The sequence below is a fragment of the Gopherus flavomarginatus genome, chromosome 6 (assembly GCF_025201925.1).
Source record: "Gopherus flavomarginatus isolate rGopFla2 chromosome 6, rGopFla2.mat.asm, whole genome shotgun sequence".
Taxonomy (NCBI): Eukaryota; Metazoa; Chordata; order Testudines; family Testudinidae; genus Gopherus; species Gopherus flavomarginatus.
The window spans coordinates 63,082,142-63,225,596 of NC_066622.1; the positions used below are offsets into that span (position 1 = coordinate 63,082,142).

At 48.8% G+C, this 143,455-nt stretch overlaps 1 protein-coding gene across 5 annotated transcripts; it reads left to right on the plus strand.

The window, feature by feature from the left end:
• The first annotated feature begins 18,728 nt into the window (after positions 1 to 18,728).
• On the plus strand, positions 18,729 to 104,065 carry IP6K1 (inositol hexakisphosphate kinase 1). Of its 5 annotated transcripts, XM_050960225.1 has the most exons (8): positions 18,729 to 19,009; positions 46,012 to 46,068; positions 61,483 to 61,609; positions 88,045 to 88,388; positions 94,291 to 94,501; positions 95,187 to 95,371; positions 95,935 to 96,110; positions 97,732 to 104,065. In XM_050960225.1, exons 4-8 carry the CDS (start codon positions 88,166 to 88,168, stop codon positions 98,239 to 98,241), a joined length of 1,305 nt encoding a protein of 434 aa, XP_050816182.1. In that variant the 5' UTR covers positions 18,729 to 19,009; positions 46,012 to 46,068; positions 61,483 to 61,609; positions 88,045 to 88,165; the 3' UTR covers positions 98,242 to 104,065. The 5 variants fall into 5 exon arrangements, with proteins under 5 accessions (XP_050816182.1, XP_050816181.1, XP_050816183.1 ...); XM_050960224.1 differs by lacking the exon at positions 61,483 to 61,609; XM_050960226.1 differs by lacking the exons at positions 46,012 to 46,068; positions 61,483 to 61,609 and adding an exon at positions 80,896 to 80,975.
• Positions 104,066 to 143,455: the final 39,390 nt, after the last annotated feature.

Below are 143,455 nucleotides of genomic sequence, written 5' to 3' on the forward strand. Positions count from 1 at the left end.
TTGGTTCTCCACTTGCACCTCTCTGCCCCCTCCCCCAGAAAGGCATGAGTGGTGAATGGGGCTTCGGGGAAAGAGGCGGAGCGGGGGTAGGGCCACACCAGTGGCAGCCCCACTTACCAGGAGCTTCCAGCAATGGCACTCCAAAGGCAGTGGGCAGAGCCGTAACTAGCTATTTTTGCGCCCAAGGCAAGAATATAAAATTGCGCCCTCCCCCCTCCATTTAATTTCATAGCAGTTCTTTTGTAAAAAAAAAAAGAGAAAAATAATTAAATAACAAAAATAATAGTGATAATAGAATGTTTCTTTATTTTAATCATAAGATCCGCATACAAAATCAACTAATACATATAAGGTGTGCATCATAGTGCATCATGAACTGTCAGGGTCGGGGCTGGCAGCCCAGCACAGGGTCGGGGCTTGCAGCACGGGGTCGGGGCTTGCAGCCATGCGCAGGGGTTGGGGTCAGGGCTTACAGCCTGAGGTCAGGGCTCACAGTCACGCACTAGGGTCGAGGCTCACAGCCCAATGCAGGGGTCGGGGCTCACAGGTCAGGGTCGGGGCTCGCAGCTGCTCATCCCAGTCGGGGTTGGGGCTCATAGTCCCGCAGCTCCACACAGGGGTCGAGGTTGGGGCTCGCAGCTCACAGCCACATGCCTGGGTTGGGGCCCGTAGTTCCGCAGCTCCACACAAGGGATTGGGCTCGCAGCCATGCATTACGGTTGGGGCTCACAGCCCGGTGCAGGGGTCGGGGCTCACAACTTGCAGATGCGCGCCGGGGTTGGGGCTCACTACCTCTCACATAACCGGGTCACGACACCCCAGTTTGAGAACCAATGTTTTATAATTACTGTAGGGTGTATTCTATTTATTTTCCATTTACATTGTACATTTGTCATGATGCAATGTGCATATTATGTGATTATAATTTTTCATAAAATAATAAGAATTTAAAAACTTAATTTGTCTTTTTTTGTGCCCCTCGGCTTTGCGCGGCCGAGGCAAGTGCCTCACTTGCCCTTGTTACGGCGCTGGCAGTGGGCCAGCACACCTTCAAAGCGAGGTGCACCGCATTCAGCATTTCTTGCCCATTTGGAGAGGCTTAGCCTCCCCACGCCTCTTATATCCACTGCCTACCTTCAGGCTGTTATAGTGCCTGAAGAGTTTACACTGGATGCTCAGTTGGTGAAATCTAAGAATAGAACCCACAACCAATTTGGGGTTGGTGCCCTCAATCTTAACAGTCTGCCCTGAGGTTGGTACTCACACTCTTGAGTCACAGAGCTGACCACAACACATACATAGTTGTTATAGACTTTAAGAAGCATATGTTAGTACATGTCGAGAGAAATCCCTGACAAAATTATTAGGATGGTACAAATGTGTGTTTGCCATTCCAAAAGTAGAGTATAAGTAGGGAGTGATATCTCTGCCCCGTTTGACATCAATATTGGACTAAGCCAGGGAGATGCATTATTCTTAGTACCCTTTAATGTCGTTATGGAAAGTGGTATGATTAAGGCTGTGAGCTTGTCACCGAGGTCATGGAAGTCACAGATTCCGTGACTTCTGCAACTTCTGCAGTGGCTGGCTCTGGGGCTGCCTAAGTAGCTCAGGCAGCTTCTGGGCCAGTTGCATCAGCCGCTGCTGGGGGAAGTCTCCCCCCACCCATCAGTAGCAGCAGGAGGAGTTTGCATGTGGGAGGGGGCTCAGGGCTCGGGGTTGGGCATGGGAAGGGGTGAGGGTTCTGGGCACCACTTACCTTGGGGGGAACTCCCCGGAAGCAGCAACATGTCCTTCCCTCCCTCCCTCAGCTCCTAGCTCTGTGTGGTGCCTCCACCCACAGGCACCGCCCCTGCAGCTCCCATTGGCTGCGATTCCCAGCCAATGGGAGCTGCAGAGCTGATAGCCTGCGTCACTAAGAGCTCAGGAAGGGACATGTCACCACTTCCGAGAAGCCAGGTAGGGAACCTGCTAGCCCCATCAATCCCCACTGCCAGCACTCGTGCCACTCCCAGACTGCTCCCCCTACCTGCAGTCCCCCCCTGTGCACCCGCAGCAGCTTCAGACTGCCCCCCCCCGGCACCCACAGTGCCCCCAGCACCCATAACTTCCCCCCATCCTCCAAGCACTCCCAAGATTTAGTCAAGGGTGTAGTTCAAGTCATGGACAGGTCGTGGGCCGTGGTTTTTGGTTACTACCTGTGACCCGTCCATGACTTTTACTAAAAATACCCGTAGCTAAAACGTAGCTTTAGGTATGATCACTGCACATTTCTCAGGATGGAGTGAATTTAAATTGCCTGCAGCAAACCTTTGGATTTGCTGATGACCTGGCTATCATAGGAGAGACAGAAGATATGGGACAAAGGGTGACTGGAGGCTGGAAGTGGCAAGAAAAATAGGACTGAAGATCAGTGAGGATAAAACTAAATATATGAGTGTGAGCTGAGGAGAAGATCTTAGACATGCTTACCTAGCAATCAATTACCAAGGACATAATGCGTGCATATCATTCATAAAAATATTAGACAATTCCCTCTTCATCACAAGCTCCAGCCCCCCTCCCCCACACAACTCCACCTGTGTAGAAAAAACACTGTTCAATGGATTAGGCCAGTAGCTGAGAACCGTTCAAAAAGTCGATGCTCCAAGACTGCCTGCCATCTTGATGACTCTTAATGTTATTTCATCAGTGAGGTTCACTAAGCATCATCAGCAGGACAGCTGTTTGAATGTAGTATGATAGCTTTGTCTTTGGGACTGCTCAGCAGGACCCTGTGTCAACACAGAGCACACAATGCAGTTCATAATACCCTGCTCCTCTCAGTAACAACCACTTATTTCAGCTCTGCATCTTTGTCACCTGGAGCTTGGATCCTGCCACAAGCACTGCATGGGGTCACCCTTGCAGAACATCCAGAGTCTGCAGCAGCCCACTCTTTCCAAGGAAGCAGACTAATATACTTTGGCTCTGGAGCCTGCTGTGCCTTCCAGTTTGTACAGTGCTGATGGCATGGGGATGGGCTCGCTCATGCCAGTTCCTGTGGGTGGGTCAGAGGGAAGGTCCCTAGGGAGGGGATGATTCCTACCAGTTCCTGAGGGGTGGGTCCCTCTCTCTCTGACCCCTCCATAGAACCTGCCCTCTGACCCCCCCCCCATAGAATCTGTCCTCTGACCCCTTCCCTCTTGACTTCCCATGGGACCTGGCCTCTGACCCTACCCCATGGGACCCTCCCTCTGATCCTACCCAGCTGACTCTGCCTCTCTGCCTGACCCGGCCGCCATGCAAGCAGCCCAGGGCTCTCCATCCCCAGTCGGAGATCCAATGGCTGAACAGAGAACTGGGTTGACCTGGTGGCTGGACTCAGTGCTGCCCTCCTGTGGAAGAATTTGAGATTACCTCCAAAAAAAATAAGGATCGGGGCTGCAAGACTGGACCACGGCCGCCTGGCAAGCTGCCTTGGGTACACCATCCCCGGCCGCAGCTCCAGACTTCCTCCCGGCAGTCAGGATCGGGATCATTGAAGGTTTTTTTCAAAATTTGCCAGGAGCTTCCAGGGAGTCCTAGAAAGGTAGCCCGGGCACAGAAGCAAAAAAAAATAAAATATTTTATTTATTTATTCATTTATTTATTGAAAAAAGGATTGGGACCGCCAAGACTGGGACCCCGGTTGACAGAGAGGCAGAGTCAGCTGGGTAGGATCAGAGGCCAGGTCCCATGAGGGGTCAGAAGAAGAGGATGGGCCTGATGATGAGTCACAGGAAAGGGGTCAGAGGGAAGGGGTCAGAGTGCAGGTCTCATTGAGGGAGTCAGCGGGCAGGTCAGAGGGAGGTCAGAGGGAAGGAGTAAGAAGCCTTGTCCCATGAGGGATCAGAGGGAAGAGGCAGAGGCCATATCCCATGGGGGGGTCAGAGGGAAGGGGCAGAAGCCATATCCCATGAGGGGTCAGAAGGAAGGGGTCAGAGGCCAGGTCTCATTGGGAGGGTGTCACGGAATGTGGGGTAGTCAGGGCCCTACACCCCAGACTTCCTGAGATTCACCATGACTCTCAGCCAGTCAGTAAAATAGAAGGTTTATTAGATGACAGGAACACAGTCCAAAACAGAGCCTGTAGGTACAGAAAATAGGACACCTTAGTCAGGTCCCTCTTGAGGGGTGGAAGCCCAGACCCAGATTCTGGGCTTCCCCCATCTCCCCAGCCAGCTCCAAACTGAAATCCCTTCCTGCTGCCTCCCACAGCCACATCCCTGGCCCCATGTCCAGCCTTTGTCCAGTTTCCCAGGCTGAAGGTGTCACCTGGCCCCAACCCCCTCCTGGGCTCAGGTTATGAAGGGCAGTTGCCATCGTTTACATACTGGCCATCAAGTATCATCCCTCAGTGAACTCACACCCTTATTTCCCATCACCATCTAGTATTGGTGCAGTACCCCGGAGAAACGGAGGCACGCCTCGTGTTAGCAGAAGACAGTAAACTAGTAAAAACCCCATGAAACATTACCTGGTTAATACTCTCTAGTTCATCACACCTCTCCCCTCTTCGAGACTGAACTGAGTGGGGTCACTCTAACCAGTGACCTGGGGAAGTTCAGGCTCACCTCTCCGGGACAACACAACAGCTATCACATTGGCACTCCCCTTCACATGCACCACCTCCATATCGTAATCCTGGAGGAGTAGGCTCCACCTCAGGAGCTTGGCATTGGCTCCTTTCATCTGGTGTAGCCAGGTCTGGGGAGTACGGTCAGTGTACACAGTGAAGTATCGCCCACATAGATATGGCTGTAGTTTCTTAAAGGCCCATGCCATAGCCATACATTCCTTCTCTATGGCCACGTATTTTTGCACCTGAGATAACAACTTCTTGCTCAAGTATATGGTGGGAGGTCTCTCCCACTTTTTATCAACCTGTATTAACACTGCACCCAGACCCGGGTCTGAGGTGTCCGTGAACACCATAACGGGATTGTCAAAGTCTGGGTTTACCAGAACTAGGCCACTGACCAGTGCCTCCTTCAGCATACAGAGACCCTTCTGGCACTGTCTGGCTTTCCCTTATTGCTCAGCTCAGTTAATGGGGGAAGCTATGGAGCTAAAGTGTGGCACAAATCTTCGATAATAGCCCACCATCCCAATAAAGACCTGGACCTGCTTTTTGGTTTGGGGAGGAGGCCAATCTCTGATCGTCTCTACCTTGGCTAGTTCTGGATTTAGGTGGCTGCTCCCCACCTGGTGGCCCAGGTAAGATACTTCGGCCATCCCCACCTTGCACTTCTCAGTTTTTATGGTCAGCCCAGCCTCCAAGAATTGGTCCAGCACTTATTTAACCTGAGATAAATAGACCTCCCAGGTCTGGCTAAAGACACAGATGTCATCAAAGTATGCCACGGCAAAACACTTCATCCCACTCAGTAGCTGATCCATCAAGCACTGGAAGGTAGTAGGTGCCCCCTTGAGGCTGAAAGGCAGGGTCAGGAACACACAGAGCCCTAGAGGGGTTATAAAGGCAGATTTCAGTCTGGCATCTGCATCCAGTGGCACTTGCCCGTAGCCCTTTGCAAGATCCATAGTGGTACGTTAGTATGCTCATCCCAGCTTGTCTAGTAGCTTGTCAGGCCTGGGAATGGAATAGGCATCAGACACAGTGATGGCATTAAGCTTCCAATAATCCACACAGAACTGGATTGACCCTTCCTTTTTGGGGACCAACATCACAGGAGAGGCCCAAAGGCTGGAAGATGGCTGGATTACCCCCAAAGCCAGCATGGAACTGACCTCTCTTTCCATGTCCTGAGCAGTTTTCCCTGTGACTCGGAAGGGGGAGCATCTTATAGGAGGATGTGATCCTGTCTCCACTCGGTGGATAGTCAGATTAGTGAGTCTAGGCTGGCTGGAAAATAGCTGTCGCTGCGGTACAAATGCAGCACCCCTCTGATCGCAGCTTGGTGGGCAGGTGTTAGCTGATCAGCGAGGGGAATTGTTTCCAGGGAGGAACCAGCTTCTGTCTCAGGGAATAGATCTACTAAAGGGTCATCTCCCTGCTCCTCACAATTCCTACACATGGCCAACACCACATTCCCCTATCATAATATGGCTTCATTATATTAACATGGTACACCTGGTGGTAGTGTGCCCAGTTAGACAATTCCACCACATGGATTACCTCATTTAGTTGCTTGACAACCTTGAAAGGGTCTTTCCAGGTGGCTTGTAGTTTGTTTTGAGAACCATCACCTGGCCTGTGCCATGCGGTCATACCAGACCTTGCACTTCCTCTGGGCTTTGGCCAGATTCTCCTTGGACAAGCCAATGAGCTCAGCAAGTCTTTCTTGAAAGGTCAAGACATACTCCACCACTGATTCTCCATTGGGAGTGTCCTTCCCCTCCCATTCGTCTCTTATCACGACTAGGGGCCCCCTTATCCTTCTTTGTATAACAGTTCAAAGGGTGAAAACCCGGTAGAATCCTGGGGCTCTTCCCTGTACCTGAAGAGCAAGTGAGGTAAATAATAGTCCCAGTCCTGCGGGTGCTGGTTCATAAAGGTTTTCAGCATCATCTTTAGACTTCCATTAAACCCCTCCACCAGCCCACTGGACTGGGGATGATATGCTGAGGCCCAGATGTGCTGGACCCAACATTTCTCCCACAAGCACCGGAGCAGAGCTGACATGAAGTTGGATCCCTGGTCTGTCAGGACTTCCTTGGGGAACCCCACTCAGCTGAAAATGGTCAGCAGCTTGTCTGCCACTGTGCCTGCTTCGACAGAAGACAAGACCACTGCCTCGGGGTAACGGGTAGCAAAATCTATCACCACCAGAATGTATCACTTCCTCAACCGGGTTGTCTTGCGGCGAGGCCCCACTCTGTCCACTGTGTCCTTCTGAAAAGGCTCCTGTATGATGGGCAAAGGTCTCAAAGCCACTTTCCCCTTGTCCTGGGCCTTCCTCACCCTCTGACGGATCATAGGATCTGTAATGCTGTTGGACAGTATTGAAGACTCCAGGCCAGTAAAAGTTCTGTGGCAGCCTCTGCCTAGTATGTTGGATTCCTTGGTGTCCTGAGAGCAGGATGTCATGGGCCAGCAGGGCGGTGAGCATAGGCACCGACTTCATGGGTGCTTTGGGGCTGGAGCACCCACAGAAAAAAATTGGTGGGTGTTCAGCAATAAGTTGATTCACGGTGCAAGCACTGGGAGGGGGGAACGCGGCATGCTGGGGGAAGGAGCAGGGATTTGGGGAAGGGATCTAATAGGGGCAGAGAGGGGGCGGAGTTAAGGCGGAGACTTTGGGGATAGGGTTGAATGGGGGCAGGGCCAGGGGCGGGGAAAGGGTGGGGCCAGGGGCAGGGAAAGGAGTAGGGGGGCGAGGGCATCCACCAGTGCCAGAGAAAGTTGGTGCCTATGGAGGCCAGTTATATGGGCCCGTGGTACCCAGGTTCCAGCAATATTCAGGGCCTGGGGGATGGCTCCACCAATGTTTGAGGCCGGGTCTCTCCCCTGACCCCGCCTGCCGCCCCGGCACACCTCCCTCAAGTGTCCCCCGGCCCCCACTACAGTGAGGGGCAGCAGGAGGGAAGGAGGCTCACATGTGATGGCAGCACTCCCCCCCTCCGGGCACCTAGCCCGAGCCTCATCCCCCCACACCCTAACCTTCTGCCCCAGCCCTGGGCCCCTTCCTGCATCCCAAACCCCACATCCCCAGCCCTCACCCCTGCACCCCAACCCTCTGCCTGAGCCCCTCCCACATCCCAAACCCCTCATCATCAGCCCCAACCCAGAGCCCTCACATTTTTACATTTTAAAAAATATATATTGGGTGTTGTCATGGAGGTGATGCACTGGAACTACTCTGTATGAATCCAGCCAGGAGTCTGGGGGCCCTTCCTCTCTCTGAGCATACTGTCTCCAGGGCAAGAGGCTTACACAGCTTCGACCTTCCTGGGTCTGACCTCGGAGCATTCAGCATCCCCTTCCACATTGTGCACTTCCCACAGCGAGTTTGCCCAGGCAGGGCTCCTGGGGAAGTCAGAGGGCCCTGCACCCCAACTCCACAGTCAGATGTGACTCTCAGCCAACCAGTAAAACAGGTTTATTAGTTGACAGGAACACAGCTTAGGGCAGAGCTTGACATCACAAAAATGAGTGACTTTCAGGCAATTCCATCCTGGATGGAGCGGAGCCCAGAGCCAGGGCTCTGGTCCTCCTCCTGAGCCCCAAGCCAGCAGAGACTGAGGCCTGGTCTACACTACGCGTTTAAACCGAATTTAGAAGCATTAAATCAATTTAACCCTGCACCTGTCCACACGACGAGGCACTTTATATCGATATAAAGGGCTCTTTAAACCGATTTCTGTACTCCTCCCCGACGAGAGGAGTAGCACTGAAATCAGTATTGCCATGCTGGATTAGAGTTAGTGTGGCCACATATCAACGGTATTGGTCTCCGGGCAGTATCCCACAGTGCATCATTGTGACCGCTCTGGAAAGCAATCTGAACTCAGATGCACTGGCTAGGTAGACAGGAAAAGCCCCGAGAACTTTTGAATTTCATTTCCTGTTCGGCCAGCGTGGAGAGCTCACCAGCACAGGTGACCACGCAGAGCTCATCAGCACAGGTAACAATGCAGTCTCCTGAGAATCGAAAAAGAGCTCCAGCATGGACCGCACGGGAAGGACTGGATCTGATCGCTATATAGGGAGAGGATTCCGTTCTAACAGAACTCCATTCCAAAAGATGAAATGAAAAAACATTTGAAAAAATTTCCAAGGCCATGATGGCCACACCAGGGACTCAGTATGGTGCCGTGTGAAAGTTAAGGAGCTCAGACAAGCCTACCAGAAAACCAAAGAAGCAAACGGCAGGTCCTGGGTAGGGCCGAAAACATGCTGCTTCTACGCAGAGCTGCATGCAATTCTAGGGGAGTCCGCCACCAGTTCCCCACCCCTGTCCATGGATTCCAAGGTGGGGGTAGTAATCTCAGCCATGCCTGAGGATTCTGCCGATGGGGAAGATGAGGAGGATGAAGAGGAGAATGAGCTTGCAGAGAGCACACAGCACTCCGTTCTCCCCAACAGCCAGGAGCTTTTTCTCAGCCTGACGGAATTGCCCTCCCAGCCCTCCCAAGCCACTAGCCCAGACAACGAAGCCATGGAAGTGACCTCTGATGAGTGTACCTTTGTAAATATAAAACATGTTTTAAAAGCAAGTGTTTTTTAATGATTAATTTTCCCTGAGAACTTGGGATGCATTCGCGGCCAGTACAGCTACTGGAAAAGTCTGTTAACATGTCTGGGGATGGAGCGGAAATCCTCCAGGGACATCTCCATGAAGCTCTCCTAGAGGTACTCCAAAAGCCTTTGCAGAAGGTTTCTGGGCAGCGCAGCCTTATTCTGTCCTCCATGGTAGGACACTTGACCACGCCATGCATGTAGCAAGTAATCTGGTATCATTGCATGACAAAGCCTAGCTGCGTATGGTCCCGGTGATTGCTGGCATTCAAGTAACATCCGTTCTTTATCTCGCTGTGTTATCCTCAGGAGAGTGATACTGTTCATGGTAACCTGGTTGAAATTCAGGAATTTAATTAAGGGGACAGAGATGGCCATTCTGACTGGGCTGTTTGCCTGTTGCTTAAAAGAAATCCTTCCTTGCAGGTAGCCAAGCGGGGGGGTGGGGTGGGGGTGGGGGGAATGGCGCTGAGCTTTTTCGTCTTTGGCTAGCAGGGATCTTCCCTGCTACCAGCCACGTGGTGTAGGGGGAAGGGGGTGTTTAGCAGTGATCTTCCATGATACCAGCCACGCGGTGGGGGGAAGGGTAAAGCGATCATCCCAGAGAATAGGATGGGGGGGTGGTTTCTGCTGCTGCATGTTAACAGGAAAGAAGCAGCACTGAACGGGCTTTGCTTGGTATTTGGGAAAGGAGGGCACTGTGTATATGAAGGCTGCAGAAGCCGAAAGACAATGGCTTACCGTGGACGCATGCAAGCTGAATTCTGCTGCCCGGACCTGCATCTGTGAGATCTCTAACACTAGAGCCGCAGGCACTCAATATGCAAAATGCGACCTTGTAGTGAAATCACATGTGCTATGTAGGGTGAAATAGTGTTGTTCATGGTGAAAGAGTACAAGCATTGTTCTGTAAAATGTATCTTTTTAAATACATCTCCCTTTTTTCCCTCCCTCATGCAGCTGCAAATTTTTCAAGCCTCCCTACTCCATCCCAAAGGCTATCTCAGATAAGGCGGTGGAAAAAAAAGATGCGAGACGAAATGTTCTCAGAAATCATGGAAGTGACCCGCAATGAAAGAGCTCATCTGAATGAGTGGAAGGACGTGGTATCAAATTACAGGAAAGATGCCAGTGAACATGAGGACAGGAGGGACCAACATGAGGATAGGAGGGATGAACGTGAGGAGAGGAGAGAAGCTCGAGATGAAAGGCGGCGGCAGGAAGATCAGAGGTGTAGGCAGAAAGATCAGCGGTGGCTGGATGCAATGCTGGGGCTGCTGCATGATCAGACTGACATCCTCCGACGTCTGGTGGAGCTTCAGGAACAGCAGCAGGGTCACAGAGTGCCGCTGCAGCCCCTGTGTAACCACCCTCACACCTCATCATGTTTCATATCTTCCTCACCCAGATGTGTAAGAACGCGTGGGGGAAGGCTTCGTGCACCCGCCCACTCCACCCCCGTGGACAGCCCAACCAAAAGGCTGTCATTACTTTGAAATTTTTTTAGTGGCCTTTTCCTTCCATCCTATCCTCCTCCCAAACCGCACCCGGGATACCTTGTCAGTTCTCTCCCTCTTTTTATAATGACTTAATAAAGAATACATGATTTTTAAATGATAGTGACTTTATTTCCTTAAGCAAGCTGTAATCGAAGCGGGAGGGTGCGGGGCAGGCTTTAGGTCTATTCCACCAATTCCCCCAAATCAGGCCCGGTGCCTAAGAGGGCCTCGCGCACAGTGAGAATCTCTTCCCTGGCTAGAGGCGCCATTTTAATTTTTACTCACCCAGCAGCCCTCTGGGTCTTCGGCGGCACTTTGGTGGCGGATCCTTCGTTTTCTCTGGGTCTTTGGCAGCACTTTGGTGGCAGGTCCTTCAGTGCCGCTGAAGACCTGGGGCGAGTAAAGGATCTGCTGGCAAAGTTCCGTCAAAAACTCGGAGCACTGCCCGGTGAGTACAAGCCCCACGTGTTTTTTTACATGTTTTTTTTTAAGTCATCCCTGCCGGGGCCCCACCGAAACTGTTCGAATTGGGCCCTGCACTTCCTAAAGCCAGCCCTGGGAGGGTGGGTGGCTTACAGGGAATGAGTCAATCAAGGGGCGGGGTTCATCAAGGGTTAACAAACACAGCAGTCACACCGTACCCTGGCCCGTGATGAAACTTGTTTTCAAAGCTTCTCTGATACGCAACACTTCCTGGTGTACTCTTCTAATCACCCTGGAGTCTGGCTGCGTGTAATCAGCAGCCAGGTGATTTCCCTCAGCCTCCCACCCCACCATAAAGGTCTCCCCTTTACTCTCATAGAGATTGTGGAGCACACAGCAATCAGCAATAACAATGGGGACATTGGTTTGGCTGAGGTCTGAGAGAGTCAGTAATGTGCACCAGCACGCCTTTAAATGGCCAAATGCACATTCTACCACCATTCTGCACTTGCTCAGCCTGTAGTTGAACAGCTCCTGACTACTGTCCAGGCTGCCTGTGTATGGCTTCATGAGCCATGGCATCAAGAGGTAGGCTGAGTCCCCCAGGATAACTACAGGCATTTCAACATCCACAACTGTTATTTTCTGGTCTGGGAAGTAATTCCCTGGCTGCAGCCATTTAAACAGAGTAATGTTCCTGAAGACACGAGCATCATGAACTCTTCCTGGCCATCCCATGAGGATGTTGGTGAAACGTCCCTTGTTATCCACTAGTGCTTGCAGTACCATGGAAAAGTACCCCTTGCAGTTTATGTACTGGGTGCCCTGGTGCTCCGGTGCCAAGTTAGGGATATGGGTTCCATCTATTGCCCCACCACAGTTAGGGAATCCCATTGCAGTAAAGCCATCCACTATGACCTGCACATTTCCCAGAGTCACTACCTTTCGTAGAAGCAGCTTAATGATTGCTTTGGCTATTTGCATCACAGCAGCCCCCACAGTAGATTTGCCCACACCAAACTGATTCCTGACTGACTGGTAGCTGTCTGGCATTGCAAGCTTCCAGAGGGCTATTGCCACTTGCTTCTCAACTGTGAGGGCTGCTCTCATCTTGGTATTCTGGAGTTTCAGGGCAGAGGAAAGCAAGTCACAAAGTTCCATGAAAGTGCCCTTACCCATGCGAAAGTTTCGCAGCCACTCAGAATTGTCCCACACCTGCAAAACTATGCGGTCCCACCAGTCTGTGCTTGTTTCCCGGGGCCAAAATCGTCGTTCAATGGCTAGAACCTGCCCCATTACCAGCAGGATCTCCAAAGCGCAGGGGCCCGTGGTTTGAGAGAATTCTGTGTCCATGTCTTCATCACTCTCGTCACCGCGCTGCCGTAGCCGCCTCTTCCTCGCCTGGCTTTGCAGGTCCTGGTTCAGCATAGCCTGCACGAGAATGCGTGAGGTGTTTACAACGACCATGATTGCTGTCTTGATCTGAGCAGGGTCCATGCTTGCTGTGCTATGATGTCTGCACAGTTCACCCAGGGACAAAGGCGCGAAATGGTTGTCTGCTGATTTCACGGAGGGAGGGGTGAGGCTGTACCCAGAACCACCTGTGACAATGTTTTTTGCCCCATCAAGCACTAGGATCTCAACCCAGAATTCCAAGGGGTGGGGGAGACTGCGGGAACTATGGGATAGCTACGGGATAGCTACCCACAGTGCAACGCTCCGGAAATCGACGCTAGCCTCAGTACATGGACGCACACCGCTGAATTATTGTGCTTAGCGTGGGCGCATGCACTCAACTTTATACAATCTGTTTTACAAAACCGGTTTATGTAAAATAGGAATAATCCGGTAGTGCAGACATACCCTGACTCGCTTCCAGATGCCTGGCCCCTGCCCTGCCCGTTGCTTCTCCTCTAGCCTTTGTCTTGCTTCCCAAACCAAGGGTCACCTGGTCACATCCCCCTCCTGGCCTCAGGTTACAAAGGGGCCACCATAGCATTGGAGCAGGCAGCTGGAGCAACCCCCATAAAAGTAATACCCTTATTCCCACCATCTAGACATTGGTGCAATACACAGTGAAACTGAGGCACACACAGCCAGGGCCGGCTTTAGGCCGATTCCCCTGAATCAGACCCTGCGCTCCAGCTGGAGCCCAGCAAGCCCCGCAGCCCTGCTCCTCCCACCAGAGTACAGCAAGCCCCACGGCCCCAATATACCGACCGGAGCGTGGCAATCCCCGCGGCCCCGCTCCCCCGACCAGAGCCCAGCAACCCTGTGACCCACTTCCCCAGCAGAGTGCAGCAAGCCCTGCGGCCCCACTTCCCCTGCCGGAGCACTGGCCCAAGCACTGAAAGTCCCATGGTGCCACTCCCCCGGGCCGGAGCACCAGCCAGAGTGCGGCAAACCTGTGGCCCCACGCGCCCAGCCAGAGCACAGCAAGCCCACGGCCTTGCTCTTCAGGCTGGTGAGCCGGCTGGAGCGTGGTAAGCCCCCAGGCCAGAGAGCAGCAATCCTAAGTACCACCGAAGACTCGGAGCACCTCCCGCTGAGTACAAGCCCCACGAATCAGGCCCTACACTTGCAAAAGCCGGCCCTGCACACAGCACTCATGCATAACAGTAAGACTCACATACAACATAACAAGGGAAAATTCCCACTTCATCACAGCTTACAAGGCAGGTGTGTGTGTGAGGGGGTGGGATTTGGACCGGTTCTGGGCATCACCAAAAATGATACAAATCAGCAGTCCCTGTGGGCCAGGTACAGTAACTTATGGCGATCAGGGGTGGCTCTAGGTATTTTGCGGCCCCAAGCACGGCAGGCAGGCTGCCTTCGGTGGCTTGCCTGCGGGAGGTTCCCGGTCCCGCGGATTCGGCGGCACGCCTGTGGGAGGTCTGCCGAAGCCGCGGAACCAGCGGACCCTCTGCAGGCATGCCGCCGAAGGCAACCTGCCTGCTGCCCTCACGGCGACCGGCAGAGCACCCCCCGTGACTTGTTGCCCCAGGCACGCGCTTGGCGTGCTGGTGCCTGGAGCTGTCCCTGATGGCGATACTTCTGGGGTGTGACGATGCGGTTCAGGTGGGACCCAACTGAGAGTGCCAATTCAGGACCAATTGCTCAAACAGGGCAGTCACAGCCCAAGGCTGGGGTTTTTCCACCTCTAAGGCAAACCAAACCAGCCAGACAAAAATGACTTCGGTTTCACCCCACTGGCTAACCACAAGTCACACAAGCAATTTCCTTAGACACTCCAGTCTCCCAGTATCACCACCAGTGCCACCCATCCTGGGGATGAATGGTTATGAAAATAAAACCCTAGTAAAAGAAAAAGGTTCTCTCGATCTCAAAGGACCAAGCCCCAGACCCAGGTCAATATACACATCAGATCTTACCCACAAATCACACTGTTGCCAATCCTTTAGAATCTAAACTCTAAAGGTTTATTCATAAAGGGAAAAAGGTAGAAATGAGAGCTAGAATTGGTTAAATGGAATCAATTACATACAGTAATGGCAAAGTTCTTAGTTCAGGCTTGTAGCAGTGATGGAGTAAACTGCAGGTTCAAATCAAGTCTCTGGAGTACATCCCCCGCTGGGACGGGTCATCAGTCCCTTGTGTAGAGCTTCAGCTTGTAGTAAAGTCCCTCCAGAGGTAGTAAGCAGGATTGAAGACAAGATGGAGGTGAGGCATCAGCCTTATATAGGCACTTCCAGGTGTAAGAACACTTCTTTGTTCTTACTGTAGAAAATTACAGCAAAATGGAGTTTGGAGTCACATGGGCAAGTCCCTGCATACTTTGCTGAGTCACAAGGCGTATCTGCCTCCTCTCAATGGGTCGATTGTGTAGCTGACGGTCCTTAATGGGCCATCAAGCAGGCTAAGCAGAGCTAACACCAACTTGTCTGGGGTGTTTCCCAGAACTGCAGCACCAATTTGAAATACAGACAGTATACAGCCAATACTTATAACTCAACTACATAACGATACAGACATACAGACAGCATAATCATAACCAGTAACTCATAATATGATCTTAGACACCTTATATGACCCCTTTTACATAGGATTTGGTGCCACTACAGGACCTTGGTTGCAACCCATGTTCTATATGGTCCCAGTTTATATCAATAACGTCACATGGGGGACCACCAGCTGCCTCTGGATCCCCCCTGACTCCACTTCCCCTGGAGGAGCCCATTCTCAGTACAAGAATCCCTTCTCCCACAGGAACCTCTCCTGGCAGCCTTTCCCAATGATCTGTGCCACACTGAGGACAGCCAGGTCCTTTAGCTTCTGCAAGGAGGGATCTTTCTGCAACTCAGCCTGGAACTCAGCAGCTGGGGAAGGGATGGGGGCCTGCTCCCTCTTGCTGGCTGGATCTGAAGCTGCAGCCCCTCTGAGCCTTGTCCCTCGGCACTCCCTCCCCAACAGGGTGGGGTCCTGTACCTCTGGTGAGGTACCCTCCCCAATGTCAGGGAGTAGTGCTCCTCGCTGGCTCTTACTACGGGTCATGACTAGGGTGTTCTGGGGGTTGCTTGGCCAATCCTCTAGGTCACCCCTCATCAATACCTCAGTGGGCAAATGATGGTGCACCCCCACATCCTTGGGGCCCTCCTTGGTCCCCAATTTCAAATGTACCCTCGCCATGGGCACCTTGAATGAGGTCCTGCTCATGCACGTCAGGATCAGGTAGGTATCAGGCACCACCTGATCTGGGGCCACTACCTCAGACTGGGCCAGCGTCACTTCAGTGCCCGTGTCCCAGTGTCCATTGACCTTCTTCCCATTCACCTCCTGGGGAACAAGGCACTTGCTCTGCAGGGACAGCCCTGCACCCACCCTGTAAACTGAGAACCTTGAGTCTGGAGCATTAAGCCCCACAGAGGAGCTGGTCTGGGTAACTCCTCCCTCATGAGCAGTTGGTAAGCTGCCAGCCCCTCCTGCCTGGGAAGCCTGCCCCTCTGATGGGTCCCTACCCAATTAACCCTGTGAGGGTTCGATTTGCTCAGTCGGTCCTTGCATAGGTGCCAACTTTCTCCGGCACCAGTGGGTGCCTGTACCCCCTGCCCCTTTCCCTGCCCTAACTCCGCCCCCTCCCTGCCCCTATTGGATCCCTTCCCCAAATCCCTGCCCCAGCCCCGCCTCTTCCCTCAGCATGCCGCGTTCCCCCTCTTCCCCCTTCCTCTCTGCCCTGCAAATCAGCTGTTTCGCAGCACAAATGCTGGGGGGGAGGGGAGAGACGCAGGACACGGCGGCACGTTCATTGGGCAGGCGGAGGCGAGCTGGAGCTGGGGAGCGGGGCGGGTGCCACGGGGAGCTGCCGGTGGGTGCTGAGCACCCACCAATTTTTTTCCATGGGTGCTCCAGCCCCAGAGCATCCACGGAGTTGGTGCCTATGGGTCCTTGAACTTGGGATACTGGATCTGTATGTGGCCTCTATGCCCACAGTAATAACAATTCACATTCCATTGGTCCCCTTGAGCAGGTCAGTTGGTCCTGATGCTGGTTGTTCCCCTGTTGTTCACATTCACCCTTTAGGGTCACATACTCCTTGGGGTTAAGCATCTCCTCCACCTCCTGAAACTGCTTCTCTCTGAGCCTTCAGCATGCCTGGTTCTCATTAATCCCCTTTCGTTTGATTGCTCCCCAGTCACTTATTGCAGGAAGCGCCATCACGGGGTGCAATACATCCCAGCCCACTGTCACCAGTTGTCATGGAGTGTAGGGGAGTCAGGGCCCTGCACCCTCCACTTCCTGCAGTTCACTGTGACTTTCAGCTAGCCAGTAAAACAGAAGGTATATTAGACAACAGGAACACCGTCTAAAACAGAGCTTGTAGGTACAGAAAATAGGACCCCTCAGTCAGGTCCCTCCTCTAGGGTAGGGAGCCCAGACCCAGGTTCTGGGTTTCCCCCATCTCCCCAGCCAGCTCCAAACTGAAACCCCTCCCTGCTGCCTCCCACAGCCACTCCACCGTCCCCTCCTCCAGCCTTTGTCCAGTTCCTGGGCAGAAGGTGTCACCTGGCTCTAACCCCTTCCTGGACTCAGGTTACGAAGGGCAAGTATCATTCCTCAGTGAAGTCACACCCTTATTTCCCATCACCATCTAGTACTGGTGCAGTACCCCAGGGAAACGGAGGCACACCTCGTGTTAGCAGATGACCGTAAACCAGTAAAACTCCCATGGAACATTAACAGGTTAATACTCCCTATTCTGTGACAGAGGGTCAGAGGAAGAGGTCAGAGGGGAGGGCCCATTGGGGGCTCAGAGTGTTGGGGATGCATTTGGTATAAACCAGGTAATTTGGGAGAATGGAAGGCCATGAGAGCCGATGAAGTTCTCTTGTTCTGAGCCATAGTGCACCAGCTCCTCCATTTTGAGTTTTACTCCTCCATGTTTGACCTCAGGTTGCCCTTGTTGGGAGGAGCTACTTTTGCTCCCTCAGTTGTTGGGCAGATTTAACCTTTGGGCGGGAAACTTAACTGTTACTAGGCAGACTTGGCCTTGGGTGGGAACGGTGTGAGTGACAGATCATGTTATAATGTGTATCAGTTTTGGTTCCAGTATAAATAGTTAGGTAAGCTGTTTGTTTGGCGCGCTTGATCTGAGTCCTGTGTGGCTCCAGGCGTCTTATTTGAGCTCAAATAAAGTTTGGTTACTTCTCCACCCTGGTGTGTTTAATTGGTTGCGAAGCACACCGGGCAACGGACCCAACCGTTGCCACCCTTGGGCACTCTGTGCCGGCAACAAGAGGGCAGGTCTCATTGGGGGAATCAGAGAGCAGGTCCCATGAGGGTCAGAGGGGTGGGGGTCAGAGTCCAGGTCTCAAGCAGATCAGAGGGAAGGTGTCAGAGGCCAGGTCCAATGGGGGTCAGAGGGAAGGGTTCTGAAGGCAGAGCCCGGGGGGTTGTCGGGGGGATCAGAGGGCATGTCCCATTGAGGGAGTCAGAGGGAAGGAATCTGAGGGCAGGTGGATCTCATTCTGGGGATCAGAGGGCGGATCAAGAGGAGGTGCCATCCAGGGCTGGCGCTTCCATTTAGGCGACCTAGGCAACGGCCTAGGGTGCCAGAATTTTGGGGGGCGCCATTTTGCCAGGAGGGCGGCACGCGGGTCCAGTGGACCTACCGCAGTCATGCTGGCGGACGGTCCGCTGCTGGAAAGGCTCCGGGGAGCTGCTGCAGTCATTTCGGTGGACGGTGCGCTGGTCTAAAGGCTCTGGCAGACCTACCGCAGTCAGGCCACCGGAGCCTTTAGACCAGCGGACCGCCCGCCGGCATCACTGCCACAGCTCCACCGGAGCCTTTCCAGCAGCAGACCATCCGCCAGCATAGCTGCAGTAGGTCCACCAGGCCCGCAGGGGGGCGGTGAAATGGCCGTCCGCCTAGGCCGTGGGAAACTCTGGCGCTGCTCCTGGTACCACCCAGGCCCTCAGGGAAAGCTCTCTGTGCCAGGTCCCCATGCCGCTGCGTAATTGGACGGTTCCCGATTCTGTTGGCCAATGGGCGGTCGTGGTCCCCCAGGGTCGGGCGCGTCACGTGTGCCTAGCGTGTGTCGGGAACCCGCGGGCGGGTCAGCCAGCGGAGCGACCTTTCAAGTGTTTGAAGGACAGCTCCGTTAGCTTGTCAACGTACTGGATGCGCAATGGCGGGCGGGCTCGTGCTGTGATTGGTGCACATCTGGGGAAGTGCGGACCTGGCTGGCGCGGTTGCTATGACGGCAGGCTTCGGAGTCTCCGCCTTCCCGGGCGCCGCCATCTTGTTGTTGATTTGAACGGTCAGGAGCGGGTGAGGGGGCGCCAGGACCGAGCCGGAACCGGGGGTCCCAGCGCCGCGTCCCCCGGGCGGCAGGGAGAGCCCGTCCGGGTGAGTGAGGGCGGCCCCAGGGCGCCGGGCTCCACCCCGGGGCGCCAGGACGGGTGGGGGAGGGGCGAGCAGGCACCGGCCGGGGCTTGGGGCAGGGGAGCGAGTCCTGCTCGTGGGGGAGCGGACCTGGGCCGAGAGGCGCGGTGGGCGGCAGGGCTGGGCCCATCCTCCCCGCACCGCACTGCTGAAGCCAGGAGGGAATGGAAGTGGGGGCTTTGTTAAAGTGTTTCCCCAGACGTTGAAAGGACGGTTCCCCTCGTTGTCAGCATTGTTTGTTTATTCGGGGGGAGGTGTTACCGGTTTTATAATTCCTGCCGTGTGAATGTCAGGGACAAACCAGCGATCGTTACAACAGCGAACTTCTGTTTAACGCGACATTCTACAGGACTCTGGCCGTGAGATCTCTCCAACAGGTGTCAACTTGGAGCGAGCATCATTATAACGCTGTCCTGTCTAGTGACTTGTGAATTGAATCTCTGTTACAGACAGGGCATGTCTATCGAATGGCAATGCTAACAAAAAAGGGACAGGTGTTCTGGTTAAAGAAAGTTTTAATTCTAACAAAAGTTGCCAGGTTGACATCACTGGAGATGTAATATGCTTGTTTGCCCATGGGGCCGGGGAGTTGGACTGAGACCAACACTTGTGGACCACCAGATAGGAGTCAGCCTGGAGCATGTGACACATGGTGTACTGACTTTTGCTCAATTCTGACCTGGACTGGATTTGAACTAGTGACAGGATTTATAACCCTCAAGAGTCTTAATGCTCTAAGCCTGCTGCCCATGTTTCTCTCTGTAAATGTGCTGTGCTATATCTGTGGTACTTTCCCAATTAGCCTATGTCATGGCATATTGCCACCGTAGCTGCTCCTCTTCCATCCCAATTCACTTGGGTTTAACTCTCCTTTTTGTGGTTTCCAAAGCATCAATTTATTTGCTTATATAGCACAGTTTGCATGGATGGTATGATCTTGTGTATGTTGCCCCTTCTTCATTTAAGTTTTTGTTTTGGTTGTTTTTTTTTAGCGTGGGCAAGATAGTTTCCTGAAGTTGTCTGACAGTTTATCACAAAAACAACAAGGAGTCTTGTGGCATCTTAAAAACTAACACACTTATTAGCCCATGAAAGCTTATGCTCTATTACCCACAGACTTCTTGTTGTTTTTGCTGAAACAGACTAACATGGCTATCCCTCTGAAGTTTATCACAAGCTTGTCATAAAAACCCCATATGCCAATATGCTTAGAGCAGATTCTCTTTATGAGCTGTGCATATGCATCTGCTAAATTAATAAAGATATATATGTTCAGTAAATGGCTCTTGATTGGGGAATCTGTATTGCAGTTAATATGGCAAAGAGCTATGGCTCCGATTCCTCCTTTTAAAAAAAATCTCTCACATCTCAGTAGTGCTAAAATCAGTCTCTTTTATCCACTAGGCAGTTTCATTGTTAAGATGACTATATAGTTTGGGTTGCGATAGATGTCCTTGGAAATCTGCAGCTCTCTTCCCTGTCCTTTAGAATTCTGTAAAATATTTTTTTGAGTTGTGATAGCTCAGCTCAGAGCTAAATCTTTTGTTTTCATTTTAGAGCTTCAAGCAGTTAAAGGTGATGTGTTTTGGGAAAACTGAACATGCAAACTGTCCCTGGCGGCAACATTAGGGTGAGATTGAACTACCTAAAACTCAGGGTCTCTTTGGTTTTTCAGATATGCTAGGCACTGAATCTTTTCCCCCAGCATCTTCAGACAATGATGGTTTGTACATTCCCCATGCCCTTCAATGCAGCTGTTTACTTAGATGAGCAGCAGGCAATCTTACACTGCTTATGTTTGCTTCACTGGCTTACAGTTTCCTGTTTACATCTTCTGGCTTCACTTCCTCTTTAAAGGTGGCAGGGGTATTTAGAACAGTATGAAAACTCACCCTCTGCTGCTTCTCTGGGGTCCATCACCTTTCAGCTACTTGGGGTGGTGACCACATGAATTAAAGAGGCAACTGGGGAAACTGGTGGGGAAAGCTTAAGGCCACAAGAGCAGGGAGAGATCGGAGTTACTACTGAGGGCTTGTCTACATCAGAAAGTTGCAGCGCTGGTGAGGGAGTTACAGCGCTGCAACTTAGGAGGTGTACACATCTGCAGGGCACCACCAGCGCTGCAACTCCCTGTTTGCAGCGCTGGCTGTACTCCCGTTTTGTCTCGGGTGTAGAGGATCCAGCGCTGGTGATCCAGCGCTGGTAATCAAATATAGACACTTACCAGCGCTTTTCTTGACCTCCGTGGAATAAGCAGGTATCCCAGCATACCTGAGGAAGCCTCTGGTAATCAAGCTGGTCTCCTTCCCCGGTTTGCTCTCGCGTTCCCCGAACCCCGAGCAAGCAGGTCTCCTTCCCTGAGGTTTGCTGGGTGGTTCCGGGAACGCGAGAGCAAACCGGGAAAGGAGACCAGCTTCGCCGCGGTTTGCTCTCGCGTTCCCCGAACCCCGAGCAAGCAGGTCTCCTTCCCTGAGGTTTGCAGGGTGGTTCCGGGAACGCGAGAGCAAACCGGGAAAGGAGACCAGCTTCGCCGCGGTTTGCTCTCGCGTTTCCCGGAACCACCCTGCAAACCGCAGGGAAGGAGACCTGCTTGTTCGGGGAACGCGAGAGCAAACCGCGGCGAAGCTGGTCTCCTTTCCCGGGTTTGCTCTCGCGTTCCCCGAACCACCCAGCAAACCGCAGGGAAGGAGACCTGCTTGTTCGGGGAACGAGAGAGCAAACCGGGAAAGGAGACCAGCTTCGCCGCGGTTTGCTCTCGCGTTCCCCGAACCTCCCTTGAAGCCGCCCAACAGCGCTGCAGTGTGGCCACATCTAACACCACTTGCAGCGCTGGTTGCTGTAAGTGTGGCCACTCTGCAGCGCTGGCCCTATACAGCTGTACTAATACAGCTGTAACAACCAGCGCTGCAAAATTTTAGATGTAGACATGGCCTGAGAGTCTCTTCTGAACAGTGTGAGATATACCTTCCCCAGTGAGGCCCTTGGCTTCTGTTTGCAGCAGCTGACTCTGGTTCTTTCCCATGTGACAGCCTCTCCTGCTAATGAACAGTCTGTGGTTGAGATAACCACCTGACAGTGGGGCCAGGAGCCACTCAGGTGTTCCTCTTACTTGAAGCAGTATTCATCCACCAGCAGCAGGCATTTGTTCAAATTTTTAGGATTAGCAGTACAGTGAAATGATCTAGTGATGCATACACAAGCATCTCTTCTGTCTTCTGGTTGATTCTCAGCTTCTGGTTGTCTGTTCATGCAAGTTCTGTGTACGTATTTGTAGCTCTGATCTTCTCAGATCTGTATTGGAAGTGCTTCTGCAGCAGTCTGTTGAAGCCCAGTCTGTCAAAGTATTACCCTAAATGCAGTATTGTTTTAGTCAGACCCTCAAGCAGAAGGAATGTCTCTTGAAATCAGGCAGCGTGAGCTAATCACAAATGTGCAGATCTTTCATAGATTCTGTTGGGTGGATGGGACCTGGCTGTGCTTCTAAGGTCACCTGTATATAGTTTCTGTTTATTTACATTCACAAACACCAGAGTTGTTGACTTTGGCTCAAGTTCTGTAAGTTTTGTTTGTACACAGTATACTTAACTGGCATCTGTCCAATCATAGAATATCAGAGTTGAAAGGGACAGCAAGGGATCATCTAGTCCAGCCCCCTTGCTCAAAGCAGGACCAATCCCCGAGGTGGATTGTTTTTAAAAAATCTGATTTTAATTGAATTTTTAAATTAAGTTAAAGAACAAACCCTAAACCCATTTAAAACTAAATTTGAACTTGCTGAGCTTTAAACAATTTTAAAAAGAGGTATCAGTGAACACTTGTAAACTTTAATGATTTTAAAGCTGCCTTTTTTCTATACAGAATCAGATGGAAAACATCTTTTACTTTTGAGATCAAACTTTGTAAATAGTGCACAATATCTGATGCACTGCATTAAGCATCTAGATCATTTTCAGTCTTTATAATGGAGAGAATGTTAGTGCTTTTTCCTAAATGTCAGTACTTACAATTTCTGTTCTGCAGAAAAGCTTTTTCCTTAATTACTTTTGGTTTCAGTTTAGCAGAAATCTCTAGTTTAGTTTTTGCAGTCTGTTCATCAGTCATCTAACCTTTTTAAGATTATAGCTTCTTCTAGTATCAGAGGGGTAGCCGTGTTAGTATGGATCTGTAAAAGCAGCAAAGAATCCTGTGGCACCTTATAGACTAACAGATGTTTTGGAGCATGAGCTTTCATGGGTGAATACCCACTTCGTCAGATGCGTTCTTCTAATGTATATTTCAGCATTGGGAAAACACTTTGGCAGTTTTTTTCAATTAATTAAAAAAAGTCCTACTTGTTTTGCATTTTTTAAAGTTTTAATTCCAATTTCCAAATGTACCTTGAGTCAAATCATGAGTAAAAGATTAATTATATAGTAAACATCATGATGAATATTTTTTTTTAGCAAATCAGACTCATGGTCCCTCTAAGACCAGACAGTTTCTTCCTAAAGCCTGCAAATTAAAAGTGAGTGCATATTGTGGAGCATGAGGGTTTATATCTCTTCTGAACTACTGCTGTCTTTGTTAATCCTTTCTAATGTAACTCTGTATTTTATCTGTATAAATGCTCAGTCCTTTAGAGTCCTCTTAAGATCTTGGTCTCAATATCCTGTGGCAATGACATCTATGGGCTAATTGAGCTGTATGTGTAAAGTGTTTTGTTTTACCAGTTCTGAGTTGGCATTTAATGCTTTTCCATTTCCTTCTTCTTTTATGAGGGAGGAGGATAAGGGCCTGATGTACCTTTTCTGTACCATTTGTTATTTTATATGCTACTTTCATGGCCCTCTTATTTGTCGTCTCTAAACTAGATAACCTGTCTTTTCAGTCTCCTGTCATTCAGAAATCTTTCCAGGTCATTAATTGTCCACCTCTGAACCTCTTCTATTTCTGCTATCCTTTTTTGTGATGTGGTAAGCAGAACTGCGCACAGTATTCTAAGTGAGGGCCTTGGTATTGTGTCTCTTGCTCTTTTAGTAAAAGGACTTGGAGGAAGGTGAGACTGGGCTTAGACATTGTGCTTTTCACTTCAGGCCACTAGTTTAAATTCAACCTTAGTTGATAGTGATGGAAAATATTGGACATCTGTTCAACTTCTGTGAACTGAGGGAGCAAGTGGTTTCTGTTCAGAGGGCTATATCATAGATGGCACTAAACTCTCAGCAGAGAGGCCAATGATAGCCTTTCAAGTGTAGACAAGCCCTTAGAGAGACACGAACTCAGAAAAGTTTGTCCTTTCTTACTAGATGTTGTAATCTTCTATTTTCCATGCTGTTTAAACAGGAGGAGCATCTGTTTCCCAGCCTGAGACCTATCCGTCCTGATCAGGATCTTGGTTTATTAGAGAAATGTCTGTCACAGTCCCGGCCAACTTCCTCCTCCTGGGTCCAGCAAGGGCACCCACTCTAGGCTTCTGGCTCCTCAGCTGTCACCTCTCTTGTAGAGAGACCTGTCTCTCTCCCTCTTCTGGCTCTCCAGACTGCACAGTTCCCTGTTAGACTGCAAATTCCATATCATGTCAGACTGCCTAAGCAGGTCTGCTTTGCTTTGCTTGTCAGAGGCTCAAAACAGTATAATTACCCACAGTTAAGTTACCCCCGCTCTTTCTAAACAAGTACATTTATTCTTAAGATGAAAGCGTTAGCAAAAAACATGTTACAACAATAAACAAACCAACACACGTCAGTAATCATCCCCAAGTCTAACAAGGGCTCCGGTAAGCAAACAGTTCTTTAAACTCCAATAGAGGTTTGTCTGTGGTTACTAATCATAACAGCTGTTAGCTCAGAACAGTCACATCGATGAGTCTGAGTCCTTCCTTTTACAGTCTGTCTTTGATCTACAGAGACCTTGAATATGTAATTAGCCAGACAGCGGTTCTCTCCTCAGGCTGTAGCTTCAAAAGGTTGGGTCTGCCTTCCTCATCCCCTGGGTATTTCCTGGGAAACCCACTTAATTTTGTTTCTTTCAACTGTCATTGTTTAAGACTATTTTTTTGAAGCTCATGATGCCTTCCAGAATTTGTTTACAATGTTTCTGTGTTCCCTGTAAGCTGTGGGCTTGGGTAGCTGTGCAGGAGAGATTCAAATACTGCCCAGCTGATTAGAGAGTGTTCACAGCTGGCAGCAGCATCTGTTGAGGTGCCCCTCCCCCCACATTGATCCATCCTGCAGCTGCTCCTGGGACCCTCCTGCTGGCTGTGCAGAGGGTGGGTGGGTGGGTGGGGAGGGTGTTGATGTCAGAATATCCCCCTCCCCTTGTACCCTATCTCTGTTGGGCAGAGGGGACAGCCTGGCTCAGGAGGACTCAGCTGCTGAAGTCTGAATGGTGAGTGAGTGCCTTTCTTAATGGGCTGGTCCACACTAGGGGGGGGGAATTGATCTTAAATACGCAACTTCAGCTACGTGAATAACGTAGCTGAAGTCGAATATCTAAGATTGGATTACTCACCCATCCACACCGCGCGGGATCGATGTTCGCGGCTCTCCGTGTCGATTCCGGAACTCCGTTGGGGTTGATGGAGTTCCGGAATCGATATAAGCGCGTCTAGATTAGACGCGATATATCGATCCCCGAGCAATTGATTTTAACCCGCCAATACGGCGGGTAGTCTGGACGTGGCCAATGAGACAGTGCGCTGTTTCTGAGATTTCCCGAGCAGACAGCTCAGGCAGTCTCTCTCTCTTCCACTCCTCCTCCCCCCTAAGTACCCCATCTCCACAGAGCAGGGGAGGGGAGACAACAAGGCTCAGGACAGAGCAGAGGAGCTTTCAGTGAGTATCTTAAAGAGACAGTGCACAGCTTTCCCTAACAGCCAGCACACACATACAGTGTGTCTGTGATACACTCACCTCCCAACAGATACTAGTAGTACAACTTCTTGGTACTTCCTGCAATGCACATGTATTCTCTGTAATTTTATTCCTTCAAAGTGTGTTGTTTTAGTGTTTTGACTGGTCTGTGCATGTTGTAATTTTTATTTCTCTCTTACTCTTAAATTGAATTTGTTGGCTAGTGAGTTCTAAAATGACTAACCTGTCCTGGCTGGAGTAATTATCCCTATGATAACTTTAAAAAAAAATGTTATATCTAGGTTGGTGGTTTCTTCTGATGGTGCACAAGCACACATTACTTTGGAGCACACAACAAAATTTATTCCACACGTGGATGGAAAAAAATTAGAAGGAACATTGCTATGTTCTCCCCCCCGGCCCCAAAGCTTGTATATAACTTTGCTAACAACAATATGTGAATTTTGCATTTATAATACATTTTGTTCCCTAGCTATTTAAACTTAAATAAATAAATTCTCCCAAAGATATTGCAGGAAATAACCGTATCTGTCAATCTATATTTATCCTATGGGAATGACAGGGAGAGAAGCTACAGCCTAAATGTTCTGGGTTTCTGTTGGAGCTGAAGGAGTGCTATTTCAGAGAAGCATAGCTGTGTGGGGCCACTTAGATAGATGAATAACCACTGAATTGGAAAAAGTGCACTAGCATGGCAGGGTACATGTTGGGGCACTTGCTATCTAACCATAGTGATGCGAGGAGTGTTTGATAGAGCTCTGGCTGGAGTATTAAAAGGGCTGCTCTCTTGGGAGGGTGAATAAACAGGAGCAAGACTGTGAGATGCATGTGTAGGGGTCCCAGATGACACCAGGGCTGGAGACCTGTGTCAGTGTCACTGAGGCATTGTTCTGGAACTATTCAATACAAAGCCAATTAGGACTCTGGGGGAGCCTCCTCTCTCTGAGCATACCGTCTCCAGGGCAAGAAACTTACGCAACTTTGACCTTCCTGGGTCTGACCTCAGAGCATTCAGCATCCCTTTCCACACTGTGCGCTTCCCGCAACGAGTCTGCCCAGACAGGGCTACTGCGGAAGCCAGAGGGCCCTGCACCCCAACTCTGAAGTCAGATGTAACTCTCAGCCAGTCGGCAAAACAGAAGTTTTATTAGTCGACTGGAACACAGTGTAGAACAGAACTTGTTAGCACAGAAATCAGTGACTTTCAGCCAAGTCCATCTTGGGGAGCGGGGGAGAGGGGAGGGGAGGGGAGCCCAGGGCCAGGGCTCTGGCCCTCTCCCAGGCCAGCCGAGACTGACTTGCTCCCACCTGCCTGACCCTTGCCCTGCCTATTGCTCCTCGCCTGTCTCGCTTCCCGGGCCAAGAATCACCTGGTCGCATTCCCCCACCCCCTGGGATCTCAGGTTACAAAGGGGTGGCCATAGCATCTGTTCAGGCAGCTGGAGTAGCCTCTGGAAAAGTCATTCACCCTTATTCCCACCACCTAGACGTTGGTGTGATACACAGGGAAACTGAGGCACACACATCATTCACGGAAAACAGTAAGACTCATACAGGCTCACATACAACATAATAAGGGAAAATTCCAACTTTGTCACGCCCTGTAAACAAGGAACACTGCCCCTCACTCCCTCTCCACTGCCTTCTGTGCACATCTGTCTTTAGAGCCCAGACTGTTAACTTGGAGAACTGAAGGCAGGAGATAGGCACTAGTACTGCATTTATTTGCTGACTTGAAACTTGTATAGCTCATGGTTCAGTAAATACTGAACTTAATTGATCTTCATTATAAAACATTTTAGCATCTTGCTCAGCTTGTAAAACTTTGAAGAGTCTCCTGTCTTGTGCTTTTACTCAGGCGAAACAGCCACAAACTAAGGGTTTGTCTACACTTTTGTCGGTCAGAGTTGTGGAAAACACTTTTCCTCCCTCCCCCACAACCGACATAAGTTTCACCAACAAAAGCACCGGTGTGGACAGTGCTACTTCGTAGGGAAACACTCTCCAACAGACATAGCTACTGTCTTTCCTTGGGAGTGGTTTAATTATGCTGGCGGGAGAGCTGTCTCCCACTGGCATAGAGCAGCTTCATGGGAGACCTTATAGCAGCACAGCTGCAGTGGTAACAACTGTGCTGCCACAAGATCTTTAGTATAGACATAGGCCATGTCTACACTGTTTTTTTGCCAAAAATTTTGTCAACGATCCAAAAGAGCTGAAAGAAAATTATTGTTGCATGTTCATGCTATCTTCTTCTGTTGGCATAGCGGAGGGATCGGCAACCTTTGGCTCGAGGCCTTTCAGGGAAATCTGCTGGCAGGCTGGGACTGTTTGTTTATCTGCAGCGTCCGCAGATTCGGCCGACTGCAGCTCCCACTGGCTGCGATTTGCTGTTCCAGGCCAATGGGGGCTGCAGGAAGCAGTGACCAACACATCCCTCTGCCCTTGCCCACGGGTAACTTGAATGAGGGAGGCTTTGACAGAACACTTTGAAGGTTTGAACCAGTAATGTATGTTGCTATGCCAGGGGTCCCCAAAGTGTACTGGCCGACGGACGAGCATCCACTGGCATTTCGGCGGTGACACCTATTGACATTACCGCTTGGTGGAATTTCAGCGGATGCTCGTCCACCGCCATAGTCCTCCGTGGCTTATCCCAGACAAAAAAGGTTGGGGACCACTGTGCTATGCTCTGGATTGCAATGCTTCCTTGCAAAATTCAATTTCATTAAGCACTCAAGATTTTTGTGGCCTAGATTCAATGTAAGCAAGTGATTTAACTGCTTATGTATTTGTTGCTGCCATCTGCTATCATAATTTGCAGGAAACGAAGTTATTGTCATTCAAAACACCGCACAGGCACGCAATTGCTGGAGGAGAGAGGCAGTACCAGGGGAGGGCTGACTTTCAGAACTGTGCGTAAGTCCAGCTATCATTCAAAAAGGTGTCCAGGGGGTGGAGTGATGGGACAGGAAGAAGTCCCACACAGTGGAAAGGAATTTGTGAATGGAGTTTGGGGTGGTCATGGGAAAGAGTTCTGAATGTGCTGAAAGAGAGGGTTGGCACACATCTGCTCAGTCTGGAGTGTTAGGAGGGACAGTTTGCTTCTCCATAACTTTAATCATCCTCTCTGTTGCGGCCCTAGCGTAGGCCTCATTTTCTTGTCTGTCCTGCCTTTTCGATTTCCCTCCACTGCCTGCATTCCCTGTTTTCTGCATCTGAGCATTGCATCACACCCTGGAACATGTCTTCCTTGCTCCATCTTGTGCACTTATCCAGCAGAGATGCCCTGCTGGTGTGTAGGGAGTGCCTCTGAAGGCCACATCTGCAGAAGCACAAGGAACAATACACAGAAGCATGATTAAGTACATGCACAGCATTGAAATAGTACAGTAAAATACATCTCTGGTACCATATTAATCACTTTCTTACTGACCTGTTACAAACACACATGCTGGCGAACACCCCAAGCACGGTGAGTTTACCCTGGGGTCAGGGGCATTGTACATGAGGGGAAGAGCAATATAAAAGGGTTGTGGAGCAATCGACTAGGGACAGTATTCTAAATTTTCCCACTCTTTTCCACAGGCGGGGGTCATTGTTCTAGATATCTCACTCTCAAGAGTAAGCAGGGGAGCAAGGGTGCATCTATTGCACACTTGCAGTTTCTTCCCCAATCCCTATAGTGCTTGCCTGTATGCCTCTTTGGTCCCTGCATAAGTGATTGCAGAATGGCGCTGGAAACTTTCCTTCAGTGGGGGAAGGAACAAAGCAGCTCTGTCAAGAAACTTTCCTCAGGGAAGGTTTCTTAGAGATCTTTTTGGAGGATTCCTGTGAAATCCTGGTGTGCATCAACACTCTGTTCTGCCATACTGCTTAGCTGCATGGGGAAATGTCCAGCACACACACACGCAGCCAGTCTTGTACATTTCTGTGCCTTCAGCCCACCTCTGCACTTCACAAAGCAAAACCATTTACCCAGAGGTCTCCTCTTCTGCTTCTTGCTCGCCAGAGTGTGACTGCTGACACTGGCTAGACATCTCCAGAGTGGAGAACAGCTTCTGGCTGGACACACCACTGGGCAACATTGCTGTGGGCTCCACATTGCCATCTGCCTCCCCCCTCTTTGTCAATGACTTTGTTCTCTGGATTAGGTCCACTTTCTGCTGGCTCCAGCTCCGCCGAAGTATCCACAGGGCTCTTGGCAGTGGAGGTGGGGTTGCTGCTGAGGATAGTGTCCAACTCCTTCACCAAGCATTCTCAAAACTACAATACCTGCACGAGGAAATAAGGAAACAGATCAACAGAGCCAGACTTAGGAGGAGGCTTCTGGGTACACAAGACAAACCCAAGAAACCAACCAACAGAACTCCACTGGCCATCACATAACAGTCCCCAGCTAAAACCCCTCCAACGTATCATCAGGGATCTACAACCCATCCTGGACAATGATCCCTCACTTTCACAGGCCTTGGGTGGCAAGCCAGTTCTTGCCCACAGACAACCTGCCAACCTGAAGCATATTCTCACCAGTAACTGCACGCTGCACCATAGTAACTCTAACTCAGGAACCAATCCATGCAACAAACCTCGATGTCGATTCTGCCCACATATCTACACCAGCGACACCATCACAGGACCTAACCAGATCAGCCACACCATCACTGGTTCATTCACCTGCACGTACACCATTGTAATATACACCATCATATGCCAGCAATGCCCCTGTGCTATGTACATCGGCCAAACTGGACAGTCCCTATGTAGAAGGATAAATGGATACAAATCAGATATTAGGAATGGCAATATACAAAAACCTGTAGGAGAACACTTCAGTCTCCCTGGACACACACAACTGGCGAGATTTATTGCCAAAAGTGGCATTGCAGTGTACACCTCCACTGTTTTGTCGCCAAAAGCTGCCTTTTGTGAAAAAACTCTGCAATGTAGACAAGGCCTTAGCCTCAGATTGTCACTGGGTTCCATGGATATGGATGGGGGAGTTCACACCTCTTGGAGCTATTGTCTTAGGCCAGGGGTCGGCAGCCTTTCAGAAGTGCTATGCTGAGTCTTCATTTATTCACTCTAATTTAAGGTTTTGCGTGCTAGTAATACATTAACGTTTTTAGAAGGTCTCTTTCTAGAAGTCTATAATACAACAATAGTTTAGTTATATATGTAAAGTTAATGTTTCAAAATGTTTAAGAAGCTTAGTTTAAATTAAAATGCAGAGCCCCCCGGACCAGTGGCCAGGACCCAGGCAGTGTGGGTGCCACTGGAAATCAGCTTGCATGCTACCTTTGGCACCTGTGCCATAGGTTGCCTACCCCTGGTTTAGGCAATCAGCACTTTATCATGGTGAGTTTCAAACACTGGGAAATCATAACCCACTTCATCGGATGCATAGAATGGAACATATAGTATGGAGAGGTATATGCACATACAGAGAACATGAAAAGGTGGGAGTTGCCCTACCAATTCTAAGGGGCTAATTAATTAACATGAACAATTATCAGCAGGAGGGGCAAGAAAAACTTTTTTAGTGGTTATCAAGATGACCCATTTCTGACAGCTTGACAAGGTGTGAGGATACTTCATCATCTGGACCCATGGAAAAGAAGCCCTTGAGGAATTCCACCATGATTTCAACAATTTCCATCCCACTATCAACCTCAGCCTAGACCAATCCACACAAGCAGTCCATTTCCTGGTCACTACTGTATTAGTAAGCGATGGTCGCATAAATACCACCCTATGCTGGAAACTTAACTGACCGCTATACTCACCTACATGCCTCCAGCTTCCATCCAGGACACAACACACGATCCATTGTCTACAGCCAAGCTCTAAGATACAACCACATTTGCTCCAATCCTTCAGACAGAGACAAACACCTGCAAGATCTCTATCAAGCAGTCTTAAAACTACAGTACCACGTGCTGAAGTGAAGAAACAGATGACAGAACCAGAAGAGTACCCAGAAGTCACGTACCACAGGACAGGCCCAACAAAGAAAATGACAGAATGCCACTAGCCGTCACCTTCAGTCCCCAACTAAAACCTCTCATTATCAAAGATCTACATCCTATCCTGAAAGATGATCCCTCACTCTCTCAGATCTTGGGAGACAGACCTGTCCTCGCTTACAGACAGCCTCCCAACCTGAAGCAAATACTCACCAGCAACCACACACCACAGAACAAAAACGCTAACCGGGGAACCTATCCTTGCAACAAAGCCCAATGCCAACTCTGTCCACATATCTATTCAAGTGACATCATCATAGGGCCTAATCGCATCAGCTACACCATCAGGGGCTCGTTCACCTGCACATCTACCAATGTGATATGTGCCAGCAATGCCCATCTGCCATGTAAATTGGCCAAACTGGACAGTCTCTACACAAAAGAATAAATGGACACAAATCTGACATCAGGACTCATAACATTCAAAAACCAGTAGGAGAACACTTCACCCTCTCTGGTCACTCAGTAACAGTCTTAAAGGTAGCAATTTTGCACCAGAAAAACTTCAAAAACAGATTCCAATGAGACACTGCTGAACTTGAATTAATATGCAAAGTAGATACCATCAATTTAGGCTTGAATAGAGATTGGGAATGGCTGAACTATTACACATTTTTCAATCTATTTTCCCCATGTTAAGTATCCTCACACCTTTGTTGAACTGTCTCAAATGGGTCATCTTGATTATCACTAAAAAAAATTTTTTTCTCCTTATCTTAATTAATTAGCCCCTTAAAGTTGGTAGGGCAACTCTCACCTTTTCATGTTCTCTGTATGTGTGTGTATATATATCTCCTTACTATATGTTCCATTCTGTGCATCTGATAAAGTGGGCTGTAGCCCACAAAAGCTTATGCTCAAATAAATTTGTTAGTCTCTAAGGTGCCACAAGTACTCCTGTTCTTTTTGCAGATACAGACTAATACGGCTGTTACTCTGAAACCTGTCTTTTCCTGCAAAGGAATGAGAGCAGCATGCTAGTTACGTGTAGAGGTATGAACTGGAACATTTCGCAACATTCTCTGTAGATTAATGGGGAGAGGGTTTGGAAGTGGTGGTTCATGTCAAGGAAATTCCTACCCAGGAAGCTGCCATTAAGCTTTCAAACAGTCCTTCCTTTCCTCATGAATGTCATCACATTGCCGCCCTATGATAGTAACTGAATGAAGGGTAACACTTGCAAAGCGCTACTTCCTAACCTTTGTCAGCCAGTGCTTATCAATAGGATGTTTCATACCAGCATAGGCATCTGTGTCCAGTGGCTTTTTCTACATAGAGGAAAGGACCTCCAGTACATTCTGCCTGGCTTCATTTAGAGTCTCCTGTGTGTATGTGAACTTGAATGTCAGTCTGGCTGAGTGGCTTTCTAGGCCTTTTTGGAGATGTCACAATCATATAGGAACTCTGTAAGGTCTCAGCTAGGCAACACAATCTCCTACACAGTTCCTATGCTCAAGTTTAGCAGGAGAGGGGCTAAAGCTTACTGAGACCAGAGGCAGAACAGAGGATGGCTAGATGGAGAGTGAAGAGAGGTGGCTGTGTATCCTTAACTATCACCTTCTCCCTCACAATGAGGTCATGAATTCCATGACTTTTTCTGGGGCAGGGCTGGAGCTGCTCTCAGCCACATGGCTGCTGGAACAGTGGACCAGCTGCCAGACTTGGGCCACCAGCCACTGAAGCTACCAGCAGGGCTGGAGCAGCTGCAAGCCCCAGCAGTGCTCTGTTTGTCTCACACACCCCTGGGTGTTTTTAATAAGTCAGGAACAAGTTGCAAGTTTCCGTCAATTTTTTGTTTATTGCCTGTGACCTGTCCCTGACTTATACTAAAAAATACCTGTGACAGAATCTTCATAAGTGGTGATTTACATGCCTTCACCTCCAAAGGACTGAGCCACCCCTTCACCAACAGATTGTGGTGGGTTTGGCCACATTTAACTCCCTTGCCAATGTAAGCTAAACTGGAAGCTGTCTAATAGTCCATTTTATCTTGGGTGTTCCTAATGTGCTCATTGCTTTAGTAGGTGGGTGCTGATGGACTGTCTTGTGATATTGTATGTGCACAGGCCTGAACTAATGTAACTTCTTGTGATTCATGAAAATGTATAGCTATTGGGGTCACCCTTCATTGAGTGCACTGTAGTTTGGTTAGTAGGGATACTAGAATTGAACATGGTAGGTAGTTGTCCACACTTATAACCATGTATGCACAGTCCTGTGGTGACGGCCATGAAAACAGCAGCAGGAGCAAAATAATAAAAAAAATTAGATTTTTCATTATCTTGACTTTAAAAAAAAATCACATTATCAATTTCTCATTTAGGATATGCTTAGGGTTACATTTAGTGTATTGTGCAGCAGAATCAAGCACTGTTCCAGATCAGTTAGAAGTAATTACAGCGGCACAGGCTGTCTTGCTTAGCATAGGTATATAAATAGGTGTTTCCGTTGCTCAAGATGATGCCCCTGTTCTTTGTTTTTCTAAAGCAGTGGTTTCCAACCTTTTTACACACAAGATCACTTTTTGAATTTAAGTGCAACCCTGCCCGTTCCCTGAAACCCCACCCCACCCCACTCCATCCTCCCCTCTCTCCGTCGCTCGCTCTCCCTCACCCTCACTCGGTTTGAGAGGGGGATGTGGGCTCTGGGCTGGGGCCAAGGCGTCTGGAGTGTGGAAGGGGGATCCAGGCTGATCCTGGGGCAGGGGCTTGGGGTGAAGGAGGGGCTGAGGGTTGCAAGCTCTGGGATGGGGGAGGGATAGCTCAGTGGTTTGAACATTGGCCTGCTAAACCCAGGGTTGTGAGTTTAATCCTTGAGGGGGGCCGTTTAGGGAACTGGGGTAAAAATCTGTCTGGGGATTGGTCCTGCTTTGAGCAGGGGGTTGGACTAGATGACCTCCTGAGGTCCCTTCCAACCCTAACCTATGATTCTGTGGGGGGAAATCAGGGCTCGGTAGGGGGTATGGGGTACAGGTTCTGGGATGGGGCTCAGGGCTGAGGTGCAGGCTCCTTCTGGCCAGCAGTGACCTCGGGCAGTTCCCAGTTGATGGCGCAGCAGGGCTAAGGTAGGCTCCCTGCCTGCCCCAGCCCTGTACCGCTCCCAGAAGGAGCCAACCTGCCCCGTGGTCCCTGGGGGCGGGGTGGGTCATGGCTCTGCATGCTACTTGTCTCCACAGGCACTGACCCTGTAGCTCCCATTGGCCGCAGTTCCCCGTTCCTGAGCAATGGGAGCTGCGGGGGCACTGCTTGCAGGCAGGAGCAGCCTGCGGAGACTCCTGTCTCCCCCTGGGCTGCGCTGTCCGCTTTTGTGAGTGGCGTGGGGCCAGGGCAGACAGGGAGCCTGCCTTAGGCTGGAGAGTCTCCAGGATCAACCAGTCGATCACAATCAACCAGTTGGTAACCACTGTTCTAAAGGGACCTGTACATGCACAGGATTTCTCTTCAAAGAATAGTCTCTGCAAAACCGTTAGGGGATGTTTAGCTTCATAGTTTAAGGCCAGAAGGGATCATCAGATTATCTAGTCTGATCTCTGTCACAGGCTGTGCGTGGTGTCATGAATCATTAATCAGATGCACTTCAAGAAAAAATAGCTTTTTCCCACAGTATACTCCTTATTACTGGATTTCAATTTGCAGTTTTCAGGTGTACGCTTTGCCACGGTGGGCTGATCTATGACATTGCTGGTGTGCCAAGACATTGCATAAAGAATAAGTGAGTCTTAACCCTGGCGATATCTTGGTCAATGATGAATTCTTTGAGGAACTCCAAGAAGCAGTGGAGTTTTAAGGGAGATTGAATTGCTGGAGTCATGCTTATTCCTGAACTAATGATCATTGTTACTAAAGGCTTTTGTAGCTAAAAGCATAGGCAATATCATGATTATCACTAGTTGATGTGGACACGGTCTAGGGGAGCCAAATGTTAGGAAGGGAATAGAGAGGAGGAGATTTTTAAGGGGTGGTACAATATGTGAAAGCAAAATTGGGGACTGAAACTGCACTGCTCTGCGTCTTGCTGTTTTCTCCTCATCAGTTTTAAAAAACCTGTTAGATTGATGGACCAGTGATAAAGTCCAGTAATTTTGGAATCTGACAGGACTAGAAATCACTGCATTCCAGCTGACAAGTACATGTGATATGTAATGCATTTATTTCTAGCTCTGGGAGATTGAGATATGACTGTTCAAAATCTTTTGTGTACAGTGTTAGAACCATGTCAGTCACAGGATGTTAGAGGGACAAGGTGGGTGAGGTAATATCTTTTACTGCGCAGACTTCTGTTGGTGAGACAAGACAAGCTTTCAAGCTACACAGAGCTCTTTTTCAGGTCTGGGAATTGGGAAGCTTAGGCCTTGTCTACAGTGGCAGGTTTCTGCGCAGTAAAGCAGTTTTCTACACTGTAACTCCCGAGGTGTACACACTGCCAAGCCGCTTAGTGCGTTGAAATTGCACAGTTGTAGCGCTCAAAAACCACCCCAACGAGAGGCATACAGCTTTCTGCACCGGGAGTACAGCTCTGCGGTGGTAGTGTTGACACGGTGGCGATTACAGCACTGCGACTGGCCTCCAGGAGGTGTCCCACAATGCCTGTTCTCACCTCTCTTGTCATCGGTTTGAACTCTACTGCCCTGCCCTCAGGTGACCAACCATCATCCCCACTCTGTATGTTCCTTTGCAAATTTGAAAGTCCCCTTCCTGTTTGCTCGGTGATGCATGCAGTTGTCTTAGCGCATCTTTCCAGGCGGCCAGGCCTGCTTCACGCACCGGCATTTGGGAAGAGGAGGCTGTTCAGTCCCAGCTGCGCTCCAGCCATAGGAATTATATGGACAGATTTCATGATACGTGGTAGAAAGGGGCACGTTGCCGTGTTTGAGCTGTGGAAGACCTACCACAAGGTGCAGGAGGCAAACCGCCACTCCAGTGCTGTGCCCACGAGCTGCTGGTTCTACAAAGAGCTGCATGCGATACTCGGTGGCGACCCCACCTCCACTGTGAAGGCCCCTGTGGAATCTTTGTTGGCTCCCGTGCCAGTTGAGAGTGGACTGACCCAGGAGAAGGAAATCTTGGATGAAAAAGGGGAGGGGGACCCAGAGGCAGAGGATGACCTGGAGGTCAGAAAATCATGCAGCCAGGAGCTCTTTTCTACCCCAGAGAAGCCTAACCAGTCACAGCAGTCAGATCTTGGCGAAACACAAACAGGAGAGGAGGCCCCTTGTAAGTGGATCTGATTTGGGGAATTGCTGAAGCGAGTTGTTGGGGGCAGGAGGGTTGCAGAAAGCAGGCTTGTCTCCCATCACATGCCTAGTCTGAGCAGCGGAACAGGCTGTTGATAGACTCCCTCACTTCACGGGAATCTCTCTCAATCTCCAGGAAACTCTCATGGAGATACTGGGCAATCTGCTACCGCAGGTTCCTTGGCAGAGCTGCTTTGTTTCTTACCCCATTAATGGTACTTTTTCCGTGCCACTTTGCTATCACGGGGCAGGGGTGGGGTAGCCATTGCTTCACACAAGCGAGCTGCATAGGGGCCAGGGTGGAAGCTGCAGACTTGGAAAAGACCTTGGTTTGATTTCCTGCTCACCCTCAGCAGCGAGAGATCTTCCATAATGATCACCTCCTGTGGAAAGTGTGGGGACAGGAATGATTATCAGCTGCCGCCCCACCCCCAGTGCTGGCTCTCCCCAAGAGCCACGTGCCGAGTGTACAGTAGGCTCTGGGAAGAGTGATTTACCCTGCCCCTGCAGCTACTCATCATTTCGGGGGTCTTGTGGCTCATGTGCTTGCCTGGAGTCAGTCAGTTAGTGACAGGTGTGAGAATACTGGCTGTATTTTAAAGCACTGAATCAGTGTTGTCTGTGTTACAAATAATACGGCTTCTGTAAAATGTTGCATTTAAACTTGACACAGATGACCTTGGGAGCCTGGTCTCCCTCTTTGTTATCGGTGACTGAATGGCTGTGCAGAATTAGAAAGTGGCCAAGAAGAACTAAGGAGGACTTTCTCCATGAGGTTTTGATGCACTCTGCCGCTGAGAAACAGGAATTGAAGGAGTGGCAGGACAGCGAGAAGAACCAAAAGGAGATCGCAGCACGCCAGAAAGAAGCCACGGAGTGGCTCTTAAATGTTGTGGAGCATCAAGTGAACATGCTCCAAAGTTCTGCAGCCGCTGCTTGTTATCCCAGACATGCATCACGACGTGATCCCACCTCTCAGTGCTTATTTCCTGAGGCTGAAAGCAGCATTCCACTGATCAGCACCTCTGTGAGTGCCACAAGCAATCTCGTGCCTAGTTACTATGCGTGGAGAGATCAATGTCTCACACCTCTTGCCTTTGTAGGTTAAGGAATAACTCCACTGCCACTTGTGACATCTTGGTGAGTGAGCAGCATACTGGTCAGCAGTTTGGGATCCATTCCTGCTGCCTGAAAAAGGCAGGGCGTGCAGTACAAAAACCATTGAAAGATGGCACCAAATGTGGACGGAAGAATAGGGATTGTTGGGATGTGAAGCAGTGCATCACAGGGAATTGGGACAGGACCCAGGATGCCCTGCCACAGTCGTCTTCCCTCCCCCCACCCCCTCACACCTTCACACAAGTCTTAGTCGCAAAAGAGAAAGAGGTGCTCTGTGGGATAGCTGCCCCAGAGTGCACCGCTGAGAATACTGCTGTGAGTGCTGCAAACATGAACGCACCATTGCGCAGGCAGCTGTCAGTGTGAACACACAACAGCGGTTTCTCTTCTGCACTCTTGAGTGGCCCTGTAACTTTGCCAGTGTAGACGTGCCCTTAGAATGTCACAGCTAAATACAAGGTGAAAAGGATTGTTTAGCATAAGTGGCTAACGTATTTCAAGGGACCATTCAAGGTGAAGTGGCCCATTAACATCCCCCCCCCCCAATCCATTAAACTCTTGGGAACACTCCCACATCAGCATCAACTTCCTGGACACCACAATCAGCTTCAACAATGGAACTATACAAAAGCCTCATGGATCACCATACCTACTTTCATAGATCCAGTAACCCCCCAAACACACCAAGAAATCTGTTATCTACAGCCAGGAGTTCAGATTCTCCTCGAAGCACTATCCTAAAAGAAATCTTTCCTGAACCCTCCTTTTCTGGACTTCAAAACACACCCCCAACCTCTCTAAGCTCATCAGAAGCAAGCTCTCCATAGACCAGGATACACCAATGAATAGCGGCACTAGACCCCGCCAGAAGAACAGATGTGAAACTTGCAGACATATCTCCACTGCTACAATGATCAGCACCCTCACAAGACATCTTTCAAAATCCATGGGTCCTACACGCGCCTATCACAACATGTGATATACCTCATCCAGTGCACTAAATGTCTGGTTTCTCCCGTATAGTTGCTATTGGGGCAATCATTATGCTCTCAAATGAATTCACATAGGAAAATGATAAAAGGCAAAAACACGCTGTCACCTGTGGGGTGAACACTTAATAGGTCACATACAGAATGATCGCGTTAGAAACCTGCACAGTACTTTCAAAAGACAAGCCTGGGAGCTTAAATTCATAACTTTGCTAGACACTAAAAATCATGAACTGAATAGAGACGCTGGATTTATGACTTATTACAACAACCTGCTAACACCCTGCCTCCCCAGCGGCTTTTCTCCCTCTCCCTTCCTTTCTTCCTTGTGACTGAATGGGTGTCAACTGGCCATTTCTCCTGGAATTGTCCTTTGAAACATATTAAGTACTTACGTTAAACAATCTGTTCCACCTTGTATTTAGCTGGGACACTTAAGTGTCCCAGACCTAAAGAAGAGCTCTGTGTAGTGTGAAAGCTTGTCTCTCTCCCCCAAAGAAGTTGGTCCAATAAAATATATTCTCTGATCTACCTTTTCAGTTTAAAATCTTGTCACTCTGACTACAGTTTTAGTTCTCTCCCCAACCCCCATGGTTCAGTTATGACATAATTTGAAATTTTCTGTATCCTACTGTATTTGAAAGCAGCTTGAAAGGGTAGGTCTCAGATGGTGTGAACATTATTCTCCACCTCAGGAGATTTAAAAGTTTATTAGAAAATGTTTAAAAATAGATGGTACAGAGAGTTTGAAACGTCAGTTATTGGTCATCGGGGGTTACATACAGAGTATAGGGGGACGCTGGTGTTTTGGTATTGGACAGCACATAGCATATACAGTCTGCAGTGTCCCCAATGCACGGTGTACGGTGGGTGGGATCAAGATACAGTCAGGAAGCAGTGAGGGCACATCACTCATACAAAAAATCACAGACAGTCTTGGGTATAAGTAAGCGGGCCGGGTCATGGGGATTGGGTGACCCTCACCTGGTGGAGTTCGGTTCGGTTGGTTCAGGGCTTACAGCAATGTAAGCCTCGAGTTAGTGGGACTCGAGTCAGCTGACCTGTGTCAGGGAACCCTGCACTGCACATGCACTAGACATACTGCATTTTAACCCTAGGTTAAGGATTTTCTGACCTGTGTTCAAACCCAGTGCTCTGGCATCCACATTGCAATGCGCAGACCTGAATCAAAGTAACCCTGTCCCAGAGTGACTAGTGCCACCCCCCCCCCCAGAGTCAACATTCTAGCACAGTGGTTTTCAAACTTTTTGAGCTGAGATCCCCCATTTGAGTTAAAATTTTTGGTTGTGCTCCCCAACCCAGACAGAAAGAAGTCAGTTGGGAGCAGAAGCTCCCTCCCCAAGCTCTGGCCTTCTGAATGTTCCTCCACAGAGCGGGCCCACATTTGAAAACCTTTGTTCTAGTCCTACAAACGTTTTGCACTGTAGGAAAATTCTATTATCCACCCTGTTTCCTAACTGTAATGGTGCTACTTATAGGACTCAGGTACCCACAAGGAGGGGAGACACTGCATAATGAGCTCCTTTGGTAGCTGTCCCAGTAGAATGACTGCAGTTGGAGATGGCTTTATACTGAACTACCATCTAATCCGACAATTGTGCTAAAGTCACATTGGCATGAAAATGCCCACATGCACCTGTTTTGAGAATAATGAGGACATCAGTCTCCAGGGCTGTCAAACTATTAAAATTAAACTCTGCGGTTCTTAATTTTAAAATGGAACATTCAATGAAGGTGTTTTTGGTTGGATGTTTTTTTAGTTTTTTGTCTGTTTTGAAGTTTGACATAAAATGCAGGTTTCTGAGGAAAAGCACGCACATACACACACCAGAGCAGTGACGTGCATCCCCAGGGTGTGGTGTGCAGTGTGCCCCACCCTGGGATCCCTTCTCTCTGCCCCTGCTGCACACCAGGAGGTAGGCATAAGGGATCCCTGGGAGGCTGTGGGGAAGTTTTGGGGCTGGCTCCCACTCATTGCCGTCACAGTGCACACAGCCTGGGCACCCCTGCGCATGCAGCCCCAAAGAGGGCAGGGGGGCCCAGGAGCAAGGGCCAGAGAGCAGAGCAGGACCAAGTGGCTGCCCTGCAGGGAGGGGGAGTATCAGAGTTCCGGCTCAGTGTGGCTGGGGTGAGGGAAGGAGGACCCCCAAAATCTTGGCAGCTAGGAGCCTCCTTTTGGCTTTGTTTCCTGCTCCTGGCAAGCTCTGCTCAGCAGCAAGGAGGATTTGGAACCACTGCCGCAGGAGGCTGAGGGGAGTTATTTTTGGGACTGGCTCCTACTTGCTGCCCTGACAGTGCATACATCCCAGGGGCCCCTGCACAGGCTGCCCTGGGTGGGGGCGGAGCAGCGACCAAGTGCCTCCCCTGCAAGGAGGGAAGTGGCTGGGGTGTTGGGGATCATCCTTCCCCAGGCTGTGCTCAACTGGGAGCTCTGCTGCTCTCCCTCCCTGCAGGGCAGCTGGGTACTGGGGCACCTGAGCAGCATGCATCTGCTGTTTTGACCAGGAAGCAGCTCTCTTTGCAAAAAGCTGCTTCTGATTGGTCTCCACTGAAAACCCTGCAGGTTTTCTGATAGTGTGCAGACCAGTGTTCAGCAGACAATTGGTTACCCCGATCTGAGCTGCTGTCCTTTGCAAATGGAGGTGCTGCTTACCTTGGCAATAGAGTGAAAAAGACTGAACCACAGAGAGTCCTCTCTATGCCAACAAAGGAGGTTGCCCCAAGAAACTCTGGGATACAGCCAGAAGACTTCCAGGCCCAAGTCAAGCTAGGGCCATGTGTATCTAAGTCCCAGCTTAACACAGGCATGGATCGTCTAGTCCTATAGTGTCCTAATTGGTCTGTATGGACAACTCTAAACCATATTCGCAACTGATATGGAAGATGTGCACCTTTGCTCCATAGATGGAAAGAGGGAGAATCGTCAAACTGTGACTGTGATGTGATGCAAACTATTGGAAGAATCACAGACAGTCACATGCTCATCTTGGAGGTGTCGCAGCCGTTCATATGGCTAATCCCTCTGCTGTGTACTGGATAAAAGACCTTAAGATCCAACTGTAGTCACGGCATTGTTTTCACTGTTCCACTGTCACCATATGGAAGAAGAACAAGAATTATAAATGGAGAGTCATCATCAGACTGTTTCCAGTAAGGTCCTGCAGGGATCTGTTTGTGGCCATATGCTATTTAACATTGTTGTCAGTGACCTAGAAGAAAATATAAAATCATCACTAATAAAATTGCAGCTGATACCCAAATTGAGGGAGTGGTAAATAATGAAGAGGATAGGTCACTCATACAGAGCAGTTTGGATCACTTGGTAACAAGAGTGCAAGGAATCGGTATGCATTTTAATGTGGCTAAATGTAAATGTGTAAATCTCAGAACAAAGAACATAGGCCTTACATACAGGATGAAGGACTCTGAAAAAGATTTGGGTGTGGTGGTGGATAATCAGCTGAACATAAATTCCCAGTGTGGTGCTGTGGCCAAAAGAACTACTGCAATCCTCGAATGCATGCACAGGGGGATCTTGTATAGGAGTAGAGAGGGTATTTTGCCTCTGGATTTGGCACTGGTGTGACGCTGCTGGAATGCTGTGATCATTTCTGGTGCCCACAATTCAAGAAGTATGTTGATAAATTAGAGATGGTTCAGAGAAGAGTCAGGAGAATGATTAAAGGATTTAGAAAACATGCCTGATAGTGTAATACTCAGGGAGTTCAAAGAGAAGGTTAAAGGTTGACTTGATTGTCTATAAGTACCTACTAACAATGGGCTTTTCAGTCTAGCAGAGAGAGGTCTAAAATGATCCGATGGCTGGAATTCGGACTGGAAATAAGGCCTAAATTTTTTTACAGTAAAGGTAACTAACCATTGGAACAATTTACGAAGGATAATGGTGGATACTCCACCAGAGACAATTTTTTAATTAAAATGGGATGTTTTGGTAGAAACAATTTTGGGGAAATTCTCTGGCCTGTTATGTAGGAGGTCAGAATAGATGATCATAATGGTCTCATCTGGCCTTCGAATCTATGAAAATCTATTAATCAAACAGCTGATGTATTGTTGCTTTCTGTATAGTTTCTTTCTGCTATTTTAACCACCAAGTTCAAATTCCTAGAATTTGCAAAAACTAAAAAAGCAATGTAGAACCTCCTTGTTGTTAGTCTTTTCCATTAGAGATTTTACCGTTTTTTTTTTTTTTTTTTTTTTTTTGGCAGGATGTTGAAATAGTAACTAGATAGACAGACAGCAATTCAGCTGTTGGAAGTTTGTCTGCTGTGTGGGCAGCAGACCTGCTATTTTTTTGAAAGCCTAAATGGAACACTGGTACCTGTTGTCTGTAATCTGTTTGGGCTCTGTATACTTTCATCTCTGAAAATCAGACTGCTGATGCATGTTGGCAACTTTTGGCCTATATACATGTTTACTGTTAAAGTGCTCTGGGAGCTGTGTAGGAAAAGTGCCAAGTATGTGTAAGGATTATTGTTCTGTCTTTCAAAATCTTTACAGATTTTATAGGAACAGTTGTACTAGCAGAGTGGATTCCTTATGCTTCTAACCCCATGGTTTTATTAACCTGTCATCTTACTGTTCTGTTAAATTCAACAGGCACTGTTACATCATATCTTCCTCTCTATGTAACCTCTTCTGTTGTCGTCGTCTTACAACCAAGGTGGATAAAAGTTAACGTTTTTTATTGTTTTTTTGATAAAATGCTTTTTGAGGGGGAAAAACCTATCTAAAGATGATATTAAGATACACTATAGCTCAAAGATATCTCATCATGGAATAGGGATTATAAAGTCTAATTCTATAGTATGAGACAATATATTCATGTAATGTTTAAGAAAAGTTTTGTAAATGAGTTCCAATAGTTCATGGATAAGGGACCCAATCTTATGGGGTTTTAGGGTCTTCTGTATAGCTTATTTAGGTTAATCTTTCTATCTACCCAATGAGACTCAGTGTTCAGTCTAGAAGATACCATCAGAGATGCTTAGTTTTGCAGTTTTTAAACTGTGGATTTGTGTCTCCAGAGGTAACATGCTTGTTAACAGCAAAAATGTTTTTAGATAAATCATATAGAGGTGAGAAATATCAGACCTCAACCATATTGTCCCTCTGCAAACTTGTGTACACAGTATCAATCCCTTACCTCTCTCTAAAAGTGCAAAGTTTCAAAAAGTTCCATGTGTGATGGGTTGGGTCACAGAAACCCCCTTGGGACTGCCACCTGATGTGCTGGGAGTACCTCTGAGCTGGTTTTCCCTGCCAGCTTGGGATTCCAGTACCTTGCCTTGTTTGAGTCGGACACGCTTACCTGTTGCAAACACAGGTCCAAGTCTGAGCCACATCCCCCACAAGCTGCAGGCTTAACTGAAAACAGCTTCAGAAGTGCTCCTATCTCCAGCACTCAGATACCCAACTCCCAATAAGGTCTAAACACCAAATAAATCTGTTTTTTTTTTCTTTTTTTTTTTTTTACCCTATATAAAGCTTATGCAGGATAAACTCAAAGTGTTCGCCCTCTGTAACACTGATAGAGAGAGATGCACAGCTATTCTCCCCCCTCCCCGCCCTGGTATTAATACTTACTCTGGGTTAATAAATAAAAAGTGATTTAAGTGATTCCAAGTAATAACAGAACAAAGTGAATTACCAAGCAAAGTAAAATAAAACACGCAAGTCTAAGCCTAATATAGTAAGAAAACTGAATACAGATTAAAATCTCACCCTCAGATGTTTCAATAAGCTTCTATCACAGACGACACCTTCTTAGTCTGGGCCCAATCCTTTCTGCTGGTACAATCCTTGTTCCAGCTCAGGTGGTAACTAGGTGATTTCTCATGACTGCAGCCTCCATTTTTCTGTTCCATTCTCTTATATATTTTTTGCACAAGGCGGGACTCCTTTGTCCCTCTCTGGGTTCCCACCTCTCTTTCTAAACGGAAAAGCACCAGGTTAAAGATGGAGTCTAGTTCAGGTGACATGATCACATATCACTGTAAGACTTCATTGCCCACTTGCCAGGACACAGGTATACAGGAAGACTTGCAAGTAAATAGTCATGTGCAACCAATTGTTCTGGTTAATGGGAGCCATCAAGATTCCAAGCCACCATTAATGGCCCATACTTTGCATAACTACAATAGGAACTCAGTTATATTTCAAATTTTTAGTTTCAGATACAAGAATGATACATTTTATACAAATAGGATGACCACACTCAGTAGATTATAAGCTTTGTAATAATACCTTACAAGATACCTTTTGTGTGAAGCATATTGCAGTTACATTATATTTGCACTCATTAGATATTTTCATAAAATCATAGAGTGCAACATCACACAATGAATAGAAGATTGTTTGGAGCAGAATAGATCTGGACAAGGAAGTCGTCTGGAGATAAATATCAGAAGGGAGGGACAGGCAGTAGAAACAAAAGTGAAACTATTTGAGCAGCATATTCCAGAAGTCTTGAGGTCTTTCTGAGTGTAGCCTTCATTGGTTTGAGATCTACCATAGCATTCTCTCACTAAAAGGGAAGATATATAATGGCAGCAGGCTGTAAAAGAGACACAGTTTGGAAATATTTTAATGAAGTTCCTCTGCCTGTGGGTAAGACAGGCATGCATGCATAATGCAAACAGTGCAACAAAAATGCAAGGCCTGCTTGCCTGAATGAAACAACATTATGAGAAGTGTTCCTTCTCAGGAGGAAGCTGCATTGAAGATGGTGAAAGGAACATGTTTGAACTTTCAGGACCTTCAGGTTGGTAAACTGTTTTTTTATCTCACACTTCTTTCTTTAGGACTGCATGTTTTCCTTCTGGACTATTCTTGAATTCTCATGTTTGAGCAAAAAAACATAGTTACTCTATGGTACTATCATTTTAGATGCAGTTGTGATTAAAAAATAGCTCGAATAGGCAGATCTTCCTTTTACATTTTCACCTTGAAAGTAGTACTGAGTGTCAGGGAATGCAATGAGTAATACTAAATGAGCAGTATGGGAATAAGTTAAATAACTGCATTGACTTATTTTGTTTAGGAGACTCCATCCTCAACATACAGGATTCTGAAGACTATCCACCTTCAAGATCACCATCATTTTCTATAGTTTCAGAGTTATCTGCCAATAATAGTGTTTCAGTCACATCATGTATATCACAGAGCCACAGTATCACCTGTAGCAAAACGGAAAAAAAACTCCATCCAGAAACAACCATAGATAAGTTTATCATAAGAACCAGCAGATTACAAAAAGAGAGGTAATTGATGAAAAAAAATGCCCGGTTTGTTTATGCAACAAACTTTCCTTTCCATATGATTGAGAACCCACACTTCATTTACATGGTTCAGTCATGAAGACCAGAATACAGTTCACCCAACAAAGCAGATGTTGCAGGCATATTGCTGGATAAAATGTGTGAAAGAGAAATTGAGCAGTGTGCAAAAGGTCTAGAGGGTGAAATTGTTAACCTGAGTCTTGACGGGTGAAGCAGTGTCCACACAATGATCCTGTTGTTTGTGCTTGTGTGACAACAGAAGAAGGGAAATATCTTCCTAATCCATTTTGTTGCCCTCCGCTCGACTCTTTCCAATTTTTCCACATCCTTCTTGTAGTGTGGGGCCCAAAACTGGACACAATACCCCAGATGGGGCCTCACCAACGCCAAATAGAGGGGAATGATCACGTCCTTCGATCTTCTGAGAATGCCCCTACTTATACAGCCCAAAATGCCATTAGCCTTCTTGGCAGCAAGGGCACACTTTTTTATGGTTGCAGTGCTCATTTGATGCACCTCCTAGCGAAAGACTTCAGTGTTCCAGAAATAAAGGCTAATGTTGTTGAAATTGCAAAATATTTCCGTAACAACCATTTTGCAGCAGCTACTCTGAAAAAAGTGGGAGGAACGTAGCTAACTCTCCCACAAGATGTGCAGTGGAACTCAGTAGTAGACTGTTTTGAGCACTAGATCAAGAACTGACCTAATCTGATGACAGTTGTGAACAAATTCATGAAAAAATAGACAGCACTGTCACAGCCAAAGTTCTCAACATTGGGCTTAAGAGAAATGTTGAACAAATGCTGAGTACCCTGAAACCTATTTCTGTAGCCTTGAACAAGGATGCAGGAAAATAGCTATTTTATTGCTGACATTGTTGAAATTTTGAAGGAACTGAGAGATCTTAGAGAGAAATATGCAATGATAAAGTTAAATTACAAGCATTAAAAAAAGAATAGGATAGGCACTATGCAGCTCATTCTTTTGCAAATATTCTCAATACTCGGTACCAGGGTCAAACCTTAACTGCTGAAGAAGAGGAGTTGGCTATGACATGGACATCGAGTAATCATCCCTTCATAATGCCAACTATAATAAACTTCAGAGCCAAGGGTGAACATTCAAGAAACATGTTTGCTGATGATGTTTTAAAGAGAGTCACACCAGTGATCTGGTGGAAGTCACTTAAGCACTTGGATTCAGAGACCGTTGAAGTGATGATCTCACTTTTAACAGCAGTAGCATCTTCTGTTGGTGTAGAAGGAATATTTTCTTCCTTTTGGACTAATTCATTCCAAACTGATAAATCGTTTGGGACCTGAAAAAGCAGGAAATCTTGTTTTTCTTTTCCAGATTATAACAAACAGGAAAATGAAGGTGAAGACAACTGAGTTAGCTGCAGAAGCCAGTATGTTAAGTTTCTCCTGTTGACCTGGCTGACACAGTCGATTTTTTAAAATATTTCATTTAACTATTTAACAAAAACAAACCTGATTTTAAAAAACTTGAATGTTTAACTACGTTCAAAATTAATATACTTGTTTTGTTATGATTGTTGTTGAAGAAAAATCCAGAATACATAACGTTGTTGTTTTAGTTAAATAAAACAATTTAAATATCTGTCTGGTGATATTCTCCTAAATTCTCCAGATGTCAGTGATTAACCTGTTGAACTGGAGATAGTTCACCTCCCTCTGGTAAATGAAATAACCAAACAATCATTCATTTTCTGATACAGCTGTAAAACTAATCTGAAAAGTTTTCAAAATAAATCACTTTAAAAATGTATAGTGTAAAAATGAAACCTACATCTATCTCTGTTGTGAAAAATATGTATTAAGGTTATAACAACCAACAAGTATGCACTTTTATGTAGAAATCCATGATTAAATTGAGTCTTGCTGACTAGTGGTTTAAACAATTTGATTTAGTCAAATCCACTCTGCTTACAACACAACCAGTTAATATGTGAACGCAAAAGAAATGTCTGCGCTTTTGAAGACATAAGTGAGCAAATTCAGTTATAGTTCCCGCAGCCTCCTTGCATTCAAGTAGTTACTTGTGTGGAGTGAGTGTAGTGGTAACTTTTATGCCCCAATAAGTGCGGTATGAATTAGATGCTGTGGGATTCATAATGAAGTTTCCTGACTTTTGTACATTTTAATATATCCCTTGTATTTTGATCTTGACTTCATTAGTTTTTAAAGATTAAAAGCACATGCACATTTGCTTTTTTTATCTGCATATGCGTAGGGCTAGATAGTTCAGGTACGCATGAGCAGGTATCTGTCACTAAATGCCTACGGTAATTTAACATTGTTTTCAGTCAGTTTGATTTCTTAGCCAGCTTTTTCCAAGTTGTGCAAAGCTGGTATTCCTCACTGAGGTGTATCTACACTATCTGCCAGAATTAACCGTGTCAGAAGCCATTTTTGTTTTATCAGAAGACACTAAGTCATCTGAACAATTTTCTTAGTGGCTGACACATACCACGTTCCTCTCTTCTGAAATGGCCAAGTAATCTCTCTCTTCAGACACTGCAGTATCAAGAAGGTTGTAAAAATGATGTATATGCTCAATGTCCTTGAGTCCCGGGCTGTCTTTTTGAGCCAGGCCACTGACACCGAAAATGCAGAGTGAAGACAAGCTGGAATTCTCAGAAAAGTTTGCTGCTTGAGTTTTCTTTGAGGTGCTGCAGAGTTTTCTCACATCCCTTTGCTTTTATGACTTCTTTTAAAATAAGTATATATTAATGCTGTCAGCAGTTCTAACTTTAGCTGTGTCCTTGATCTGAATGTTTTGAAGCTAAAACCCTGTTGTTGATGATACTGGTAATGTGGAATAGATTCTCTAGCTCAGTGGTTTTCAACCTTTTTTTCATTTGTGGACCCCTAAAAAATTTCAAATGAAGCTGGGGACCCCTTTGGAAATCTGAGATATAGTCTGCAGACCTCCAGGGGTCCACAGATTGAAAACCACTGCTCTAGCCCTGCCCTGAGCATTTCTGTTGACCTTGTAGGTTGTGATCACAGTGTCAGAGTCACTGGGTCAGTGCTCTGGAACTACTCCATATGAAGCCAGTCAGGACTCTGAGGGAGCATGCTTCCACTCTCTGAGCATACTGTCTCCAGGGCAAGACGCTTACACAGCTTCAACCTTCCTGGGTCTGACCTCAGAGCTTTCAGTATCCCCTTCCACACAGTGTGCTTCCCGCAGTGAGTCCACCTGGGTGGGGCTCCTGGGGAAGCCAGGGGGCCCTGCACCCCAACTCTGCAGTCAGATATGACTCTCAAGCTGCTCGTAAAACAGAAGGTTTATTAGTCGACAGGAACACAGCATAGGACAGAACTTGTTAGCACAGAAATCAGTGACTTTCAGCCAAGTCCATCTTGGGAGTCCTGGGACAGACACCCTGGACTCTCCCTCTTCCAGTCCTCTCACACAAACTGCCAGCTTCCAGTGATCGAACCTTCGACACCCCCCTGTTGCTGCTCCTCCTTCTTTGTCTCACTTCCTGGGCAAAAGATGTCACCTGGTCGCATCCCCCTCCTGGGTCACAGGTTACATAGGTGCAAACAGCTGGGCAGCCTCACCTGCCCTGAGAGCCTCAGCAAAAATCACACACCCAGTTCTCACCACCGAAGTATTGGTGCAGTACACTGGGAAACTAAGGTACACGTAGTATTAGTATAGGACACTAAGACTCACATGCAACATAACAAGATGAATAAAACCCCACTTTGTCATACACAGTACTTCTGTTAGTTTGATCTTTGATTAAATGCCTGCTGCTCATCCTTTAAACCAATCAGAAGGGATCTGCATATGTAAATAAACTTAGACATTTAAACAAGTAGGACCAAGCTAGTTATTGTAGGTGATTGTATTAAGGTCACAAATCAGAGCTCACAGGGGGATGACCATTGCTTATGTACTTCTTGATGGTTTTCCCTGCAACTATTTGTTCCCACGGGCTCTTCCTTTCTGCATTAAAGATCAAGACTTTTTGAATGTGGACCACTATCAGTTAAAAACACTGACCTTTGAGTTCTTGAGATCACAGCAGTATCTTTGTATCAATAAGGCAGAAGAGGTAGAAGCTAATATTAGCTGGTGTAGTACACAGGGGGCAACAACTGAGCAGAGATTTCCAATAAATAGGGTGCTAATCTCCTTACTGGGGAAAAGACTCAGAGGCTTTGAGAGGTCATCTCTGTTTGCAAAGGGAGAGGTTCTCAGCAGAGTGGAAGGCAATAGATGAACCTTCAGGGGTACATCAGCCCTGGGATGAGTGAGATGCTTCCAGATAAGTGTCCTGACTCCAGCCAAGTCCCTGTATGTGTGAGACTCACTCAAGTAAGAGGCCGTGAGCCAGAAGAGAACCATTCAGAACTGATATATGTGGAACAGTCTGCTTGGCTGTCGGACCAGTGTGACACAATACATTCAGCGCAGCAGTTCTCTAAGCGCTTTCTCTTCTAGCCTGGTGCTGAGAGATGAGTAGCTCACTTTGATCAAAACAGGATCAAAGGCTCCTGCCAAGCATTAGGAAACATCAGTGCACAATATATTGTTTGTTTTGCCCAGCTTTGGTGTGCTTGTGCTCCCTGTATGTAATGTTAGCAGAGAACTGTGAGGAGTTTGGGTCTGTGACTGTGTCCCCCAGCAAGACCATACTAAATCTTAGTTGCATTGTTCTTTAATATCTGTACTTGTGAATTTATGCTTCAAGAAAAGTATTTTGTAATTTTGATACCCAATCTTTGGCAACAGGGAGTTTTTAGCGAGGTATCATCCTGGTCTCTGGCATTAATGCTGTTGTCTTCCAGTTAGAGATTTATTTATTAAGAGTATTTTTAATCAAATTGGTGGGTGATATTCCCCTCAAGTGAAGGTTGCTCCATTGAGTCTGAGATTGCATGTTACAGAGTAGATACCTAGAGCTTTTTCCTAGAGCTGCATCTGGTTCAGGGTTGCCCAGATTTTGCCCAACCATGACAGTATTGGAAACTTGCCAGGAACTTGAGCTATGTCCCAATCATCAATTGCCGAAGAGTGGCACAGAGGTAGTGTAACCCACTCCATGCACGCTCTTCTCCCTTGTGGCTGGGCCAAAAACAGAGGTTGATGAGCCTCCTAGGTCTGTCTATGCTGAACTGTAAGCCTGGGTCTGTGGGATCTGCTCTTGAGAAGCCACACTGCATTGTAACCTGGGTTTACACTTACTTGACCCAGGTCTCTCAGCTGTGCTCATGCAGCCATACTGCACTACACAGACCTCCTGTTTCACGTCTACAGCTTGAGCTGCATCCATACTGCACAATGACAGTGCTTGGATCTTAGTCTCAGAGGGACTTGGGCTTGGACCTGGGTCCTTGCTGATCTCATGCAGTTTGGGGGTGGGGGTGTCAAAGTTGAGTCTGAGCCTAGGTTGACAATGCAGTGTACAGACATCTCTACAGCTTTGGCTGGCAGATCTGGGTGTTTTATCTCAGGCAGCTGAGGCTCATGCTTTTGCATGCAGAGGCTTGATAGTAATTATGTAGTTTAAATTTTGGTAACAAGTTCAGTGCATGAGCAGGGAAAGACACTAGCTCTCCTCTCCATAGGTATGTTGTCTTTGTATGGATAATGAGGAGCACAAACTTATTTCTATCTCTAAACTAGATGGCTCTTCTCAGTCAGAGCTATTCTGTGTAATAGGCCACTTTAAAAATAGTCACTTTTTCTGAAGCTGTAAGTGCAGTTTAAGAAAACTCAACTCAAATCTGCTCACTGTTAGTTTGCTCACTATTTTTTAGAAACATTGTAAAGGCCATTCAGTCTTGGCTGATTTATGTCAGTTTGGTGCTACTCTGAAAAGTGGCTGTAAACACGACATTGAGGCAGAAGGTTTGGCCTGGAAGTTGCTACTTAGCTGTTAACTCTGTGTAAGAAGAAACAGAATCCAGATCCTCTTAATTATATTGTGTCTGCAAGGCTAACAGCAGAAAAAGCAGTAAAAATATATGTAGTCAGTGAATCTGACTCTCTAATACAACAGGCTATGTCTACACTGCAGACTTAGCCCAGGCTCTGACTCAGATTTAAGCCTAAACCACCCCCCTCCGCCACACCTTCCATCCACACGCAAATCAATGTGACTCAGGCCAGCAAGAACTAGAATCCCAGTCTTGGGACTCTATTAAGGGGCTGATTCAGAGCCTGAACCCTGCTGTGACTTGTGTCCAAGCCCAGTCATTTTGTAGTATGGACGCAGCTCAAGCCACAGACCTTAGTCAGAAGGTCTGCACAGCACAGTATGGATGCGTTTGCGTGGCTGAGATACCCATGTCCAGCAGTTGTAGACCCAGGTTTACAGTGCTGTATAGACACTCAAACATGGGTTTGGCAACGCCTAGTCCACAACTGCAGGCCCTACAGACCTGGCTTTACCACACAGTGTAGACATACTCACAGGAGCATGGTCTGTGGAGCAAGAAGATGCTGTTTTTACCTAGTCTTTTTTCTGTGTAACACCACTTTTATATTATGGGGGGAGGAAGTGTTACTGCCAAAATCAATGGTTTAAAGTTGGATTAACATTAGTTGATATAGAAATATGTAATGTAAAACCCTTGTAATTCCTGGGACTTCATAACATTGTTCCAGGAAGCATACTTGTGCAGAAGAGACCAGCCTTATGAACTGACTTCCCCTGTAGTTTGACTAAGGTAAATTAAAACGTCTGTTGTTCCTGAATCAATATTGTTTGCATGACAGTGCCCTCATTGTCTCTTGGCCTCTCTGCACGTACATGCTGCTGTTTGTCATGCCTCAGGTAACCCAGTATGGCTCTTGCAAGTCTATTTCTCACTTCTCTTTATATAAATCTAGCAGTTCTGTTGCTGCTTGGAATTGCACAGAATAAATGATGTTTGCAGTGGTGTTGTAGCTGTTTGTCTGGTCCCAGGATATCAGAGACACAAGGTGGGTGAGGTAATAGCTTTGATTAGACCAACTTCTGTTGGTGAGAGAGAGAGATGCTTACCTGGAGCTCTTCTTCAGGACCTTGAAAATCAATCTGTCTCACTTATCAGAAGTTGGTCCAAGAAAAGATATTACCTCACCCACCTTATCTCTCTCATATCCTGGGACCAGACAAACAGCTGCAACCCCACTGCATGTTTGTAAACATACAGGCAGTCATCCCAGTCCTGAAATTGCTCAGTCCCTAGAATGACTTGAGCCCTTGAAAAAAATCAACTCTTTCTCCTTAGTCTTGAGTTCTTGATAGACACTCTAAACTCGGTGATGTAGAAGATTTCTAAGAATAATCTTCTGCTTAGGTGAGCTCAAGGCTCCCACAATGCTCAAAACGTTCTTGTGTATGTGCAGGGCTAGTTTCTGTAGGGAGATGCCCTGATTTTTTCAGAGATGCCTAGTTTACACAGCTCCCAGTGAAACCAGTGGATGTAATGAGTGTTGAGCAATTCTGAAAATCAAGCTATTCACCTTTCCTGCTTATAAGGTTAACATCAAAAGTGCGATGTATCCATTCCCGGGGTCCAGTGGCAGTCCGTTCCCAAGAACCTATGCCTGTGTCTACAGCATCTGCATCACAAGGAGAGGCACATAACTGAGCCACTTGGCAGAGGGGTATATTTGCCAAACACTGGCCAGTCATGCAACGTCTGTGTCACAGTTTAGTGACCCCAGTCTCTCAGCAATAGCCTTGGCTTGACTAGGAGACCACCTTACTACATCTGTGACCAGCTCTGTTGTGGGAGGAGCTCTGCCACCCCGACCGAGAAAACAGAGGGCTGCTGCTTGCCAGGAGCTAGGATTCATGATGTGACGGAGAGACTGCCAAGACTCATCAAGCCCTCAGATCGCTACCCCTTCCTGCTTCTCCACTTGGGGACCAGTGATACTGCCAAGAATGACCTTGAGTGGATCGCTGCGACTCTGTGGCTCTGGGAAGAAGGATAAGGCATTTGAGGCACAAGTGATGGTCTCCTCCATTCTCCCCATGCAGGGAAAAGGCCTGGGTAGAGACCGTCGAATTGTAGAAGTCAATGAATGGCTGCGCAGATGGTGTCGGACAGAAGGCTTTGGATTCTTCGACCATGGGATGGTGCTCCAAGGAGGAGTGCTAGGTAGATACAGGCTCCACCTAACAAAGAGGGAAGAGCATCTTCGCAAGCTGGCTGGCTAACCTAGTGAGGAGGGCTTTAAACTAGGTTCACCGGGGGAAGGAGACCAAAGCCTTGAGGTAAGTGGGGAAATGGGATACTGGGAGGAAGCATGAGCAGGAGAGTGCAAGAGGGGAGGACTCCTGTCTCAGACTGAGAAAGCGGGACAATCAGTGAGTTATCTTAAGTGCCTGTACACAAATGCAGGACGCCTGGGAAACAAGCAGGGAGAACTGGAAGTCCTGGAACAGTCAAGGAACTGTGATGTGATTAGAATAACGGAGACTTGGTGTCAAGTATCAGAGGGGTAGCTGTAGCTGTAAGTCTGGATCTGTAAAAAGCAACAGACAGAGTCCTTTGGCACCTTATAGACTAACAGAAGTATTGGAGCATTAGCTTTTGTGGATGAATACCAACTTCGTCAGATGCATGCTCCAATACTTCTGTTAGTCTATAAGGTGCCACAGGATCCTTTGTCGCTTTTTACAGAGACTTGATGGGATAACTCTCATGACTGGAGTACTGTCATGGATGTACATAAACTGTTCAGGAAGGACAGGCACGGCAGAAAAGGTGGGGGAGTTGCATTGTATGTAAGAGAGGAGTATGACTGCTCAAAGCTCCGGTATGAAACTGCAGAAAAACCAGAGAGTCTCTGGATTAAGTTTAGAACTGTGAGCAACAAGGGTGGTGATGTGGTAGGAGTCTGCAATAGACTACCAGACTAGGGGGATGAAGTGGATGAGGCTTTCTTCCGGCAACTAGCAGAAGTTACTAGATCGCAGGCCCTGGTTCTCATGGGAGACTTTAATCACCCTGATATCTGCTGGGAGAGCAATACAGCGGTGCACAGACAATCCAGGAAGTTTTTGGGAAGTGTGGGGGACAATTTCCTGGTGCAAGTGCTGGAGGAAGCAGCTAGGTGCAGGACTTTTCTAGACCTGCTGCTCACAAACCATGAAGAATTACAGGGGAAACAAAAGTGGATGGGAACCTGGGAGACAGTGACCATGAGATGGTTGTGTTAGGGATCCTGACACAAGGAAGAAAGGAGAGCAGCAGAATATGGACCCTCGACTTCAGAAAAGCAGACTTTGACTCCCTCAGGGAACTGATGGGCAGGATCCTTCGGGAGAATAACATGAGGGGAAAGGAGTCCAGGAGAACTGGCTGTATTTTAAAGAATCCTTATTGAGGTTGCAGGAAAAAACCATCCCGATGTGTAGAAAGAACAGTAAATATGGAAGGCGACTAGCTTGGCTTGACAATGAAATCCTTGCTGATCTTGAACGCAAAAAAGAAGCTTATAAGAAGTGAGTGATTGGACAGATGACCAGGGAGGAGAATAAAAATATTGCTCAGGCATGCAGGAATGAAATCAGGAAGGCCAAATCACACTTGGAGTTGCAGCTAGCAAGAGATGTTAAGAGTAACAATAAGGGTTTCTTCAGGTATGTTAGCAACAAGGTGGTGGCCAAGGAAAGTGTGGGCCCCTTACTGAATGAGAGAGGCAACCTAGTGACAGAGGATGTGAAAAAAGCTAATATGCTCAATGCTTTTTTTGCCTCTGTCTTCACAAACAAGGTCAGCTCCCAGACTGCTGCACTGGGCAGCACAGTATGGGGAGGAGGTGACCAGCCCTCTGTGGAGAAAGAAGTGGTTCGGAACTATTTAGAAAAACTGGACGAGCACAAGTCCATGGGGTTGGATGCACTGCATCCTAGGGTGCTAAAGGAGTTGGCGGATGTGATTGCAGAGCCACTGACCATTATCTTTGAAAACTCATGGTGAACGGGAGAGGTCCTGGATGACTGGAAAAAGGCCAATATAGTTCCCATCTTTGAAAAAGGGGAGGAGGAGGATCTGGAGAACTACAGGCCAGTCAACCTCACCTCAGTCCCTGGAAAAATCATGGAGTAGGTCCTCAAGGAATCAATTTTTGAAGCACTTAGAGAAGAGGAAAGTGACCAGGAAAAGTCAGCATGGATTCACCAAGGGCAAGTCATGCCTGACTAACCTAATTGCCTTTATATGATGAGATAACTGGCTCTGTGGATGAGGAGAAAGCAGTGGATGTGTTTGTTTATTCCTTGACTTTAGCAGAGCTTTTGATATGGTCTCCCATGGTATTCTTGCCGGCAAGTTAAGGAAGTTTGGGCTGGATGAATGGACTATAAGGTGGATAGAAAGCTGGCTAGATTGTCGGGCTCAACGGGTAGTGATCAATGGCTCCATGTCTAGTTGGCCACCGGTTTCAAGCGGAGTGCCCCAAAGGTCAGTCCTGGGGCCTGTTTTGTTCAGTATCTTCAGTAATGATCTGGAGTGACTGAATGGCTAGGAAGCAGTTCTGCAGAAAAGGACCTAGGGGTTACAGTGGATGAGAAGCTGGGATATAAGTCAATGTGCCGTTGTTGCCAAGAAGGCTAACAGCATTTTGGGCTGTATAAGTAGGGGCATTGCCAGCAGATTGAAGGACGTGATCGTTCCCCTCTATTCAACATTGGTGAGGCCTCATCTGGAGTACTGGGTCCAGTTTTGGGCCGCACGCTACAAGAAGGATGTGGAAAAATTGTAAAGAGTTCAGCGGAGGGCAACAAAAATGGTTATGGGGCTGGAGCACATGACTTATGAGGAGAGGCTGAGGGAACTGAGATTGTTTAGTCTGCAGAAGAGAAGAATGAGGGGAGATTTGATAGCTGCTTTCAACTACCTAAAAGGGGGTTCCAAAGAGGCTGGATCTAGTGGTCGTACCTGATGATAGAAGACGGAGTAATGGGTCTCAAGTTGTAGTGGGGGAGGTTTAGGTTGGATATTAGGAAAATCTTTTTCACTAAGACGGTGGTGAAGCACTGGAATGGGTTACCTAGGGAGGTGGTGGAATCTCCTTCCTTAGAGCTTTTTAAGGTCAGGCTTGACAGAGCCCTGGCTGGAGTGATTTTAGTTAGGAATTGGTCCTGCTTTGACCAGGTGGTTGAACTAGATGACCTCCTGAGGTCCTGTCCAACCCTGATATTCTATGATGATTGGCTCCTCCATCTGTGTTTAATCTCCCTTGTGGAAACAGGGGCAACATTAAGCCTGTGTGGCCAATCAGGGTTAAATTTTTTTGGGGGACAGCATCAGGGGGTGTCATAACATTTTTTCCCAGATCTGGACCTTAGCGTCCAAAATATGAGTGTTAGCATGAAAACCTCCAAGCTTAGTTACCAGCTTGGACCTGGTAAAGCTGCCACCAGCCAGGAATTATACAGTGCCTAGCTCACTGTGGTCTCCCCAAAACCTTCCCTGGGGGACCCCCAGACTCAGATGCCTTGAGTCCTACAACAAAGGGAAATAACCCCCTCCCCTTGTTTCCTGGTTACTTCCTCCCAGGCTCCCCTCCCTGGACGACCCTAGGAGATTCCCTGCTTCGAGTCCTGGAAACACAAGTACCGAGAGAGCTAATCTCTCTCCCCGCCCCTCACCCAGAAGGTATGCAAAGTCAGGCTTAGTAAATCTAACACAAAGATATTTTCCCCCTGACTTCTTCCTCCCACCAATTCCCTGGTGAGCTGCAGACTCAATTCCCTGGAGTCCCCACTAAAGAAAAACTCCAACAGGTCTTAAAAAGAAAGCTTTATAAAAAGAAAGAAAAATACATTAAAAAATAGTCTCTGTATCCAGGTGACACTATACAGGGTCAATTGCTTAAAAGAAAAATGAATAAACAGCCTTATCCAAAAAGAATACAATTTAACACATTCCAGCAACTACACACATGTAAATACAAAAAAACAATATAAACTTATTGTCTTACTATCCTTGTACTTGCAACTTGGAAACAGAAGATTAGAAAGGCAGGAGATAGAAAAATCACTCTCAGAGCCGAGAGGGTCAGACCCAAGACAAAGAACAAAGAACTCACACCCCAAAACTTCCCTTCACCCAGATTTGAAAAAGTCTTGTTTCCTGATTGGTCCTCTGGTCAGGTGTTTCAGGTTACTCCTTTCCAGGTGAAAGAGACATTAACCCTTAGCTATCTGTTTATGACAGGGGGTATCTTTATTTTACCAGAGTGCTCCAAATCACAATCCTCTCTTAACCTTACAGCTGCTACAACTCCCTTATGGGCACTACATTGGGCACGCAATTTACTCATCTTTGCCTCACACTCCTGATGGTCTGCTGCTGCCTTTGCTTCCCTGTTCTCTTCTGCCAAGAAGGGAGTTGCAGCTCTTGCTTCTGCTAACAGTACTTTTGTGTGTGTTAACTCTTCCGTATACTGTTCTGCATTCCTACTTGCCGTGTCTCTCTCCTCTTGTATATCCCTAAGTACAGTCACCATTCTGAGCTTTTCTGCTATCAGGTCACACCTATCTGTCACATTTATTCAAATGCTGTTGTAACTGCTTTTTCTCAAGCTCTAGTTCCTGCCCTCTCTTTACCATTTCAACCATGTCCAGACATGCATAAAATAATGCCAATGCAGCAGCTGCATCCTTTGCTCTACCACGTGGCTTAAAGGTTGTGCAATATTGTTCAAAGCTCAGACTAGTTTCAGTCTGGGGATTCTCACCCTTAAAACACCCCCTTTCCCAAGGGCATTTCCCCTTCTTCATTACCCATCTGTCTAACCTGTTGGTTTTCTCCTGTCTCAAGTGAGCAGCAAAAAGGTCTTTTTCAGCCATTTCTACTTCCTTATTTCACTAATGATCCCCACCAAGAGCTCTTTATAAAACCTTTACTTTTTTAAGGCACTACTCTTAACTCCTTATGTCACAGTTCTACAGGTATTCTAAGCACAATTCTTAACAGAAGGTTAACGAATAGTCTGAGAAAGATCTTGCTAAAAGAGCTTGGTCTGAAAAAGGAAATGAGAGTTTACACAGGTCTGTGCCTCAGTTTCCCTACTCCACAGCAACTGCTCAACAATTAACGTGATTAGGGTCACATGCTGTCCACATATCTCCACAGATTTGACCATTACTTTGGGATATTCTCATTTATTCAGGTTACTCTTTTTGGGGGGGGGGGGGAGCGTGTCTGTAATTCTATTAATGTACTGCTTGTGTCACTTGTATTTTCATATGGAGTTCTACTTCTCCTTGCTGCAGGTCCCCTCCCAATGGAGCTATCCTGCAGGACCTAGGTTCTCTAAGGCTGGGCTCCTCCAGCCCCAGAACCGGATGAACACACCCACACATACATTAACAGAGCAAGTCTGAGCAGACCAGGTCAATCAGCACTTTAAAGCTGACCCCTTATGTGTCTCTGGACTCACTGGGCTGGATGAAGCAGCACTTTCAAGTTGCCCTCCTTATGTGCCCGTGGGCTTCATGGATTGTGTCAAGCAACACTTTCAAGCTGTCACCCTTAGGCATCCCAGATTCAGCACGTTCTGGCAGTAACCTACTTGATGAGCAAACCCCACAGTATTTTGGGCACTGCAGGGATCTTTAGCTTAGGTAAAAGAAGCATTGCTGTAGAGTAGATCTGCCAACATGAAATAGCCATACATAGATCAGTTCTCCAAGGAACAGCAGGGCTATTGTTGCTCAACAGTGAATAGAATAAGACTATATCTACACAACACAGCTTTTATCAATATGTGTGCTGCAGCCGTGCCACTAAAAATTTTGCAGTGTAGCCACTGTTTGTCGGCTCTCCTGCCGACAAAAAACTTCCACCCCCAATGAGCAACGTTTGCGTTGTCAGCAGGAGAGCGCTACACTGTTCACACTGGCGCTTGTGGGCGGAGGTTAAGACCTCTGAAAGACAAAAGTTTTGTTGTTCAATTGCCAGCGTAGACATAGCCTAAGCATGATGGAACTTCCTGTTTTCCCACTTCAATCTCTACCGTTTTAGGTAACGGGTTTTCAGCTTGCTTCGTCAGCTCCTAGAAAGCTTTTAGATGGAAACACATTCCTCTTCCATGAACACAAGCATTTCCCAGAACCAAGTTAATCATTTGTGGAACTTGGAGCTTCCTTCAGACGGTGGCATTCTTTTAATTTTCAGACTTTAGTCTATCCCTGTCAAAGACACGTGCTTGCATGTTATCCTATAGATTGTCCTCCATACCAAAAGAGCAGTTGAGGCATCCTGGTTCCTGCAGAAACTCTGTGCTTAATGAAAAGACACCAATTCTCAAACTGTTTATTTAGGATGTTTTAACAAGTTTTACAAATTCTTCTATGTAAATGTCTGAACAAGACAATCATCACTACTGTTAGTTTTCATTTAGAGATATTCTGATAGTCATCAGATCTTTGTTTTATAGGGTGTTATAGGGTGATTATGACGTGAAAGGGTTTGTCAGATGTTATGTTTTCTATGTGGTGTTAGCTTACCATTAGCCTTTCTCTCAGCTTGAACAACAGCCTAGCCAGTAAATGTGTGCTTTCTTCCCTTCCCATTGATAATATCTTGTTTAGCTTTTAAGCCCTTCAAGGCAGGGCCCCTTGACTTTGTCTGCTGAGCATCACGTATACCTCAGGTGCTCTGTGAGTACTAACCTTTTTCACTTCAGTGTCCATGGCACCCATTTTCTTACTCTGTTTCAGCTTCTGTCATCACTAGTCATGTTCTACTGTTGTACAAAAAGGGCCCTACGCAGCAGGAGAGGGTTCTGTGTTTGCGTGGCCTGATGAGGGGAAGATGCTAGCTTCCCAGTGGGGATGCTGTTCAAAGCAAGGCTGACCTGCTGTGCAGGACTGAAAGTATTGTATATGTGTGATGACACAGGTTCTGCCAACTGGAGTGAGGAGGGAGCACCACTCCTGACTTTGAGTCTTGTCTCTCCACAATTTCCATGGCCGTTCAGGAGTTGTAGGAGCTCCTGTGGGCTGAACAATCGAGGGCTGGAGGAATGGTGAGTGACTCCCTGCATGGTCTGCATTGGGGAGCTGGTGTGGTGATGGGAGACCATACATTCTGGGGCAAACGCTCTAGCATTTTAAATGCAAAATAGATATTTAGTGGGTGGCATTTATTTTGGTGGTGACTAGGGGAGAGGGATCACAGTGGGATTCCTGCTCCCTTAGGCTGGTGGTAGGAAGCTTTTGACCCACCCTGAAATGATAGCATGGGATTGCCTGCTGCACAGCCTCACTTTTTCAGGTGGAGAGAGGCATCAACACTTCTGGGCTTCTGGGTAGATGAGGGGATGTTGACTGTGTGGCCCCTTTGTTTGAAAATCAGGATGCACCACTGCCTCTACAACATCAGTCCCTGGAGCTGGGCTCTCTTGTCTGTGAGCAGAGGAGGGGAAGAGGTGGAGATATAACTGGCAGCTGCTTAAACTTCCATAGCTACTACTGCCGAAGCATCCACCTCACCCTCCTTGGCCCAGGGAAGAGTCTGTCTGCTTAACCAGGGAGGCCCACAGTTTTGTTGCAGACAGCTGTTGAGGCTTGAGCTTTAAACGTGCCTGATGGCAAAAGTCTTCTGAAGCAGAAATGACAGATTTGCATTTGGATTAAGCCCTTTAACTTGTTGGCTGGCCTTATTCCTGAGTAGAAGAAACTGAAGGACCATGAGGTTTCCTGTACACCGACCTTCATTCAGAATGACCTGTTTGGAATAGCGGACATGGGCTGCTTCCAGAAAAGGCAACATTCCTGCTCATGCATGCACATGGACTGCTTGGAGTTAGGATGCCTGCGACTGTTGCCTGCTGTAGTGTATTTGTGTATATCATATATTACAAACAATCACATCTGTAAAACATCATTGAAGCATTAAGCACAACATTGTGAGGTCTCTACAGACAGATCAGAGTAGTAGTAGGAGGAGGTGTTCCCATTTCACAGACTCTGGCTGTGACTTGTCCAAAGCCACCCAGTGAGTCAGCAGGAGGAAGGATTAGAATTTGAGAGTTCCTTGCTCCGCCCACTTCTTGCTCTTTGCTCAACTTTAACTTCATGTTTTAGAGCTCCTGGCCACGCCAGTGTCTCTCTTTAAATGTCTGAGAAGTCCTTTACAAGCAGCTCTTCTGCTTGTGCTTTCTGGTACACTGTTGTCAATGAAATACATTCCATCCATAAGCCGTTAAGATCAGGATTGAAATGGATCAACTATCAGCAGCACACTGGCATTAGAACCTTCATTAGGATATCAGTCCAGAGGTTTCTGCTTCCCATTTCTTACTTGGAACAGTTTTGAGGGCAGCCGTATGCAATTTGTACTCCCTACAAATTACAAAGGAAAGATATGCACAGCACTATTTACAATAATTAGGAAGAGGCCTTCCTCTATGGAGGCCACAATGCTGATTGGGGCTTTCAGGGCACTACGATGATACAAATGATTCATGTTGGAAGGAATAAGTAGCAGTGAGTTATGGTATGTCTACGCTATGAAATTAGTTTGATTTTATAGAAGTCAACTGCGTATGTCTACACTAGCTATCCCACAGTTCCCGCAGTCTCCACCGCCCATTGGAATTCTGGGTTAAGCTCCCAGTGCATGATGGGGCAGAAACATTGTTGCGGGTGGTTTTGGGTACATGTCATCAGTAGCCCCTCCCTCCATGAAAACAACAGCAGACAATCGTTTTGCGCCTTTTTTCCCGCAGAGACGCCATACTACAGCAAGCATGCAGCCCTCTCAGCTCGCCAACACCGCTGCTATGTCATGTCCTGGGTGCTTCCTGGGTGCTGCTGGCAGCAGACGATGCAATAGAATTGCAAACCATCATCATCGTCATACACCACTTCAGCTGCAACTCTGCTTTCCTGCTCTCCTTCAGACGCTATACCACAGCAAGCATGCAGCCCGCTCAGCTCAGTTCACCGACAGCGCTGCTGTTGTGTCCTGAGTGCTGCTGGCAGCAGACGATGCAGTAGGACTGCAAACAATCATCATCATCATACACCGCTTCTGCTGCAACTCTGCTCTGCTGATATTGCCTCAACAGCAAATTTCTCCATGTTGTCTGTCGTGGGCTCCCGGGTCCCCAGGAAATGTGCGCGGTGCTGACTGTCATCCTCCACCACTTCCACTGCAGCTCTGCTCTCCTGGTGCCATGAATTCACCTCGCAGGTCCTCTCGTCATTCGGTATAAATATCTATTCTCATGGCATCTGTTGTCAACCACAGATTCCTCTGTAACTCTGCTTTCCTGCTCTTCCTTCAGACCCCATACATGGAAGCATGGAGCCTGCTCAGCTCACCGCTGCTGTTGTGAGCATTGTAAACACCTCCCACATTATCCTGCAGAATATGCAGAACCAGAACCTGCAAAAGCAGACGAGGAGGTGACGACAGTGCGATCACAGTAGTGATGAGGACATGGACACAGACTTCTCTCAAAGCACTGGCCTTGGCAGTTTGGACATCATGATTGTAATGGAGCAGGTTCATGCCATGGAACGCCAATTTTGGTCCTGGAAACAAGCACAGACTGGTGGGACTGCATAGTGTTGCAGGTCTGGGATGATTCCCAGTGGGTGCGAAACTTTCGCCTGCACAAGGGCACTTTCATGGAACTTTGTGACTTGCTTTCCCCTGCCCTGAAGCACAAGAATACCAAGGTGAGAGCAGCCCTCACAGTTGAGAAGCAGGTGGCAATTTGGTGTGGGTAAATCTATTGTGGGGGCTGCTGTGGTCCAAGTAGCCAAAGCAATCACTGAGCTGCTGCTATCAAGGGTAGTGACTCTGAGAAATGTGCAGCTCATAGTGGATGGCTTTGCTGTAATGGAATTCCCTAACTGTGGTGGGCTGGTAGATGGAACCTATATCCCTATCTTGGGACTGGACAGCCTTGGCAGCCAGTACATTAAACCACAAGGGGTACTTTTCAATGATGCTGCAAGCACTGGTGGATCCCAAGGTACGTTTCACCAACATCAACATGAGATGGCCAGGAAGGGTACATGACATTCGCATCTTCAAGAACTCTGATCTGTTTGAACAGCTGCAGGAAGGGACTTACTTTCCAGACCAGAAAATAACTGTTGGGGACGTTGAAGTGCCTATAGTTATCTTTTGGGGACCCAGCCTACCCCTTAATACCATGGCTCGTGAAGCCATACACAGGCACCCTGGACAGTAGTAAGGAGCTGTTCAACTATAGGCTGAGCAAGTGCAGAATGTTGGTAGAACGTTGTGGAAGTAGAGAAAGAACTGACAGGGATTTGAAGGGGATTTCAATGCAAACAGTCCTCTCTGTGAGCAAGAGTCAGGCTAGCTGTAATCCTAACAACACAAGATTTGTAGAAGCGAGGATTGTGTGAGGTGAGTGGGAAAGAACTGTGTGAGAAGTTGTTGCGACCTTGTGTTAGATAAGTATGGAATGTAGATTATAGTCTAAATAGAGGTGAGAAAAATAAGATATCAGGATGACCTATGTATAAACAAAATGCAGCTGTTGCTTATTATTGTTTGTAATCAAAGGTATAAATGCTTGCTGTAATTGTTTACCTTTAGTGAGACCTGCCTAGGTGGGGGAAACCCTGTGTCCTAATGCACTCTCTCCCTCCATGCAATTGCTAGAGAATAAAGTATGATTTGCTGCACCCAACCTGAGAGCGAGAAATCAGTTTTCTCTGACAGTGTGCATTTGGACATTTAGAAGTGCACTGGTGCAGTTTCCTGACTCGGATAGACCTCACTGAAACCAATATTCCAATTCTTATTGCCGCTTGCTGTGTGCTCCACAATCTGTGTGAGAGAGGGGAACATTTATGGTGGGGTGGAAGGTTGAGGCAAATTGCCTGGCCACTGATTACACACAGCCAGATACCAGGGCGATTAGAAGAGCTAACAGGACACGCTGCGCATCGGAGAAGCTTTGAAAACCAGCTTCGTGACTGGCCAGGTTACGGTGTGAGAATTCTGGTTTTCTCCTTGATGAAACCCTTGGTGAAACTCCTTGATGAACCCTTGGTTCACTCTACTTCCCTGTAAGCCAGCTGCCTCCCCCCTTCGATCGCCTCTTGCAGAGGCAATAAAGTCATTATTGTTTCAAAATCATGCTTTCATCACGCAAATAGGGGGATAACTGCCAAAGTAGCCTGGGTGGGGTGGGGGAGGAGGGTAGGAGGGAAGGACAAGGCCACACTGCACTTCAAAACTTATTGAATGTCAGCCTTCTGCTGCTTGGGCAGTCCTCTGAGGTGAAGTGGTTGAGTGCCTGGAACTCCCCCACCCCGCATTCTTGGGCATCTGGGTGAGGAGGCTATGGAACTTGGGGAGGAGGGCAGGCAGTTACACAGGGGCTGCAGTGGAGGTCTGTGCTCCTGCTGCATTTCCTGCAGCTCCACCAGGTGCCGGAGCATATCAGTTTGATCCCCCAGTAGCCTCAGCATTGCATCCTGTCTCCTCTCATCACGCTGCCACCACCTTTCCTCTTGCTTGTCCTTCCTGTCCTTGCGTTCATTTTCTGCTTTCCTGGAATTTGACATTGTTTGCCTCCCTGCATTCTGCTGAGTTCTTTCAGTGCGGAAGGACTGCATGAGCTCAGAGAACACTTCATCACAAGTGCGTTGTTTTTTGCCGCCTTATCTGCGCTAGCCTCTGGGATGGAGATGATGGGGGGAGCGTTGAAACATTTGCAGCTGCGGGAGGGGGAAAAAAAAGGGAGAGTAGTATTTAAAAAGACATATTTTAGAGAACAATGGGTGGACTCTTTCACAGTGAACCAAACTGTTAACATTACATAGCACATATGCTTTTGGTACAAGGTCGCATTTTGCCTCTTATATTGAGGGCCTGCTGGTTTGGTGTGAGAGATCACACACAGAGGGCCGGGCAACAGAATTCGGCCTGCGGGCAGCCATGGTAAGCCGCAGTCTTTCAGCTTCTTCAAACTTTATAACGTGGGAATGGTTTCAAACAGCAGTCTTCAGAGCAAATTAATCATTAAACAAGCTTGCTTTTAAACCATGCATTATATTTACAAAGGTACACTCACCAGAGGTGCCTTCTCCGGCTTCATGGTCCCTGAGCCCGGGTTGGAAGGGTATTGGCTCCTGGGTGATAAACAGTTCCTGGTTGTCGGAGAGAATGGTTTCTCCGCTTGTGTGCTATCCCCCTCCATCTTCTCATCTTCCTCATCCCCAAAATCCTTATTCCTGTTGCGTGAGACTCCCCGCTTGCAGGTGTCCATGGACAGGGGTGGGGTAGTGGTGGAGGCCTGCCCTAGAATTGCATGCAGCTCATTGTAGAAGCGGCATGTCTAAGGCTCTGACCTGGAGCAGCCATTTGCCTCTTTGGCTTTTTGGTAGGCTTGTCTGAGCTCCTTAATTTTCATGCTGCACTGCTGCGGGTCCTTGTTGTAGCCTCTGTCCATCATGCCCTTAGCGATTTTTTTCAAATATTTTGGCATTTCGTCTTTTGGAATGGAGTTCTGTTAGCATGGATTCGTCTCCCTAAACAGCAGTCAGATCCAGTACCTCCCATTTGATCCATGCTAGAGCTCTTTTGCAGTTCTGGAACTGCATGGTCACCCATGCTGATCAGTTTGCCGTGCTGGCCAAACAGGAAATTTAAATTAAATTCCTGGAGCTTTTTCCTGTCTACTTCGCCAGTGCTTCTGAGTTGAGAGTGCTGTCCAGAGTGATCAAAATGGAGCACTCTGGGATAGCTCCTGGAGGCCAATACCGTGGAATTGCATCCACACTACCTGAGATTCAACCAGTACTGCTTTGTCACTTTATCAGCCTGCAAAAGGTGCCATGGGTGGGGACGCTACTTCCCTTTCCTGTAGCTCACAGATGTATCACACTAGTCTGCTCCCTTAAAGCTCTCTCAGCTGACCCTATATTCCTGTGCCTTTATTGACTAATGGACGTGCCATTTCCTGTGAGTGTGTGCCTTTCTTAGAGAGAGTGCACTGTTTCTGAGATTTTTCCCAGCAGCCAGCTCTCACAGTCAGTCTGTCTGTCTCTTTCTCGTGTGTGCTCGCGCACACGCGCATGCACACACACACTCTTTCAGAGTGTTATTTTAGTATTTTGACTGGTCTATGCATTTCATAATTTTTATTTCTTACACTTAAATTTAATTATTTGAGTAGTGAGTTCTAAAATGCCTAATCTGTCCTGGCTGGAGTAATTATCCCTATGGTAACTTTAAAAAAATATATATTGTATCTAGGTTTTTGTTTCTACTGGTGGTGCACATCCGCACATATTGCGGTGCATGTAACAAAATTTATGCCACACATGGATGGAAATTAGAGGGAACATTGTGCCTGGGCCGTCACTAGCCTCAGTGCGGCTCCACACCCAGCCCTGTGACAGCCCCCGGATGCTGGTTGGGGCTCTGTTCCTGGCCTGGGGCCAAGGCCGGGAATGGAACTGCACCTGGCCGCAGGCTTTGCTGTCGGCCCCTACTGCAGTCTGGCTGCAGTTCTGCCCCAGCCTCTGTCCCACTCCTGGCCTCAGACCCACCTCCAGCTGTGGCCCCAGCCTATGCCCCTCCACCCTTGTCCACCCCAGTCCCCCAGCTGTGGTCCTGCTCCTGGCCCCAGCTCCAGGATGGTCAAGGGGAGGGAGGCTGCAACCCTCAAGTTTGGGGACCACTGATCTTAATCAAATCTTCTAGAAGATAGCTCTAAGAAATTAGTCAAAGTCTGGAAAACCTGACTTATCATGAGAGTGAAGAAGGTCAAATTTCTCTTAGCCATCCAGAAGGGTTCTGTGGATTGATGAGAAGGTTGGTTATGGCCTGTGCATACCTACCTGGGGAAGAGGTTTCTGATATTGAAGGGGTCTTTAACCTATTGGACAAAGGCAGAAAGATCCAGTGGCAGGCAGTTGAAGACCAGTTGAGACTAGAAATAAGTTGCAATTTTTTAATATTGAAAGGAATCACTGCAATAACTTATCTGGGGACGTGGTAGAGTCTCCATCACTTGTAGTCTTTAAATCAAGAGTGAATGTTTACTATTAAGATACATTACAGTTCAACCAGAAGTTATGGACTTGAGGCACGCATTACTGGGTGAGGTTCTGTAGTGGTCTGGAGCTCAAAGTGATCATAACGATTGCTTCTGACCATAAAATCTGACAACCACATCCAGTTCCTCCTGAGGTGTATAACTGCAGCATGAGGGGGGCATGAATGAGGACCAGTTGTTAGGGGAGGATGCTCCCTGTACCCAGCAAGGCCTGTCCCCCCAATGGCCTTCAACACCCCTTCCAAGGGCATTGGCATTAAAAGAGATACCAAAACAACACTAATGTTCTTATAAGGAGCATGAAAGGGAACTTTAGCACCACACTTCCTTGATGTGCACTGTTGGGGATTTGGGAGCGAAGCTCCTCCATTCTGGGATGGCACGAGCACAATGAAACGCTGTTTGCAAGGTGCTTGCAACCATAACTCCACCTTTAAGGCTTTTTGCATGTCATTTAAACCTCTGAGTTCATTATTTATAGCTTTGCCAAACTTTAAATTGACATTTTTCACATTTGGTCTCTGCATCAACGTGAAGAACTTTGGAAAGTTTGAGCAAAAACAGTGCAACAGTTTCTGAGAATAGGGTGGCCAGATAGCAAGACACAGCCCTTAATATCAGTACAGCCCCAGTAAAATCAGGGCATCTGGTCAGACTATTTGTGACTAAGGTTAGGGAAAAAATGGTCATTTTCCCAACATTAAAAATTTTCTAACCATTTCTTTGAAAAATGTTTTGCAGGGTTTGAAGCTGGGAACTCAGCATTTTGCAGGGGGTTGTCCTGGGGTTAGAGATGTGCCTTTTGCTGTCCCCATGAAAATCCACATAGATTTGTCCAAAAATCCCCACTTATATATGGTTTCAGAGTAGCAGCCGTGTTAGTCTGTATCCACAAAAAGAACAGGAGTACTTGTGGCACCTTACAGACTAACAAATGTATTTGAGCATAAGCTTTCATGGGCTACAGCCCACTTTTTCGGTTGCATAGAATGGAACACACACCCACACCATGAAAAGGTGGGAGTTGGCTTTCAACTCTGAGAAGCCAATTAAGTAAGAGGAAAAACACTTTTGAAGTGATGATCAAGATAGCCCAGTACGGAGAGTTTGATAAGAAATGTGAGAATACTTACAAGGGGAGAGAGATTCAGTGTTTATAATGGCTGAGCCATTCCCAGTCCCTATTTAAGCCTAAATTGATTGTATCTAGTTTGCATATCAATTCCAGCTCAGTAGTTTCTCGTTGGAGTGTGTTTTTGAAGCTTTTCTGTTGCAAAATTGCCATCCACAGGTCTGTCATTGAATGACCAGACAGGTTAAAGTGTTCTCCTACTGGTTTTTGAGTGGCTTATTAGAGGATTGCTGGCTGTTAAAATCTCTGGATGTTCTACTTGTAATGAGCATGTTCCATCTCCACAGAATTCCAGTGTCCCAACTGTGCTGAGAATGCTCCAGCCCCACACAGTCCCCCAGTAGTAGTCACAGAGCTAAAGCTCTATACGAGAGAGAGTCTTCCACCAGCCTCTCCAACTTTGGCTAAGTAAAGAGTGTGCTGGCATGAGAGCCAGTAGGAGACCTTCCCCTGACTGGTGTTAATAAACCAGTTTACCTTTTTCTTACTTAAGCTGTGGGCTTGGCTACACTCGAAACTCCAAAGCGCTGCCACAGGAGCGCTCCTGCAGCAGCGCTTTGAAGTGCGAGTGTGGTTGCGGCACCAGCACTGGGAGAGAGCTCTCCCAGCACTGCAGGTACTCCACCTCCCCATGGGGATTAGCTTGCAGCGCTGGAAGCTGCGCTCCCAGCGCTGGGGCACTGTTTACACTGGTGCTTTGCAGCGCTGTAACTTGCTGCGGTCAGGGGTGTTTTTTTTTTTCCACACCCCTGAGCAAGAAAGTTGCAGCACTGTAAAGCGCCAGTGTAACCAAGGCCTAAGTCTACACTGCCTCTTTGACAAAAGTTTTAGCATTATTCAGGGGTGCAAAAAAACACACCTGAGCAACAAAAGTTTTAGCACTGAAAAGCGCCAGCATAGACGGTGCTTTATCACCGGGAGCCATGCCCCTGGCAATAAAGCTACCACCACTCATTTGGGGTGTTGTTTTTTATTGCTAGGAGAGCTCTCCCCCATCAATAAAGCGTGTCTACACTGCCACGTCACAGCGCTGCCACGGCCACCCTGTAACATGGCTAGTGTAGACATACGCTTAGCAAGGCCTCACACCTCAGTTTTAGGAGGCAGGCAATTATCTTATCTTATCTTGTACCAGAAATGCAAACTGGTCAAGTCCTTTTGTGTCCCCTCAAGTGTGTTTTTCACACAGAGGATAGTGTCCTTAGCTGATGTAGCAGAGATCTTTGCTGTAGGTAGGTGTGTAGGCCATGTGAGTAAAGCCTGCTGATATCTCAGGTGGGGTTAGGGTGGTTTCATATGATAGCTTTTTAAAACTGAAAAAATCCAGGAAATTACCTTTTTTTGTTTTTGTTTTTTTAAGGTAAAAACATTAAGTGCTCAGACAAGTAGTCAGAAGTTAGGAGATGCTATAATTAAGGATACTTGTGTAGACTTAATTTGGACCACTTGAATGTATACATTATGACTTGTAATAGTTTGATCACCTGCTCCTTGTTCTAAAAGATGCTGTCTTATCTGGCACACACAGGAGGCTGCAGGTGGTAAAAAAGGGAAGTATGTTCTCTTATGTTTAAAAGCATGAGGCAGGACTAGCGAGAGCTGGGACTTGTGCCTGGTTCGGCCATAGACTCCTGGGTGACACTAAGCAAAACAGTAGCAGAATGCACGTTCACAGGTGGGACGATGCTGGGTAACCTCTATCATTCTCCAGTCTGGCATTTCCAGCACTAACATTCTTTTCCCAGAACTTTTTGTACGTATCAAATCTATTGGAGGGCTTTTAACCCAGTCTGTCACTTTGGAACCCAGTTCTCGCATTGTTTAATTCCTACCTCACTTTGCACTTGTGGCTGTAGAATGTGTCAGAGTTGCTGGTAGTTATCCCCATGCCTCAAGCTTCCTCTCTGCTAGCTGGATATGCCACGGATCCCAGGCTTATTTGCTAATCACGCCTGGTGCAGCTGAGGACTTTTCACTGAACAAGACATGGTTGAGAGTGGTCTAGTGGGCTTAGACTCAGCTGGGACTTCTGGAACTGTAGTTCTGGCTCTGCCACTGACTCACTGGGTGACCTTGGATAAATCATTTAAGCCCTGTCAAGCCATTAGTAAGGTGGGGATAATATTCCACAGAGTGCTTAGGGTGGGTTAATTTTTGTAAGATGCTTCAAAGCCATAGAAATACACTGCATAGTCATAATTCGGTAGGTCTGTCCCCCTACAGGTGAGCTGTGTGAGTGGTGGATATATGGGCCAAATGCAATCTAGAGAGCTCAGCTCTGTGGATTGTGGTCCCTTCCTCTATAGTTCGTAGATGATTCCCTGAAGACTGTGTCCCACTATACAGCACCCATCTTCATCTGAGCACTGCATGGTGGATGTGCTGTATCAGTGAGACGTGCCCACATATTTAAGTACAAGAGTAGCCACAATTTGCTCTAGCTTATGCAAATTAAGGGTGGACCTCTGATGCCCGGAAGTTAGCAGCACAGCCCTTGGTTGGGCAAAGCATGGCACCCAATCCTAGAGTGCATGTTTAAACGATCTTTAAATTACAATTTCTCTCACATTGCTACAAGATTGAGGTTAAATAGTTTGGCCTTGCTGCTGCTAAGGCTTTCTTGTGCGGCGAAACTAAGATGTTAGTTTCCACACTCCGTAGTTCATATCCTCTACCTGTTCTGCTGGTGTTGACGTACCTGCTGTATAAAGTGTGCACAGCGGAAGAAAGTCTGCTGCACTTGGCTGGTCTGTGCTGGATAGTCTCTTTCCTGAGCAGGGGGTGGAACAGACTCTTTTTTAAATCTTGAGTGCCACCCTTGTGTCTACCAGGTTTGGCACATGGGAGTCAGGATCAGAGCACTTCTTCTGGGGCTCCGTCTCAGCATTAATTTGTAGTTAATCTTCATGGGCACAAGAAATTCATTAGTTTAGTTTAAGAATTTCTCTCCCTTGGCTGTATTTAATAACCAGATCATTCTGTGGAGATCCTGGTTAGTAAGTACGGGGAAACCCCGCTATAATGCTCCCCGCAATAACGCGAATTCGGCTATAACATGATTGTAAGGTGGCTCCGGCCACCCCAGGCCAAAAAAAAAAAAAAAAAAAAAGGCGGCTGGAGCACTGCGGAAACACAAAAAAGAAAAGAAGAAAAAAAAACAGAGCACCACTGAAGCACAAAATAAATAAATAAATACAGCGGCTGGAGCGCCACAGAAGCGCAAAAGAGAGGAGAAAAAAAAAAGAAAAAAACCGCCAGAGCGCTGCTGAAGCACAAAAAAAAAAAAAAGAAGGGGGAAAAAAAAGACTGGAGTGCCCCCGAAGGGGGGGAGGAAAAAAAATCGAAAAATGGAATGTGCCTTCTCCACTGCCTCTTCCCCCCCCACCTCCGCTTCCCCTTTTGATAAGAGCCGTTCTCCCCAGGTGCTCTCGATCTTCCTCTGCTCCTTGCACATCTCCCCTGCTCTCCCCAAGAGTTTCCCTCTCTCACTGCGTGGCTGAGAGCCCCCGCTGCTGGAGCTGCACCCTTTCAGTTACTGTTATGGGCAGTTCGCAAATGAAAGTTTTCTGCCCAAGAGAAATCAACCGGCTTGAAACTGACCAGCTTGAAATGGTAAACCCCGCTATACTGCGACCCCGCATTTAGCACGATTCAATTTTTTGGACCCCAATCATCGTGTTATAGCGAGGTTTCACTGTAGCGCTAGAATGGTTAGTAAATCGCACTAGAATCAGAATAGTAGGCTTGGAATCTCTTTAGGGGCATTAGTGACGCACATCACTGCCTGGCTCGAACTCCTGAGGTTTCCTTCTTAAATGCAGTGCTTCCTGAATAAACAATGCTGAGATTCTAACAATGTCCTCCTAGTGTCTTCTATGTTCAGGAGTTCTATCGGAATGCCTTACCATACAGACATGTTAGTCTATAAGGTGCCACAGGATTCTTTGCTGCTTTTAGACATGTTAGTCTATAAGCCTTATAGACATGTTAGTCTATAAGGTGCCACAGGATTCTTTGCTGCTTTTACAGATCCAGTCTAACACGGCTACCCCTCTGATACTTGCGATACAGAATACATTTTACCACTGCTAGGTGTTAGTTGCCGTAGACTTTGTAGAACAGGGCAATCCTGTCTGGATGACACGTTCAGAGTATTTCCAATATAGGCATTTCCTACTGAGCATGGATGAGGGTCTACCATGGTAGCTGGAATTGGTCATCCAGTTCATACTGCAAAAATGCCGGTTATTTCTCTGAGTGCTGTCTGCCTGTGTTCAAGGCAAGTATGCTTTACAGTAGGCTGTGTCTCCTGCTTTATGGCTACAGCTATAACCATTTTCCTTCAGATACGGTGGGGTCTTGGAAAGGGTTGAAACAGATTTAGAAGTAATGCATATTTCAGAGATGCTTAGTCAGAGATTGGATTAAGGTTGGTAGATAATAATAATAATAATAATTGGAGATATACCTTGAACTGGAAGGGACCTTCAAAGGTCATTGAGTCCAGCCCCCTGCCTTCACTAGCAGGACCAAGTACTGATTTTTGCCCCAGATCCCTAAGTGGCCCCCTCAAGGATTGAACTCACAATCCTGGGTTTTAGCAGGCTAATGCTCAAACCGCTGAGCTATCCCTCCCCCACACTAGGCATCTCCTGGTGTCCTTTCCAACCTGATATAAGGGATGTCCAATTTTACTGCTGTTAGCTTCTGTCAGAGAATACAAAACAGCAGGAGTTTTCACCTGAAGGGGAACAGATAGGCCAAATTTGTCAGAATTCTGCATCTGGGAAGTGAGACCCTGGTGGCTGGACTGTCAAATCCCCAGAATCTGTCAGTCGTAGGGGGACACTTCAAAACTATTACCCTCGAAGATCTTTAAGAACACTTGCTAGTGGGAGTGCTTATTATAAATCAGTGTTTACTTCTAGCCAGAGAAGTGGGGGGAGTTCCATGTCTGAATATTTGGAAGAGGCAAAAATAAGTTGCTGAGGCCGGAGATGGAGTATGTATGCACTTTTGTAATAACTAGTCAGTGAAAATACCAGTGCAAACCTCTGAAGTTTTTCAGGGTGCTAGAATCACCAGCACATCCTTTCATGGTGCAGGGGAGACAGTTTTTAGTCTGTGTGTTCCCGTTTTTGGACGGGAAGTGGAATCCCCAAGCAGCTCCTCTGTGAGCATGGGGCAGGGAATTGTGCTGTTAGCTACCAGCTGTCTTGACTCCCCTTTTCTAACGTTTTCTTCTCAGTCTGCTAGCTTGTTAGGAAACAGTACCTGGTTATCTGGCTTGAGGGTGAATTTAGCCTAACCTAGAATTCCTTCTGTGCCTCCTTGAAACTGGCTATTTGGTTTGCTAGAGTAGAGGAGATGAACTATATCGCATGAAGAGAGAAAGCTGCAGTTCCTGTGGGTCAGATTATTTCTTCCCAGACTGGGAAGTCGTGTGTTGCTTGTTTCTGTCTTCCCCTCCCTCTGTTGCAAACTGCTCTTACTCACTGGATCAGATAATTTAACATGCTTTCTGAGGGCTTTAGATGTAACTAAAGGTGTGGGGATTCTTTTTAACCTGATTTAGTTAATTCAGTGCCAAAGGCTGGGTGAACATTGATTTTGGTTTAAACTAGGTTTATTTGTGTTTAACCAAAGTCTATTAGGAACAAGTTTTGGTTAGACTAAAATAAGCCATAGTTAAACCAAAATTGGTGTCCACACAGCATCCCATTTATGTGGACAAAGCCTGTGATGCATGATCCATACCAGGTGTCTGTCTCAGCTCTACTACTTCATTAGCAGTGGTTCATGAGTCCCCAGCCACTCCATTCTCCCCTCCCAGTATAGGTCTGTCATCCACATACTGTAAGAGTTTTCATGCTTACAATACAATCTCCTTGACTGTAGTTTTTGTTTGAATTTCTCAGTCTTCTCCCATCCTCTTTTTAAGATGAAACATGCCCAAGAGCCAGGGATGATGCTTGACAGCCAGCATGTAAATGATGGCAGCTGCCCTTTGTGACTTGAGCCCAGGAGGGGGTTGGTGCCAGGAGACACCTTCTGCCTGGGAAACTGGACAAAGGCTGGAGGAGAGGTCAGGGGTGTGGCTGGGTGAGGCAGCAAGAAGGGGTTTTCAGTTTGGAGCTTGCTGGGGAGATGGGGGGAGGGATCCTGTTTTCTCTGTCTACAAGCTCTGTTTTAGACCGTGTTCCTGTTGTCTAATAAACCTTCTGTTTTACTGGCTGGCTGAGAGTCACAGTGAATTGCAGGAAGTGGGGGGTGCAGGGCCCTGACTCCCCCACACTCTGTGACACACTGCCTGGACACAGTGGGTTATGTTGGATCCTGTCTGATCTTCAAGAGTACCCATCACCGTAGTATAGTATCTGCAGTCTGTGTGTACTGGAGAAACTGTAACTGGTACTTTTGGTGTTCTCACTCTTCATGTGCTATGTGTTTCTTGGTCCCTTTCATACTCTGATTCAAAAGCACCCAAATGCCATCCAAGGCTATCGTTTGGCAATGCTGACTAATGCTAGTAGCTGCAACACAGAGGGAAAGGAAAGGAGATAACTTCTCTTTCTCAAATACAGGAAAATCTATCCTGTCATTAAACCAGGTTACTTTGGGGAAAGAGATGAAAAGGCTAATGTGTGTATGGCTAAGAGTGGAAGGTGGGCTGTAGGTCACTTCCATGTGTACAGTCTTTGAGCAGAGTCTCCTTGCTGAGATTGAGTTAATGTCTACTGATGTCAATATGAGCACAGCCAGCATTCTGCCAGTGACTTTGTCCCACAGTCATCTTGAGTGATGCAGTCCTTCCCAGATGGGCTATCTTGATTCCTTGCAGCATGTAGTGATTGTTTAAAAAAATTCTGTCCTAACCCTCCCTGAGTAGCTTTGATCTGGAAGCTGTGCTAAACAAAAGTAAGTGTGTGTATATTTTAAGTAGTTTAAAAGTAACCTGTATCCAATGGAGATTTTTTTTAAATATGAATAGAAACCAAACATGGGAAGCTTCCTGGAGTGACCTCCCCAGATCTTATCTCTCCTGAGCTGTCTAGCTTGTGTGCACAGCACATTCTCGCCTCTGTTTAAGACCTGAGGCTGATACTGGAAGACCTGGACTCTGTTAGGAAGCTTGGAGGAAAATCTGCTGGGCCCATGTTGGCAAACAAGTGGTACAACCTCTGTTCATGTGCATATCTGATCAGATTCCGCTGCTTGCTTTGTGGAAACTGGCAGGCCTAAGCACTAGGGTGTTCTTAGCAGGATTCTTGCTTTTCTTTCAAACAGAACTGTGGTTGCTACTCTCTCCTTCCCCCAGTTTACACCCCTTCATGTAGGTGGATCTTAAAGGCTAAAGTCAAGAATGGGTTTGTACAGTGCAGTAGGAAAGTGACTTTGCCTCTATTTAATTTGGATTATCCTGATCTTCCCTTGGAAAGATTTGTATATGTAACAGCAAAGAAATAAGTGCCCTTAGAAACCTTTACACCCATCTTGCTTAAAAACAAGTGTTGGGCCATGAGACCTGAAGTTGATAAATAATCTAGCTCAGACATATTGGCAGACAGGAGCCTAATCTTAAAAACAGAAGAGGCAACTTGCTCCCAGTCAATCTCTTTTTATTGGAAAACTTTTAATTCTGAGCTAGAGGAATGGTTAGTTTAATGGGAAACCATGTATGTGGTCCTTAATTCCTTTGTAAATGACAATTGTATAATCTTTGGCCGTTTTCCATAAGTCCGGTTCAATAGACATGTTTTCCCAACAAACATGTTTTAAAAAAATAAATTTTTTTAAAATGGATTTTTTTAATTTAAATCAGATATTTTTATTTAAATTAAATATAGTGTGTGACGGGTTGGGTCACAGAAAACACTTGAGACTGCCACTTGATGTGCTGAGACTACCTCAACCCGTTTTCCCTGCCAGCTTGGGACTTCAGTACCCTGTCTTGTTAAGCCAGACATGCTAGCCTGCTGCAAACACAGACCCAGGGCTGAACCACATCGCACAAAAGCTGCTGACTTGACTGAAAACAGCTTAAGAAGTGCTCCTGTCTCTAGCACCCAGACACCTAGCTCCCAATGGGATCCAAACCCCAAATACATTCATTTTACTCTGTATAAAGCTTATACAGGGTAAACTCATAAATTGTCTGCCCTCTATAACATTGATAGAGAGAGATGCACAGCTGTTTGATCCCCCCAGGAATTACTTACTTACTCTGGGTTAAGTTATAAGTAGGATTTAAGTGGTTCCAAGTAATAACAGACAGAACAAAGTAAATTACCAAGCAAAACAAAACAAAACTCGCATGTCTAAGCCTACCATGTTAAGAAATGGATTACAGATGAAATCTCACCCCCAGAGATGTTCCAATAAACTGCTTTCACAGACTGGACTCCTTCCTAGTCTGGGTCCAGCAGTCACTCACACCCCGGTAGTTACTGTCCTTTGTTGCAGATTCTTTCAGGCATCTCTTTGGGAGGGAGAGGCCATCTCTTAAGCCAGCTGAAAACAAAATGGAGAGGCTTCCAGGGCCTTTTTGTATTCTCCTTCTTGTGGATGGAAACCCTTTCGTTCTTCTGTGCTAAGTCACAGCAACAAGATGGAGTTTGTAGCCACCAGGCAAGTCATGTGCCCATGAATGATTCAGCTTTTTGCAGGCCAGCGCCATTGTTTGTTAGTTTGAATGTTCCCAGGAAGGCTCAGATGTGCATTGGTGTCTCCCAAAGTCCACTGTCAGTTAAATGTTTCTCAATTGGGCACTTACTGAGAATAGACCTTTCTCAAGAAGCTGACCAAATGAGATACCACTGTGCAACCAGCTGCGGGTGCTTTGGGAAGGGTTTGCAATGCCTCATGGGGCAGGCACAGTGTCACATGATACAGGTTTCCCAATCCCATTGTTCCATGGGCAGCCTACTACATTTCCAGCTGCTCTTCAATTGAAGTGCATGGGGGAGAGTGTGTGACAGGAAGCGTGTGTGCATGCATATGGAGCAGGGGAGAGAGACTGTGTGTTTTGGGGGAAAGAGAGTGTATCAGCATTGTCTTGTATGTTCAGACAGTGGCAGGAAGCAACTAGTCCTGAGGTGGGGGGAGGGGATCGCGCACACACACACTCTCTCTCTCTCTCTCTCTCTCTCGCCCCCCTCCCCCACATTAATGGTTTGCATTGTGTCCTGGAGCAGAGCAGATCAGCACAGCATACAGTGGCTGTCAGAAAAGGTGCTTTGAAAGGGGAGGGGCGCATGTCTCCAAGGCAGCCAAGTTCAAAACGAGCATAGCGGTCACTTGAGGCATTATGGGACAGCTCCAGGGGCCAGTTACACCGCAGAGAGCAATCACGTTACTGGCAATAGAGCGAGGGAGCCTCTGTGCAAATAGCCTTATGACTATCCTTGGGGGTGGCTTTTTTGCAGCACTGCAACTGAGGAGTTTCTGCGCACAAAGTGGCTTGGCAGTGTGTACACGTCTGCAGTTTAAGCGCAAAAAGCTTCTTTACTGCACAGAAACTTGCAGGTGTAAACAAGCCCTAAGATGTGGTGTTCTAAAGCCTGCAATGTTCTCAAGCCTGCAATGTTCTCTCTCCTTTTGTATAATTTCTTACTAATTGAGAAGGACAGACTTCCCTGTGCTGCTACTCTGTGTGCACTGTATCCCCGAACTAGCTTCTAGGCCACTAGAAATTGATTGGATGCTTCAGGACCGGCTCTAGGTTTTTTGCTGCTCTAAGCAAAAAAAATTTTTGGTTGGCTCCCACCCCAGCCCTGGGCTCTCCACCCCCCCCAACCTCTCCCCGCCACCGCAGCACTGGGCTCCCCATCCCCAAACATGGGATCCACTACCAGCACACGGCAGCCGAGCCCTCGCCCAGCCGTGGCTCCGTCCCCATGCAGGTGGAGCTGCTGGGTGGTACAGAGCTGGAGTACTTCCAGGTGACGGTGCAGCTGCAGGGCGGCCCGGAGAACATGGCCCCGTCCCTTGGCTTTGCGGCGCTGCTGGTGGCCGAGATGGATGTTTGTGCTCACTGCCCTCACACCCGACGTGCTGGCGGCCGAAGACCTAGAGAGCCCCCTGGTCCTGCTGCTCTTCAGCCTCACCGCGCCCTGGCCCAGCCCTGGTGGGCGGGAAGGTGAGGATCTCCAGCTGCAGGGCCACCTGCTCAGCACTGATGAGCCCAGCCGGCCACTCACCACCTCACACGCTCCAGGAGTCCCTCTCGCTGCCGCAGCCCGGGCTTGGCTCCAGGGGACCCTGCTTCCCTCCCTCACTCCCTGGCTCTTCACATACTCCAGGAGCCCCTCTCGCCACCACCGCAGCCCAGGCTGTCCTAAGCACATGCTTGGAGGGCTAGTGCCTAGTGCCAGCCCTGGGATGCTTACTAGCTGACAAGGTTATCAAGAAGGTTTGCAGACTAGATCTGAGCTCTCTCTCCTTCCTTGAGAACACCCCATCTCTTGATGCTTTAGGAGTAAGTCACAAAGCATTGGAAAATCCACTGTAGGAATAATCCAGACTGAGCTTCGGGGGAGATGATTGATCTGTCTGCCTAGGTACTTGTGACCTCCATCTTGGTAGTGTTAGAGTTCCTCATGAACATTAATTATTGTACTCTCATAACCTACCAGTGAAGTAGGGAAGTATCATTGTCCTGTTTTACAGAAGGGAAACTGAGGCACCAAGCAATTGAGTGACTTGGCCCCAGGCTTCACAGGAAATCAGTGGCAGAACTGAAAATCAAATGCAGAGGAGTCCTGAATGCCAGTGGGTACTGTAACCAGTCTGGTTAATTGCTAGGATTTTAGAATTAAAGGTATGGTGAATTAAGTTGGTGCCCATTAATTGCATTCATTGCTTTGGAAACTCCTGCTCTACTGGTTAACAAGTAGCATAAACACAGGCGGCAGGGATTTTTGCCTGGGATGGAACTGAAGATGAGGTTCACTCCACCATAAGGATATTACAAACTTTTAAGGGTGCTGTGGTCATTGTTGTGGCCTGGGGGCTGTGGAGAGCTGGCTGGTCACATAGTTCTGGCAGCAGCTGCTTGTTTTCAGATGTTAACTTCCATGAAAAGAAAGTATACATTTATTCCTTTCCTAATATTAATTTCCAGGGAAGCCATTGCTGCCGAAGTAGTGGAGGGGGTGTTTGATCGATAGTGGGAATGGAGGAGGTCTACCTGCTGGCAAAAAGGTGGGTGAGGTGTCCACAGCACACACTCTCTTCAAATGTTGCCATCCTCTGAACAAGTCCAGGAACCCCCGCTCACTGTGTTGCACTTTCTTCTAAGCTGTTGTGCTTGCCGATGGAGTGGATTGAATTAGAACAGCAGTTCTCAAACTCTGAGTCAGAACCCCAGAGTGGGTCATGACCCTGTTTTAGTGGGGTCGCCAGGGCTCGTATTAGACTTTCTGGGGTCTGGAACTGAAACCTGAGCCCCACGACCCAGGGCCAAAGCAGGAGGGCTTCAGCCCTGTGTGGCGGGGGTGAGGTTACAGGCCTTCTACGTGGGGCTTTGCCCCCTGTTCCTGGGAGCAGTGGAGCCTGGGCTTTGACTTTGGGCCCTCCACCTAGGGTAGCAGGGCCCAGGTGGACTCAGGCATTGGTCCCCACTCCAGGGGTTGTGTAGTAATTTTTGTTGTCAGAAGGGGGTCATGGTGCAGTGAAGTTTGAGAAGCTCTGGATTAGAAGAACAGAGCAGTTATATCCCCATCCTAGAGATGCTTTGGATCCTTTCAAATATGTGCAGCAACAGAGACATCTTGTGGCCAGTTGAGGAAGAACCTCATTTCTTGTTCCCCATGCAGGACCCAGGAGATGCATCCCAGATTCTGAGGTCAGGGTGTCCATCCTGTGGCCCTCAGTGTGACTGTGCAGGGCTGCACCCTATGATGTTTACAGTGAAGGGTTTGGATCAGCTTCCAGTCACTGTGGTGGGCACTGCCTCCCTCCGCAGCACAAGTTACAACCCCTGCCTCGAGCAACTTTGCTCTGAACCAGAATACTATGAACAGCTGTTGTCCTTTCCCCTGCTGTAGCTGTTTAGTAGCTCCCCTGCTGGCTTCCTGCTGCATTACAGGAGCTATGAAAGTGTACCTATGGTTTGTTCCTTGTTACCTCCCTGCTGGGCTGGGGAAACCTCAGCAAGTGGGAGAGGAGTTTAACTGTGCCTAAGACTGGGGACCCTCCCGCACGCAGCTCCCCCAGACAGCCAAAGAGAGGGGGAAAATAAGCCATCTATTACAAGCTTCCTGATTCTCTGCCCTGGCCCAGGCTCATGTGCTCACTGTCTGTGGTCCCAAGAGATCACTTGCCAGTTCAGGATAGCTGGAGGTCACCAGACACAGCCCTTCCCACTCTCAATATGCCTTTGTTCTGCCCCCACCCTAACACAATGCTATGCTGGGGCAGAGGGCAGGAAAGCATAAGAGCTGAATACTCTGGCTCTGCACCCACTGGAGACTCCCTCCACTAGGCGGCTTCTGCTCTCTTTGCACGACCCAAGCGGCATTGAGCTAATAGACTGGGCCAAAGGATCTGCTTCAAAGTATCAGTGTTGATTCTTGGCCTCCTTGACATAAGTTAGACTCTCATGCCCACCTCAGGCACCTGACATGTCTCTGACCCATCTGACCTAGAAGCAGAACTTGATGCTGTACCCATTTGGAAACAGGGACGTGCCATTACAATCTACAGGTCCTGGAGCAGGGCTTGGCAGCCTTTCCCCATTACTCACAAATAAGGAGAGGAGATTTGGTATATTAAATTTGTAGGAAAACTGTATCACCACACCCATGTGTCCAAAATTTGGGTCAGGCATCTCAGAATTATGAGGCTAGCTTAAAGTTCAGGATTTTACAGATATGCTGGGGGCTTTGTTTGCATCTGAGCCCCTCAGCTATCCTTGGCATACTTGTAAACCTTTTCTCCTCCAGCTGAGATTCCTCTGGAATCACATGAACCCCAGAGCTGGGTCACTAAAACTTCAAATGGTATGATAGTCCTGACCAGATTGCGAGAGCCGGCAGTGCTGAGGAAATCACGTCTGTTATTGAAAAGGTTGATTATGTCCTGGCTGGCCCTTCTTCAGGGAACATCTTTCCCTCTTCACACACCTGTGCTGTAGGAAAGCAAGCTGGAGGCTAAGGTGCTCCATCCAGTCTCCTGAGGAAGAACTGCAGTTTGTGACTTGATTACAAGAAACCCACATCAGAACTGTGACAGAACCGAAGTCCTACCTTGGAGGGGTGATGAAACCGTTTGTATAGTGTGGGTGCTGAAAGCTGTTAAGCCCTGTATATCATGATAGCCAGGCATTTGGGTGCTATTATATCAAGTCAGATGCTGCTGCCACACCTTAGTTCCAGCGCCCCTTGCTTGGTCTGGTACAGAGGTGCTGACAGGACCTCACACTGCAGAACGCTGGGAATATAAACTTCTCCAGGCACCACTGAGACTTTATGAAGAGGCCACCAAATGACTCCTGCCTCATTCTGCTCTAATTTGTGGCTGACCTTCTGTGCACAGCACCATCTTGCCCCTCTGCTGGGCTCCTCCTTGTGAAAAGGCAGGGGATGGAAACATTAGAAAATTCTACTCCCCTTTCCTATGTGGGTCAAGCCTCTGACCCACTTCCAAGAAACACCACAGAGGCTGTCTGCACTCCACAGTGATTTGACACCTGGGTCTGAGCACCCTGCTTAGCCTCGTCCAGGTTGGAGCATCCCTACCAGCAAAGACCTACCCACTTTACTGTGCCCTCACTGTGTCTGTGCTTACCTAAGTGTCTCCAGAGGCATATCCCATAGTTCTTTGTACTGAGACACTCTAGGATTCTTTCCGAGTCAGTTGTCATTTGCAGGAGAACTTGTCTGCCCTTTTGGGGAAGTTGTAGGAAAAGTATCGGAAGCAGGGCTGTCCTTAGGCATAGGCAACATAGGCAGCTGCGTAGGGCACCTGAAAATTTGGGGCACCACTGGGTCTTAGTGTCCACCCGCTTGTTTTCCTATCCCTGTTTTGACCCTTCCTGCAGGCTCCCACAGATGGCTGCTCTAGCCTGGTGAGTCTTCCTTGGGAGGGAATCTAGTAGTAAAAAGTGAAAAAACCTCCAGCCTGCCAGACCTATTAGCACAACATTGAAACTGTTAAAGAGACATTCAAGGGGTAATAAAGCCATTTAACAGGCGTTTGCCAACCCCAAGGTATATACTGACAGGTTTCAGAGGGGTAGTCCTGTTACTCTGTATCAGCAAAAACAAGGACGAGTCCTTGTGTCACCTCAAAGACTAACAAATTATTTGGGCATAAGCTTTTGTGGACTAGAACCCATTTCATCAGATGTCTACGAAAGCTTATGCCCAAATAAATTTTTATACTGTCAGTTTCTGACTTTACTGACAAAAACAGTTGTGCATTAATGTAATATTTACACAGAACATGTCAGTCTACAGGACCTTAGTTTAAAATTTGCTTTAAAAATATTTCATTAGTGAGCTGGTGAAGATTATAAAATTACATTTCTAAAAAATGCTTGCATAGAGTTTTAGATGCACAATCATTTTTAGCCTTAAATGTGTGGATCTTCAGACATAGTTTTTTAAATAAATCCTTCAAAAGACCTCCCTTATCTAAAATACACATTTTAATTACTATAGTTAAAAAAAAAAAAGTGCTTCCAAGTCTTCCTGTCCTTTCTGTCCATCCCTTCACCACCTCTCCCCCCACTCCCCACTGAAGAGAACCCTTAAAGGGACAGCAGTCCTTCCCTTCCAGATAGCTGGACAAAGAGTTCCCTTTCTTTACTTCTGACTATCCGACAACCTAGTTTTAAAAGAACCCTCCAGCAAAATCAGTACCTTAGTAAGACAAAATCCTTGTTATACCTAAAATCTTTGGAAACATATTTTTTTAAAGTTGGTGAAATTTCATAACCATGTCTCTTGTTATGGAGATCACACAAAGTAAATTACTGTTCCCTTTTTCTAAAAGCAATGAACATTGTTATGAACACACTAAACCTCTCTGATTAATTTAAAAGAATGTCTTTGTTTCAGTGAGTTAAATATGTAGTAATCTGGAATGCTGGCTTAAGAATTGAGTACATTTAAAATATAAATTCAACTTAGAAATACTGATGAAGAAAATGTAAAACAGAGAAGAGCTGCATCATGTATTCCATTATATGTAATGTTGTATTCAGCAGGACAGCTGACTCACCCTTACTATGAAGTTTTTGCAAATAAATCTCTGACAAACTTCAGGACATATCAAAAAATCTGTGACTGACATTTTTTATTCCCAAATTTTAGTGCTTTTAATTAGGTACTTTCTTCATGTCCATTCTGCATGAGGGAGAGTGCATGGAAGTCTTTGCGGGGAACTGTGACTCTCCACCACCATGAGGCAGGCTGGGCATCTCATTATCCTTTGCTGTCAAGTCCCTCCTCCCCCTCCCCCACCAGGCTGTGAGCTTGGGCTGCCATCCGGCATAGGGGCACCAGTTTAATAATACTGCCTAGGGCCCCATAAATCCTAAGGACGGCCCTGATCGGAGGGCTATCTGCATGTGAATGAGGTGGTTGGTTGATTGGTTTGGGTTTTTTTTTGCCTGCATCCTCACCACAAAGGGGACGGTTCCAGCCTGAGTTGAATTGAAGCCCAGGTTCTAACCTGGCCCACTAGCTGTGCCAGCTAGCCCGGGTATAAAGCACCTCCAAACCCAGCTCTAAGGGTCTTGTGCAGAGATGGGGGTGGGGTTGGGCTAAGACCTGGGAAAGAGTGCAACTTAACTGTGCAGTGAAGACAGAGTGTGGCAGGCAGGCCAGCCAATTTGCCCCGTCAGCATCTCTTCATGAGATTTCCTTAGTTCTGCAGCACCCATGGGCGTGCTAGACCCTTCACAAATTAAAGGAGCAGGTCTCTGCTGCAAAAAGCTTCTCATCTCAGAGATTCCAAGGCTAGAAGTGACCACTGTGATCATCTAGTGCAGGGGTGGACAAACTTTTTGGCCTGAGGGCCACATTGAGTATTAGAAATTGTATGGCGGGCCATGAATGCTCACAAAATTGGGGTTGGGGTGTGGGAGGGGATGAGGGCTCTGGATGGGAGTGTGGGCTCTGGGGTGGGGCTGGAGATGAGGAGTTTGGGATATAGGAGGTGCTCTGGGCTGACACCGAGGGGGATCAGAGCTGGAGCACGGGTGTGGGAAGGGATTCAGGTTCTGCCTGGGGGTGTGGGCTCTGGGGTGAGACTGGGGATGAGAGGCTTGGGGTGCAGGAGCATATTCCGTCCTGGGATCAAGGGGTTTGGAGAGCGGATGGGGATCAGGGCTGGGTTGGGGCGTGGGGAGAGGCTCAGAGGTGCAGGCTCCAAGCAGTGCTTATCTTAAACGGCTCCCGGAAGCAGTGGCATGTCCCTTCTCCGGCTCCTAGGCATGGAGCGCGCCCCCCCACCCTCAGAGTGGGGTCGTGGTGTGGCCCCTGACCTAGCACCCCAGCTGAAGCGCCGGAGCAGGGCCACGCCACGTAGTGCGGTTCCCGACCAGGCTTCCCAGTGTGGGAGCTCATGGACCAACTTAAAACAGCTTGCGGGCCATGGTTTGCCCACCCCGATGTAGTGTGACCCCTTGTATAGCACAGGCCAGAGAGCTGCCCCATAATAATTCGCACAGCAGAGCTTTTAGAAAAACAGCCCATCCTGAATTGTAAATTGTCAGGTATTGTTCCAGTGGTTAATTACTCTCACAATTATAAATTTACACCTTATTTCTGGTCTGAATTTGTCTAGCTTCAACTTCCAGCCAATGGCGCATGTGTCAGCAGGGTCCACATGGACACTAGGCACACTCAAATTAAATGTTCATGAACCAAGCCACTAAGGTGGGATTTGAAGGAGGGTGGGCTTTCCCGGGAAGATCCTGCCATGCATAAGGGGCAGCATGAGAGTGCGCAGGAGGCTTGTAAGGGAGATTCTGACAGCTGAGTGGTAGAAGTTGGGAATGCTGGAAAGGCAGGGGTTAATGTTGCTGTCAGTTACTAGATCACTGATGTATGGCAGCGATAAGTTAGGAAGGACCATGGGCTTGTCTCTACTGTCCATTTTGTTGTGAGCAGAGCATTTGGGGGACTTAAACTGAGGTGGTCAGAGTGACAAGCCAGCAAGGCAACCTGAGCAGCTGTATTCAGAATGGACCTGAGGCAAGCAAGGTGTGGTGTTTGGGGGCCAGTGAGGAGGGGCAGCAGTGGCTATGGTGTGACACGTTGAGGGCTGGAGTAAGAGTTTGTGTTGGTGATGAGGAAAGGCCAGTTTCAGAGATGCTGCTTTTTCTTACACATCAGGGTTTGGACATGGCCTGAATTTGTGGGTCAAGAGGGAAGGCCGAATCAGAGAAGTTACAGGCCTGAGTGACTGTGAGGATGAGGGTGTCCATGGGAACAGAGAAAGCTGAGAGGCTGGGGAGCAGGGCACACAAACAGCTCAGCATTGGCCACCTGGTCAGGTGAGGCAGGGTGAATGGGAGAGGCTGTGCTTGAAGCTGAAGCCAAGGTTAGTGGAGCTGGAGGAGCCAGTGGAGAGAGTGGATGGGGAGTGATGTAGGCAGGGATCGGGGCAGGAGGATAGGGCCAGAGGCTGTGTTTTGGATAGCGGTGTGTTCCGTCGGGAGGGCAGGGGCAGGAGGTTACAGCAGTCCTCACTGGAGACTAATTAGGATGGTGGCAGTTTATCAAAGATAAAGTTAGGTCCTAGAAATGTGGTGGCAGAAATAGCAGGATTTGGATTCTTGTAGGACTTTTCAGTGTATTTGTGCTGCTCCTAGTGCTAGATACGGTGGGGTGAGGGGAGCGGGTTGGTGAGGGGTGTGTGTCTCTTTTATAACATATGCTGCAATTGTGACATCACTTTATTAATGGCAAGATCCATTAGCACATGGAAATAACTTTCTAAGTGGAATCAAAATACTAGATTTCTTCCAGCCATCACTTGACAAATGTCTGTGGGAAAGTCCTGCTAGCCCTAAAGAGTTGGAGCGCCTGCCAGACGTGGAGGTGGGGTGGGGAGCTGGACATTTGGATCCAAACACCAGTAGTAGCAAGTGTGTGCATCCCTGTCCATGTGGGCAGGGCTACAGGTATGGTTGACAGATCCCCTTCCAACAAGTTTTCTAGTAAGGAAGTAGTGTGGTAAAAGTTATTAGGAAGACAGGACAGACAATGAGGTGAGTGAGAACAGCTCTTTTCTCATAGGATTCTCCATTGTTTTTCAGATTGGAACAAGACTAATTCCTGGGATTTCTCAGCCGTGGCTGTCTGTCCCTCGTGAAGCTGCCCCCTCCCAGCCCATGCGGCTCTCCCCATGCCCCGAGTGTGCAACTGGTGCCGAACGCAATGTGTGTTTGTCAAACCATGGAAGTGGGCAAGTATGGCAAAAATGCCAGTCGAGCCGGAGAGCGAGGGGTCCTGTTGGAACCTTTCATTCACCAGGTGGGCGGCCACAGCAGCATGATGCGCTACGATGACCACACTGTTTGCAAGCCCCTCATTTCCCGAGAACAGCGCTTCTACGAGTCCCTGCCCCCGGAAATGAAGGAGTTCACGCCTGAGTACAAAGGTGAGCCCTAGTGTTGCTGCACAATGTAGCTTCCCACTCTGTGGGGCTCCTGCAGCTGGGGGCAGGTTCTGTTTGTCATTTCCTTCGCTACTGCTGCTCTCCAGTGATTTGATGTGAACTGTGTGATGGGTAGAGGTGTTCTCAGAGTGTGTGTACAGGGCTGCGCGTGTGGCTGATGATCAAGGGATGATTTCAGTGCCATGCCTCAGTTTGACAAGAGTTCTGAATTAGCTCCTGACTGAGCCATGTTCAGCATATGTGGATCAGCTGGCAAAGTCCTGTTTTGAACCCTGCCCGGGTTGTCTCAGAAGGCTTGTCCTCCCACTCTTCACATTAAACAAGAAAGTTGTTAAATGGAGGCAATGGGTGCCTCTATATGCAGCTGCATGCTGAGCGTGCTGGGTTTTGGCTTTCGTTGGGGAGAAATGAATATGGAGCTATCAGCAGGGTGAAGACCCTGCTTCCAAATGGCTGACAAAAGCAGCACTGAAAGTGCTGCTTCCTCTGAATTTCCCCTAAGCTTCCCGCACTTCTCAACATTGCTCCCCATGGCACTCAGCATTGCTCCCCGTGGCACGCAGCATTGAGTGCAAATAGAACAGTGAAGTGGTTGCCTTTGCTTTGTGGGCTTGACTGTATCAGCTCTTTTCAGTACTCTGCTTCGTAGGGGGTGCATCTATGGGAACAGACGTGTGGAAAATGATATGAGCAGACTGCCAAGGCAAATGTTCTGAAGCTGGTGCTAAAAATGTGCATTCCTGGTTTTCCTGACCCACTTGCTGCTTGTGGATATTCAGGGGAATGGGGGCATTCGGTGGCAGCAAAGCATGTGGAGCTGTCACCCCCTCAGGCATGCGCCTGACCTGCTTTGCAGGTACCCTGCCTTCCTGGAGACATGAAGCAACTCTGTCTTGGGTCGGCTGAGCTGCGTCTATGCCAGAGTAAGGCAGTTAGATCGCTCCTTTGAGGAAGGACCGTTTCCTCTTGGCCTTTCTCAGCTCCTCAGCATTACCACTCTAACACACAGTCTGGATGGTGGGGACTAGGTCTGATTTAGAGATTCACTGTGCACTCCAGGTTCAAAGTATGCTGGTGTGTGATTCGTGATAGTACGTTAAAGCTTGATGGATGTCTAGCTGGTCATCCCAAAGAGTTGGTGAAATCTTTACCCCTCCTCTATGTGCCACATTTGTCACTGAAAAACTATTCACAGATGTCAGTGTGAAAATGTTCACTTGGAACTGAGTTTTCTATCCCTCCAAATGCAAATAGTCTCTAGGAGTAATCAGACTGACCAGGAGCAACAATAATCTTTCAAAGTGGACAAAAACTAAAACTCGCTCTGGTTTAAAGTCTTCCATCTCCCGTGGGACATGTGGAATGGCCCTTCCCTGTGGGTTGGCTTGGCGGAGTTAGATTTGCATGTATGTAATGTCAGTGGAGGAGGATGTTTATTTTTAAGCATTTTTAAAATTTGTAATCAGTTTAAATTTTCCCGTTTGTGGGAAATTGAGGGAGTCACGTTATTTAGTGACAGTAGACATTGAAGTTCAAAAGATTAAAGCTTTGTAACGATTCGAACCCGCACTGTCAACATCGGATGTCAGACTATCCAAAGGAAATAGCCTTACATCAAATGCAAAGCTTTCAAGCAGCTGTTTCTTACGTTGCTGAGCTGTAAATGTCTGACTGTGGATGGCAATATATTTTCATTGGTTTGTGTGTGTAGGGGAAACATAAAAACCAGCTCCTTCCACGCTTAGAGGTAGGTTACTGCAGGTCACCTCTTCCAGCCTCAGGTGGAAGCTTGACTCGAGACCTGTGGGGAAGGGAGGTTTACAGCAGCAAAAGCATCCCCTTTGGCGCATGTCAGTACACCTCCTTCAAAGCTACTTTCTCAAGCCAAGGGGCAGGACTCTTGCCAGCTAAAACTCCTAGTTCCCCTCACTGCCCCCTTCTCCTCCTTCCACCCCCCACTCTGGTCTCTGCCTGGCCCAGACTCTTTGGGACACACATGCTTTGCATGGCATGTGCAGACTTTGGCTTCTCTTGTCCCCTTCCTGCCTGCACACTTATTACGGTAACTCCATCAATTGACTGCTGCACAACAGGCTGCCTGCTCCTCATGCCCCTCGGGAGTGGGAGTCCAGAACCCTAGGCTGGCATGCTTAAAAGCTGGGAGTTGCTGCTTTAGTCTGCCCAGGTACCCCCAGAGAGTGTTAGTGTGCTAAGGGGAAGTAGGCAGACTTACAAACGTGGGGCATACCCAGCTCAGGTGCTGCTTCTCACAGTTGTGCCTCCGTGAGGAAATCTTCATCTAACATGCTGGACACTGGTCTGGCTTCTCTGTGATTGTGCACCTGGTAACGAGGCAGAGTTGACAAATGCAAACAGCAATCCAAAAACATGTCTATTTTCCACCCTTTTTATCAAATTTTGGAAAATTTCACCCAGCTCTGGAAACAAGGAGAGACAGCTCAAGGGGTGAGTGCAAACTCTCCTAGCCAGCAGCGATTACTGCCCTGTGAGGGCTTCTATACAGGCCCCAGCCAGAGTCCCACTTGGCAGTCTGAAGAGGAGCCCTGAGTTGGAGCTGTATGGTGGCATTCCCGCTTCCTGTTGCCATCCCTGCAGGGTGGAGTTACTATTGGGAGAGGGGCAGTTCTTAACTGGGTATTTCCAGAGTCTATAAGTTTAATGGCTTTCTCCGTGTTGCACTAACACTCCATGTTGAGGATACTAGGGGCATTTCCGTGCAAGTGATACTGTGCAGCAACCTGGGTTGTAACTCTGCCATGCTGCAGCCTGCCACAGCTCCAAGTGTCTGCGTGGACCCAGCCGCCACAGTGCTAATGGCTGCCTCGTGCACTTTGCTGTAGAGCCGGATGAAGCAGCATTACATTAGAGTGCCCTTTTAATGCACAGCAGCAGGTTCACCCAGACAGTTAGTGCGCAGCACACCGGAGCGCTCTAGATTTACCACACCAGCTTGCCGCACAGTCACTGCCCAGGTAGACATGCTGAAGTGAGCAGCTCCTGACTTTCTAATTCCCGAGTATGGGGGCTTAGAGTCCAATGCCCCAGTGGGCACTGGGAGCTTGACTGCTCAAGCCACAGCCCCACCAGGGAGACCTTGTGTGCACAATGGCACTTAAGGAGGCATCCTTGCCGATTGCTGTGGACAGTTGTTGCATCAACTCCAGTTCCAGCTGCAGGCCTGCCACATTATTAACACCCCCAAAGCACCCCTGGAGCTTGGTGGCAGGGGACTGTGGTGGCCTGTGCATGGAGGCTGCCTCGGGCACAGGAGTGCCATGACCCACAGTAAGATTGCATCTCCAGGAATGCCAGCTCAGTAATTGGCTTGGTGTGCCCAGGTATAGCCCAGTGGCTCTTCTCGCCACAAATCTTAGAAAGCTCCTCTGTCCTAATCCACCAAAACTAGCACAGGGTGCCAGCATAGGCTTCGGAGGCCCCATGGCCAGCAGCCAAACTAGCCAATTCGACTCCTGGGCAGCCCTTATGAGTCTCCAAAAAGCCATGGGAACCCCAGTGAGCCCCATACTGGTGAGGGTGGCCCCAGCATCTCACAAGGCAGGTAGTTCTTGTATCTATGTCCTCCCTCTCACTGCAGGATCTTAATGCCTCTTAGCCACTTCCAGCTGTAACCTGCCAACACCTGGGAAAGGTGGGGAGCTGTTACCCTCTGTACAGAGGGCCTAAGGCCCAGAGAAACCAAGGCCACCTCCAAACATTTTGGTCTAAATGACTTACTCAGCATCACGTTGAAAGTCTGTGTCAGGGCCCGCATTTGAACCCAGCTCACCTGGGTCCCAGGCCAATGCGTTAAGAGGTTTTTAAGGCCTGGCTCAACAAAGCCCTGGCTGGAATGATTTAGTTTGGGTTTTCTTGCTTTGAGCAGGGGGTTGGACTAGATGATCTCCTGAGGTCCCTTCCAGCCCTGATATTCTATGAGTCTATGATCAGGATTCTGGGGCTGAATTCCTGACCTGTAAAAGATGTGTAATCCAGGGGTTAGACAGGATAGACAAGCAATAGATTTAGCACATTCACTCCCAAAGGCAACATGGATGAGACCTGGGTTCTTTCCCCAGCTTTACCAGAAGTGACCTGCAACCTCAGTTGTTGTATCTCTTAAAATGAGGCAGTGGGGTAGGATAGCTGCCTGCTCCTACAGTAGGGTATGAGGCCTCAGTAAAAAGGGCTGTTCGTGTAGGGCTCGGAAATATTATCAGCAGCCAGTGGAATAGGAATCTTAAACTCGTGACTGCGGGGTCCCAGAGCTGTTGTGGCGTGCAGCACAGTTCCCTGATTGCATCTGTGCAGTATTGCTACAAGCTGGGTCACTCTTAGTGGCTGAGTGTGTAGAGCCGGACACAGTCTCATGGAGCACTGGAAAAAGTCATTTCTGGAGCTGAAGACTAGCTCTCGCTGGGTACAGACCAGGGGTAGGAGTGTTGTGTGAATCTTTCCTCCTGTTCTCCCTCTCTCGGGACAAAAGCTCTGTGTTTAATGGGGCTGTATCACAGCAACCTCTTGACCAAATGCCCCACATTTACATCATGAACTCTCCCCTAAGTCCTGAAATGCCATGTCCGTTTTCAGTCAATTAGTTTTCAACCCTATTTAAATCAGGGCTTTGAACAGAAACTCTGTTGTCACCCTCACTATGGAGTTGCTAGCATAACTAGGATAACTCCCAGAAGGGGTGTCAGGCATGTGCTGCCTCTGCTTGCTTCCTCATGCTGCTGAAAGGTAAAATGTCCGTTGTAACAATCTATCCCAATTTTGGACTACAAAAGCCAAGCCAGGAGACCAGAGATTCCAAGTGGAAATGCTTAATTCACTACCATGGACCCTTCTCTTGGTTCTCCAGTGATGGGCACATGGCTGTTATCGCTTGCTGTCAGAGATAGGCACTCATTTAATTAGATATACAAAAAGGTGCGTTAATGCTCTTTACTGAGTGAACTAGAAATCTGAATTGCTGATGACTTCTTCGAGCAAGAGCTGTGAGGGGTGCTGTTCAGAATGCCGAGGTGAATTTTTACCTGTCGTCCTCCTAGAAGGGGACTGGAAAAGCACCTTACTGAACTGAAGGCATCCATAACTATTTGGAGTGACCATCTGAGAGATGTTGCACCAACCCTCCGTAGGGCCCCTCCCATGGCAGTGTCAGTTTGGGAGTTGTTAGTGTTTGGTTTAGACCAAACCTTGAGCAGTGGCTTTGGAAGATGCAGAGAGGCAGCACTGCCTCAGCAAACAGACTGTTGTGCGCCTGGGTGCAGGGTGAACCTTGCCTGCATTAGCTGAAGGGCAAGCTGCTGACATAGCAGGAGGATAAGAGATTAAACTTCCAGGCTTTCTGCAAACTGGGGGAGATGTGTTGCTGGGTTCCCTATGGGGGGAGGGATAGCTCAGTGGTTTAAGTATTGGCCTGCGAAACACAAGGCTGTGACTTCAATCCTTGAGGGGGCCACTTAGGGACCTGGGGCAAAAATCTGGGGATTGGTCCTGCTTTGAGCAAGGAGTTGGACCAGATGTCCTCCTGGGGTCCCTTCCAACCCTGATATTCTATGATCTATGACGACTGTTGAGGCTGCCCTGCTTGCGGGCGTTCAGCTGCCATTGCCATGTCCTCCTCTGCAGGGCTAGTGGCTGGGTGGGTAGTTTGTCTGAGGAATACTCCCTTTGCAAGATTCTCATGCAGGTTGCAGCATCTCGGATCCCTTCCTGCGTAACTGTTCCGCAGTTCTAGGTTTGTACTGGGGCTGTCTGCTTTCTCTTCCCTGCTGACAGCTCTTGCATTGCCAGTCACAGACATACTTGGCTACCCCTTGAGGGACTGCTTGGATTGAGATAAGCTGCCTCTCTTTGGCAGGTGTGGTGTCCGTCTGCTTTGAGGGAGACAGTGATGGCTACATTAACCTGGTAGCATATCCCTATGTGGAGAGCGAGGTCTTGGAGCAGGATGACATGCCAGAGAGGGACCAGCCTCGGCGCAAGCACTCCCGCAGGAGCCTTCACAGATCCAGCAGTGTCGGTGAGCACAAGGAGGAGAGACTTGGCCTGGCCGGTGACAACCCTGAGAGGTAAAAGGACTGGGGCTGGGAACAGTACAGTCTGCAAGCACACCACTTCCTCATCCCTTGGTCAGCTCTGGGACTTCCTGGCAGAATAGCTCTCCCTTGCACTCCCCATGTCGTACACTGATTGGCCCCAGGCAGTGATGGTAGTGCAGAGCTTTCTGAAATGTGGTTACTGGCTCACTTCTCAGTACGCACGCCTAGCTGTCACACACTGCTCACTTCTAGGCAGCATTTCATCCCAGAGACTGGCCTGGTCCCTTCCTCTTTGAAGGATGCTCAGGCTGGAGCTATGAGGCCCCTGGAGACTAGCTACCTCTGTGGTGCATTCTTGAAGGTCCCTGGGGCAAGCTCTCTGCCTTTGCACGCTGGGGTGGTCTAAGGGAAGGTTCCCCTTTCAGAAGGCTGTGCCCTCTACCGATCCTGCTTCTGCTCTGTGCAGATAGGTCCCTCCAGCATGGAGGCTCTCCTGCAGGCTCGCCCATGAAGTGTTGCCGGCTTTCACTGAGACCAGAGACTGGCATTGTTGGGTTGGAGGTCAGGGCATGTAACAGGAGAGGGGATGGGGGAGATAATCCCTTGCCAGGAGAAGGTATTGAGTTCCAGTGCTGTAGTCTAACTCCTGTCTGTGACAGGTTAGCTGTCTAGCCAAGGACTCCGTAGCATGCATGTGTTCTTTTCTTTGTGCCAGCAGCATCCAAGAGACAAAGAGCCCTAAGGTGGAGCTGCACATCCATTCCGATGTTCCGTTTCAGATGCTGGATGGGAACAGCGGCCTGAGCTCGGAAAAGATCAGCTACAACCCATGGAGTCTGCGCTGCCATAAGCAGCAGCTGAGCCGCATGCGATCGGAGTCCAAGGACCGAAAGCTCTACAGTATCCTCCAGAAAGCAGAGTCAGGGCAGCTGGCTGCGTTTGCCAGAATGGTGCCAGCAAAGGCTTCCCACCTCTGCAAGGAGTGGCCGGCACCTCACCCTTGGCTCATGCTCAGAGCACACGTTCCTTTTACCATCAACACAAGCAGAACCAGCTGGGCCAAAGTCTGGGGCCTCTTTTTCCATTACACCTTCCATCTGTCCCTGCAGGAGTGTCTGTCCAGGCACCTGGGAGGAGAGTCAGGTTTCTTCCAAGGACACTGGCAGTGCCTTCTGGCTAGGTGCCATCTGTGTCACCAAGTCACGTTTCCCTTTCTGGTCCCTCTGACAGAGACTGGGCTCATATTTTCCTGTCCAGTACTACTGCCTTGTGGGCTCTTTCCTTTTCTCCCTACTGGACTCGTCATATTCCCCTCTTCTTGGCTGCTTTGTCGCTGACTCCCTTTTATCCCCTCGTGCCCACTCCTCGGCATGCGTTACAGATCCAAGAGTCCCCAGAGAACTCACTTGGTTCCTGGTGGTTGGCAGCTCTGAGAGATTAAATCTCCTTGACATGTTTCTTAGAGTTCCTTTTGCTGGAGAATGTGGTGCACCATTTCCGATTTCCCTGTGTGCTTGACCTGAAGATGGGGACCAGGCAGCATGGAGATGATGCTTCTGAAGAGAAGGCTGCTCGGCAGATGAAGAAGTGTGAACAGAGTACCTCAGCGACGCTGGGTGTGAGAGTTTGTGGAATGCAGGTACAGTATCCCAGGGATTGTCTGGGGCATCTTCCCCACCCCTCCTCGAACATCCCCAGCCACCTGGGGAAAGCACAGCAAGATAGTGCCCTCCGCTGGGCAGTGTTCCTGTGACACTTCTTCCTTCCCAGCCCCTTGATAGCCTGCTACTAGTCATGTATTCTAAAGAGTGCATGCTATTGCACATCACTTTCCTCTCCGTTCCACTGGAATGAAGGAGTCTGTAACTTCTCATGGAGTGGAATGGGCCATGGCCTGCTTTGCGCAGTAACCAAACATTCTGAGTGTCATAGAGAAGTGCTAAAATCCAGCAAGCCTTATTAACAAGCTCAATAACAATATGGACACAAGAACAAATGGGGATAAACTGGCCGTCAGGAAATTTAGACTTGAAATTAGACAAAGGTTTCTAACCATCAGAGGAGTGAAGTTCTGGAACAGCCTTCCAAGGGGAGCAGTGAGGGCAAAAGATATCTGGCTTCAAGACTAAGCTTGATAAGTTTATGGAGGGGGTGGTATGATGGGATAGCCAATTAATTGCCAAAATTAGATCTTTTGACTGTTAGCGGTAAATATACCCAATGGCCTGTGATGGGATGTTAGCTGGGATGGGATCTGAGTTACTACAGAGAATTCTTTCCTGAGTGATGACTGTTGAGTCTTGCCCACATGCTTAGGTTTTAGCTGATAGCCATATTTGGAGTTGGGAAGGAATTTTCCTCCAGGGCAGATTGACAGAGACCCTGGGGTTTTTTCACCTTCCTCTGCAGAGTGGGGCACAGGTCACCTGCTGGAGGGTTCTCTGCACCTTGAAGTCTTTGAACCATGATTTGAGGACTTCAGTAGCTCAGACATAGGCTAGGGGTTTATTACAGAAGTGGGTGGGTGAGATTCTGTGGCCTGTCTTGTGCAGGAGGTCAGACTAGATGATCATAATGGACCTTTCTGACCATAAAGTCTATGACTCTAGTGAAGAGCCTAGCAAATGATGCCTATTCCAGCCAGGTCAGTGGTACCTGGGGTCTTGTCTCAGTAGCATCTCTCATACAGTCACAGACCACTTGTGGCTTCCTATACTTAGAGGAGAGGGGAGTGCCTTCCTTCCCTTCTGGATATGCCTTGAAGCATAAGAATTGAGTGTCCTTGTACTCCTACTCTGGCTAGTGTGATAGGGAGATGCTGCTTACAGTGGAGTACCTAGTCTTTTTCTGGAATCTGATTCTGCAGCAGTGAGTGCCACGGGTTAGTCGTGTGCCACAGGTTAGTCATACGCCATGCTGAGGGTCAGATCCCTTTTAGCAATCCCTCCATTCCATGTGGTCATGTGTGAAGTTTCTCCCCACCTCCCTACTTTGGACACACTTTGCTGTGCTAAAGGATGTGCTGCTCTCTGCTCCTGGAAACCCGGCCTGGGCAGCCTTCAGTATCCCAGGCAGTGTGAGAAGGGAATGTCCCACCTTGCCTGTAAGGTGTCCAGGAGCACCACAAAGGTTTTAGACAGACCTGCCTGCTGTTGAGTGTCAGGATGTCCCCTCAGTGTCACGGCACAGGGCAGTCCAGTCTTTCACTGTAACTGTATGTCCCTCGTACTTCCCAGCTAACTTGAGCTCTGGTGTTCTAGGTCTATCAGCTGGACACGGGACATTACTTATGCAGAAATAAGTACTACGGCCGTGGTCTCTCCATTGAGGGGTTCCGCAGTGCCCTCTACCAGTACCTCCACAATGGCCTAGAGCTGCGCAAGGACCTTTTTGAGCCCATACTCACCAAACTCCGGAGCCTGAAGGCTGTGCTGGAGAGGCAGGCATCCTACCGCTTCTACTCCAGCTCCCTCCTCATCATTTATGACGGGAAGGACAACAGGGCAGGCATGTTCATGGAGCGCAGGGCAGAGATGCGCCTAAAGCGAGTGGACACCTCTCTCCTAGAGAGCCTGCAGGATGACACCAGCACAGAGCCCAGCCCTTCTGCCCAGCCCAAGGTGGATGTGCGCATGATTGACTTTGCACACAGCACATTCAAAGGGTTTCGAGATGACCCCACTGTGCATGATGGACCCGACGTGGGCTATGTATTTGGGCTGGAAAACCTCATCAACATAATGGAACAGATGCGGGAGGAGAACCAGTAGGCCTGGGCTGTGCCCATTCATTCCTACCCTAGTGGCAGGAGCAGGAAGAAGCAAACAACTTTGGTATTCAATGGTTCGCTCACTCCCTTGTTTATAACTGTCCTCTGGGCTGGAAGATCTGTGTGAGGAGTGTTTAGATCTCGGCCGTCCTGCTGCCCGTGTGGTTTTGACTGCACTAGCCTTACCTTCTGGAAAAGGCTCCCAGAGGCCCTGCTGGATGACAGGCTCACTGCTGTTGTGCATCGGTCTCTTCATTGTGTATGTATTCTAGAAGAAGGACCTGGCCACAGGGAAGAGAGGAGTAAGCCAGCCCTTCAGGGTGGAGATGGAGTTTACACTGGCTCTGCTCCCCAGAAGTCCCAGCAGAGCCTTTGGTTTGAACCTCTTCTGTCATTTGGAAAGGGCATTCATTCAAATGAACCGGAAGTATCTATGGAGCTGATGGGTGCAGCACACTCAAGCTGTTTCCTATGGTACCAGCTGTTGGAACAGCTAGCCCTGCTCCAGGATTGTGATTGATTTGATTGATTGATTGGGAAGTTAGTTTATGATACCGCATTTATCTTCTCCAGTTTGGGCATTGTGACAAATCATCCCAAATGGGCAGGAATAAATGACGGAACAAAACCCATTGCAGAGCTGCAGCAATGGGTAAATCGCCTTCCCCCACAGACTGCTGTGGGGTCAGTCAGGGAGGCTTTGCTACCACCCCAGCTGGCAGAGAAACTTGTGCAGGGCTGTAATGGCAGGCAGGCCTGAAGGAGTTTGTTCCATCAGGGATAAGCATGATGTTCCTGTGAGATTGACCTTGCCTCGGTGCATCGTTCCAATGAGAGTTCAGCTAACTGGCCACAGTATTAACAGCAAGTGAATTCACACCCCAACTATTCCACTAGGGTATATCAAGCTATTCCCAGCCTTAGTGTTTGTATAGCATAGGCACAGCAGCTGGGATGGGAGTATCTTCCTAGCCACATCCAGACCAGGCACTGCAGCATGAGACTGTTGTCTTTTTTGACTCCTCCTAGGGCAGGGCTGACCCATTTCACACTCTGGAACAGTCTGTCACAGTCCCTGGGGTGGGGAAAGGTAAGTGGCTGAGGGGCCGGGGTTTCAGCCCTACCTTGGAAGGATCCTAGTGGAGTTAATGAGGAAGAAGAGTCTTAGCTGAACTAACAGAGGGCTTCAAGCTGTCCCCATCATGTTGTCTTTTGAGCCTCATGCTGGAGTTGCTCATTCACAGAAGTGCCTCTTCTGTGGGTGGAAACAGCTGCTTGGCTGGCATGGTGACCCCCTACCTGGCCTACTCTCAGGGAACTGATATCTGCTGGCTTGTATTAGGGTTGGATACAGCTGTCTGGCTGAACATGGCTTGGCTGTGCTCTGGCCTAGTGTCCACTCCCACAAGTGAATTTCTGTGCTGGGGACTTGAGTGACAGCAGGAAAAAGAGGTGCTCTGACCTCTTAGAGCTAAGTGAAAGCATCAGGTCATTGCCTGAGCAAAGCTGTCTAGTCTCCAAGCTGAGGATGGACACAGTGCCTGTGGCTCAGGGTTTTCTGTATCAGAGGGATTCTCCATCTAAATGTGTCGTTTCCATGGCCCTGAGACTACTTCTTCTAACCCAGACTGTCATCTGCGGGTGAGTGCTTGGCCCTGCACATTGCAGATGCACTAGACTCTTTCACTCTGCACTTTGCCTGGGGAGCATATGTGCAGGGGCCTATCCGTCTGCGGTTGCTGCAAAGAATGCAGGATTTGGGGTCGTAGGGTCTCAATCCTGTTACTGCTAGTTGGTGGGGGAGGGGAAGAGGGGAACAGTGCTCAAATTTGTGCTAAAGCTTAAGACTGTCTCTTGACTACTCTGCTGAGCTTGGTTAAAGCCCATGCCCCCCTCACGCCTTGCAGATGGGGGCTGGGCTCTTGGCCATGGCATTATTACATTTGTTAGGTTACTCCTTCCTCCGTGTCCATTAGCTCTTCCTCCACAAGCAGCTGCTAATGAGATTTTCTCAGTGGCCAGGACACAGCAGCCAAAGATGGGCTGCTGGAGGCAATGCAGTTGTTTCCATGATTGAAGCAAAGAAGTCCAAGTTAGCTGGGCAGAAATGCATTAAGGTCCTTGGGCATTGTGACCAATCAAATCCTAATGTAGTGGCCTGCCTTCCTCACTGGCCCTACTATGGCAGGTAGCGCTAAGGAGGGGCATTTCACACCGGGAAGGGGACTCCTCCTCATGTGGTTGCTTGGTCTTTCAGCATTCTCATTTTCCCCTATTCTGGGTATTGTTGAGGGAAGCGGGGATATATGTCACAGCTCTCTCTTGTTTCTCCCCGTGGATCCTGCACTGAAGTCCTAATGCTGAGTGTGGCAAGGCTTGTATGTTTACTTTGGTCCAGTACCAGCCCTGTATTAGATCCTGGTTCCAGGGTCACACCAACATAGCTGGCCTGTGCAGGAGCTCCTGTCTCTACACCAGTCTCCTCAGTCATAGTGAGAGGTGTATACACAGATCACTAGCAACATGGTGCATTTCCTGTTTGGCTCCGTGTGATTCCCCTTGCCAAGTATCTTTGGACCATCCCGATAAAATTTTCAGAACTTATAAATAGCCTTGACAACAGAATTGTTCTGCTTGTTGGAGGGGTTTTTATTCTGTTTGTGCTTCATGAATAACCAAAAGAAATGGAAGGTTTAGTTTTGCCAGTGCTGCAGTGTTATGTTTCTACACAGCATGATCACAATGCATAGACTTGCTCAGTAGCAATAACCCTTCCCATCCCATCGGAGTGCAGTGACATGCAGGACATGGCATCAGATGAGCCTCAGGCTGGGCAGGAGATGAATGCAAGTGCCTTGGACTTCTGGAGTCTCGAGTTGCTTATCTGGCTTAGAGCACAAATGGAATGGCTGTTTTCCTGCTAATCCCTCCTAGACGCCGTCAACACACTCCGGTCACCCTTGCAGCAGCCTCCTTAATACAGGCATAGCTGGAATTGAGGTACATAGGCATTGCCAGCTGTGGGACATTTCCCCAGAGCATACATGATGGAAGTGAGGCACTTTCACATCTGGCTGTCAATCCAGGGCGAGTTAGTAACTCGAAGGTAGCCCAGTGGGCATGCTGCATGGGCAGCTCCTGCATCTTGGCACTTCCTTGAACCCAGAGCAACATGGGGCAGTGGAAGTGACAATAGAAAGGCTTCAAGTGGGAGGTGGCCAGGTCAGCAACACATGAAGAAAGTTGTTTCCTCAGCTGTTCTTTGTGGTGAGATTTCTAGATAATTGCTCTGGACAAACATGGAGATGTTGCTGGATTTATCTCCCTCTTGCTCTCGGAGATACAGCATAGAGCTGGATGCTAGCTCTGCAAGCAGCTCTCCTTGATGTTTCCAAAGCAGTAAACGTCCCCAAAAGTGAGACTTGCAGATCCATTGGCTCCTGCTAACCTCACAGCTTGCCCTGCCTTGCAGAGAAGGGAATGAAGGGAATGTACCCCTAGGGGTATGCTTCTGCCCAGGGCTCGTACAGGATGTTATGTGAATGGGCTTTGTTGCTGGTTTGCAGAGATTGTTACTTTACTAGTTTTGGGTGAAACAAAAAGTTACTCTTAGGAACTATAGCCCCAAGCATGGCCAAGGTCAGAGCATTTGCTTTTAACACTGTAGGAAGTGTTCTTCCCCTTCTGGGACCAGGAACCAGGAGTCTCTAGATAGCCCCTTCCTGAGAAATGTTCCAGCCCCTGGCTACTGCCTCGGTCTAGGTAAATCCTCACATTAGATAATTATGCAGTTAGCAGAATTCTCATAGAGCCAATCCTATTTAAAAATGGGTTCTGTATTTTTCATTGTGGAACTCCCCAGACATTTCCCAAAGCCAAATGGTTCAGTATTTCATTGGTTTGACTTGGAAGAACAAAAGAAAAGGTGCTTTTCTCCTCTACCCTGGGAAGCAGTGTTGTAGTTACCACAAGGAGGTAGGAGTGAGTTGATGTAATGTAACCCTGACCTAAGAGTTTCCCAAGTGAGTGCACCCTTATGTTTAAATGCAGAGGACTGGCTGACCTGGCCATAAATGCAGCTGCTTGGTGTTGGAGTCCAAGGTTATGAGGGTGCTTTTTGGACAGCCCTTTTCTAAAAAACAATTTTGCATGCATTGTACACAGTCAAATCCACTTCAGGTGTTTGCAGATAAATAGTCCTTCAGTCCTGTCAAGCAGCATAACCTGTTTGCCTCCTTTCAGAATTTGCGAACATTTCACGCCCAGCAACGTGAACATCTGTAGCAGAATATATACACTCTGTGGTTGCCTTCATGTAGAAAGATGGACTTGCTTTCAGCCTTTTGGAATACATAGCCAGTCAATCTCTAGCAATAGTATGATCTGCTAGTATTGAGAGCATGTATAGTCTATTATCAGTGCAAGGGTTTCTCTGTATCTAGGTCTCTGGTCTTACAAACATGGACAAAAGAGAACAAGACTGTTCTACAGATAAACACTCTGTGGTTGGGAGGGCAGCAGGGGCTTGTTTTGTTGCCTAAAGCCATGGGGATTTGGATGGGTTGCTGCTGTGTTGGGGACGATGTTGGGCTGTTGTCCTCCTTTCCTGGCCTGGCGGTTATTCCTGCCCTGTATGCTGTCATTGGTGGCTCTTCTTGCTGTGTCAGTGGGAGTGGACGCCGCTTTCCCTAGCTAGCAGCTTTGATATTTGAGTTGGGCTGGTAAGTGTAATCTCTGTATAAGAATTAGCAGATGTAAGGTTTTGAAACCTTCCTGTGGAGATGTTAAATCTGCATAAAGCACACTTGGCTCCAAAGTGGGTAGCACATTCTGTGCAGTTTCTGTGAATTTGGCCCCTACGCATAGTGGCTTCTCTCAACTCTTGTGCTAGAGCAAAAGCTGCAGGGAGCCAGTTTCCTCCAGAGCTGGAGAAGGGCGGGAAGGACTCATCAGCTGTAACTTGCTCATTCCTGCACCCTAGCCTGTGTAACCTCAGGCTTGTACCAAACAGCCCTGTCCCCACAGAGGACCAAACCCTGACTCAGGGCCCGCTTGCATGCCTGCTGCTCTTGGGTGTGTTGTGTTACGGGGCCAATGGAGGAGCAGTAGCTGCTCGAGGATGTTTTCCCAACCCAGAGCTGTGTCACCTAACTCATCACATAAAGCTGATACTCAAGTCAACATGGAGGGTGCAGTCTGTGGATGTGGCAGCTCCCCAGCATGCACTACTCCATTGTGATGCAATCAGCCTGGTTGTACTGCTTGCTCTATAGGCCAAACCTCCATGTTAAAGTGGAGAGCAGTGACATTCTGACCTCCTGGAGGGGCAATTGTTGAGACTGCAGTCCTGCGACTTCCTCATTTTTATGATGGGCCCCATCTCCTTGTTTCCCACTCCTAGACTCTGCCCAGAACAGAGTCACCCAAACCAGAAGTTCAGACTTCGGTGTTTGTATTTGTACTGTTATTGCATGTTTATCTCAGGATCAAAATGCTTGTGTACTTGAAAGGTCCAGGTGTGGAGGGATCTGTGGCAAGTGTAGGAGGACTTGTTACTGGGGGAGGGGAAGGAGCCGTCTGAAACAGAGAGCTTTAACCCTCTCCTGCCCTGCATCCATTTGGCTTGTCTGAGAGGTATGCAGCATCATATTGTCTTCAAGCATTTCCTGCATATTTTTAGAATTCTCTTTCAGCCCCACTTTACTGGGCCAAGTCAAGCTTATGGGCATGAAAAGTACCAATACTTGTACTCCAGACGCTGCAACATTACCTCTCCTGCTGTCTCTAAAGTCATGTATATACAAATAAAAGCTGTTAGAAATTTAGCAGTGATGTGCAAATCTCTCTGTGCTGTTGTCTTCTCCCACCAAACATTTCCCAAACTCCTAGTATCAGCTAGGCTGCAGGAGTGCCCACCAGGCACTTCCTTACCACAGATAGGGAATGATCTGAAAAGACATAGCTGAATTGGTGGGGGGAGGCGGTATAACATACATGCCAATCAGTCGGGGTAGTGATAGTGTGGCTTTGCCATCTTTGATCTGAGTACACTGCACTGGGTATGGTGGGAAAATTGACCAGAGAGGAATCCAGGGACTGCTATGAGAACGCAGCAGCCTACGCTTCCTCTAACTGCTGTGCAATCTCAGACACTGCCTGGGAAAGGATCTCCACAGCCCATTGGACATCAGCGTGGGCATGGTTACAGAGGCACCAATAGTGGTTTCATAGTTAAGGCTGAGTTTTGCAATGTAGGGATTCAGCTTCTTACAGAGGAAGAATACAGCGTACCCTCTAAGTTTTGCACTATCATCTGTTAATATTTGAGTTACAATTCAGTAAAAATGGGCACAATTAACCATTCCCCTTGTCGGCTTTCACTTCTGTAGCTAACAAGCAGCTGGCTTTTACCATTCACAGGCCTGCAAACTAGTGCACTGGCAAAGTTGAAATTTGGTTTAAAAAAACGGTTACTCACCTTCTCGTAACTGTTCTTTGAGATCCAGTGTTCATGTCCATTCCAATCAGGTGTGTGCACATGCACAGTAGCCGGAAGATTTTTTTCCCCTAGCAGCGTCCTTGTGGTTGGTCTTGGCGCCCTCTGGAGTGGCGCATTCATGGCGTCCAGTTAAGGGCCCTGTCAACCTGCCACCTCCTCAGTTCCTTCTTGCCGGCTACTCCCACCGAAGGGAAGGAGGATGGGTATTGGAAGACATGAACAACGCATCTCGAAGAACAGTTACAAGACTGTTTGTTTTTTCTTCTTTGAGTGTGTGTTCCTGTCTATTCCAATCAGGTGACTCAAAAGTCCAAGTTCAGGAGGTGGGGTCAGAGTTGTCCGCTGATTGTAGTGCTGCATCGTTTCTGGCCTGCTGGGTAATTGCGTAGTGTGTGGTGGAAGTGTGGATGGAGGACTACGTTGCCGCTCTGCAGATTTCCTGAGTGGGAACTTGAGCCAGGAATGGAGTTGATGAAGACTGCACCTTGGTGGAGTGTGCAGTGATTGGAGATGCAGGGACACCTGCCAGGATGTAGCACTCATGAAGATAGGATGCTATCCAGGACGAGATGCATTGTGATGACACAGGCAGACCTTTCATTCTGTCTGCCACTGTCATGAATAACTGGACCAATTTTCTGAATGGCTTCATTCTCTCAGTCTAGAATGCTAGCGCCCTGTGAACATCTAGAGAGTGAAGTCTCTGCTCTCTGCTACTGGAATTAGGCTTAGGGTAGAATACCTGGAGAAAGATGTCCTGATTGATGTGAAACTGGTGATACAACCTTTGGTAGGAAAGCAGGGTGAGGTCTGAGCTGAACCTTGTCCTTAAGCTCAGACACCCTCCTGACTGAGGTTATAGCTATCAGGAATGGGACTTCGTAAGAGAGGTAGAGTAGGGAGCACGCCACCAAGAACTCAAAGGGTGGTGCCATGAGTCTAGAAAGGACCAGGTTGAGGTCCCAAGCCGGGACAGGCTGCTGGACATGAGAGTATAGCCTATCGAGACTTTTTAGAAATTGGCTGACCATCGGGTAAGCAAAGACAGAACAACCCTCCACATCCAAGTGGAATGCTGAGATGGCGGTGTTACGGAGTATGGGGAAGTCAGGGCCCTGCACCCCTCTTCCTGAGATTTACCATGACTTTCAGCCAGCCAGTAAAACAGAAGGTTTATTAGATGACAGGAACACAGTCCCAAGCGGAGCAAGTAGGTACAACCATAACCTCTTAGTCAAGTCCTGGGGGGGTTGAGGGAGCTTAGACCTCAGCTTGGGGTTCCCTGTGTTGCACCAGCCACCCCAAGACTGAAACACAACCTCCTCCAGCCGCTTTCTCCAGCCCTCCCCCTCCAGCACCTCCTTTCCTTTGTTTACTCTCCCAGGCAGAGGGTGTCACTACTCCCAACCCTCCTCCTGGCTCAGGTTACAGTTCAGGTAGCTTCCTTCAAGGGAAGTCCCCCATCCCCAATGTAACTTTCCTGCAACATTCCCAGGTCAAATGCTTCCTGCTCCATCACATCTCTCCCCGCTTTGAGACTGAACTGAGTGAGGTCACTTTGACCAGTGACCTGGGGAAGTTCAGGGCCCCCTTTCCAGGACAATGTGTCCACTATTAGGTTGGCACTTCCCTTCACATGGACGATGTCCATGTCATAATTTTGCAGGAGCAGGCTTCAGCTTAGGAGCTTGGTGTTGGCTCTTTTTATCTGGTGTAGCCAGATTAGGGGAGAGTGATTGATGTACACGGTGAAGTGTTGCCCAAACAGATATGACTCTAGTTTTTTAAGGGCCCACACCATGGCCAGGCTTTTATTTATTTATTTATTTATATGCTTAGTTTTGCATAGTTTTGCTTCCGGGGTAGCAACTTTTTGCTCAGGTATGTGATGGGGTGTTTCTTCCTCTTTTTATCCTCCTGCATTAACACCGCCCCCATTTCTGTGTCTGAGGCATCAGTGAATACCATAAATGGGCTTGTCAAAGTTTGGGTTTGCCAGAACTGGGCCACTGACCAGACCCTCCTTCAGCGCCTGGAGAGCCTCCTGGCACTTCTCGGTCCAGACCGCCTTGTTTGGCTTCCCCTTTTTTCACAGCTCAGTGACGGCTTTGGCGCTAAAGTGGGGCACAAACCTTTGATAGTACCCTGCCATTTTAATAAAGGCTTGGACCTGCTTTTTGGTTTGGGGAGTGGGCCGGTTTTTTATTACCTTCACTTTGGCTCTTTCCAGCTTTAGGCAGCCACTCCCCACCTGATGGCCCAGGTAAGATACTTTAGCCATCCCCACTCTGCACTTCTTAGCTTTTACGGTTAGCCCAGCCTCTGGAGTTGGTCCTCTCAGGTCTGGCTAAAGACACAGATTTTGTCAATATATGCCAAGGCAAAACTTTTCATTCCCCTCAGTAGCTGATCCACCAGGTGCTGGAAGGTGGCCAGTGCTCCCTTGAGGTCAAAAGGCAGGGTCAGGAACTCATAGAGCCCCAGAGAGGTGATAAAGGCCAATTTTAGCCTAGCATTTGCATCCAGTGGCACTTGCCAATAGCCCGTGGTAAGATTTATGGTGGTAAGGTACCAAGCACTTCCTAGCTTGTCTAGGAGCTCATCAGGCCTGGGCATGGGGTAGGCATTGGATACAGTGATGGCATTAAGCTTTCGATAGTCCACACAGAACCGGATTGACCTGTCCTTTTTGGGGACCAGCACCACCGGCGAGGCCCCAGGGCTGCAAGATGGCTGGATCACCCCCAAAGCCAGCATTTTCCTGACCTCTTTTTCCAGGTCCTGAGCAGTTTTTTCCTGTGACTTGGAGGGGGGAGCATTTTATAGGCGGGTGAAATTTGCTCTGCACCCGATGGACAGTTAGATTAGTCCGTCCAGGCTGGCTGGAAAACAGCGGTCGGTACAGATGTAGCACCCCTCTGATTTTAGTTTGCTGGGCTGGGGTAAGCTGATCAGAGAGGGGAATTGCTCCAGGGGGAAACCAGCTGTTGTCCCAGGGAATAGATTTACTAAAGGGTTATCTCCCTGCTCCTTCCAATGTTCTCACACGGCCAATACCACATTTTCCCTGTCATAATATGGCTTCATCATATTTACATGGTACACCTGGCGGTGATGTGCCCGGTTCAAGAGCTTCACCACATAGTTTACCTTATTTAGTTGCTTGGCCACCTTGAAGGGCCTTTCCCAGGCAGCCTGGAGTTTGTTTTTTCTCACGGGGATGAGGACCATTACCTGATCCCCGGTGGCGAAGGTGTGGACCCGCACCATGCTGTCATACCAGGCCTTCCGTTTCCTCTGGGCTCTGGCCAGATTTTCCCTAGCCAGGCCCATGAGCTCAGCCAGTCTTTTCTGTAAGGTCAGGACAGACATCACCACTGACTCTCCATTGGGAGTAGCCTTTCCTTCCCATTTGTCTCTTATTAGGTTTAGGGGCCCCGTTACTCATCTTTCATATAACAGTTTGAAAGACAAAAACCCGGTAGACTGCTGGGGTACTTTCCTGTACGCGAACAGCAGGTGAGGTAAGTACTTGTCCCAGTCCTGCAGGTGCTGGTTTATAAAGGTTTTCAGCATCATTTTTAGCATCCCGTTGAACCTCTTCACCAGCCTGTTGGACTGGGGATGGTATGCTGAGGCCCAGGTGCGCCGGACCCCACATTTCTCCCACAAGCACTGGAGCAGGGCCGACATGAAGTTGGACCTTTGGTCTATTAAGACTTCCTTGGGGAACCCTACTCGACTGAAAATGGTTAGCAGCGCATCCGCCACGGTGTCAGCTTTGATGGATGCTAAGGGCACTGCCTTGGGGTAGCGGGTGGTGAAATCCACCACCACCAGAATGTATTTATTTCCTGACTGGGTTGTGCTGAGAGGCCCCACTATGTCCATAGCCACCTTCTGGAAAGGCTTGTCTATGACGAGCAAAGGTCTCAAAGCTGCTTTTCCCTTGTCCCGGGCCTTTCCCACCCTCTGGCAGGGGCAGTACTGTTGGACATTAGTAAAGACCCCAGGCCAGTAGAAGTTTTGTAGCAGCCTCTGCCTGGTGCGCCAAATCCCTTGGTGCCCTGCAAGAGGGATGTCATGGGCCGGGTACAGTAGCTTGCAGCGATACCTCTGGGGGACCACCAGCTGCCTCCTGATCCCTCAGGACTCCATTTCCCTGGGGGGAAGCCCATTCTCGGTATAGGAATCCCTTCTCCCCCAGGAACCTCTTGCAACCTCTTATGGTCTGTACTGCACTGAGGTCAGCCAGGTCCCTTGGCTTCCGCAAGGAAGGATCTTTTTGCATCTCGGCCTGGAACTTGGCAGCTGGGGAAGGGATGAGGACCTGCTCCCTTTTGTCGGCTGGGTTGGAAGCCACAGCCCCCCTGAGCCTTGCCCTGGGGTGTTCCCTCCCCACCAGGATAGGGTTTTGTGCCTCCGGGGTGACAACCTTTCCAAGGTCAGGGCGTAGTGCCCCTCGCCGGCTCTGGCTGCGGGTCACAACTAAGGCGTTCTGGAGGTTGCTTGTCCTGTTCTTTAGGTCCCTGCCCTCATTAACACCATAGTGGGCAAATGGTGGTGCACCCCCACTTCCTTGGGGCCCTCCTTGTCCCTCCATTTTAGATGCACCCTTGCCACGAGCACCTTGAATGGGGTCTCACCCACTCCCCTCAGGGTCAGGAAGGTGTTGGGCATCACCTGATCTGGGGCCACCACCTTGGGCTGGGCCAGCATCACCTCCGAGCACGTGTCCCAATATCCATAGACTTTCCTCCCATCCACCTCCAGGAGAACAAGGCACTCACTTCACAGGGTCAGCCCCGGGCCCACCCTGTAAACTGAGAACCTTGAGTCAGGAGCATCCAACCCCCCAGAGGAGCTGGCCTGGGGCCCTCCTCTCTTGTGAGCAGCTGATAAGATGCCAGCCCCCCTTGCCTGGGAAGCCTGCCCCTCGTCCGTCTGGGCCTCTACCAAGTCAACTCCGTGTGGTTGGTCTGCTCAGTCTGTCCTTGAGCCTTGGGCAGTGGGACCGTATGTGATCTCATTGGCCACAGTAATAGCAGCTCATGTTCCGTTGCTCCCCTAGAACCGGTTGGTGTCCATGACGCTGGGCATTCCCCTTGGAAGGGGTTTCTCCCTATTCTCCCTTTGGGAGGTCCCAGAATGATGGTTTTTTCTGCATCACGGCGGGCCTGTTCCTTTGGGACTCCTCCCTGCCACCCCCATCCCCTGACCAGCTCTTCACAAACTCATCGGCCAGCCGTCCTGCATGTCGCGGGTTCTCTGGCTTTTGGTCCCTGAACCCCAGCCTCAGATCGGATGAGCACCACTCATACAGTTGCTCCAGTACCAGTAGTTTAACCAGGTCCCCCTTTGTTTGGGCCCCATCTGCCCACTTGCTGGCATATCCCTCCATGCGGACGGCTAGTTGCAGATATGAGACCTCAGGGGTTTTATCCTGACTCCAAAACCTTTTAATGGTACATCTCAAGAGTCAGCCCAAACTCACGTAGCAGGGCCTGTTTGAATAGTTCGTAGTTCCCTTTTTCTGCCCCTTCCACTTGGCAGTACAATGCCACGGCTATGGGGTCTAGTAAGGGGATGAGAATCCGGAATTTGTCCGCAGGATCAACCTGGTGCAGCTCGCAGGCCATCTTAAAGGCATCTAGGAAGTCATCCATGTCCTTCGCCTTCTTACGTTGGGCCAGGATGCACTTATCAAAGCTCCGTGCAGTCCTGGGTCCCCCCTCACTCACCGCAGCCGGGGGCTCGCTGCCCCTCAGCCTTGCCAGCTCCAGTTCATGCTGACACTGTCTCTCTTCATGCTGCCTCTGTTTTTCTTTATGCTGACACTGTCTTTTTTATTCTTTCTCTCTCTCATCATCTCTTTCTTCTCCCATTCATGTTGCCTCTGTTTTTTATGATTTGCCAGCTTTCTTAATTTTAACTCTTTCTCCCATTCCAGCTGCTTCCGCTCCACGGATGCTGAGCGTCACTGGGAGGATCTCCTGCCAGCTGGTGAGCTTCGCTGGGAGGATCCCCTGCTGGCCGGGGAGGTCATAGTGCCCTCGGTATTCGCTGGGCTCCTCCCCACCCTTCCCCTAGGCATAGGAAGGAGGGGTCTCAGGAAGCCCTCAGCAGCTGACTGAGCACTCCCAGCCGGGACAGACACTGGTGCCTGCGCTGCATCTGCCAGGCTGCTTCCCTCAGAGACAGAGATCAGTTCATTCGAGCAATCTCCCTCCTCCAGCTGGAAAATGAGCTGTTCTTTGGTGAGCCTCCCACTGCACAGCCCTTCTGCTTGCACAGCTCCATCAGGTTGCTCTTAAGGCGCTTAGCATACATCTTCCTGCTGGCCACTCACAGGCCTGGGTGCTCGCCGCTCCCCACGGTTTGCAGGGAGACCCCTAGTGTGCCAGCCCTTCTCAAGGTCACCACCTCTCTGCCAGGGTTGAGCTGCAGATTCCTCTGCCCCTGAGGCTGCTCACTGTGATCACCCGAGGGACCCTGTTACTGCAAAAGTCCTTCTCGCTGGTCACACATGCCCAGGGGTTAATTGCCCCCTGAAACCACCCCTTGTTAACTCTTCAGCATGCCTGGTCCCCATCAATCCCCCTTCGTTTTACTGCTCCCCAGTCACTTACTGCAGGAGGCGCCATCCACGGCGTGCAATAGATCCCACCTCTACCACCAGTTGTCACGGAGTGTGGGGAAGTCAGGGCCCTGCATCCCTCTTCCTGAGATTTACCGTGACTGTCAGCCAGCCAGTAAAACAAGGTTTATTAGATTACAGGAACACAGTCCCAAGCGGAGTGTGTAGGTACAACTATCAGAGGGGTAGCCGTGTTAGTCTGGATCTGTAAAAGCAGCAAAGAATCCTGTGGCACCTTATAGACATCTGTTAGTCTATAAGATGCCACAGGATTCTTTACTGCTTTTATAGGTACAACTATAACCCCTCAATCAAGTCCTTCTGGAAGTTCAGGGAGCTTAGACCCCAGCTTGGGGTTCCCTGCATTGCACCACCCAGTCCAAGACTGAAAACAAAACCTCCTCCAGCCACTTTCTTTCCCCTCCCCTCAGGGCCTCCTTTCCTTTGTTTACTCTCCCAGGCAGAAGATGTCACTTCTCCCAACCCCCGTCCTGGCTCAGGTTACAGCTCAGGTAGCTTCCTTCAAGGGAAGTCCCCCATCCCCAATGTAACTTTCCTGCAACATTCCCAGGTCAAATCCGTCCTGCTTCCCGCTCCATCAGGCGGCCGAGTGAACCCTTGCTGACAACACTGAAAGGCCCTGCTGCTTCAGATGGAGGAGGTAATCCAGGATAAGCGGCACTGGGGCTAGCATTGGGAGTGAATGGCACTGTGCCAATCAGATTGAAAATCTCTTCCACTTGGCAAGGTAGGCAGTTCTTGTAGAGGGTTTCCTGCTGCTAAATAGGACTTGTCTAACCCGGTCTGAACAGGAAAGTTCCACCGGGTTAAACCACGGAGATTCCATGCCATGAGGTGCAGTGCGTCAAGGTTCAGATGTTGGAGACAACTGTGATCTTGTGTCAGAAGGTCCGGGAAGAGTGGCAGGGCGACTGGAGCTTTCACAGACATGTCTAGGAGAAATGTGTACTAGAGCTGGTGGGGCCAGGCTAGAGCCATCAATATAACCTAAGCTCATTCCCCCTGGATCTTGAGGAGTACCTTGTGAATGAGCAGTATGGGCGGAAAGGCATATAGGAGACAACTTCCCCATGGGAGGAGGAAACCATCCATGCTGGAGCCCAGGCTGTGATTTTGGAAGGGGCAGAACTGCTGGCACTTCCTGTTGCATCGTGTGGTGAATAGGTCTATTTGGGGAAATCCCCACCTCTGGAAGTTTGAATGCATGATGTCTGGGTGAAAGGACCACTCATGGCCCTGAAAGGACCTGCTGAGGTGGTTTGTTCTGTACCCCGGGGATCAGCATGACATCATCTGGGAATAGAAATTGTATAGAGGTGGGATCCAGAAGGGGTGAGGGCTCTGGTTGGGGGTGTGGGTTCTGGAGTGGTTGAGCTAGGGGAGTGGGGTGCGGGAGTGGGGTGAGGGCTCTGTTGTATAGGAGGGTGCTCTGGGCTGGGACTGAGGGTTTCAGAGGGTGGGAGGGGGATCAGAGCTGGGGCAGGGGGTTCAGATGCAGGAACGAGTGCAGGCTCTGGGGGTGTGGGCTCGGGTGGGGCTGGGAATGAGGGTCTTGAGGTGCAGGAGGGTGCTCTGGGCTTGAATCAAGAGGTTCAGAGGGTTGGGGCATGGAGGAAGGCACGGGTGCAGGCTTCGGGCAGCGTTTACCTCAAGTGGCTCCTAGAAGCAGTAGCATTGTTCCTTCTCCAGTTCCTAGGTGGAAGACTGCATGCTTCCCCATCCACAGACACCGCCCCTGCAGCTCCCATTGAAGCGCTGGAGGGGGCCTTTGGACATGTAGGAGCCGGAGGGGGACCGTGCTTCGGCTTCCACAAGCTGCATGGCGAGGCCCCTGACCCTGCTTCCCAGTTGGAGTGCCGGAGCAGGGCAAGCCCCACTCCCCAGCAGAAGCTCGAGGGCCGGCTTAAAATGGCTGGTGGGCTGGTCCAGCCCGTGGGCCATAGTTTGCCCACCCCTGCCCTAGGCCCTGCCCTCCTTCCACTCACAGCCTTCTCTCAGTGGGATGCCCAGGTACTGCTGGACTACCTCAATGCAGTCTTCTCCCCCAGAGAGGGCACATGTGGGGGGATCCAGTCAGAGCCGTCTCAGGCTTTTTTGCTGCCTCAAACGGTGAAGGAGGGGAAAGGGGGAAAAAAAAAAAAGCCACGATCAGCGGCACTGTGGCGGCAGCTCAACCATGCCACTTCATTCCTCAGTGACAATTCGACGCTCCGAGACGGACTGAGGGACCTGCTGCCCCTTCCCATTGGCTGCCCCAAGCACCTGCTTGCTGCGCTGGTGCCTGGAGCTGGCCCTGGATCCAGTTCAGCATCTTGCATGGAGGAGCAGCCTAATGTCACCAGTCCCCCTGCAGGGAGCGAGAGAGCAGAAAGTGCGCAGCAGCCCTCCTCCGAGGGACAAGGGAAAGGAGTGTCACACCCGCACGTGTACGGGTGGGGAGATCTTGCCTCACGCAGCTAGGAGCAAAGAGGAAGATAGACTCCATTACATCTTCCACAGCTGAAGAATGTGAAAGGTCAATTTTTAGATACAAGGCCTGTTGAATGGGGGTTCGGCCTCAGCAGGGCCTGTAACCGTGAGCGGAACCAGGGTGGCTTGCCTTTGCCCACAAGACATCAAAAACCCACGAACTTCCGTTAAGGTTACTTCTAAAAGAGCTTGAAAGCCATAAGGGTGAGAAACATCTTGCCTACCCTCCACCCCTGCCACATCTGCCCTGGGCTAGAGAAACCCCTCACCACCTCCCCCTCCCACAATCCTGCCCTGGCACAGCCACCCTGGGCTAAATAAATACTCCCCATCCTCCGCCTGCCCTGTGCTGGCATGGCCCCACCAGGCTGGACAAAACCTTCCCCCCACATCCCCAACCTGCTCTGGCACAGCCCCACAGGCTAGAGAAATATCCCACCTCCCCCCAAGCCCTGCCCCCCCCCAACACACACACACACCTAGAGAAACACGTTGCTACCTCCTGCTGTCCCTGGCAAGGCCACTCTGGCCTAGAGAAACACCTTGCCTCCTCAGTGATGAGTGCAGGAGGGGAGTGGGTATGGTGCTAAAATAGGGCACAAACCTCTGGTAGTAGCCTGCCATCCCACTGAAAGCCTGGACCTGCTTCTTAGTCTGGGGAGCAGTCCAACCTCTGATCACCTCCACCTTAGCTGGCTCTGGATTTAGGCAGCCGTTCCCCACCTTATGGCCCAGGTATGACACCTCTGACATCCCCATCTTGCACTTGCCAGCTTTTATAGTCAGACCTGTATCCTGGAGCTGGTCCACCACATAGTATTCCCAGGTGTCATAAACAGATAAGAGTTAATAGAACAGAAGTACTTCATATCTCTTTTGCCTGTAAAGGGTTAACAAGTTCAGTGAGCCTGGCTATCGCCTGACCAGAGGAACAATCAGGGGACAGGATACTTTCAAAGCTTGAGGGAGGGAAGTTTGTGTGTGCTGTTAGATTTTGGTGGTGGTTCACTCTGGGGGCTCAGAGGGACCAGATGTGCAACCAGGTTTCTCTCCAATTGCTTTGATACAGTCTCTTATATGTCCAGAATACTGAGTACTAGGTAGATAAGGCGAGTTAGGCTTATGTTTGTTTTCTTTATTTGCAAATGTGTATTTGGCTGGAAGGAGTTCAAATTTGTATTTTGCTGAAAGGATTTTAACTTGTACCTGTATACTCAGGCTGGGAGGGTATTCCCAGTGTCTATAGCTGAAAGACTCTGTAACATATTCCATCTTAAATTTACAAAGATAATTTTTACTGTTTTTCTCTCTTTAATTAAAAGCTTTTCTTCTTTAAGAACCTGATTGTTTTTTTTATTCTGGTGTGAGATCCCAGGGGACGGGGTCTGGATTCACCAGGGAATTGGTGGGGAGAAAGGAGGGAAGGGGGAGAGAGAGGTTAATTTCTGTCTGTGTTAGGATTACTTTCTCTCTCAGGGAGAGTCTGGGAGGGGGAGAGAGAAGGATGGGGGGACAGTGGATTTTCCTCTCTGTTTTAAGATTCAAGGAGTTTGAATCACAGTGATCTTCCAGGGTAACACAGGGAGGGGAAGCCTGGGAGTGGCAACGGTGAGGGAAAGGGTTTACTTTCCTTGTGTTAAGATCCAGAGGGTCTGGGTCTTGGGGGTCCCCGGGCAAGGTTTTGAGGGGACCAGAGTGTACTAGGCACTGGAATTCCTGGTTGGTGGCAGCGCTACAAGTCCTAAGCTGGTAATTGAGCTTAGAGGAATTCATGCTGGTACCCCATCTTTTGGACGCTAAGGTTCAGAGTGGGGAATTATACCATGACATGGTGTGCAGCGTGTGGGATAGATAGATTGATAAGATAGAATCCAAAAGCCAGTGAGGTTTTTATTTCTCTCCCTGCTAGCTATCTGCAGGCAGACTGAGGTTTAGGTTTAGAAGCAAAAGCCAGTAGGATTTTTTCTTTCTCTTTCCCTGCTAGCTGTGTGTAAAGCAAGCTAGAGGAGATTGTTTTAAAAGCAAAGGTCTGCAAGTTTTTTTGGTCTCTCCCTTCTGAGTACTCTAAAGGCAAAGGCATTAGGGTTTAACAACGATCTATGTTAAACAAAGGGACTCCAGTTGTGAGTCACCATACACCAGCAAAACACATTTGCAAATGAATGTTTTTTTTTTCTTTCTAACTCTGTCGGGAATAGCTAGGTAGAAGGAGTTAAAAGAGAGAGACTGTCGCTAAGCAACCTGAAGAAGGCAACAAAAAAGCAGCATTTCAGACAGTAAACACCAGAGGGCGCCCCAACACAAGAAAACAGAAACCATGACTACCGAGGACACCCTGAAACAGGAATGGGCAAAACTGGAGGCAGAGGAATAAATCAAAGATACAGACCACAAGCGAGACATGGAAAAGAAACAAAAAGAACTAGAAATAAAACAAAAAGAGATGGAACTGAGAGAAAAAGAAATGCTGAGAGAAAGAGAAAGAGGCTGCCCACAGGAGAGAGCTGGAGATAAAAGAAAGAGAGGGAAAGAGAGAGAAAGCATGAACTGGAATTAGCACGGGCTAAACAGAGTAACACAGCCAACCCTAACAACTCTCCTCTAGTTATTGTTCCACATCCCAAGAAATTTCCCACCTACAAGGCAGGTGATGACACTGAGGCCTTCCTAGAAAATTTTGAAAGGACCTGCCATGGGTACAGCATCTCTGAAGACCAGTACATGATAGAGCTGAGGCCACTGCTCAGTGGACCCCTAGCAGAGGTGGCGGCTAAAATGCCTAAGGAGATCATGAACGATTATAAACTTTTTAAAACCAAGGCCAGAATCAGAATAGGGCTAACACCTGAGCATGCCCGTCAGAGGTTCAGAGCCCTAAGGTGGAAACCAGATGTGTCATTCACCTGACACGCCTACCCCATTGGAAAGAATTATAATGCCTGGATATCAGGAGCCAATGTTAAATCTCTGGACAACAGGCACCTCCTAATACAATTGGAGCAGTTCTTAGACGGTGTTCCTGAGGAAATAGAAAGGTACATTCTAGATGGAAAGCCCAAAACTGTAACTGAGGCGGGGAAGATTGGAGCCAGATGGGTGGAAGTGGCAGAAAAGAAAAAAGCTACTATCAAGGGGAGCGAATATCACAGGGGCCACACCGACAATAAACCCTATACCCGAGGACAACCCAAGACCCCACCTGCAACCCCAGGAAAGCCACCAACTCCCTATTCTCTCACCTCACCAATCTCCAGTAACCCACCTCAGCCCAGTGACCAGTCAGCTGGGCAATGCTTCAAGTGTAATGAACTGGGACATATAAAGGCCAACTGCCCCAAGAACCCCAACTGAGTGCAGTTCATTACATCTCCATCACTCCAAACATCCCCAGGCCCAGATGCCTCTCAAATACCCTCGAAGCGAAGGGAAATTTTGAGAGTGGGCGGAAAGAAGGTTATTGCGTGGAGAGACACGGAGGCACAAGTGTCAGCTATCCACCAATCCTTAGTGGACCCCAAATTCATCAACCCAAAGGCCCAAGTGACAATTTACCCCTTCATGTCACAAGCTGTAGACTTGCCTACAGCTAAACTGCCTGTCCAGTACAAAGGCTGGTCAGGAATGTGGACATTTGCAGTCTACGACAATTATCTCATCCGCATGCTACTGGGGGAAGACTTGGCCAAGCAGGTAAAGTGGGCCAAGAGGGTGGGAATGGTTACACACAGCCAAACCAGGCAAGCTTCCAGACCCATCCCTGTTCCTGAGCCGTCCACAGGGGCCCCGTCTGTGTTAGCAGAGACCCAGACAGAGGTAGTGGACCCGGATCCCCTGCCAACGACTGCAACAGCCACAGTACTTCCACTCCCAGACCCAGACCTGGAAACACAACCAGCACCAGAACCATTGCCAGTACTGACGCCAGCGCTTGCAAACGCATCTTCAACCCCAACGCCAGAGGGCGCCAGCGAGCCTGAACTGGCAGAAGCAGCAGACAACCATTCCCAAGAGGCTCAGCCAGAGCCTGAAATACCACCTGGTGCACCAGCGGAGAGCAGTTCACCAGCCACGAAAACAACCCCATCACCTACATCGCTTCCCTAAGGACCAAGCCCAAGTCCACAGTCTAAGGAAGAACTAGTGTCTCTAGCCTCCAGGAAACAGTTCCAGACTGAGCAGGAAGCAGATGACAGCCTTCAGGAAGCTTGGGCGGTGGCACGGAACACCCCACCGCCTCTCAGCTCTTCTAACCGATCCCGGTTTGTTATAGAACAAGGGCTTTTATATAAGGAGACTCTTTCTGGCAGACACCGGGAAGACTGGCATCCACAAAAACAGTTGGTGGTTCCAACTAAATACCGGGGGAAGCTCTTAAGCTTAGCCCATGATCATCCCAGTGGCCATGCTGGGGTGAACAGAACCAAAGACTGGTTGGGGAAGTCCTTTCACTGGGAGGGGATGGGCAAGGATGTTGCCAAGTATGTCCGGTCTTGTGAGGTGTGCCAAAAAGTGGGAAAGCCCCAAGACCAGGTCAAGGCCCCTCTGCAACCACTCCCCATAATAGAGGTCCCATTTCAGCGAGTAGCTGTGGATATTCTGGGTCCTTTCCCAAAAAAGACCCCCAGAGGAAAGCAGTACATACTGACTTTCGTGGACTTTGTTACCCGATGGCCGGAAGCAGTAGCTCTAGGCACCACTAGGGCTAAAACTGTGTGCCAGGCCCTAATAGACATTTTTGCCAGGGTAGATTGGCCCTCTGATATCCTTATCGATTCAAGGACAAATTTCCTGGCAGGGACCATGAAAACTGTGGGAAACTCAGGGGGTGAATCACTTTGTTGCCATCCTGTACCACTATCAAACCAATGGCCTGGTGGAAAGGTTTAATGGAACTTTGGGGGCCATGATACGTAAATTCTTGAATGAACATTCCAATGACTGGGACCTAGTGTTGCAGCAGTTGCTCTTTGCCTACAGGGCTGTACCACATCCCAGTTTAGGGTTTTCATCATTTGAGCTTGTGTTTGACCATGAGGTTAAAGGGCCATTACAGTTGGTGAAGCAGCAATGGGAGGGGTTTACACCCTCTCCAGGAACTAACATTCTGGACTTTGTAAGCAACCTACAGAACACCCTCCGACACTCTTTAGCCCTTGCTAAAGAAAACCTAGGGGAAGCTCAGAAAGAGCAAAAGGCCTAGTATGACACACATACCAGAGAGCATTCCTTCAAGGTAGGAGACCAGGTTGTGGTCTTGAAGGCACAACAGGCTCATAAAATGAAAGCATCATGGGAAGGGCCATTCACGGTCCAAGAGCGCCTGGGAGCTGTTAACTACCTCATAGCATTTCCCAATTCCTCCCTAAAGCCCAGAGTGTACCACGTTAATTCTCTCAAGCCCTTTTATTCCAGAGACTTACAGGTTTGTCAGTTTACAGCCTGGGGAGAAGATGATGCTGAGTGGCCTGATGGTGTCTACAATGAAGGGAAAAATGACAGCGGCATGGAAGAGGTGAACCTCTCCACAACCCTGGAACGTCTGCAACAGCGACAAATCAAGGAGTTGATGCACTCTCGTGAAAGTTTCCCAAAATCAACTGGTTAAAAATTGTCCTTACAATGTGAAGAATCTTGTAGTTGTACATAATTAGTAGCATATGTAAGGATGCATCTGTTTATTCTAGAGTTCTAGGGAGAAATCGCTGCCAGTGTGGTTCCACACTGTCAGCGATTTGGGGTGTGTGTCATAAACAGATAAGTAAGAGTTAATAAAACAGAAGTACTTCATATCTCTTTTGCCTGTAAAGGGTTAACAAGTTCAGTGAGCCTGGCTATCGCCTGACCAGAGGAACAATCAGGGGACAGGATACTTTCAAATCTTGAAGGAGGGAAGTTTGTGTGTGTGCTGTTAGTGTTTGGTTATTGTTCACTCTGGGGGCTCAGAGGGAGCAGACGTGCAACCAGGTTTCTCTCCAATCTCTTTGATACAGTCTCTTATATGTCCAGAATAGTGAGTACTAGGCAGATAAAGCGAGTTAGGCTTATGTTTGTTTTCTTTATTTGCAAATGTGTATTTGGCTGGGAGAAGTTCAAATTTGTATTTTGTTGTGAAAGGATTTTAATCTGTACTTGTATACTCAGGCTGGGAGGGTACTCCCAGTGTCTATAGCTGAAAGACCCTGTAACATATTCCATCTTAAATTTACAAAGATAATTTTTACTGTTTTTCTCTCTTTAATTAAAAGCTTTTCTTCTTTAAGAACCTGATTGTTTTTTTTTATTCTGGTGTGAGATCCCAGGGGACGGGGTCTGGATTCACCAGGGAATTGGTGGGGAGAAAGGAGGGAAGGGGGAGAGAGAGGTTAATTTCTGTCTGTGTTAGGATTACTTTCTCTCTCAGGGAGAGTCTGGGAGGGGGAGAGAGAAGGAGGCGGGACAGTGGATTTTCCTCTCTGTTTTAAGATTCAAGGAGTTTGAATCACAGTGATCTTCCAGGGTAACACAGGGAGGGGAAGCCTGGGAGTGGCTACGGTGAGGGAAAGGGTTTACTTTCCTTGTGTTAAGATCCAGAGGGTCTGGGTCTTGGGGGTCCCCGGGCAAGGTTTTGAGGGGACCAGAGTGTACCAGGCACTGGAATTCCTGGTTGGTGGCAGCGCTACAAGTCCTAAGCTGGTAATTGAGCTTAGAGGAATTCATGCTGGTACCCCATCTTTTGGACGCTAAGGTTCAGAGTGGGGAATTATACCATGACACCATGTCTGGCTAAAAACACAGATATCATCAATATACACTAGGACAAAATTCTCCATCCCCTTGAGTAACTGGTCCACCAGGTGCTGGAAGGTGGCAGGTGTCCCCTTTAGGGCAAAAAGTAGGACCAGGAACTTGTATAACCCCAGAGGGGGGATAAAAGCAGATTTCAGCCAGGCATCCTGAGCCAAAGGTACTTGCCAGTAGCCCTTGGTGAGATCCATAGTAGTGAGATAATGAGGCCCCCCTAGCTTGTCTAGGAGCTCATCAGGCCTAGGCATGGGATATTCATCAAATTTGGTGATGGCATTAACCTCTGGTAATCCCCACAAAACCAGTCTGACCTGTCCTTCTTGGGGACCAACACCAAGGAAGAGGCCCAAGGGCTGGAGGATAGCTGGATCACCCCTAAAGCCAGCATGTACTTGACCTCTCTCTCCAGGTCATAGAACATCAGGGTTGGAAGGGATCTCAGGAGATCATCTAGTCCAACCCCCTGCTCAAAGCAGGACCAATCCCCAGACAGATTTTTGTCCCAGATCCCTAAATGGTCCCCTCAAGGATTGAACTCATAACCCTGGGTTTAGCAGGCCAATGCTCAAACCACTGAGCTATCCCTCCCCCAGTCCTGAGCTGTTTTTCCAGTGACCCAGAAAGGAGAGCATCTTACAGGAATGTGGGCTCCTCTCTCCACCTGGAGGACAGCCAGGCTAGTGAGCTCAGACCGGTTGGAGGACAGCTGCTGGTTTGAACCCAGCACCTCTTGGATCTCTGCCTGCTGGGCAGAGGTTAGCTGTCAGAGAAGGGAATTGATTCCAGCAAGGGGCCGGCGCCTGTCTCAGGGAATAGATCCACTGAAGGATCATCTCCCTGCTCCTCCCACTGGCCACACACAACCAGAACCAAATTCTCCCTGTCAAAGTACGGCTTCATCATGTTGACATGGTACACCCGGTGGCTGTGAGCCTGATTAGACAGTTCCACCACATAGTTCACCTCATTCAGCTGCTTGATGACCTTAAAGGGCCCGTTCCAGGCAGCTTGTAGTTTGTTCTTTCTCACGGGAATGAGAATCACACGCTGAGCAGTCATACCAGACCTTCTGCTGCCCTTGGGCCCTGGCTAGATTCTCCCTGGCCAAGTCCATGAGCTCAGTGAGCTTTTTCTGGGAAGTCAGTACATACTTCACCTCTGATTCTCCACTGGGGGAGGCCTTCCCCTCCTATTTGATCCCTCATCATGTCCAGGAGTCCCCTCACTTTCCTCCCATACAGCAACTCAAAAGGAGAGAACCTGGTTGATTCCTGGGGCACTTGCCGGTATGTGAACAACAGGTGGGGTAAATACTTGTCCCAGTCCTACAGGTCGTGGTGTGATTAAGTGGGGATTTTCCCATGTTATGTTGTATGTGAGCCTTACTGTTTTGCATGAATGCTGTGTGTGCCTCATTTTCCCTTTGTATTGCACCAATATCTAGGTGGTGGGAATAACAGTGTGTGACTTTTGTTGGTGGCTGATCCAGCTGCCTGCACGGATGCTACGGCTGCCTCTTCATAACCTGATATCCAGGAGGGGGATTCAACCAGATGACTTTGGCCCAGGAAGTGAGAGAGAGGCCGGAGGAGAAGCAATGGGCAGGGCAGGGGCCAGGCAGCTGGAAGCGAGTCGGTCTTGACTGCCGTGGGGCGCAGAGGGAGGACCAGAGCTCTGGCTCTGGGCTACCCTCCCTGCAAGATGGACTTGTCTGAAAGTCACTGATTTCCATGCTAATAAGTTCTGTTCTACGCTGTGTTCCTGTTGACTAATAAACCTGTTTTACTGGCTTGCTGAGAGTCACGTCTGACTGCAGAGTTGGGGTGCAGGGCCCTCTGGCTTCCTCAGGAACCCCACCTGGGCAGACTCGCTGTGGGAAGGCACGGTGTGGAAGAGGATGCTGAATGCTCCAAGGTCAGACCCAGGAAGGTTGAAGCTGTGTAAGCTTCTTGCCTTGGAGACAGATAGTATGCTCAAAGAGCGGAGGCATGCTCCTCCAGAGTCCTGACTGGCTTCATATGGAGTAGTTCCAGAGCATCACCTTGGTGACTCCGTGACAATTACTGGCAGTGGTGGGATAAACTGCACCCTGAGAACAGACCATCCTGCAGTAAGTGACTGGAGAGCACTAAAACGAAGGGGGATTAGCAAGAGACAGACATGCTGAAGGCTCCAAGAGGTGAGGTTCCAGAAGGCAGAGGAGCCTACAGCTTAACCCCGAGAGAGAGTGGACCCCTGAGAAGGGCTGTCACACAGAAGGGGTTCCTCCCAGGGATCATGGGGAGCTGAGAGAGCACAGGCCTGTGAGTCCATGACCATTTGGGAACAGCGTGGAGATGGCCTATAACCACCTCCTTAAGAAGGACACTGTAGAGCTATGCAGAGAAAGAGGGCTGCACACTGGAAAGCTCACTAAGGCACAGCTGATTGCTCAGTTGGAAAAGGAGGATCGCTCTAAGGAGACAGTTCCTGATCCAACTGGGGCTGCAAGAGAGGCTGGGAGCAGCTGGGTGTCCCAGAGACCCATGTCCCCGACCAGCCGGGGGTCTCTACTGGGTTCCCCATCAGTGGATCTGAGACAGATGGAATTGGAGCTGAGATCGAAGTAGTCAGAGGACCATGAGAGACAAGGAAGGCATGAAGCAGAACAGCAGGTGAGACAGCGGCAGCATGAACGGGCGATGATTGAGCTGAGAGGCAGAAGGACTCATCCAGGGATGAGTGGGGATGGACTCCAGGGTGCCAATTCCTCAGGGAACCTCAACATTAAATTGCTGCCCCAGGTTAAGGCGGGCGAAGATATAGATGCCTGTCTCACGACCTTTGGGAAGTCTGGCAATCGGAACCAGGCTTGCCATGAGGAAAGGCTCTGGTGTCTAGCCCCTTCCTGGGTCCCAAGGCCATGGAGCTGTTCAGCCAGATGAGCGGGATGGCAGACAGACTCCATTCTTGGCCCCAGCATATGTCTGTGCGTACTTTCCTGGGCTCAGGCCCCTTGGACTCCCAGTGGGAGCAGAAGGTAGTGATCAATGGGGAGACATTCCTGGGGTGGCGAGATCCTGGGACAGAAAGAACTGGGTGGTGCAGCCTCACCAGTTGCTGAGGGGCTCTGTGAATTCGGTGAAGGTCCCAGTAATTAAGCCTCTCGCCCTGCCTTTGGTCTAGATCCATGTGCATACACAGGAGGGGTTGGGCTGGCTGGTAGTTGGAGTTCCTCAAGATATCTATGTGACGGGTTGGATCAGGGAAACCCCCCTGGGGCTGCCAACTGAGGTGCCAAGACTACTACTGCCCCTGCTTTCCCTGCCAGCTTGAGACTCCAGCACCCTGTCTTGTTAAGTCAGACCCACCAATCCACTTCAACACAGACCCAGGGTCTGAACCACATGCCCCAAAACTGCAAACTTAACTGAAAGCAATTTACAGAAGTGTTCCTGTCTTTAACACTCAGATGCCCAAATCCCAATGGGGTCCCAACCCCAAATAAATCTGTTTTACCCTGTATAAAGCTTATACAGCGTAAACTCATAAATTGTTTGCACTCTATAATACTGATAAAGAGATATGCACTGCTGTTTGCTCTTCCCCGCCCCACTCCCCGGGTATTAATACATACTCTGGGTTAATTAATACGTAAAAAGTGATTTTATTAAATGCAGAAAGTAGGATTTAAGTGGTTCCAAATAATAACAGGCAGTTACAGTGAATTACCAAGCAAAATAAAATAAAACACGCAAGTCTAAGCGTAGTATAGTAATAAAACTGAATAGAGATAAAATCTCACCCTCACAGATGTTTCAGTAAGTTTCTTTCACAGACTGGATGCCTTCCTAGTCTGGACACAATCCTTTCTCCTGGTACAGACCTTGTTCCAGCTCTGGTGGTAGCTAGGGGATTTCTCATGATGGCTCCCTAATTTGTTCTGTTTCACATACTTCTATATCTTTAGCATAAGGTCGGAATCCTTTGTCCCTCTCTGGCTTCTCACCCCCTTCTTCTCAATGGAAAACTGGTGAGGGACAAATGGGAGGGGAAGGCCTCCCCCAATGGAGAATCAGTGGTGGAGTATGTACTGCCTTTCTGGGAAAAGCTCGCTGAGTTCATGGGTCCAGCCAGGGAGAAACTGGCCAGGGCCCAAGGGAGTCAGAAGGTCTGTTATGACCACTCAGTCTGTGGCACCGGGGACCAGGTGAGGGTTCTTATCCTGGTGAAGAAGAAGAAGCTGCCTGGGATGGGCCCTTCAAGATCATCAAGCAGCTGAATAAGGAGAACGATGTGGTGGAACTGCCCAACCAGGCTGTCAGCCACTGAGGGGACCAGGTCAACATGATGGAGATATATTGTGAGAAAGAGAGAGGCTGGTACTGGCCGTGTGTGGCCAGTGGGAGAAGGGGGAAGAGCCTCTGGTGGGTCTCTTCCCTGAGACAGGACCCGGCCCATTGCTGGAATCAATTCCCCTCTCTGACCAGCTAAGCTGTGCCCCACAGGCAGAGATTAGCGAGGTGCTGCATTCGTATCAAAGGCTGTTTTCCAACCAATCTGGGCTCACTAACCAAACTGTTCACTGAGTGGAGACAGGAGTCAGCCCTCCATCAGGTGTTCCCCATTCAGAGTAACTGGGAACACAGCGCAGGCCCTGGAGGGAGAGGTCAGAGACATGCTGGCTTTAGAGGTGATTCAGCCATTCACCAGCCCTGGGACCTCCCCCATGGTGCTGGTCCCCAAGAAAGATGGGTTGATCCGATTCTGTGTGGCCTATTGGAAGCTCAATTCCATCACCATGTCTGATGCCTGCCTGTGCCTAGGCCTGATGAGATCCTAAACAAGTTGCAGGGGGACCATGGATTTCACCAAAAACCATGACCATGGATTTCACCAAAGGCTACTGGTGCCTTTCAATCCAGATGCCAGGTTGAAACCTGTTTTTTTCACCCCTTTGGGGCTGTACAAGTCCTTGGTCCTACCTTTCAGCCTCAAGGAGGCACCAATGGATCAGTTACTGAGGGGGATGGAGAGTACCCTAGTGGATGCTGATGATATTTGTGCCATTAGCCAGACCTGGGAGGACTATGTGACCCAGGTGAAGAGGGGGCTGAGTTGCCTCCAGGATGCAGGGCTGACTGTAAAAGCTGGAACGTTCAAGGTGGGGATGGCAGAGGTGTCGTACCTGGGTTACAAGTTGGGGAGCAGCTGCCTAAAGCCAGAGTCGACCAAGGTGGGGGTGATCAGAGACTGGCCTGCTCCCCAAATTAAGAAACTGGCCCAGGCCTTTATTGGGATGGTGAGGCACTATCAGAGGTTTGTGCCCCACTTTAGCCCTGTGTCAGCTCCAATCACCGAGCTGTGCTAGAAGAGTGAGCCAGACATGCTGGTCTGGATTGGGCAGTGCCAGAGGGCTCTCTGCACACTGAAGGAGGATCTGGTCAAGGGCCCAGTGCTGGGAAACCCAGACTTTGACAAGCCTTTTATGGTGTTCACCGGTGCCCCAGACACAGGCCTGGGCGCAGTGCCAAGGCAGGCCAATGAAAAGGGGGAGAAACACCCCATCATGTACCTGAGTAGGAAGCTGTTGCCCCAGGAGTAGATCTATGCAGCCATAGAGAAGAAATGCCTGGCCATGGAGTGGGCTCTTAAAATGCTGCAGCCAGATCTATTTGGGCGGTGTTTCACTGTGTACATGCGACTGCACCAGATGAGAGGGGCCAATGCTGGGTCCTCAGGTGGAGTCTGTTCTTCCAGGATTATGAGATGGAGGTTGTCCACGGTAAGGGGAATACAAATGTTATAGCTGATGCTTTGTCCAGAAAGGGGGGCCGGGACTTCCCCAGGTCACTGGCAAAATGACCCCAGCTCAGTTCGGACTTGAAGGGGGCAGAGATGTGATGAAGTGGGGATTTTCCCTTGTTATGTTGTATGTAAGCCTATGTGAGTCTTACTGTTTTTCATGGATGCTGTGTGTGCCTCACTTTCCCTGTGTATTGCACCTGTCTAGTTGGTGGAAATAAGGGGGTGTGCACTGGGCACTTGACTGATCCAGCTGCCTGTATGGATACTATGGCCGGCCCTTTGTAATCTGAGACCCAGGAGGGGGATGCCATCAGGTGACTCTTGGCCCAGGAAGCAAGACAAAGGCTGGAGGAGGAGCAACAGGCAGGGCAGGGGCCAGGCAGCTGGAAGCAAGTCAGTCTCAGCTGGCTTGGGGCACAGGGGCTCTGGACTCCCCTCACCCCAAGATGGACTTGGCTTAAAGTCACTGATTTCGGTACTAACAAGTTCTGTTATACAGTATGTTCCTGTTGACTAACAAACCTGCTTTACCGGTGGGCTGAGAGTAACATCTGACTGCGGAGTTGTGGTGCAGGGCCCTCCATATTTTATGGTTAATCTAGCCTCCTGGAGTTGGTTCATCATTTGTTTAACCTAGGACACGTGGTTGTCCCAGATCTGGCTGAAGACACAGATGTCATCAAAGTACGCCATGGCAAAACTCTCCATCCCCCTCATTAGCTGATCCACCAGGTGCTGGAAGGTAGCAGGTGCCCCCTTGAGGCTGAAAGGCAGGGCTAGGAACTCATAGGCCCCCAGAAGGGTGATAAAGGCAGATTTCAGCCTGGCATCTGCATCCAGTGACACTTGCCAGTAGCCCTTTGTAAAATTCATAGTGGTAAGGTAGCTAGCTCCTTCCAGCTTGTCTAGAAGCTCATCAGGCCTGGGCATGGGGTAGGCATCAGACACAGTGATGAGCATTAAGCTTCCAATAGTCCACACAGAAGTGGATTGACCCATCTTTTTTGGGGACCAACACCACAGGAGAGGCCCAAGGGCTGGAAGATGGCTTGATCACCCCCAAAGCCAGCATGTCACTACCCTCTTTTTCCAGGTCCTGAGCAGTTTTCCCTATGATTTGGAAGGGGAAGCATCCTGCAATCCTGTCTCCACCTGGTGGACAGTCAGATTGAGGCATCTGATGAAGTGGGTTTTAGCCCACTAAAGCTTATGCCCAAATAAATTTGTTAGTCTCTAAGGTGCCATAAGGACTCCTTGTTGTTTTAGTCAGATTAGTGAGTCTAGTCTGGTTGGATATGAAGCTGCAGCCCCTCTGAGCCTTGTCCCTGGGCACTCCCTCCCCAACAGGGTAGAGTCCTGCGCCTCTGGTGAGATACCCTCCCTGATGTCAGGGTGTAGTGCCCCTCACCAGCTCTGGCTCTGGGTCACAACTAGGGTGTTCTGGGGGTTGCTTGGCCAATCCTCTAGGTCACTCCCCATCGATACCTCAGTGGGCAAATGATGGTGCACCCCCCACATCCTTGGGGCCCTCCTTGACCCCTATTTCAGATGTACCCTCACCAGGGGCACCTTGAATGGAGTTCCACTCACGCCTGTCAGGGTCAGGTAGGTATCAGGCACCACCCAATCTGAGGCCGGCACCGCCCGATCTGGGGACACCACCTCGGGCCGGGCCAGCATCACCTCAGCATCCATTGACCTTCCTCCCATCCACCTCCAGGGGAATAAGGCACTCACTCCTCAGGACAGCCCCGCACTCACCCTGTAAACTGAGAACCTTGAGTCGGGAGCATCAAGTCTCCCAGAGGAGCTGGGAAACTCCTCCCTCCTGAGCAGTTGGTAAGCTGCCAGCCCCTCCTGCCTGGGAACCCTGCCCCTCCTCTGGCTGGGTCCCTACCCAGTTAACCCTGTGAGGGTTCAATTTGCTTGGGGCACTGGGTCCATATGCGGCCTCTCTGCCCATAATAATAACAATTCACATTCCGTTGGTCCCTTCAAGCCAGTCGGTTGGTCCTGGTGCTGGTTGTTCCCCTGGAGAAGGGGTCTCAATATTCCCCCTTGGAGGGGAGGGTCCCATGGTGACTCTCTCTCTGCACTGGGGTGAGCTTATTCTTTTGGGACGCCTCCGTTCCACCCCCTGACCAGCTGTCTACAAACTCATCGTCCAGCTTCCCTGCACTCTGCAGGTACTCTGGGTTTTTGTCCATCAATCGTATCCTCAGGTCAGATAGGCAGTGTTCATACAGGTGCTCCAGTTTAACCATGTCCTCCTTAGTCTGGGCCCCATCTGCCAACTTGTGGACATATCCCTCAATTCAGAGGATCAGTTCCAGATATATGTCCTTAGTGGTTTTACGCTGACTCTGGAACTTTTTCCGGTATGCCATGGGAGGCATCTCAAACTTGCATAACAGGGCCTTTTTGAACAGTTCATAATCCCCTGCCTCCACATTCAGCTGTACATCTCTACGGCTTTGGGGTCCAGTAAGGGGGTGAGAAACCAGAGCCTGTCTGCAGGATCAACTCTGTGCAGCTCGTAGGCCTTCTCTGAGGCCATCAGGAATTCATCTATATCCTCCTCTTCCTTAAGTTGGGACAGGATACATTCCATGTAGTCCTGGGTCCCCCCTCACTCACCGCAGCAGGGAACTTGGTCATGAGGATCCCCTGCTGGCCATGGGGGTCACAGTGTCCCTGAGGTTCGCCTGGTGGCTTCTAGCCCCTCCCCTAGCCATAGGTAGGAGGGGCCTAGGCATGCCCTCGGCAGAAGTCCGACCACTCCCAGACGGGACAGACACCAGTGCCAGCACATCATCTGCTGGGCTGCTTCCCTCAGGGACAGCGATCAGCTCCTCTGAGCGATCCTCCTCCTCCTCCAGCTGGGCAATCAGCTTTGCTTTGGTGGCCTTCCCTCTGCGAAGCCCCCTCTCCTTGCACAGCTCTACAAGGTCTCTCTTAAGGAGATGGTTATACATCTCCCTGCTGTTCCCAAGTTGTTGTGGACTTTCTGGCCTGCATGCTCTCAGGTCACCACCATTTCCAGGAAGAACTCCTTCTGTGCCAGCCCTTCTCCAGATCACCAACTCTCTCCCAGGGTCAAGTCACAGACTCCTCCGCCCCTGAAACCGCTCAGTGCAGTCCCCAGGGGGATCCCATTACTGCAACAATCCTTCTCGCTGGGTTAAGCGTAGCTCCTCCACCTCCCGAAACTTCCTCTCTGAGCATTCATCATGCCTGCTTCTCATGAATCCCCCTGCATTTTACTGCTCCCCAGTCATTTACTGCAGGAAGTGCCATCCACGGGGTGCAGTACGTCCCACCCCACTGCCACCAGTGGTCATGGAGTGTGGGGGTGTCAGGGCCCTGCACCCTCCACTTCCTGCAATTAACTGTGACTTTCAGCCAACCAGTAAAACAGAAGGTTTATTAGAGGACAGGAACACAGTCTAAAACAGAGCTTGTAGGTACAGAAAACAGGACCTCTTTGGTGGTGGGGAACCCAGACCGAGGTTCTAGGTCTCCCCCCATTTCCCCAGCCAGCTCCAAAATGAAACCCCTTCCTGCAGCCTCAACCAGCCGCACCCTCAGTCCCTCCTCCAGTCTTTGTCCAGTTTCCCAGGCAGAAGATGTCACCTGGACCAACCCACTCCTGGGCTCAGGTTCCGAAGGGAAGCTGCCATTGTTTATGTGCTGGCCATCAAGTATCATCCCTCAGTGAAGTCAGACCCTTATTTCCCATCACCATCTAGTATTGGTGCAGTACCCCAGGGAAACAGAGGCATGCCCTGTGTTAGCAGAAGACAATAAACTGGTAAAACTCCCATGCAACATTACCAGGTTAATACTCCCTACACCCTACTCTGTCACATCTCATCCCACTCAGCCTGCCCTGGCATGGCCCCCTGAGCTAGAGAAACACCTCACCTCCTCGAACCCCCACCCTACCCTGGCATGGCCACCCCAAGCTAGAGAAACATCTCACTTCCCCCTGCCCAACTCTAGCATGCCTGCCCTGGGCCAGAGAAACCCCTGTCCCCCCGTTTCCCAGCCTATCCTGGCACGGCCCCCCCAAAGTAGAGAAACACTTCGCCTCCCCTCCCAGCTTGCCTTGGCATGACCAACCCTAGCTAAAGAAATATCTACCCTCCCCACCATCCAGGGCCGCCCAGAGGATTCCGGGGGCCTGGGGCCATCGGCGGCAGGCGGCTCCGGTGGACCTCCCGCAGGCGTGCCTGTGGAGGGTCTGCTGGTCCCGCGGCTCCGGTGGAGCATCCGCAGGCACACCTGCGGGAGGTCCACCAGAGCCGTGGGACCAGGACCCTCCGCAGCCATGCTTGCGGGATGTCCACCGGAGCCGTGGGACCAGCAAGTGGCAGGGGGCCCCGCACGCAGCAAAATGTCTAGAGCCAGCCCTGTTTGGTGGCGGGGGGCCCTTCCGTTCTGGAACCCGCCACTGAAGTGCCCCGAAGACCCACGGCGGGGGCCCCCCACCGGCGAATTACCGCCGAAGCGGGACCCACCGCCGAAGTGCAGCCCGAATTACCGCCGAAGACTGGGTTGCACTTCAGCAGCAGGTTCCACTTCGGCGGTAATGCGATGGCAGGGGGTCCTTCTGCCCCGGAGCGGAAGGACTCCCCCGCCAGCGAAGACCGGGAGTGGAAGAAGCTCCGGGGCCCGGCCCCTCAAGAGTTTTCTGGGGCCCCCGAGTGAGTGAAGGACCCCGCTCCAGGGGCCCCGAAAAACTCTCGTGGGGGCCCCTGCGGAGCCTGGGGCAAATTGCCCCTCTTGCCCCTCCCGGGCGGCCCTGCCACCACACCCTGCCCTGGCATGGCTACTCCAAGCTAGAGAAACACCTCCCCTCCCCCGGCAGCCTGCCCAGGCACAGCCCCCAAGATAGAGCAACACCTCGCCTCCCCCCACCCCCTCCAAAGCCTGCCTGGTCATGGCCCTCCCTGGCTAGAGAAACGCTTCACCTCCCCCCACCCTCCCGCCCTGGGCTAAAGAACAGGGGGACCTACAGACCAGTCAGCCTCACCTCAGTCCCTGGAAAAATCATGGAGCAGCAAGGAACCCATTTTGAAGCACTTGCAGGAGAGGAAGGTGATCAGGAACAGTCAACATGGATTCACTAAGGGCAAGTTATGCCTTACCAACCTGATTGCCTTCTATGATGAGGTAACTGGCTCTGTGGATATGGGGAATGTGTTGGATGTGATATATCTTGACTTTAGCAAAGCTTTTGATACAGTCTCCCACAGTATTCTTGCTACCAAGTTAAAAAAATATGGATTCGATGAATGGACGATAAGGTGGATAGAAAGCTGGAGAGATCATCGGGCTCAACAGGTAGTGATCTGATGGCTCGATGTCTAGTTGGCAACCAGTGTCAAGTGAAGAGCTGCAGGGGGTCGGTCCTGGGGCCGGTTTTGTTCAACATCTTTACTAATGATCTGGATGATGGGACGAATTGCACCCTCAGCAAGTTTGCGGATGACGCTAAGCTGGGAGGGGTAGATACACTGGAGGGTAGAGATAGAGTCCAGAGTGACCTAGACAAATTGGAGGATTGGGCCAAAAGAAATATGATGAGGTTCAACAAGGGCATGTGCAGAGTTCTGCACTTAGGATGGAAGAATCCCATGCACCACTACAAGCTGGGAATGAACTGGCTAAGCAGCAGTGCTGCAGAAAAGGACCTGGGGATTACAGTGGACAAGAAGCTGGATTTGAGTCAGCAGCAGGACCGGCTCTACAGTTTTCACTGCCCCAAGCAGCGTGCCGAATTGCCACCACGAGCGGCGGGGGCAGTCAGTGTGCCCTTAGGGCAGCAGGTGCGTTTCCGCGGCAGCAGCAATTCGGCGGCAGCTTTTATGTTTAGCTGAAGCCGCAGCGGACAGCTAAACATAGAAGCTGCTGCCGAATTGCCACCACCACTGAAACGCACATGCCGTCCTAAGGGCACATGGACTGCCCCCGCCGTCCATGGTGGTAATTCAGCACGCTGCTGGGGGCAAAACAACAGGAACTGCTGCCCCTTGAAAATTGCCGCCCCAAGCACCAGCTTGCAATGCTGCTGCCTGGAGCTGGCCCTGGTCAGCAGTGTGCCCTTGTTGCCAAGAAGGCTAACGACATATTGGGCTGCATTAGTAGGAGCATTGCCAGCAGATCGAGGGAAGTGAGTATTCCCCTCTATTCAGCATGGGTGAGGCCACATCTGGAGTATTGCGTCCAGTTTTGGTCCCCCCACTACAGAAAGGATGTGGACAAATTGGAGCGAGTCCAGGGGAGGACAACAAAAATTATCAGGGGGCTGGGGCACGTGACTTACAAGGAGAGGCTGAGGGAACTGGGCTTGTTTAGTGTGCAGAAGAGAAGAGTGAGGGTGGACTTGATAGCAGTCTTCAACAACCTGAAGGGGGGTTCCAAGAGGATGGAGCTCAGCTGTTCTCAGTGGTGGCAGATGACAGAACAAGGAGCAGTGGTCTCAAGTTGCAGTGTGGGAGGTCTAGGCTGGATATTAGGAAACACTATTTCACTAGGAGGGTGGTGAAGCACTCGAATAGGTTACCTAGGGAAATGGTGGAATCTCCATCCTTAGAGTCTTTTAAGGCCCCAGCTTGACAAAGTCTTGGCTGGGTTGATTTAGTTGGTGTTGGTCCTGCTTTGAGTAGGGGGTTGGACTAGATGACCTCCTGAACCGTCTCGCCTTCCCCCCACCCTGCCCTGGCACAGTCCCCCAGAGCCATAGAAAAACCTTGCCATCTCCTCCCAAGGCTGCCCTGGCACAGTGTCATGGCATCACCGGGGTGATGCTCTGAAACTACTCCATACGAAGCCAGTCAGGACTCTGGGACAGCCTCCTCTCTCTGAGCATACTGTCTCCAGGGCAAGAAGCTTACACAGCTTTGACCTTCCTGGGTCTGACCTTGGAGCATTCAGCATCCTCTTCCACATTGTGCCTTCCTGCAGTGAGTCTGCTTGGGCAGGGTTCTTGAGGAAGCCAGAGGGCCCTGCACCCCAACTCTGCAGTCAGACATGATGTGATGTTATGAGTGTAATATAATATCTCATTGAAAGGTGACAGGGCCAGAAAGAGTTAATTAACTCACAGACTGACCTGACCCATGGCCCAGCTTTAGAGACTGGTTAGGAAAATATGTAAATGAATAGAGCTTTGAAATGCAAGCCTGCATTATTAGCGGTAAAAGGGTAGATGTTTCCTCAGGTCTCGTGATGTAAGCAAACCAGTCTAATCTATTGCTGTGGCTTTGATTCAAAGATCAAAAAAAGGAGTATTAATATTTAGGAAGACACTTGAGTGAAATAGTATTATTGTCTATATGTCTCTTTAAAAGTTGTGGTAATCTGTGTCTGAACTGTTTAATGGATAAATTAGCCTGTGCTAATTGCCATGATGTTTGGGAGAAGGGACATTAAGCCTATTGTTTTCTCAGGCCAAAAGTATATATGTATAAAAACCCTGGGACTCGATCCTTCTTCATCTCAAGAAGATCTGCTTTGGGTTTCAAGAAAGGGAAACCCTGAGCCGTAAGGATTGAGATCCCCAGTCACTGACTGGAGTCACCTTGAATATGAACATTGGACTAAAACCTATGGACTATTTCTGAAAGGACTTTTGGCAAATACAAACTCATCTCTGCTATGTATCTGTATATTGATCTTTAAACCAACACTCTCTTTCTTTTCTTTTTTAATAAATTTTAGTTAATAAAAATTGGCTATAAGCATGTATTTTAGGTAAGATCTAAGTTATAATTGAACCTAGGTGTGTGGCTGATCCTTTGGAGTTGAAAGAACCTTTTCTTTTATGTGGTTAGATGAGTTTTTTTTTATTAATCATCATCATATCTGACATGTGTGTCTGGATGGAGGCCTGAGGCTGGGCATTTTAAGGAAACTGCATTATTTGGACTTCAGAGTAACCAGTGAGGTACTATAGAAGCTGTTTTGTGCTGGCTTGGTAAATCTAAGTATTGGAATATCCACCAGCATTTGGGGTTTGTCTGCCCCGTTCTGTTTGCAGTTCACCCTAATTGAGTGACCTCAGCTGGCTCCCATGGGCAGCATCGTCACACGTGATTCTCAGCCAGCCAGTAAAACAGGAAGTTTCTTAGTCAACAGGAACACAGCGTATATCAGAGCTTGCTAGCACAGAAATCAGTGACTTTCAGCCAAGTCCATTTTGGGAATCCTGGGCCAAATGCTCTGAATTCCCCCTCTTCCAGTCCCCCATGCAGACTGCCAGCTTCCAGCGACCTGACCTCAGATGCTTCCTGTTGCTCTGATACCAGTCAGCTCTGTGTTCTTGGGGAGCCAGGGTGCAATATCTGTTCTGTCTGACTCATGAAAGACACCCACACACACACCTGTCTCTGCTTGAACCAAAACGGATCAGAGAAAAGGCTTGCAGAGGTCAGTGAAGGCCGTTGGGAGATACACCTAGACCCCTCTTGACAAGGGTGACAACATTAAGACATCTCCATTTGCATACAGAATGGAGAACAGAGACAACTCCCCTAGCCTCATCTGCATGAAAGATGGGACAGGGATTCATCTCATTCGCATACGGAATGGAGAACAGAGAACTGCACTGAACTCTGAGACCAGAAAAGCAGGGAAGCACGGTATCATGGGGGATCTCTGCTCCAGATGTTAATGAACCTATGTCTGCACACACCCAGCTCAGCAGTTAACAGACTAATTCTAGTAATGAATCCTTGACTGATATCCAAAATACGGAAGCAGCCTAATTGCATTGTGAGCTCTCTGGAAGAAAACACCACCAATAGCCAAGAGTGATCAGTTCCTATCGTCTAGCCTAAAGAAAACCGTGGAGGCATCAGTTTACCCATAAACAAATCTAGTGTTCTCCCTTGAACTATTGTATTTTCTCTACAAAAACCCCTACCTGTGCCCACCTAAGGCCTTGGCTACACTTGCGCATTATAGTGCAATAAAGGCTCCAAGAGAGCTCTACCTCACTCCCCGTCCATACTGGCAAGGCACGTAGAGCACTCTGACTCCGCAGCTGGAGCGCTCCTGGTACTCCACTCCCCGAGAGGAATAACGCTTGTTGCGCTCTCGCTGGAGCGCCGTGGCACCAGTGTGGACACCTAATGTGCTGTGATTGGCTGCCGGAAGTTTCCCATAATGCCTGCTCTAGCCACTCTGGTCATCACTTTTGAACTCTGCTACTCTATCCTCAGGTGACCAAGCATCAGACCCACCCTTTAAATTCCCTAGCAATTTTGAAAATCCCCTTCCTGTTTGCTCAGCCAGGCGTGGAGTGCTCTCAGCACATCTTTCCAGGTGACCATGCCTCCATGCGCCAGGTGATCCCCAGTATGGAGCAATGGCAAAGTGCTGGACTTCATCAGTGTTTGGGGGGAGGAAGCTGTGCAGTCCCAGCTGCGCTCCAGCTGTAGGAATTACGATACCTTCAGGTACATATCAAGGGCCATGATGGACAGGGGCCATAACCAGAATGCAGTGCAGTGTCATTGTCATGGTATAATTCCCCCCTCTGAACCTTAGCGTCCAAAAGATGGGGTACCAGCATGATTTCCTCTAAGCTCAATTACCAGCTTAGGACTTGTAGCGCTACCACCAACCAAGAATTCCAATGCCTGGTACACTCTGGTTCCCCCAAAACCTTGCCTGGGGACCCCCAAGACCCAGACCCTCTGGATCTTAAAACATGGAAAGTAAACCCTTTCCCTCACCGTTGCCTCTCCCAGGCTTCCCCTCCCTGGGTTACCCTGGAAGATGACTGTGATTCAAACTCCTTGAATCTTAAAACAGAGAGGAAAATTCACCTTCCCCCCTCCTTCTCTCTCCCCCTCCCAGACTCTCTCTGAGAGAGAAAGTAATCCTGACACAGAGAGAAAAATTAACCTTTCTCCCCACCAATTCCCTGGTGAATCCAGACCCAGTCCCCTGGGGTCTCACCAGAATAAAAAAAACAATCAGGTTCTTAAACAAGAAAAGCTTTTAATTAAAGAAAGAAAAAAACAGTAAAAATTATCTTTGTAAATTTAAAATGGAATAGGTACAGGGTCTTTCAGCTATAGACAAGTACAAATTAAAATCCTTTCAGCAAAATACACATTTGAACTCCTCCCAGCCAAATACACATTTGCAAATAAAGAAAACAAACATAAGCCTAACTCGCCTTATCACCTGGTACTTACTATTTTGAATCTATAAGAACCTGTATCAGGGAAACTGGAGAGAAACCTGGTTGCATGTCTGGTCACTCTCAGAACCCAGAGTGAACAACAACCAAAATCTAACAGCACACACAAAAACTTCCCTCCCTCAAGATTTGAAAGTATCCTGTCCCCTGATTGTTCCTCTGGTCAGGTGACAGCCAGGCTCACTGAACTTGTTAACCCTTTACAGGCAAAAGAGACATGAAGTACTTCTGTTCTATTAACCCTTACTTATCTGTTTATGACAGTCATGTTAAAGTAAAGGAGCTGCTGAATGCCTACTGCAGAGTCCACAAGGCAAACGGCTGCTCCAGTGCTGCCCCCGTGACCTGAAAATTCTACAAAGAGCTGGACCCGATACTTGGGGGCTATCCCACCTCCACTGCAACGACCACCGTGGACACTTCTGAGCCCAGCACAGCAAGCTGGGGGGGGGGGGGATTTGAAGAGGAGGAGAAAAGTGTGTGCAATGGTGCTGAGGCAGTGGGAGACACCGTGGAATCCCTAGATGCATGTAGCCAGGAGCTCTTCTTGAACCAGGAGGAAGGCAGTCAGTTGCGGCATCCGGTGCTTGAGGAAGGACAAACAACAAAGGTTCCTGTTAGGCGGCTTTCTTTTTGGGAAGGAAGTTTTTAGGTACAGGCTCTTTGGGCAAGGAGTGGGGACCATTGCTGGACACAGGCAAGCTGCGTATGGGCAGGGGCAGAAGCCGCATTGTAGGAGAAGACCAGGGCCAGTGCAACCATTTAGGTGACGTAGGCGGTCGCCTAGGGCGCTAGGATTTGGGGGGTGCCATTTTCTTTGGCAGCGACAGCTGGCATTTAGGCGGAGGGAGCTGGGGCAGGGGAGTGCAGGGAAGGCCACCTGCACCAAGTGGGGGGGGAGGCCCTCAGGGGAACTCCCCACCCCAGCTCACCCTGCCCCGCCTCCTCCCCGAGCACACCGTGACTGCTTCACTTCTCCCACCTCCCAGGCTTGTGGTGCCTAAGCTGATTGGCAGGAGAAGTGAAGCGGCCAAGGTGTGCTCAGGGAGGAGGCGGACCAGGAGTGAGCTGCTTCACTTCTCCCACCTCCCAGGCTTGCGGAGCCAATACAGCCATGAAACAATCAGTCCCCATGGACCCTGTGCTTACTCACCATTTCTGGGGCTCCCATGGGTTATGTGCACTTGCTTTGGGACAGGCAAAGTATGTTTTTTTTTATTGCTCTCCTTAAGTGCAGGGGAATCATTGCTCTGTCTGGTGTGTACAATGCTGCCTCTGTGAAGTGTTGCATTTTGCCTGTATAGTTGCAACCTTGAGATCTCAGCCGTCATTCTTATCACCGGCCGACAGACTGAGAAGACTCAGGAAGAGGCCACATAAAGGCAAAGAAGACATGCTGCATGAAGTCATGCAGCAGTCTGTAAATGAGAGGATCTGCCAGGAAAAAGCGACACACCAGTGGCAAAGCATGGAATGGCTCAGTAGCATAATGGAGCGCCAAGAAGACTCTATCCAGGCGCTCGTCGCCATGCAGGTGGAACACTACCGTGCTTGCCCCCACTGCAGCCTTTGTGCCAAAACTCTTCCCCTTGTGCCCCCATGCCCCCTCCAACCCACTTTCCCCAACATCCGGGTTCTTACTGCCCCCAGCTGCCTCCTACACCCGTAGCTTCACCACCCACGAAAACTGCGATCCTTATCCACTGCACTTAACCCCCCCTCAACATGCCTTGTAGCCATCTTGAAGTGCAGCACTCAGTGCACAGCACTCCAGACAGGATTTGAGAGTATGAAATCACGACATACTCAAGCCTATGAGTGAACCGGTCCCCACCCCACCCTCTTGCCCTTTTGGTATTTCTGTGTTACTTTGGTTTTTTTCAATAAATGCATTTTCAATAAATGGAGTTTTTTACTTGGAAAACTTACTTTATTAGTGCATAAAGCAAAATATATCTTAGCCCAGGAAAGCAACAAGCACTGCAAGTCAGTAGTCCAAACACAGCCACTGCACTTAACTCCCGTGCAGAGCACCAGACTTTACAGGTGGCTTTCAGCCTCATATTGCTCCCTCAAGGCATCCCTAATGCTTGCAGCCCCACGCTGAGCCCCTCTAATAGCCCTGCTCTCTGGCGGTGCAAATTCAACCTCCAGGTGTTGAACCGCTGAGGCTCATGACTGAGTGAAGCTTTCACCCTTCCCTTCACAAATATTATGGAGGGTACAGCACACGGATATAACTGCAGGGATGCTGTCTTCGGCCAAGTCCAGCTTCCCATAAAGAGACCACCAGCAGCCCTTCAAATGGCCAAAAGCACACTCCACAGTCATTCGGCACTGACTCAGCCTGTAGTTGAACCATTCCTGGCTGCTGTCCAGGCTCCCTGCGTAGGGTTTCATGAGCCATGGGATTAAAGGGTAAGCAGGGTCTCCAAGGATCACAATGAGCATTTTGACTTCCCCTACAGTGATCCTCTGGTCTGGGAAAAAAGTCCCGACTTGCAGCTTCTTGAACAGGCCTGTGTTCCAAAAGATACATGCATCATGAACCCTTCCAGGCCAGTCTGCGTTAATGTCAATTAAATGACCATGGTGATCCACAAGCACCTGGAGAACCATGGAGAAATACCCCTTTTGCTTAACGTACTCAGAGGCTAGGTGGGCTGGTGCCAGAATAGAAATATACGTCCCATCTATCGCCCCTCTGCAGTTAGGCAAACCCATTTGTTCAAAGCCAGCCACAATGTCATGCACGTTACCCGGAGTCATGGTTCTTCTGAGCAGGATGCAAGTAATGGCCCTGAAAACTTGCATCAACACAATTCCAACCATCAACTTTCCCCCTCCAAGCTGGTTAGCGACCGATCAGTAACTGTCTGGAGTTGCCAGCTTCCAGATTGAAATAGCCACGTGCTTCTCCACTGGCAGGGCAGCTCTCAATCTCATTTCCTTGCACAGCAGTGTGGGGTCGAGCTCAGCACACAGTCCCATGAAAGTGGCTTTTCTCATCCAAAGGTTCTGCAGCCACTGCTCATCATCCCAGACTTGCACGATGATGTGATTCCCACCACTCAGTGCTTGTTTCCCGAGCCCAAAAGGGGGTTCCACAGTGGAGAGCACGTCCGTGAATGAGACAAGCAATTTTGTGTTGTACGCATTACGTGACTCAATATCATCGTCGGACTCCTCACTGTCACTTTGGATCTTAAGCAGTAACTCACATGTTCTGCAGCAGTTCGGGCTCCATTCCCACAGACTGAAAGGGAAGACAACCATTGAAAGATGGTGCCAAATGTGGATGGAAACACAGGAATTACTGGGGTGTGAAGCGATGCATCGTGGGGCTTTAGGACAGGATCCAGAATGCCCAGCACCCCACACCCCCTTCCCACAAGCCACAGCACCAGAATGGGAAGAGGTGCTCTGTGGGATAGCTGCCCATAATGCACCGCTCCAAATGCCACTTCAAGTGCCGCGAATGTGGAGTGCTTTCCCTGGTGCACTCTCCAAAGGCTGGTTTAACCCAAAGCGCTCTACATCTGCAAGTGTAGCCATGGCCCAAGTGTTCTGATTCATAGAACCAAACTCTGCATCAGTTCCATTGGGACTCCATCTCCTGACCATGTTGGGGGCTCTGCCTGTCTCCAGCACTCAGGATCCTGAGCTACCACCATCATCTGGCAACCCCAACCAATTCAAGCTTCAGGGAGCTGTGAGATCCTCTCCTTTTTCTCTCTCTCTCTCTTTTCCTTTCTACCTTAGGTATTAACCTTTAATAATATATGTTATGTTGGTTTAGCCCTTCTTGTGTAGTTATCACTATTATTCAATAAATAACTTTCATGGTTAAGCTGGTTGCTTCTCTCTTTCTCTGAACTTCACTCTTTTGTGTTTTTAGCTTCCCCCATTTACAGCAACGCTTCTTTTACCTAAGCTAAAGATCCCTGAAGTGCCCAGAATAATGTGGGGTTTGCTCATCAAGTAGGTTACTGCCAGTACAAGGTGGGATAGGGACGTGCTGAATCTGTGACACACAAGAATGGCAGCTTGGAAGTGCTGCTTGACCCAGTCCATTGAGCCCTGGGGCATATAAGGGGGTCAGCTTGAAAGAGCGTGTGTGTGGGTGTGTGTCTGGGGCTGGAGAAACCCAGCCCTAGGGAACCTAGGTCCTGCAGAACAGCCCCACTGGGAGGACATAAGGGAGAAGTAGAGCTCCATACGAAAACACCTATGACAAAAGCAAAACATTGATAAAATTACAGACACCTCCACCCCCCAAAGAGTAACCTGAATAAATGAACATATCCCAAAGTAATGGGAAAATCTGGTAAAAAATTGGTGGAGAAACGCGGGCAACACATGACCCTAATCACATGGTAACTGGTGCGTAGTTGCTGTGGAGTAGGGGAACTGAGGCACAGACCTGAGTAAGATTTCTCTCTTTTCCTTTTTCAGACCAAGCTCCTTTAGCAGGGTCTCTCTCTCATACACTATTTGGTAATCTTCTGTTAAGAATCATGCTTAGAATACCTGTGGAACTGTGACATAAGGAAAGAGATATGGCTGAAAAAGATCTTTTTGCTGCTCGCTTGAGACAGGGGAAAACCAACAGGTTAGAGAGATGGGTAATGAAGAAGGGGAAATGCCCTTGGGAAAGGGGGTGTTTTAAGGGTGAGAATATCCAGACTGAAACTAGTCTGAGCTTTGAACAATATTGCACAACCTTTAAGCCACGTGGTAGAGCAAAGGATGCAGCTGCTGCATTGGCATTATTTTATGCATGTCTGGACATGGTTGAAATGGTAAAGAGAGGGCAGGAACTAGAGCTTGAGAAAAAGCAGTTACAACAGCATTTGAATAAATGTGACAGACAGGTGTGACCTGATAGCAGAAAAGCTCAGAATGGTGACTGTACTTAGGGATATACAAGAGGAGAGAGACAAGGCAAGCAGGAATGCAGAACAGTATACGGAAGAGTTAACACACACAAAAGTACTGTTAGCAGAAGCAAGAGCTGCAACTCGCTTCTTGGCAGAAGAGAACAGGGAAGCAAAGGCAGCAGCAGACCATCAGGAGTGTGAGGCAAAGATGAGTAAATTGCGTGCCCAATGTAGTGCCCATAAGGGGGTTGTAGCAGCTGTAAGGTTAAGAGAGGATTGTGATTTGGAGCACCCTGGTAAAATAAAGATACCCCCTGATGCTGTCCCCAAAAAAACATTTAACCCTGATTGGCCACACAGGCTTAATGTTACCCCTGTTTCCACAAGGGAGGTTAAACACAGTTGGAGGAGCCAATCATCATAGAATATCAGGGTTGGAAGGGACCTCAGGAGGTCATCTAGTTCAACCACCTGGTCAAAGCAGGACCAATTCCCAACTAAATCACCTCAGCCAGGGCTTTGTCAAGCCTGACCTTAAAAACCTCTAAGGAAAGAGATTCCACCACCTCTCTAGGTAACCCATTCCAGTGCTTCACCACCCTCCTAGTGAGAGAGTTTTTCCTGATATCCAATCTAAACCTCCCCCACTGCAACTTGAGACCATTGCTCCTTGTTCTGTCATCTGGTACCACTGAGAACACACCCAATTTCCACCACGTAAGTATTGGTACAGAACACAGGGAAACTAAGGTACACACAGTATTAGTATAGGACAGTAAGACTCACATGCAACATAACAAGATGAATAAAACCCCACTTCGTCACATCTCTCCCCCCCTTTGAGATCAAACTGACCAGGGCCACTTTAGCCAGTGGCCTGGGGAAGTTCTGGCCCCCGTCTCCAGGACAAAGCATCGGCTATAACGTTGGCACTCCCCTTAACACGGACCACCTCCATCTCATAATCCTGAAGCTGGAGACTCCGCCTCAGGAGTTTGGCATTGGCCCCTTTCATCTGGTGCATCCACGTCAGGAGCAAATGGTCAGTGTACATGGTGTGGAAACAGGCTTAAACAATTTAAATATAAGCCTCTCAGGTGTAAGAAACAGAGCAACTGTCATGCTAAGTCAACCTAATATTGCGGGACCTGTAGAAGCAGGGCTCACATCAGAAGTGGGTGGGAAGACAACAGAGTACAGTCAGCGTGACCCAGCCTTGAGACAGCAATGTTTTGAGAACAGACCTGAGAAAATACAGGAATGGGCAGGACATAACATAAACTGCAGATGTATTTAATTAATGCATGCCACTAAAATGTATAAATGCTTGTGTGAGATTGCTTGTACTTTGAAGACATTGAGGCAGAGATGCTCTCTGTCAGCTTTGTTCTTCCCTTGCAATTGCATGTCCTGAATAAAGCTGTCTCTGATTTTGTTGCCTCCAACCTGATAGTGGAGTTCGTTTCTTCCACAATGGTGAAATGCCACCCAGATAGATATGGCTGCAGCTTTGTAAGGGACCACCAGACATTTCTTTTTTATGGCTGCTGTGACAAAGTTCCTCCTCTACCTTGGTGGATCCTGCTCTTATTGGCAGATTTGCTCACCTCAGTTATCTTCCTCACAGTCTGGGTCAATTCCTCCTGTGTCTGATCAGGAGTTGGGAGGTTTGAGGGGAACCCAGGCCCACTCTCTACTCCGGGTTCCAGCCCAGGGCCCTGTGGATTGCAGCTGTCTATAGTACCTCCTGTAACAACTGCATGACAGCTACAACTCCCTGGGCTACTTCCCCATGGCCTCCTCCAAACACCTTCTTTATCCTCACCACGGGATCTTCCTCCTGGTGTCTGATAACGCTTGTACTCCTCAGTCCTCCAGCAGCTCAAGCTCACTCTCACTCTCACTCTCACTCTCACTCTCACT

Bases quoted from the DNA above. Each gene is read 5' to 3' on its own strand.
- IP6K1 (XM_050960225.1), top strand. From the start codon at position 88,166: ATGTGTGTTTGTCAAACCATGGAAGTGGGCAAGTATGGCAAAAATGCC. The intron at 95,372-95,934 runs GTATCCTCCAGA...CATGTTTCTTAG, and splicing joins CAAGGACCGAAAGCTCTACA to AGTTCCTTTTGCTGGAGAAT. The intron at 96,111-97,731 runs GTACAGTATCCC...CTGGTGTTCTAG, and splicing joins TGAGAGTTTGTGGAATGCAG to GTCTATCAGCTGGACACGGG.